This window comes from Scophthalmus maximus, chromosome 3, assembly GCF_022379125.1.
Source record: "Scophthalmus maximus strain ysfricsl-2021 chromosome 3, ASM2237912v1, whole genome shotgun sequence".
NCBI lineage: Eukaryota > Metazoa > Chordata > Actinopteri > Pleuronectiformes > Scophthalmidae > Scophthalmus > Scophthalmus maximus.
In genome coordinates, this window is record NC_061517.1 from 24,640,905 (window position 1) to 24,785,083 (window position 144,179).

Here is a 144,179-nt window from a genome sequence, read left to right on the forward strand (position 1 = left end):
AACAGAATTATATTTCATAATTATATTATGTCGTTTACATGTTTACGATTATCCACATTAACGTGCAGTAATAACCCCTCTCGAGCGGTTGCATTCACGTACACTCAAACTGGCTCTGTGAGACCGTGGCTCGCTCGATCACGGTGTCGATCCCTCTCGAACTCTAGACACTCTGTGCTCGCTCAAGTTTGCCTTCCCGCTCGCTCAACATGGCGGTGTCATATTTGTGCCACAAAATCAGCCAATGGCTGTATCATTGTGTGTTTGCGTGTGTTGGTTAGTTGGTTTATTTAGGTTTACATTAAAATGAGCAAAGCATGACAATTTGTGTGAATATACAAATGAAAAAAAGAAATAACTATACACGTTTACACCAGTCCATTTCACGCAATATAACTCAAACAATCAACAACTGAAAAGGGAATAGACTGAAGCACAAGGCTTATTTTTGCCTATCCTATCCAATCCATAGGATAACCCAGAATATTAGCAATATGAAAGAAACAAAAGAAAAAAACTAAAGAAAAACGTTTAATAATGATTAATCAAAATCATGGTCCTTAATAAAAATGTAATATACATTTTTAAGCATTTACATTATAACACTTAATTAGTTAAAAAAAAAAAACTGAAACACATCTGTATTTTACCTAGGTTCCTGGAGGTAAGGAAGGGAAAGAGCATCGAGGAAACATACAATAATACTACAAGGACCGCCACAGACGTCCAAAGATTGAGTCACCGTCTTCGTCTTTGGTCATTGAGCCCTGTTGCACTGAACTGGCGTGTAAGCACACGGCGGCACACAAAGGACGCAGTGGGGCGATGCAACCAGCCATCTAACTGTGCAATCGAACGGGCCCGGCTGACATTTGGCTCATATCGCAGCAGTACTGTCCACCGCAGGAATTCCCTCGGAAAGAGCGCGGACCAGCGGCATGAAAATAAAAAGCAGCAATAAGCAGAGAAAGCCCAGAGCAGCAATAAACGACTATTAGGAGGGGGGACGGCAATTTGGCAGTGCGGTGTGGGTGGATGCGGTGAGCGAATGGGGATGGGGGGGTACGGTGCAGTGGAAGTGCCGTTCTTTTGTGCAGCTGTATGGGAATCCGTAAAGCCTTCCACGATGCCGACGTTGCGTATTAGATGTCGAGGGTTACACCCTCAGAGCTGCTGACGGCTTTCCGGAAGCAGAAGTGCTGCAAAAAACCATCCGATGCCTCCGTGTGATCGAGCAATCTCTGCTTCTGATGACTAGAGAGCATGTGTTTTTGAGAGGCCATTCCAAGTCTTCGGTGGTGGACCTTGAGACCGGGGACCCACTCCACCTTGTGATGGAGATGCGGTGATTTTGGCAATATTTGGGGCTGTTAGCAGACTAGGATAGTCAACTGAAAGGAGCTGCTTTCTGTGTTGTCTGGCCGCAATATGTCGCTTTTTTGAAAACATTTCTTGATGCAAATATGTGTTGGTGAGCTGCGACTCCATGACTTGGCCCCTCACACCTCAGACCGGTGTCAAAATATTATTCAATCTTCAACACAAGTAGCGTACACTTGTTACCACTAGGGATGACGCGGTTACCACTTTCACGGTGAACCCGACGGTTAGTTCTACCTTTTCAAATTTGTAATTATCATTAAAACCGCGCTGATTACCTGAGTAAATACTGTCCAGCTCAGTTAGCAACGGCCTCCCAGACTCTCCGAGTTGCGCTCGGGAGCCGTTCTTCTTTTTATCTTACCATCATGCTCCTCTGTCCTAATCCGCCCACTCCCCTTGACGACAGGGAGTCAGTCAGTCATGAGAGATACATGGTGTCGAGGTTTAGCGCAAGAACACACACTTTCAGTTTTTAAGTGTCCTCCTCTTGCACCGACGGGGAGAGAGAGAAAAACAGGAGCCGGTTTCATGAAAACAAAGAACGATGAGCCGTTCTTCTGAAAGGTTTATGTATCAGTACTTTATCTATCAGTACTTTAAAAGAAAAAATGTCATCATGTTTGAACAATACCGTGATAATACTGATAACCGTGGTCATTTTGGTCACTATAACCGTGATGTTAAATGTTCATACCGTTACATCTCTAGTTACCACACGCTAAAGATTGTGTGAAGCACAAAGAATGCAGATGATATTGGCCAGTCTGTCAACACTCTGTACCCATGTACCAATGTATTTATACACCTGTATATAGTATTTATATTTTATATGTTATATTTTGTACATACCTATTATAGGTATATTTTAATTTCTTAATTTTTTATATTCTACTGTCCACTTTTGCTGCTGTAACGCCCGAATTTCCCCGATGTGGAACAAATAAAGGATTCTTATCTCATCTAACCAATCTATCCCTGTGCTTTGAAATGTATTTATAAAAATGCCATTCTCTAAAATGACAACTAATAGAGAATAAAATTATGTTTCCTCAAATTGTGGTTAGCGAGTAGACCAGCATATTGACGAAATAACGAAAACATAAAGCAACAATTAGGGTTAAGCAGGAGTTTTCATGTGATTTTTTAGTTTTAGTTTTTGTGCAATATGTCTTTTGTCTTGGTTATCTCTGTTCTCATATTGGGCAATGGTGCACTTAAACGACTGACACATGGGCAACAAAACAGGAGATATGCCGTGATGTAATCGATGCTTTAATTACAAAATGGTCTGGGGCACTCTGTGTTATTTTGTACCGCTGAACAGCGGGGATATGATTTACGCCGCAGCCGCAGTCGCAGCCGCAGAGAGCAGTGACAGGACAACAACAGTCATTGAGATTAAGGATGAGTGTCCGTGAACAAAAAGGACAGGAAGACGGTACTAATCTGGAGAGGTGCTTAATGCCAAGGTAAATGCCACTGCTTCCTGTTATTGATCTGTGGTGACAGACGGAGGCGCAATATTATCTCGAGTGCCACACTTGGTATTAGTCTAAAGAAGACTTTCGAGACTAGACGCCTCTCATCAACACTGTGATGGCACTTTGGCAATTACCGTCAACGGAATGCAAAGTGGAGTGTGCGAAAAAGTTAAAGTTTGAACACACTCCAGTTGATATTTCATTTAGTAAGAATGAATAATCATCGACAGACTATTCTGACGGCAGAGGAGTGCAACGCAAGAAGAATGGCATCGGCAAATTGAGCAAGCCGGCTGTCATTTGCGCATCAGTTGGGAGAGATGCTCAGCGGCAACAGCAGTGCCAGCCTCTCTTCAGTGAATGAAACAGGATAGTTATTGATGGTTCACGTCAGCCGCTTTGCAAATCACCACAGAGTCGAGACAACTTCCACACTGCGGGGCTCTGGAGGCCACATGGCAAACCACGGATCTCCAATGACCCCGTTTTGATAAATATCAATGTGTGATGATATAGTACAAATATAGTGAATATTTCCAGGGCATAACATTCATTAAAGTAATTATATTTGATTCTTACATTTGAGGACTTTGGTTTGAATTTAGTTTTATGCTCTGAGAGGTGGTGATAAGGTCGTAATGCAAACAACTGGTAATATGAACCCAAATCAGGTTTGTTTTAACAACTGCGCACTCCAGCTATGACGATTTGACTGAGAAAGCTGCTGAATTCTTCTTAAAAAAACTGAGTAAACTGAATTCGGTGGATTTACTCTCGCAACCCTGCACCCATAAACCTACACATCCTTCAGCAGACATCCTTTCATGTTACAATCTTCTCCAGCCTTGCTTTCATGCTTTGCTTTTATGTTTTCCGGCCTTGGTTTATCACATCCCTTATACCTTGTTTTTTTCTTCTTCTGCGTGCACTGTGGATTTCATTTCACTCCGTTGCAGAGCACCTTGTATTGTTACTGTGTTTTGAAAAAAAAATAGCTATTCATATTATTGCAACCACTATCTTGACTTAGCTGTGCCGAACTCTCGGCTGATCTGAGAAATTCCTCGTCGTCTACGCAAGCTTCTGGAGCGGCGTAGTCACTACACTGAGCACTGACGCAACTGAGAGACATTTCCAAACTGCACTCAGTCTGAGATATGATAAGATGTTCAAACCCACTGACAGAAAGCCGAGCTTGAGACTATCTCACTTCGTGCTCCCGAGTGCCATTAAAATGAACATAGTGTATCCGTCCTCATTTTGAAGTCTATCACCAAATTTGAATAAAAGACCCAGTCGAGCGATATATATTGTGTGTGGTTTTGTGCTCAACAGTCAGGGGTCTTATTAAAACTCTTTCATTTGCCGATTTGCTTATGTGTCTGTGTCTTTTTCGTTGTGTGTTTCATAACAGCGTTCTCACACAGTCTTAAAGATTGAATTCAACGTCTTGTAAGGGACTTTCCAGGCCCAATTCCCCCTTAAATTTCAGGACAAAACACAGGATAGATTCAGATAAGGATCAAGGTTAATTACTGTTCCAACACTAAGATGCCACTGTTGATTCACAAATCTGTTTGACATTTTTGTGACAGTGTAACGCTACTTTTAGCTATGCTAAATTTGTAGTCAATGCGTTATTATTTCACCTTTGTTTGATTTAATTGACAGCCAAAGCTTGCTGTGGCAAACAACAAGCGACAGGTTGGACGGAGCCAAACTAAAAGGTGGTCCAAAATGCATGACTTTTTCATAATTTGTTTTGTCAGTTGCTGAAAATAATAAAAATAATCATTGACATATGCTGCTCATGAATAATCAGCTAACAGCAGGGACTCTATTGCAATATAATAAAAATGATTTATATAGGATTTTACAAGAAGTGGAATATCAAAAAGCACAACTTGCAAACCTTGAAATATGCATATTAAAGCCAAAATGCTCGGTGATAACTATGCTTAGGGATTTGCCAAGGCCTTTTTCAAAAAACTAACAGCTGTGAAAGCTGTGAAAGGATGTCCCAGACACACGAGAGGTGGTTTGATATCAATAAATGAATAAATGAGTGAGCTATTGAAAATGCAAACCTTGAAATATGCATATTAAAGCAAAATGCTCACTGATAAGCTGCTAGGGGATTTGCTAAGGCCTTTTCACAAACTAACAGCTGATAAAGTTGTGAGAGGATGTCCAAGACACATGAGAGGTGGTTTGATGTCAATGAATTCATAAATGTGAGAGCTATTGAAATGCAATACATGTTTTCAGTTACATTGTCTCAAGGCACTTTACATAGTGAGGTCAATATTACAATATTACAGGGAAAACCCAACAAATCCCACAACGAGCAAGCACTTACCACGGTTACCATTGTAAAGTGTCTATGTGCCATGCTTGAATATATGGCTTGAAAGGTATAGTCACATTTACTAGCAGGGGCAGATCTACAGCTACATGCTGCAAAGTAGCAAATGTTATGAAATCAATAATTACTAGAGGAGAAATACAGCCAGAAATACAATACCCCTTAACAGGCAAAAAAGAGATCTTTACCTATGCAAAGGAGATAATGTTTTCATTGCCGTTTGTTTGTTTGTCTCTCAGTAGATTACTCGAAATCTATCAAACCACTTTCCATGAAATTTTGTGGAGGAGTGGAGCATTACCCAAGGAAAAACCCATTACATTGTGGAAGCAGATGTAGATACATTATAGGGGATTTTCTTTTGGTGAGATGGGGTGTTAGCCTTGGCAGAGGTATGAATTATCAGATCAGCCCTTCTAGTTTGTAACTGCATTTAAAGAAGTTAATATTTAATATAAAATCACCCTAGTGACGATAGACTGTTTACTCTATGTGGTGTGTATGATACGCACATATGTCAATGTATTGTATGTATGTACATTTATCTACTGTATGTATGTTTGTCTCACATGTTGCTGACATGTGGGTGACCAGGATGCAGCAGCACATACAGAGACGCATAGACTGAACCGAGAGTGAACCGGTTGAAAGTCTGGTTGCACTTTACCAAAATCCATGGAGACAACGCTCGTTGCCACAAGTGTAACAAATGTTTTGCAAGTAAAGGCGGCAACACCAGCGATCCCTGGAAACATTTAGTGTCAGTGAAAGTACACTACTTCTGCTGGTCCAAGTCAAAGACCAGATTTTTTTCTGACATAAGAAGCTCAATTTCTTTTTGTTCCTTTTTTGGCTCACTTGTTTTTTTGGGGATAGCCTAGATGGTGCAAAAAAAAATTGTGATTCAGATCGTGGATCGGGATTCTATCCCAGAAGATCGTAATATGATCTTTTGGCCATATCGCACACCCCTACGTGAGGCTATGAAGGACACAGTCGGGTTGGGCGGAGGTAGGGGGTGGGGAAGCAGTCAGGTGTAACAGGATCTTTCTGCAACCTACCCAAACTTCCCTCAACCACAGCCTTCACCACTGCCTTGGGTTACCAACACCACCACCCACGTATACCTCCCACCCATCACCGCTCCTGCTCTCACCACACAGCCTCCTCTGACGCAGACAGCCCTTCACCTCAGGACACCTGAGTCCAAGCCAGCAAGAGAAATAATGGTGCACTGATCGTGAGATAGATAGAAAAGCTCTCTCTCCTATCCTCATCTCTGCAGTTGAGAGTTATGTGGTGATTGAATTCCAACACAAATTGATTTACAATTGCAATCCTGCCACCATTACCGAATCATTCTTCGTTTTCTTCCCCTTTTCCTAACGACAAACTGATGCACTTTGGGTAAAGAGGAGATGGAATGAGCATTGTAGCATGCCCTTGAGAATAAAACAGCATCTTAACCCTCACACAAATTGATTCCTTGACCCCAGCACAGCTTGAACCTTGAATTATGCCATTCATTGGCAGGAAATCACGTGCGAGCACCTTGTTTTCATCTCGAAAAGGAATCGGGCCTGATGCTCCTTCTCCCAGCACACCGGGTAGATAGATTGTTTAGATGGTTAGGCCCCAAACAGTTCAGGAAATCAGATTTCATTCCTCACTCACACAAACCTCTGCCACTAAACCAGTGGCGGCTTCCATAGTCAGCCCCCCAGTAGGCCAAGAAAAACTTGATTTCCCCACCGCATCAATAAGTGGGGGTTTATTCAGCAGCACATTGGTCCTTGTGGACTGGCTGTCTGCCCTGGCTCTGAGTTTTATAAGTGGGAAGGGATGGTGAGTTGCACTGAGACAAGAAGATAGATGCTGCCGTGTGGATAAGGAGCAAAAACAGATTAAAGCTGTGCAAGATGCCCAAAAATCTCATATCCGAAAATAGGTGATTTCATATTCAGATGTGACAACACCTCCTTCTCTGCTTGTGTGTGTGCGTGTGTGTGTTTGTGAGGACGGTCAGACTGATAAGAGGGACGCATCACCCTATCGTTCTTCATCTCTCACTTTCTCTCCCTGTCTCTTCTCCTTTTCTGTCTCTATAGAGACTATGACCAGATGCTCCCACTGTGATACTTGCAAACACAAGTCTCCCATCCACCATCAGGGGTTGAGACTTTGATAGGTCACCTTCTGTACTTTGTACTCACAGCCTTCAATACATAAGACAGACGCGCCAGCAATTACACTAACGGCTTTGGTTGCCAATACAACATTTAAAGTGTCGGTGAGTGAGGTTTACACACTGCGCAGCACAGCATTCAACTGGCAGACCACTGTTACACACGCACAACAAAACAATACATGCAAGAATTAAGTAAGATTTCATGTAAATTTTATTGTGTAAATTCAAGCGATCTCTTTGCAGTCGCAACGGCGGTCGCAATCTCCCTCCCTCTTCCTGATTTTTTTTGCAAGGCTCGATATTGAGGCTTGTCTGCTTGGAGTTGGCGGGTGTTGATTATTGAGATAGCCAAGCCAACACACACGCAGGTACCATAGACTGTATATAAAGATGGACGTAGCCAACGGGTCCGGAAAATGAAGCCAATGCGGAAGCGCCTGTGGACAAGCTCTCAGTCAAACCCAACACCAATTCTAAGTCAGGTTTTAGGAAAGCCAACATGGCGCCCGTCAAAATGCGAGAACTCGAGGCTTCAAACGGCAGCTCACAAACCAACAAGTGACGTCACGGTGGGTTGCCACTTGGCAGGTACACAAGTAGGTGTTATGCCGTGGCCTGCCCACCTGCTGAGAACTGCATGGCCGTTGTAAGAGCACGCAATGCTAACTCGAGAGTGACAGCAGGGCAAAGAGTGCTGTGCACAGCTCCACAATGAAGCAACAGCTTCATCCTCATTTCGACATGCACTGATGTCCGGACATCGTCATGAACTGCGCCAGAGGGTCGATGTCAGCAGGTGTTGCTCTGGACATTCTGCGGAGTTTGTCCTGCCAGCCCCCTAGTATAATCTTGAATGTCCGAGCCAGCCCATGTGAGGATACAGCAGGAGGATCTCCGGAGAATTCACAGTGAGTGAGTGGGCGTGTTGATGAGTGTAAAAAGAAAAACCCACAGCCTTCCGCAGTGGAGTTATCTGATCCTTCGGCATGCTCTACCCAGACACTGCACAATGCTCCGCAGACTATCCTGCTATTGTGAACGTGAATGGACTCGTACAAGCGTATGGTGAACGCGGCAGAATATTGGCACACAATTCTGCGGACATTGTAATGGTGGATGGTAAACTGACTGTATTCATATGGTGCTTTTCTAGCATCATCAACCACTCAAAGCACTTCACAGTACAAATTACATTAATACACTGTCAGAAGAGCCATCCGATTAGGTTTAAGTGTCTTGCCCAACGACCACACCTAAACCCAAAAATCACATCCGAAAAAGGCCTTAAGTAAGGCCTTTTCTGTCAACTCATTCTTCAGTTATTTCTTCACGCAAATACTGCAATTATCTGAGTCCAGCTTCTCATATATGAGGGTTTTCTGCTTTCTCCATTTTATGTTATACTCGATTGAATAATTAGACCTTTGGTCTGACGCAATAAGCCGTTCTCGGAATAAACAATGGGCAAGTTTCACCTTATAAAGAAAAAAGGTAATAAAAAAATAATAATTGTAAAAATAAGCTACAGATAATTAGACCTTTGGTCTGACGCGATAAGCCGTTCTCGGAATAAACAATGGGCAAGTTTCACCTTATAAAGAAAAAAGGTAATAAAAAAATAATAATTGTAAAAACAAGCTACAGATAAATCAGTACTGGGACATTATTTCCAGTCTTAAACTCATGTGTAAAGTCAATAATGCACTGATGTTGCCTTAAAGACATAGTGTGAGACAGTGTTGGCACCTTCCTAACTTCACCCCAAACCTCCTGCAGCTACTTGGCCTCGTTCCTGATCGCTTGGTACCAGTCTCCACCGACACGCAGCGTAGCACCAACAAAAGTCCTGATTTACCTAATATTTAAGGATTTTAAAAATGGAACAAACAATCCAATCTAAGATGTCCAATGCACATGATAAAATAGAAAACTCTGCACGAGAAGGCAAAAATAGTGACTATCCGCCTTACACGATGACAGGGGGTTGTGTGTGGTTTTTTTTTAATGGCATACTTAATCACCATATCACAAAAGTCAGCACTATATTACATTACCACCTGAAGCAACATTTTGTCAGGGTGAACCCGATCATAGCCCTGCAGATTAGATTTTTTTTTTTCTCAATATGGATTTTAGGCATTCGCCCAATGATTACCAAGGAGAAAAACAGCAAACAAAGGGCAATCAGGCGGGGAGACAATGGCTTTTCTGTGGCACTGAAACCTACAATTTATTCTTTTTGTGTCAACATTAAGTTACAAGTCAATTTTGACATGGAATAAGCAGCACACAATCTGCTAATACTTAACACTACACACAGGCAACTACTGATTTGCATAATATGTTTCCTGAATCACTGTTAAGATCAAACTCCTCGCTATAAAGGTATAAATCTAATATTACAAACAGAACAGGTTGACTGCACCCTTGGTTTGTTCTTTATATGGACTGCACCTAATTAGCTACACAATGATTTACAAGTCCACTATGAGGAGGAGACATTATCCAGCACCTCAATCACCGACATTTTGGACAGAAGAATTTTTGAATTTTGAACGAATCACCGATTACATAATGTGCAGAGGGAATGCGAATGTACCTGCTTATGCTGTGTCAGAGACACCTACTGAGTTTTTTTTAGGATGCTAATTTTAGAGCAACACAAAAGTCCTGTTTACATCCACAATGACAAAATCTGATTTTTTTGGGTCCAGCTACATATCCAAAATTGAAGCCCCACTGTGAAATTTTTGTAATTTTCCAGTTTTTCCGGCAGCGCTGAAAATTCATCACGAATGCGATGTTTTCTGATTCCGTATTTTGTGCAACAACCGTATTCAACACAACGTAGCAAACATGTAGACTCACACGGAGGTCGGGGCCACCTCATGTAACTGTATTTAACTCATTCGAAGTTGACGAAAAAACATCGGTTCTCTTCTGCAGGTGATTATACATATATGAACACATACTTATGGACAATATATTCAATTTCTGTGAATAAGTTCTTCGAAATTTTAAACACTGTGGCTTTAATGTGACACCAGAAAAAAACTAAATTCAATCTTAGGAATCTTTGAATAATATAAAGGGGAACACATACAAAAGACAATTAAGCAAAGACTACTCACAATACACAGATATGAGTATTCATATTTCATCACTAACTAAACTCAACCAAATAAGAATTAGTCTACTAGAAATTACGTCAGGGTTAAACCAGGAACAAATGCTGCCGTGCTTCACGAATAATAGATCAACATCACAGCTAGCGCCGTCTTCTGGCCAGCATGAGTTTGCAGCTGTAACACTAACAACGACAACTAAACAGAGGACACATTAAAACACTTAGCATGTCAGCAGGAGCAGCGGTGGCTTACCTCGTGAAGTAAAACGGCGAGCACTGGTCGAGGTATCCCCCGTTTGGAGTAGCCAAAGCAGCCCGTGGTCCAAAGTGTCATGATTCTATAAAAGAAAAATAAACAGCCAGGTAAAAACCTTGGTCAACTCTTTTGTTTCTTGTGAATTTTGGTCTGTATAGCAATTTCCTTGGTCTTCCTTCCTAGTGTCTCGGCCTCGGTTAAGTTACTTTTGTTAATTGCTCGTTCCTTGTGTCGAGAGTTGTTGTTGCTGTTTCCTGTTTTGTTCTGAAGACGCTTAGCCGGTGTCTCTGCAACTTCCTGTTCCTCCTCTCTTGTGTTCGGTCTCTTTACTTTTCCTGCTCCCCTGTGATTGTCTGCACCTGGTGTTCAATCTTCCCTTGTGTATTTAGTCTCGGTGCTCCCAGTTTGTCCAGTGTGCTGGTTAGTTCCCTGGGTCAGGTCCTGATGGTTCCCTGTGTTTTTTTGGTTCCCAGTGTTTCTTTCGTGATGGATTTACTTTTGTTGGATATTTCCTTTCGTGACCTGAAAGACTGTAAGTCTCTTTTTGTTTACTTTTAATTAAATCTGTAGTTTGGGCATTTATGGGTCCTGCTTTCGCCAGCAGGCCGGGCGGGCGACTGCTCGGGGCCCCCAGGTCAGTAAGGGGCCCTCGAGGGCTGACAAATTTGAAACTACGGCAGTGACGATGCGCAAAGTTTGCAATGACAGTAGGACACCTCCCTAAGGGGGGCCCCACCTGTTGTCAGATTATTTATGACATAGTGGTGATGAACGCTGGTTGGAGTGGCCCCCTGTGATTTTTTCCTAGGGCCCCAACATGCTCTAGAATCGCCTCTGCACGTTTAACAAAGCAGCTACGATGGGACAGAATACCTCCCCCCACTCTACTTATGCTGTGTTCCATCATACCTCGGGACTCTTGGACCCCCCGGAAGTCGAGGTTGTGATTTATTTTTTAAATTTTTTCGACCTCCCGACTGGGAGGGACATTACAGTTGCGTCTTCCGGTGTTATGGCCCAACCGGTTTTGGATTTAACTGGTTCCCGTACCTAGCAGCTGCAGATGTGATCCGCCTCAGTCAGCAGATTTGTCACTCATTCACAAACATATTAGTGGCAATTTGCACGTCGCATCGGGTCGCATCTCGTATCTACCGCGGCGAATGTGATTGTGTAAGTAAAAGCACTGATTTTCAGCCACCTACGTAAAAAAAGAAATCGAGTGAAGAAAATAAAATGCTTGCAAGATGGCATGGAGCTGGATTCGATCTCACCGCAGCAAAAGTCTCAAAACTGAAAGACCCCGGTAATCACCGCGAGCCACGGCGACTCTACGTTGATAGATCATGTCCTCCGCCGGGGAACATTTTGATTTGGTTTATTTTCTTCACTCCATTTTTTACGTAGGTGGCTGGAAATTAGTGCTTCTACTTATACAATCATATTCCCCGCATTGGATACGAGATGCGACCCGATGCGACGTGCAAATCGCCACTAACATGTTTGCGAAGGAGTGACGAGTCTGCTGACTGAGGCGGATCACATCAGCAGCTGCTAGACAGGGGGACCAGTTAAAATCGAAAAAACCATAACGCCGGAGCAACACGTCTCCGTGGCAGCCACGACCTCGCAGTGTGAAACGGTTTGAAATGAGCCCGACTACCTGTCGTGTGCGACAGAAAATGCCTCATGTTCTAAAAGTCCTCATAACATTTGATCAGTTGACGCCAGCAACTTACGCTCAGGGTTTGCCGGGAAGCTAACACTTGCGCCGTTCCAACCAGGGCTCCCGTGCGACCGTGGCCCTTCTGGAAGACTTGTAGTGCGGCCTGGAACCTCAGTGTCTTTTTCGGAGACTCTGTACAACATGTCCATGATGATAAATCCAACATTAAATGGCTTTATATGATAATTTTAATCCTGTTTGGTTTTTTTTAAGACGTTAAAGGCTACTGTTGTTGTTAGCGGACTTCTAGCCGCCCATTTTAGATCCACTTGACCAATCAGAGGCTTTGTTACAGATTGTACCAATCAGACGCTGTGTTGTCGACTGGTAGAAAAAAAAAAGATTTTACACTGAAAACAGGACCTCTCACTCCTCCTGTTTACTCCTCCTACTACTACTGACACTCCTCTGTGTCACTGCAGACAGGAACCGCTTTGGCACAAGTGACTTTTTGGGTTGAAAAATTGAAGGACTATTTCATAGGAAAATGTACATAACTTTTGATTTGCATTACTAAGAATGTTTTGGACTGTTTTATCTCATAGCCAAGGCTACAAAGAACAGCTTTCAAGAGGGAAACCTCTTCATCATTGTTGTGCGGTGTGTCATTATTATGAATGTCTGTGAGATTCAATTTCCGTTTAGTTTTTTCTTTTGTCTTAATGGTCATACAACTATTTATACATTCATGTGATGTCACTGAAGCATCCATCTTCTGATAGCCTAGGTTGTCCTGAAAAAATTAAATATGTATATAACGTGACTGTACAGTACAGGGTTGAGGTTTGATAAGCATTTTTACACGAGGTGAAGCGGCGAAATAAAAATAAGAAAAAATGGCTAAGGGGTTCAGAGGATAAACAAAGCTGTCCCACTTGTAGATGTTACGCGCCGTCGCTGACAAGCTTCATGGCGGCTTGTCTTTGCAAGTAATGCATGGCACTACTTCAACAATGTTAATTATGCAGCAGTATTGTATATCCTATTTTGTGTTTTAATTACCCCAAATTTGTATATTTAGTGCCTGACATGGTGAAACCTCCCTAAAGTCTATATGTGGAACCCCTTCTGACTGAGTTTCTGTTCCCCTATGTAACCTTTTGGGGAGCCTCGCCCATAAAAGGGAGTTTCCCGCTTCCCCATTTCCCTTTTTGGTCATGTTCTCCACGGGAGAGGGGTTTCATGGTGAATATTGCTGGAGGATTTATTTTCACTTTTTTTTCTGTCCATTGTCAGAATAAGTGGAGACTTCTCCCAAGGATTCCCGCGTCTGACACTCTCCTTCTTACACAACGCAGACAACGCGATTCATTCCAGCGGTTACACTACCGCAGGTGAGGATTTGTTTGAGCAAGTTGTTGTGCTGTGAGCAGGATCATCATTACTATGCCAAGGAACAAGCTGTGCCTGTCGTCGCATCAGAGAAGTTAGTGTGACGTACAGTATTTTTACAATAATCTAGTATGGCCCTTGAAAGATGATATAAAAACTGTAATGACCCCTGAAGGGGGGGCAAAGGTTCCCCCACCACTGAACTACGATCACAGCAGAATCATCAAATCAACCATTGATCATAAGGTGTGGTGGGACAATCAGCTGAGTTGCATATGCTGCATGTTGCAGTCTGTAGAGATGCCTGGACAAAAAAGTGTGAGAACCTAAATATTTTTAAAGCAAGAGAGAATTATGCCGATATAAATTCATTCAACGACATTGATACTTATTTTGATTTCAGGTTGAAAGCTCCACCGAGCAGTCACTCCAGTCCATGTAAAGAGTAACTTGCACTACACTAACAGGTGCAACAAAACTAAAAGAAAAAAAAAGTAGCGAGAAGGAGGTCAACCAAGTCCAGTCTGTGCACCGCACACCCTCACAGCTATGAGAAGAGCTCTTATCATGCAAAATTTGAGGTGCCGCGCCGCCGCACTGCTGACGCAGAGGATATTTATACATCCCAGCAATTTAAATAGACTCACGGCTACATCGTAATGCCGCTTGCATTTTGACACTTAAATGATGATAATCCAGTGCTGCATACCGGTCTGCATCCATATAGGGGACGGTGCCTTTCTGCATAATATTGTCGTTTACATTATTTCGTCCTAGCTTCGTACTGTACACACTGTGATGCTGCTTTTTTAAGTAGAGGGCTTAAGGTCAGGATTCAAGTATTTTCATCTTGTACCGGGCAAATTGACTTACATAAGAATATGTACAGTATGAATGTCTCGCATACATTTAAGTACATATGGAGCTTAGTTTAACAATATTTAATAATGTAACTTCCCTTCATTACATTGCACAATTTCCCTATAATTGTCTAGCCTTCCTCTATCTTATTTTTGAATATCACCGAAAAAAAGCAGGTGAATTGGGGAGGCAGTGAGAGTTGCTCCGGCTGAAATGTCCACTTCAGTTTTCCTTTTCTCCGCAGAGCAGTGGCCCACAGGCCAAACGCCCTGTCTCGCACGTCCGGGTCGCCGTGAGGGGTCCATTGTTGTTTGTCACCAGCTGTCCACACTCGCCAGACATGCTGTCTCTCACTTTGGAGGTCCCAGCATCAGGTCCGCATGTGCATGTGCACCGGTATGAGAGTGCGAGCGGCGGCTGGCACACGCACCTGCACGCTATTGATTTTCCACGCATGCGGCCGCACGCGCACAGACGCGTGTTCCCTGGAGCGGGGGCGCCTGTCAATCCCAGATGCGGCCTGAGAGAATTGCGTCTTGCTGTTAAGACTTCCCTGTCTCTCTTCCGTAGCAGCCTGTGAGACAAAAAAAAAAATTCACACCCCACCTCACTCTCATGGGCAGCTCTATAGTATCCGCTGACAGCCGCGGCACACTGATGAATAATGTGTAAAGATTAGATGAAGAATTTCGATCAAATGAAGGAAACAGTCACCACAGCCGCATGGAAGTAGCAGGGAGCACCTGCAGGGACTCATTGATATTCAAATTTTATTAAAAAGGTACCTTTTTTTTTTTAGAAGCTGAATTACTGCACTTTGAAGAGGCTGAATGTTGCATTTTTGCTCTCCAAAACAGGGAGAGAATTAACATGTAACATTTTTTTGGGAAAAGCTGGAAAACACGAGTTGTGCTTTTCAATTTTCTCATTCAGTTCTGTTTCATGTACCTTAGTGAAGAAGAGGATGCATTAGGATAGACACACACTGCATACTACGTTTATCCACTCATAAGTATGTTTTGTGCGTGGTGGTATGTACACACACACACACACACACACACACACACACACACACACACACACACACACACACACACACACGTGCTGTATATTCACATCCATGCGCACACTGAATTGTGCACCGTCATTAATAATACTCCCACAGAGGCCACAGGGGATAAATAATATCTATTTTTCACGTCGCGCTCATAATAGATTCCACGAACCAGAATGATATGTTTTCCCCAAAAGCAAAAAGCACGGATGCTTTGGATTTGTTATCGATTAGATGTGCCTGGATTTTCTCCTCTCATCACTTTCTATGTTTGCCCCGGTGATTTATGGTGTCCTAGCGTGTCAGTTTATTTTATTTGAGTGAGTGGAACACCTTGCAAAAGAATGAGGAACTGGTCAGACGTCAGGGAGAGAGGGAGAGAGAGAAAAAGAGAGGTCACCCCCTATCCCATGAATACTGTATTTGTCGCATGGTGAACCATAGGGAACACGTGTTTAAGGGTGTTTGTGGAACTGTAGTAATCGCGATATTAGTGTAATATTCTGTTTAAAGGAAACTGTTCAGTTTGCACTGGTGAAGGCTCAGAGTATGTGGGCCACAGTGTCCCGATTCCTACAGTTCCACGCACACCCTAAGACATTTGTTCCCTACAGTTCACCATGCTACAAACACAGTGAACAGCGCAGTTGGTGGTAATATAATACTGTATGTGTAGGCGGCTACCTACAGTCGGGGCTACTGAACTATGGCTTTGATAAACCTTCTTCAAACCGCTAATACAATTCACGAAGGACCAGAAATATGAAGTTATATCACCCCAAAATATATCCACGGACAGATAAATGTGTGAAATGGAAACTGGACTGGAGGGCAGGAGAAAAGGATTAGGCTCTTCAACATTGCATACTATTCTGTATATCACACGATCCTGCTCGATGATTTCCCTGGGCTTCAAGACCTGCGTATCGATAATGAGGTGCACGGATGTGCCAGCCTCAAAGTAATAGCAAGGTGGGTTTGTTTGATTGGTTCGGTTTTCCCAGCCACATCATTTTTTTTAAACATTAATTTAGGTACATTAGCTTACATAACCAGCTAGTTAACATTATATTTTCTTCACCCAGCGACTAATAGGAAAAATAATGCAGAGCATGTGACATGTTTTCCGTCTTTGTAATGCAGATTGTTGCTATAGTTCATAGTATTCATGTTGTTGTTGTTGTTGGAGGCACTGGTTCGGCTCTAGATTCATTCCTCTCATCTGCAATTGACTTATGTGAACCAACACTGGAAAATCTGTGCCCTGATATATTTCTGTTCTGGCGGATTCCTCCGCCGGCACCAGAGATTTCTAGCCTGTGTTTGCACATTTTCTATACGGAGGAGTTCCTTGAAACACATTTGTGTCTGTGCGAGAACTGGAACACTGTTATGCACAGGGTCACATGCAGTACTGGTAAGTTCATCTTAAGCTTTTCTTTTTTTCTTTTGTATGGCAAGGCAAGTTTATCTGTATAGCACATTTCAATAACAAGGCAATTCAAAGTGCTTTACATGAAACATTAAGCTGTAAGTTCTTCTGTATCTTTCTTTCTTTTTTTGAAAAAGGTTTGATGCTCCTTGGCCTTGGGTGAACCCCCAAATGCTATGAATGACAATGTGCTTCATTGTCTGTGTGTGTATTTATTCACGCTCCTCCTCCAGGCTTAGGGGATGCAGGACTCCCACACTGGAAGTACAGGCTCATTGGTTTTGGTCCAGACGTCGCCGCAGTCCTGAATGAGGGCACAACTAAAGGCTGAAGTCTCTTACTTGCGGGCCCTTCATTTCTTGGCCCATAAACTTGGAGGTCTTTAACGGCCTTAACAAGATCTACCATTACTCCCCCAAAGCATGGAGAGATCTCCAAAATGTCACGGGAGCAGGGGATGAAAGGTCCAAACCTTTCAATCTAAGGAGTCACATCTTCAATGCAACAGCTTCAAGGCAGCTCTTACACGTTTCAAGCATATGGCAGAGTTGAATGAAAACGTGATTGGCAGGTCTTGTTTCACTTTTGTTTTTTCTTAATCATTTGACCAGCTGGAAGTCACTACACGTCGTCTTCATTTTACTGGATGTTTTTTTTATTTAGTTGTCACGCCTGACGGGTGTTTTTGCGGTGCCACTGGTGGGCTGTAAGGATGGGGAGAGAGGACGAGAGAATGTTCTTGGAGAGGCACCTCAGACAGTGGTTTTGACATTTTTCATCGAGACCTGCTGCCAGCTACTCAGCTTTTCATCAGCTGTGATTGGCCGAAGAACCGATAGGATTTGGCAGTGTTCAGCCTGTGCTGGAAATATATGCAAGAAGAAGAACAGGAAAAGAAGTTGGATTTAAGAGACGCTTGCACAACACCAACAGTTCACATTTTAGGCCCAGTATTTCATCGGCAGCCACGATGGGAGCTGTTCGGATTCTCTAAATGCTTAGGAACGGTGCTTCAGTGCGTCCTTTCCTATCTCCTTAGCATAGGGTACACTGGACTTTCCTATGCGAAAGGAAAGGAGATATAGACGCCCCACAATTCATTGCGGCAGCGATATTTGACATGACACGCCATGCACGGACGTAAGCATATTTAAATCCAAAGTACAAGAAGAACAGTATGAATATGACCCAGAAGGGTGGCACGTCATCATGTAAGCTGCGTTTTTTGTAGTCCATCTTTGGAAATTTGTAGTTTCACCTCAGCAGATGCACGTCAATAAGATCCGCTGTCGCAAACTGATGTATAGTGCAATTGGAGTCGGATTCCATTAGCAGCGCTGTTGGCTTTTCATTAGTCCTCTGAGTCCACCCATGGTGGTTTCGCATTGTTTTAAAAAATTGGACTAACAGCTGGAAGTGTGGATTATAATTGTGCTGCTTTTGAGGATTTTTTTTTTTCCCCACTGACTGATGCAGGCACAAGGCTGGGAGGGAGGGAGCAAGTCGGAAATTGCATATGAGGCAGAAGGATGCAAGATGAAAAATCAATGTTAGATAATACATGTACCACATGTATTCATTTTTAACAACTATGAATTTATTGGAGGGACACAGTTAAGGAAGGTGGCCAGGAATATTAAACATTAGGAACTGGGAAAAGACTTTTGTTTTTTCCTTGTGGATGTTGGTTATATCTTTGACTTTTGCAAAATTAAAATATAGAAAACAAATTGCAAATTTGGAGGTGTGGGTGAGGCATGTGGAGATGTTTAAGGAAAGACCAGAGATTAGAAAGATGGCTGTCAAATTGTAAACCATGGTTCCAGATAAGTTCAGCGTAAATATTGGAAACAGGAGAAAGGACTTCAGCACCTCAAATTTGACTAACACATTAACTAACATATCTTTTTTTCATCATTTTCCCAAATCATTTAAAATTCAGCTTTTATGGGGAGTTACTGATCTACTCATTGGTTGGGTGCAGTGATGTCCTGGGGTCTAGCCTATAGCTGACATAAACTGTTTAAAAAATTGTGTTGTTGAACAGTGCATGGTGTGCTGTTTCCCCATTCTTCCTTTATTTTCTTTATTAAGCTAAGTTGAGCTGCTGATAGATGTTTCATCTATCTAATATACCCAGTCAGAATGAAACATAAGTTTCCTCTGATAAAAGCAGTGGAACGAGGTTGACACGTTACATGAATACATCATTGTAGACTAACTTTTCTTTATCCATCTCTCTCTAACCCTGAATGTAAAAGAGACTAAACCCTGGGAGTCCAGGCAAACCGGGGACATGTCTTCAAGAGCAGACTGCTGCGCTCAGCTACTGCTGCCAGCTGTGAACTGGCTTTGATAGCAGCCCGTGAGAAGTTGAATAAATGATGGTGCTCTTCTCTTTTTAGTGGGAGTTGAACGCCCTGCACTGCAGCTCCAGCCCCAGTCAATTTGTGAAGGTAAAATACATAATTTTTAATATATCTGCCAGTGAGGACTTGTCAAGAAATGCCCTTGTCTAAAAACATAAGCTGTATTAATATCAGAGATGATTATACCTGGCTTCCCCCTCATCGCTTGCAGTTCACTTAATGTATAACATTTACAAATGTTACATAATAAAGTTTAGGGGAATCTCTGCCTTCCTATCCAAATATGTATCCTCAAATTTGGTGATTTGTGTTTTTCCGACAAATTAGGGACTCCGTGTTCTTTTCTGGGCTCTGAAGGAAACAACCTCCACAGGGGTGGCGGTGTTTTTATGCCTTAGGCGACATTGTGAGGGCTCCTGTGTGTTGTAAAACATTTCTTGGCAATCAATAGTACCAGTTTCCACGGATATAATTTCCTCCGGATTGTTGCTGAAGGTGCCCGTTTCTCTCACCCATGAGTGGAACTGGTGACCCACCCCCCTGGCGTGCTGAGTGGACGCCTGCCATCCACAGCTGAATCTGCACTCTGGAGCTTAAAGTCTTTATCTCTGCCTTCCCCTCTAATATTTAGAAGCTTGGAGCTATTAGTTTACAACCCCTCATCCAGCTAAACCCATAAAACAAACCAATCAAAAACCCAGCACAACACTAAGGCTTAGAGAAATCCATAGGCTTTCCTGGGCTATTGATCTTGCCTTCCAGAGCCACAGCCTCTCTCTAGCTCAGAGGCTTTACAAGAGAGATAGAGACACATCTATTGCTTGCAAAAAAATGGCATTGATTTGAACAGAGCTGCTTACCTCTTTAAGAGGCATAAATTACCAGGTGATTAATAGCCCGTGAAGGGTCACGCAGCTTTGTGTTGTCCTGTCTGAATCTCAATTTGGCCAGTTTGAGACCCTATTATGTCTGGGAGTCAGGATTTAGCCTTGGCAGACTTTAACTAACTTGGAATAAACCCATGAAGACCAACTGGCTGTCCATTCAAAACTACTATACTACAGTATATGTATCCTTGCAAAATGACATGTGGACAGCCGAAACGGTAAATTGGAATTGCCGGGACAATATCTCAATGATTAATTTCCATTTGCATGATATTAATGTGGATTGGGGGGAGAGAGTGGCTGAGCACTCAAATTAAACTCATTAGCAAGCCCGGCAGGGGCATTTGTTCCACCGCTATCAAGGAATCCTCGGCTGCTTTTCATTATGCATTCTCTTCTTATGCTTCCAGTTTCTATTTGGTTTGATAAAGACCATTAAATTATTACAGGTAGATAAGGGGACATGAATCACACTGCCTTCGAGCAAAAGGCTTTAAGGGTTTGGTGCATTTAAAATAAAACAAAACATGTTTGAGAACAATGATTGCATGTTACTATTGTGGTTATTTAAATGTCTGTAATTAGTGCTATTTTGCTATCAATTTAGGTCCCAAGCAGCCCTTGAGAGATTTCAGAATTGAAGAACTTATTTTTTCTATTTTCTCTCTTTACTGTGCTTTAATGCTGTGAATCACAGACAAATAACTTATCAGACTATTTTAGAAATAACCTCAATAACCTCAATCTGCTCTCTCTGGGCTTTCTAGCCAGACAGAGTTTTGGTATTTAACACAAGTTATGAAAATATGAAATGTCTTAGTGGTGTTATTATTATTATTATGTCTTCCTGCATATAATTATGATACATAAATTTGATGAGACCTGAGCTGCCTCTCTTCATCACTGCATTGCAGTACTTTGTCTATATCAAAGTGTAAAAGGATTTTTGGATTCAGTTTGACAAATGTCTTGGCAGGCAGCACACACATGCTCCCACCACGTCCCCGTAAAGGACAATGTCACTGTGGGAAATGGCAAAGTGATAGTCAAAGACAACCACCCTTTGATACATGGGGGATCGGTCAAGGTCATCACTGTGCAGGGATCAATATTTATCTGTTTATGATGCTCTGAAAAGAGCATTTCAACTTAGTGGTTCCTGTGGCCAAGGACGGAGTTCATCCTTTTAAAGGGTTATATTCACTAATACAAATCAAATTCCATATGTGCTGTCTCCTGAATGTTCAGGAACCGTACGTTATATCTTAATTGGGAAGTTTGATGCAGGCTGCCCTTGATCTAACCCCGCACCAAATTCCAGCAGTACTCTAATCGGCCTTTTTTCACAGAAGAAACGGGTGTTGATAATGAAATGAATTACTGAAAGTTATCAGGAAAACCTTGGCCTTTCCTAGAGTGACGAGAGGAAATGTGGAAAAAGGGCCTGTTGTTGAGTTATTAAGAGCTGGAATTGTCAGAGCAACTTCATTGAAAACAGCACATTTTTGTTGAGCAAATCAGTTAAGTTCGATGGAAATGCTGCAATCAGTGAATTGGGTCATGGCTACATCCATCAAGTTGAGTTATACTTTGGTAAACTTTGGTATTACTTTGTAATAAATATTGTGCAGGTTGTGAGAAGTCATTGTTTTTGTTAGCAGCTGAGCTAAGTAAGTTATTGATACATGACAGTTTAAAGGCTAGTCAGCAAGAAGAGACTTTTTGCCTCTTCAATGCTGTGACACTGACATTATGATGAGCAATTATGTTCCAGGTTTACTGGCATGTTAGCTGTTAACTTGTCAGCTACATCAGTTCACCATCTACTCATCATCTCCATGTCAGCCTTAGACGCTGGACCCTAGTACCGATTATTTTTTGAGAACACAAACTCCTGGGGCTGATTACACCAACTGGTCTTACAGCCTGGTGTTAAGATAAGTTGGTCGTAACTTGACATTGTAAGTTCAGCCGCATAGTTACGCCTGTTGCAGCAACTAGGCCTCAGAATTCTCCTCTGACTGTAGGTCTATGATGTCTTCTGCTCTGTTCCTGTATCAGTGGGACACCTACTCACAACCAAGTGGTTACCTTGACGTCACCCAATAGTTTGTGAACTGCCCTTGGACCAACCGGCTTGGACCAACTGGATGCGTCTTTCAAGGTAAACAGACAATGTAAGATTGTCTTTACATTGACAGCGTATCAAAGATAATGTAAAACATTAGTTCTATGTGGTAACGACTTCTTTACATGACACGAGTGCAAGATGAGGCCTAGCTTTTGTAGGGATTAGCTAGTGGGACTTTATTTTTATTGATGCCTTGAATATTGTAAAGCGTTCCCACGAAGGTCATATTCCTTCTTTTGTTGGTGTTATTTACTCTTCATAGCCACTCAATCAACACTGGCCACAGCAGAGGCAACATTACGGGTTTCATGAGAATGTTAAGTTAATCTGCTTAAGAGAGACTGTGGCGACATCAAGGTTGTCAGCAATAAAAGGGCCTGGGTGAAATGCAATTGGACGAGATGGCTCGCGACAGTTGACACAGAGAGCCGTCGCACTGATGAAATTGATTCATGGTGACGGCTGAAGATAATGAGCTTTACTCAATCAGCTTGAGAGGGCATCCAACTGCTGTTTCAATTGCTACCTCGATGGTGTTCAGGGGGCTACCGGGGACATACAGCACAGACAGACAGAGCGCCGCCGTCCAGCTGTGGACTACAGAGAGATCCGCCACAGTGCACTGAATCATTTCTCCTCAGGAAGCACAGCTCACACTGCTCAGCTCCTCACATCACATGTTCCCCATATGATACTGTAGTTGGAAATACTTTTGTGTCCACGCTCTCTAGTGGGGCTTCTGTTGTCAGTGAATTCAAATTTAAAGCTGCACTAGTCAATATTTTTCATATTAACAATGCATTACATGACTTCACATGATGTGAAGGGGGTTGCTTGTAGTAAAAAGCTTACAGGCAATTGTAGCCCACTCATTTTATGTTTAAAGGAGACCTATTTTGCTCATATTCAGGTTCATAACTTCAATTTTCAGTTATTACTTGAAAAGGTTTACATGCGCTAGTGTTCAGAAAACACATTTCTTAATACTGTCCATTCCTGCAGCTCCTCTTTCCAGCTTCTGTCTGAAGCACTTGGTTTTAGCTCCTGTCTCTTCAAGGCCCCCCTTCCAATGAAGCCCAGTCTGCTCTGATTGGCCAGCTGGCCCACTTTGTTGTGATTGGTCAATCGCTTTCAAGTCCATTCTCACTTTACCTGGTTTGTTGGGGGTGAGGCAGACTAGTTGCTAACTGTAGGCCTTATGCCCTTTTATGCCATCGTGATATCCCAGAACATCATCTGCAGTACTATTGAATCATACTTCAGTTATATTTTTCTCTTTTTGACCACAATTCATTCTATGATCACAGGATTGTTTGCATCAGCTTTTGTAAGAGCACTTTGACCCATTTCCTAGTGTCTTGTAAGTCATGTGTGTTGCTAGAGTAATGCATAATCTGCTTTTGCGCAGTCAAACACATAGACAGCAAAATCCTAAAATATAAATGTTAACATTGTATTTTTGTAGGAAACCCAATGTACAAAATCTGCCTTTCCTAAGGGTTTAAAAGCAGTTGGCTCAGCAATAGTCAACGCAGTATTGCTTATTTTAATTTTACAATACAGTCTTGCTTCAGGGTAATTTGTTTTAGTTCTGCATCCACCACTATCTTGGTCCCAAGTGTGTCCTAGCAGTTTTCAGTGCTAAATACGTTCATGGAAAGATACATTTCAACATTAGGGTTGAATTTCTTCATGTTTTATATTTTAAAAATTATTATGGGTACCGTTGTGGTTCCTCTGTGGTCCTGTGGCAAATCATGTCACCATCTTATTCTATTTACACACCATGCCATCAATACCAGTATTTAGAAGGCTCAATCTGATGTATGGTGTAAAACTCAGTCAGCGGTGCACACGATTAGAAGCAAATACGCTACCTTCAAAAATATTCCTGCACTGCAGAATTCTGACTGTGTCCTTATAGAGCAGACAGTAGAGCAGATCTGTCACAAGAGCTTCTCCCAAGAAGAGACAAATGTCTTTGTGTGGGAGGTGCAGCATCACCGCAAGCAAATACAGTACAGTATACAGCATCTTAAATTAGCTCGGGAGGAGATAGCACATGGTTTGCTCTATTTTTAAGGGCCCAATGAGGACAGGGTGCACTGTCCAATGAAAGACATGGATTAATGATATCAGATGAGGAGCCAACTGGCTGCAGACCACAGGCTGACTTCAGATAGAACAAGGGAACACCCCATCACAACTGAAAGTTGCCCAATCAATCATTTAGCTGTGTATAGTGAGCATGAAAAATTGGGTTTATATAAGATTACAATACTGAATCATATAGCAGGGTCACAAAAATCTAGATGATGGTAAAGGCCTGGATGAAAATAAATAGAAGATAAATACATTGACCTTGTCTGAGGAGGAGTCAAAAGCACAAGAATTTTGCCATCTCAGCTTTGCGCTAAAGTACGGCACTTAAAGGGGCAGTAATCGATTTTAAAGCAATACACATTTTGTAAAAATCAGCAAATGTTTCCTTGTTGTGCTCTGGCCGTCCTTGCGAATCTGCGACCCCGGCTATGGGAGTCTGACGCATTAACCACGAGTCAAAGACCATGGAGTTGCAGAGCCACCAGCTAGCACGTCTCCTCAGGTGTCAATGAGTCATGTTTACAAACTGCACTCGCAGTGCTGTCTGGTGCGGTCCGCACCATTTTTTTGGGGTTCCGATTTACAGAGCCAGGGCTGAGCCGGAAACACTGATTTTTTTCCGGTACACGCACAAAAGTGACAGCTGGTGGACCATGAGGAAATATTTGCTGATTTTTGCAAAACATGTATTGCTTTAGAATCGCTTACTGACGCTTTAAGAGACCTGCCAGAAGGTGGCGCTGCAACTGTTTAGCGTAGGTCTGCGGCCCGACCAGAGCAGTAAAATCGCAACAACAACAAAGATTGAAACCATCTTTCTACCAAATCGCTTACTGCCCCTTTAATTATTACTGACACACCTGTTATTGCATTTTTTTTTAAAAACCACTTTGGTGCCATAGTCTGGGATCCATTTGTTCGGTGTGTAGTCTACTTTGTTGTTTTGCATGTCTTTGTAGTCTTGTTGTTTTTCTTTGTATTGGATTTGTATCATTATGTGGCTGTGCCGCCGCTGTGGTCGTGCCTCTGCTTATTTTCTGCTCTTCTTTTGTTTTCATTTGAGCAACCATCCTGAGAGTTGATCACATTATTTCCAAATGGTGGTTATGTCCCTATGATACATGAAACTCTTATCCAGAGTGCTACACAGCTTTAATTCTCGGGAAACATTTTAAGGTAATCGAATTCAAACTAAGCTGTTCATGCTGAGATAAATGCTGCATTTGCTTCAGGGAAGAAAAAAGAAAATCCAGATTAAGAGGCATTTTTTTTTGGGGGGGGGGTTATTTACCGCTGATGCTTTTAAAGCATTCTGTTTGCTCAGTCTGGCTGCAAACAATTCCCTTCAAACTTCCTACACTCTTCCACAGAGAGGTAGCGGCGCCTTTACAGGGACTCAGACTTCATGTTTGGAGGTTGTTTGAGGTTTTCCACAGTTGTCCAGCGATTGCACATCATGATTCAGGCATGCATCACGGTGATTATGGAAGAGTAAGCTTATTACAAATATTTTGGCATTGCGTCCTAGAGTATACATTGTGTACCAGAGTTGCATTTAGACCGTGTTTTCCTAAACTAGGGGATGGACCCAAAGCTGTCTATAGCAAAATTATAACCTTATTTTATCTGTTTTATTAAATCATATAAATGTTGTCTGTTAAAGTCTGGTTCTACCACTCAAGCTTTGTGCAATAAGAGCAGGTTGTGATAGCCGGGAAGGTTTGTGGTATGAACTCGATACAGGCAGACGGGCATCTTTTGAGAGATATTTGAGTAGAGCGAAACCTGACCTGATCCTCCCTCCAGGGGGCAGTTTGAACTTCAAAGGGCATAAATCAGAGAGAGTCATTTATATCCACTTCAATTAGATGACTTGGTTTGGGTTTTTTTTTTCTAATCCAGTTAGTTTAATGTCTTTTTTATAATCATTTTAAATCACTTTTGAAAACAAAATTTTGAACAAATGATGAATTGAACAAAACAGAATTCAGGTCACTGACTCCCATGTCCAACAAGCTGCTGCTGTCCTCACACGTCGGCTCTTCTTCGGGAGGCTTGTGAACACACCGCTCAAACATGCTCTAACAATCAGTGTTGGCCAGCACTCGGTTGTTTTCAGCGTGGTGCTGGGGTGGAAACATCAAGGGTAGGGATGCATACCGGATTATCAAAGTGGTGAAAAAGACATGGCTTTGTTGGAGAGCTGAGCCAGGACACCCCTCGAGGACGCGAACTGAACTGAACTCCATCCTAGACAATGTAAGATTCACATTTGCACAGCTGCAAACGTACACACAGTGTACTTCAGTATACTATGTATATATCTTATTATCTTTCTTCCACATTCAAAGGACATACTGTTGACGTTGTATGGAAACACCAAAGGCATCATACCTGGCTGATTCACTTCATTCGGACAATGGAGTCGCAGCTCTTTCAGTTTCCATCATTTGGGAGAACGATTCCCATTTGTGCTCTGGTGTGCATGAAACAATTACTACAAGACAGACCCTCGGGCCTCTTCAAATTTTGCTGAAGTGCAGCAATAGCGTATCAGCAATGTTTGTGTTGTAAATGGCTGATGGCATGATGATACTGAGTAGTATACCAAATATTTTAGTTTTTTCAATATCTTTATTTGAAATATGCTCTGGTATAGTTCCATTCCAAATTGATTATTGATTGCTCGATTGCGTATTAGTGAGCTTTTTCTTAAACAGGGCGCTTGCCTGGTGTGCCTCGGAGACGAGGCAACACAATGGGAAATAGTTGAAAATAATTGAGTTGGATTGATATTTTTTAATCTATCAAACATTGCTTCAAAATTCCACTCTCACAATCTGTACAGTAGATTAAACTGGACTCCACCTGCTGCACTGTGTGTTGCCAGATTCAATTAATTACAATACTTATGTACTAAGTTTGCTCCAATTTATAATTATGATTGAGTAAAAACACACTAGCATGTAACATTCCCCGCATCTCTTGTGTGCCTGAAGACAACGGGTGTAAGAGGAGGTGAAGATGCAACAAAAACATTTACTCCCGGAAAGAGCAGGGAATAATTATCTGTGAGGCTCGAAATGGAGTAGCTGAACAGTGCTCCGATTAGAGTGCATCCTCCAGTGCCCATTAATCAAGCACATTGGAATTAACTTTCAATTGACTTTCTTACCTTTCCGAATAAAATGGATGCCACAGCTGAAAAATGGAGTAAGCAAACCAATCTGTAGTTCAAACATGGTCTGTCACACCAGTCGAAAAAAATACACAACAAAGAAAGGAGCTTCGATTTTCATTTGGGTCTCAAAGCAATAAGAGACTTATCTGAGGCCCCAGTGGTGCTTTCATTTCATGAGGATTCTCCATAACAATGGACGGCATATTAAATGATTCAATACCCCAGAAACTAATTTGTGATTTTTGGTATGTTCTGAAGATCCATTATCCTCTTTTTTTCCCCCTTTTGTTTAAGACCTTTTAATGATCCTTTTTTGGTGCCGTGCATTTCATCGAATCTCTTCTTTCAGTACATTGATTGCAAAAGCAAATCGAACCTACATAAAAATGCTCTGATGAACAATGACATCCATTGAAATGGGGCTGTCGGTGATTAAAGATTTTTTTTTATTCAATACTCTTACTTGGAATGATTCTGTCGGATCAGTCTAACACCTGCATAAGCACTATTGTCCTCTTTATTGTCCTCAATGACCATTTTATAGTAATTGCTGTAAACCCTAGGAGGCATTTAACGTAGGTCCGTCAAACAATTCATTTTCTTCGGTTAATCTCTGAGTTTCAATCGTTTTTTTGCGATTAATCAGATTTTTAATCATATGTTTAAAATTCCATTATTTTGCATTTGCAGGCAGTTTTCAAGCCCATATAAACAATGTAAAGCACATCTTACTAGAGTGTCTTGATCAGGCATCAGACAAACACAAATCATTTTTCAGGCGTTCCAATTTAGCGGCTTTCGTGGTTTCATAAGGGTCCTGTATGCGTGCAACAATTGTTCCCCATGACGATACGACATGATGGAACATGGCAGCCGAACAACGTCCATTAGACCTGGGTCTTCTACGCTGTCCACTGGTTGCCAACGAGCAATTGCTATAGTTAATTTGTTAGATGTAGTTTCATCCATGTGTCTGCAGCGATTCCCAAACTCTTAAATAGCTTTGGCCATTCAAGAGGCTTAACATTTTTGTTATAAGGTGGCGGTACGGAGATCCAGGTTACCCGTTTCCTCTTGTTTATAGGCTTTATGCTAAGATAGGCTAACCGGCTTCTGGTTTGTGTATTATTACAGTTGTAATTGGTGGGTTTGATCTTCTCATGTAAGTAAGCAAGGAAGACAATGAACACCTTTTAAGTGCAATGTGATGAATATAGCACTCATGAACCTTTCTTAAAGAATTTCAATCTCACCTATATTCATCCAAAATGGCATTTAATATTAATGGTTTAATCTAACAGTATCCAATTCCTAATGTCTCTTCAAATCACAACTAATCAGTCGACAAACTTGGCTTTACTAATTTTTTGGGGTGTTTTTTCAATGTCTTATTTTTCTTGGCTGGATCCTTCTTGACTGGTGCCCTGGTTACCATCATGGATCACTACCTGGCTGCATTCTCACTGTGAGTACTGTCATGGACCCCTATCCTGCTGTACTGTAAAAACACCATTGACATATGAAAGCCATTGACACTTGAAAGGAGTTTTGAGTGTTGTGATGCGACAGTACTTGGGTGGCTCTTGTGCAATGCCAACAATTCAAATACTCGCCGATGATACTTTGAAATTTGCAGCCTCAGTATCAGCCAGTAAATGCAGCTTCAGGTAGTGGACCATAATTTCATCCTACCTCTCTCTCAAACATTACACTCTGACTGGCCTCTGGGAGGAGAGTTGTTTAAAAGACGCCCCTACGCACATACCCAACCCCCTAACCTCTTTTCTCTCTCCATCTTTTTCTCTCTTTCTGCCCTTTAATCAGCCATCAGGGAGTTGTGTGTGTGCAAGTGTGGGAGTGTGTTGAGGGTTTTCGAATGGAGGACGGTGTGAAGAAGAGCGATGACCCGCGGTCCTCTGCACCCACGTCGACCTCGGCCGCCGCAGTCCCCTGTGGCTTGGCTTCCCCTCCCTCCACACGCACACCTCAGCCACTTGCGCGGCCGTACAATCATCCATCGCCTCCTCTCCACACCCACCCACCCACCCACCCACCCACGTGCCCTCCGCACTGGCAGAGCCACATAATTATTTTCTCCGGGAGACGTGCCGCTTCCGTGCGCCTCTATCTTTAATTACAATCGAGCAAAAGGGGGCCTGAGCAGGAGGGACCAGACATGTTGCTTTTGATGTTGTCTGCTCCTGGCCCATCATTTTTCTTCTTCTGGCAAATGGCAGCATGCCTGCTTATCAACCCAATTCTGACCACACGGCATCGCATTCTGCCTGGCAGCGACGGGATGTAAAGCGCGGCGTCTTTGTCCAAAGGCAGATTGGGGAAGCGTGGACCTGGTGTGCGGTACCATTAGCTCAACAATGACCAGTGTGTTGTTGTGCTCTGAAAGCAAACTCCAGTCTGGCCATCTGCGCGCTCTGATCCCCACTGCCAACAAGGACTTTGTTCTTTTGGAAGAAACACTGACAGCAGGGATTTAGTGCGTGTGTGAGGAGAGTGTGGGCGGCAGTGCACTCGCACTGTAGGGTTTTGAGGCCGTCCGCTTCATGTGTGCAAACTGTGTGTACAAAGTTGCATGATGCCGAGATTAGATAGACAATGGGTACTTTTAGATCGGAGCTAAAATGATATTCGGCATCTCTACATTTGAGAGCACTTTCATGCAAAATACTCGCAAGTGTTCGGTTTTTTCCTTCTTGGAATGTCTTCTGTCTCTGTCTGAGATTTAAATGTATGCTTTTGGGTGCATTTTCATAGCATTTCTTTATTCCCATGTGAGTCCATCATTAGCTGTTTTTCTCAGTATGAAATACCCCCATCCGCTGTCTCACCCAGAAATTGAAAACATAAACTGGAGGAGTGCTCACAAGCCATGGAATATCAATCAGTCTGCAAACAAGTCGGAGGTGTCAGCAGAGTAATGGCTTTTGTTTGAGAAAGAGTCCATAGCTGGCGCACACGGGGATTTAAAACAATATTCTTTCCGGCATAATGACTAGGTAATATGGATAGTCCATTTATCTTTGATTAGATTTTTTGATGCAGGGATTCATTCCCTCGGCTCCCTGTTTCATTATTCTTTCTAATTACCTGCACCGATTCGCCCATCAAGCATCGGTACACTGGCAAGATGTAATTGCTTCTGCCATAAATCAAGAAACATTTGGGGGGTGTCTGGAGAGTTCCTGCTCCATTAATACAAACACATTGAGAAGCCATGCTTCTGTTCATATTGATAAATCCAATCATTCATTTTGACGTTTTGATATTTGATGTGCCCGGCCTGCAGCTGAATTTATTCATACACGGGATAATTCCTGTCCCAGTTTTGTCTGCCAACACGTGTGCGGAGGGAGGCGACGTCTGTCCCTGTCTGTGTCTGTTTAAAAGGGTCGTGATTCGCCTCGTCCCCACTCGAGGAACAAAAGCATTTTGCACTGGCGATTGATTATTGCGTGTACGGCCACTGTTGTCTGCCAAGGTCAAGGAGCACATTGAGCCTTAATGAGACCCCAGCTCCGTTCAGCCGCTGACCTCCGGCGTTGCCTCATCATCATGTCGTTTAAAAAAAAAAAAAAAAAAAAAGAACACGTAAAAGCAGAACACCACACATTCTAGTCGGCCGAGTTATTATTCTAATTTAGTTGAAGCATTAGGCAAATCCACAGCCCCCGCAGGAGCCCAGTGGGGAGAAGTGGCTGGAGGTGGAATGTGAATGAGCTGAGGCGAGGCAGACAGAACTGGGGCTGAGCTGTTAGCCTCAGGGTCAAAGTGATAATGCGTGAACTTGGCTCTGGCAGGCGCGAGGACAGCACTACATTAGTGACCAACGAGTGTCTTCGAGTGGGCGCTTTGTTTCCGAATGCGACGCAGCGAGCCTGCGTGTCAGTTGATCAGGGACAAACATGGGTTATATACTCGGCCGCTTCAGAACCGCTGTTCCTGCTGCATCAGATTTGTCTGTTGCGTCACAGTTTTGACACGTTGACCTTCATGCAGCATCTGGCAGATTAAATCATTTCTGCTTTCGCCAAAACGTTATGCATATTAGGGCACTGTTAACACACACGGAGGACACTTTTTTCCCCCTCTTAGGACACAAACAAGCTTTTTGTATTTTTTAAATGAAAGTTGCACAGTGTCCACAGTTCAGACGTGGTTGAATGATTCACTTTTTTTAAAAATTCTCATTTTAAAACTTCATTTTTGCCTCCGGGCCAGTTAAGCAATTCTTAGTTTGCAAGATAAACCACAAATTACAATTCAGTCAACACGCCCAAGAATGCGCGTCATATTCATATTCTCTGGGAATGGCGAGGAGACAGAGTTGGCACGTGGCTTGTCGAAACCTGGATGAAATGTTAAAGAAACGACCACCAAAAGAGAAGAGGAAAAAAATAAAGCCAACAAAAGGTTATTTTGATGTCTCACTCTGCCGATGAATTTAGCCGTGCAGTGTGTGCGGGACTCGTGGTTGTCCGGCCGTGGCGACCGGCCAGTGAAGAGCAGCTTTAAATGACAACAATGCCCATGCAGTGTATTAAAACCACTGGAGTGTAGCGAGCTGAATGGTGCACCGACAGAGCACTTTTCTTCCCGGTGTTCTCACGGCGGTTTCTATCCTCTTAGGAACAACACCGCCTTCAACGCCTTCTCCAGGCTCCTCCTGCCCCTCTGTATTTTGCTGCACGCTCTGTGTGTGCCGCACGCGCCAAGTTTCATCAAAGCTGCGCTTATCAATGTTGTCATAGAGACGACGGATGAAAAAGGCCGCGTGGACCTTGAAAGGAGAGTTGTCACCTGGCTGTTCGGTTCCTCGGCGCTACGGTGTTTCAGCACCTTTCTGCTCTTTGTGTTGATGGCATGCGCCTCAACTGTTTTGGTTCAGTCCCACTTTTCCCATCAACCCGATCTCCAGTTGAACAGTCTCTCCGAAACGAGGTTACAGATGTTGTTCTCCAGCGTTATCGGACTGCAAATTTGATCTAGAACAAGTCTCAGGTCTCCTGAAATGTGACTCCCAGTGAATGCTAATGTGGCTTCGTATCTGCTGGATGTGCAATAACAGGAGTTATTTGGACTTTTTACGCGATGCCTTTTTTCTTCCTTTCAGTAATTAAAACGATATGTATTTGAAAATCACGTTTTCTTTGGCTCCGAAATGGAATGGCTTCAATGAAAACCTTTCATATGTTATTAAAATGAAACAAGACGATGAGGATGAAAGTCAACAGCTCGACTTTCATCATCATCACTGATATTTGTGAAAAGACATAGCAGGGGATTTCATATTCACACAATTTGTTCCGCTCTTTTCGGCGTAGCTGCTGTAAAGGCTTCTAATTCGTTTCTATTTCCGTTTTCCTTTGAACGCAGATGTGATGAATACGTGGCTGCAGGTATCTGTGACTGTCTTGCAGCAGTGCCCGACGCGCAAGAGTTTTAGCCAGCCCGCACCCTCCCACTGAATATGTACAAGTGGCTTATGTGAAAACTCCGAGCGTGTCGACGAAGGTGCGGCTGGCAGTGACCCAAGTTAATATGGTTAAAAGTGCCAGTATCTGTCGTCACGGAGGCACACAGAAGTCTTCAGAGAGTCCTACGGAGAGTCCAACAGAGGGGTGTGTGGGGCAGTGATACTGTGGCTGCTGTATAAGCAGCTGTGCTGAGGTCTGCATGGAGGCGCGGGGTGGCTGTAGCAGTGATTTCCCCACAGTCTCTGTGTTTCTGCAGAGCTCGAATCAAATCAGCACATTTCCGAATGGGACTCGTGCAGCGGGAACCCAAATTAAAAACGGCGTAAAAAAAAAAAAAAATGAGCCAATTACTCGAAATGTACTCGTCGCACGGAGCCGAGCGGGCCGCAAGAGCTGCGGGCTGGAGGGGAAGCAAACGGCCCGCACCTCATTAAAAAACACAAAGGGGCGAAAAGGGAAGAGCACGATCGCTGCGGCCGTGCGTATGATTTCACGTAATTCCCTGCTGTGACAACGGGGCTGGTGTTGTTTTCACATTGCGAGTCTGTGGGTGTCTGTGGTTGTCACCATGGCAAAAGCAGGAGCCTGCACAGAGGTGGTCCTGAATTCTTTGGCAGGGGTTCGTGTCTGTCTGTGGACAGCTAGTGTGGCCATAGTAGTGGTACTACTGAGTACTCTTAAAGTAGTAGTGACAATTTAGCAATGACTACTCGGCACTCATGCTATAATTTAGTGATGTCTTATGGAGTACCCATGTAATAATGTAGCACTGTAGTAATAACTACTGAGTACTCATGTGATGATGTAATACTGACTACTGAGTATTCATGTAGTAATGTAGTTAAGACTACTGGGTACTCACAATGTAGTAATGACAACTCAGCGTTTCGAGTAATACTGTAGCAATGACTTCGGAGTACTTGTGTGATAATATAGTGATGTCAACAGAGAACTTATGTGATCTTGTAGTAATGAATACATAGTACTTGTATGTTAATGTGGTAATGTCAATGAGTAGGGCATGTCATAATATTATAACTACTGATTACTCAAATTATAGTGTAATAATGACATTGAGTACTCATGCAATGGCGTAATAATGACTACTGAGTACCCATGTAATGATAAAAGTACTCATGTAATGGTGTAATATTGACTACTGAGTACTCATGTAATAGTGTAATACCAACCACCAAGTACTGATGTAATTATGTAATAATGACTACTGATGTAATGGTGTAGTACCAATGAATACTCATGTAAAGATGTTACCAACGGCTGAGTACTCGTGTAGTAATGTAGTAATGACCCCTGAGTACTCATGTAGCAATGAAGTAATGACTCCTGAATACTCACGTAGTAATGAAGTAATGACCTCCTGAGTAGACATGGGGTCAGAACATAAAGTCCACAGTTGGACACATTTGGGCTCGGACTGTGGAATATATGAGGCGCCTAACACCCCTCGGTGCGTCTGTGCGCACGTAGTCCGTTTCTTGATAGACATGATGAGGCCGTGGTCTTTGAAGAGCATGCTCAACGCCGCAGTGCACCACTCCTCGCCAACTCCGAGACTGATGTCTGAGAGGATTAAACATAAAAGCCCTTGAACGTGCTCTCTGAAAAAAACAAAACTGTTTTCATTTTGAAGGAGCAAACCATCAAGACATCTAGGACACTCACAAGTCCACGTCCGTACACCAGATTGGACGGAGGACTGCGGCGTCTTATTTATTTATTTACAGTTAACAGCCGCCGTCTGATTTAAGCGAAACTTGCATGCAAACAAACTGAAGAGTATAAATCTGAGATCCTCTGGGTGTGAAGTGGGATCAAAGTGCCCTGGGCAGCTCGCGCCATGTCTGGTTTACTTAATCAAGTGAAAGCACAGAGTGAGACTGAATCTCTTTGTACGTGATTTATTTGAGTCATGATTCATTTGGAATTGGAGATGAGGAGCCGCAGCAGGGGGGTGGGGTGTTCTAGATGTGAGGAGGAAGCGGTTTGAGCGGTCTGTTGATGGTTTCAATCCTGCGTTGGTGCCATAGGGTTAGGGTTAGGGTTCTCTGCATGGCACTTTGCAGGTGTCATGTCAACAGTGTGGAAAGGTTGATCTGTTCTGAGGGGGGGCGGAGTTGGTACGGCAGATTATTAGGGCCAGTCATAAGAAGAAGAAAAAATGAGGGGGAAGATTTTTTCTCTCTCTGCATTTCAAGAATAAAGTCGAAATGTCGAGAATAAAGTCTAAATACTTTCTCGAGAATAAAGTCAAAATGTCCAGAATAAAGTTGAAATACTACTTATATACTACTTAATATGGAAGCACATTTCAGTGGCACCAAACAACCGGTTGTTGATGTTTTGTTAGCCAGTTTGCTAAGCTAGCGCTAGCTGCAAACCAAGTGGTAAAGGGTGCGATATTGTCATCTACAGGCTGAATCTGGAAGAGAAGACGCGGGGACGATGGGCGTTTGCACGTGGACGTCAACGTGTGTCCTGACATACCATAACGTTCAGTGGCCGTTAACGAATGTTGAGAGGCCTGTAGTTAGCGAAGCTAGCGTAGCTTTGCTAACGTTAGTTAATGTGGATGTGTGACAGCTGAACTGCTGCCACAACACGGCCGTTTAGGACTATTTCGACTTCAATCTCGGCATTTCCAGTTTATTCTCGACATTTCGACTCTAATCTGGACATTTCGACTTTAATCTGGATTTTTCAACTCTCATCTCGACATTTTGACTTGAATCGACTTTAATCTGGACATTTCAACTCTATTCTCGACATTTCGACTTTTATTCTTGACATTTCGACTTTATTCACGACATTTCGACTCTAATCTGGACATTTTGACTTTAATCTGGATTTTTCAACTCTAATCTCGACATTTCGATTTGAGTCGACTTTAATCTGGACATCTCAACTCTATTCTCGACATTTCAACTCTAATCTGGACATTTCGACTCATCTCGACATTTCGACTCATCTCGACATTTCGACTTTAATCTCGACATTTCGACTCTATTCTTGTGAAATTAATTTAAAAACATCTTCCCCCTCATTTTTTTCCATCATGCCTGCCCCTAATACTCTTCCGTAGAAATAGACATATAGAAATGGTTGCTGCTCATTTCCCCGGTTGGTTTGACGGAAATAGGTTATTTAATATTCATGTAACTCACGTCTGATGAAGTTGGAACTCTGGCCAAGCATGTGATTGGTGAAACGATGCTTCTGCTCCTGAGGTTGACCACACATGTATATGCAGGGGCTGTTGCATAAGACTTAAATATGCTACAATATGCAACATGGATGTTAGGCACTGAAGTTGGCCCCTGGCAGAGGAAACTGTTAACCTATATAATAATAATAACCAATTTCATTTATAGAGCACTTTTCATTGCTAAAAGCAATCTCAAAGTGCTAAGAAAATAATGAGCTATACAGCATCAGATAGAAAGAAAGAAAGAAATCTGTTAACACAACTTTGCTCACATTTCCACGGTTCATTAACCGGGGTCCTGCTCTGCCGGGTGGAAGTATCCTGCTGCTTTTTCCACAGTCTGCGCCGCTCGTGCCCAAATTCAGCCTCGTGAATATTCATGATCGCGCCTCCGAACGTCAGGACGCAGCGGCGGCGCGCCCCCCCCCCCCCCCCGGGGCAGAGGAGAGGGGGGGCCGGGGGGGCCAGAGCCCGGCCGCGTCTCTCCCGGCGACACACCTCGCATCGGCCGCGTCCGACGGCATCCGAAGGGGGCGAATCTGCCCGGGACGACCCACCCTGCTCTGCGCCACTGGCGAGGGGCGAGACGATGGACTGACGGAACACGGAGCTGGAGAGAGAGAGGGAGGGAGGGAGAGAGAGAGAGAGGGAGAGAGAGAGAGAGAGGGGAGGGGGTGAGGGAGGAAGAGAAACGCCGCCTTGTTTTGGAAGGCATGCACATATTTTTTCTGGACGCACGCTCCCCGGGATCATATTTTTTTTTTGCAGAGCGCGAAGGATCGACGTGCCCCGTTGGAGAGAGAGAGAGAGAGAGAGAGAGAGAGAGAGAGAGAGAGAGAGAGAGAGAGAAGAAGCGATGCCACGGCGACGCAGCAGCAGCAGCAGGAGGAGGATGATGATGCTTCGACGCGAGCGGTCATTGCAGCGCACCTCCCGTAAGATGGACGAGGCACATCGGGGGCGGATATAAGGAACTGGCGGCATATCTCGTTGCGCAGGGAGGGAGGCGAGGGAGACGGGGGTCGTTCTGCAACTGCCGTCGGCTGCTCCAGAGGACGGGTGCCTCCCGCAGGTGTCGTTTCTATCGCTCGTGATATGTAGCTCGGGGGGACGGTCGGGGGGGGGGGAGGAGGAGGAGGAGGAGGACGGTGCGGCGTGTTGCGTTGCAGCTGGTCCTCGGCCATCCGAAGCCCTTTCGGACGCGTCCGGAGCCGAGCGCGCCGGCCGCCGGCGACCTTTGGCCATCCTTGAACTTCGGTGCGACGGGGAGCGCAGCCTCCTGAGCTGTCCGTGGTGCTGAACGCGCCGGGGTCTCCCCGCGGGTCGACCCTCCTCCTCCCCCGCGGGACGAGGGGTACCAGCCTTCCTGCGACGCGCAGCAAGGAGACGGACGGAGCAGGGGCCACCGCGCGCGCGCGCACAGCTGCCGGGCTTGACCGAGTCGGCCAGACCCGAGATCCCCGCGTTTTTCATGGCTGTGGCACGCAAAATCAAAACTTTGCTGACCGTCAACATCCTGGTGTTCGTGGGCATCGTCCTGTTCTCGGTGTACTGCCGCATCCAGGACCGCTCCGAGGAGCTCATCCAGCTGGGGCGCGTCACCGACCAGCGGCTGCGAGCCAGGAATGGCAAAGTTTCCAACTTGGCGGACCGGCAGTCCATTCTCCAGAGGCTGGAGAGGCTGGAGGATGTGGTCTACAACCAACTGAACGGTATGACACTTCTTTACAATGTGAACATGGGAGGGGGGGGGGGCATGACCTTTTGCCCCTTTTGGTGTAGTTTCAATGCCATGTGAAATCTTAAAGGTGCGTAAGGTTCAGTCAGGGGAGTTTTCCCCCAGACCCTTTTCCGCCTGTAGCCTGATACTCCTTTTCAAAACGACTTCCATGTTGCCATGTCGGGTGTGTTGGCGAGCTGCCTCTGATAGTCTAACCTTGCTTCGTGAAGAAGCCGGGGATGCATCACCTCGCCATACCTGCCATACGTGCCTCTACCCTTTGTATTGATGGACTTCACAGCCGTTGCTTTAAACGGCCCGCCGGACTGTGACGCCCCTTAACCCACAATTGACTTGTTGTAAACTTCACATAAACTTTAAGCTTCCAGTATCGATGTCCGTTGGTTACCCCCACCCCCCCCCCCACCACACACACACACACACACACACACAGCAGAGCAAGTCTCTGCATGTCGCCGGTCGCAGCAGCAGCAGCAGCAGCAGCAGCTCCCATCACTTCCCTGGTGAAACACATCCGATTTAACAAGCCGTCCGAGTTCTTGAAGGAGAGCCCTAATGCAACGTCTCCATAACGGAATGACAGACTCGTATTTCATTACGTGGCCATTAGTCTGCGGAGGCCGATTTTTCGGTCTCCTCGGCATGAGCAGCAATCTTTAAAATGAAGTTACAGTCGGCATGACACGACTGATTTTCCTCCTCGGGGAGGGAAGTCCACACAGATCACAGCTACTGTCAAAGAGACGATCCGCTGTTTATTTGGCGTTTGAGTTTAATCTGTACGGAGATGGTGAACAATACATGACGTGCTCAATGTTTATCAGGAATTAATTCCGTCAGTGTTCAGTGACTGCAGCAGTGCACGCAAACACCTCACGTCCTTAAGATTATTAAAATCACATCGAGCACCATGCGTTCAAATTCTATTCACTGTTTACACAACAATATGTGCCATTATGTCAGTGGTGAGTCACTGGGCCTCAAGCCACTGTTTAAACGATTGACATTTAATCGGTGGCTCAGAAGCCCAAGGTGATGCCTTCACACCTTTTTGTCTGGCCAACGTTTCAAACAAATGAATACAAATGAATCGCATCTGGGAAATTAGTAATTGCTGCTCGAGAAATAATAGAGCTTTTTAATTGCTTAGATTAGATCTTTATTACATTTCTGTATATCAAGTTCATCTGCTCTTTACAAATAACTACTGCAGCCTACTACTGTTTTCAGGCGAAAGTCCAATCCAAACATGATTATTTGAGCAATCATCAATTTATGCGATATACGATAGTAATATATTATTGGCAGGCTTTCATTGACTCCTGCACAGGTGATTGTTTTTTTTTATTTCTATCAAAGAGACACATTTCCCAAATGAGTTGCAGTCGTCCGGACTGCACAGAGGCTGACAGGATATTGAGACAAAGCGGCGACGCGAGTATCATTTCCTCCCCGCTGTTGTGACTGCCCGCTTTTGGTGACACGCTCCGAGGCTGCTGTCGGCGGTGTCGTATCGAGAATACAGGAGAAAATGCTTTTACTGCATTACGGCACAAACGGATCCTAATGGAGTAAAAACTCCTCACCCCACCGGCGTTTCAACTCCGAATACCTAACCCCCCCCCCCCCCCCACCTCACGCACCCATGTGCGAAGGCCCGCAACATCTTCTCCTCAAGCCGAGTAATGGGAACTGGGCATTGCCGTTCCACCGCGCGCCGAAATGTTGCCGATTGATTTTATGAATCTATCAGGAAAGTCGGCTTCTATTTGCCGGCTCACTGTTCTCTCCTGGGGAACTGTGACTCCCCCGTCCGGGTAGTTCGCAGGCCACTGTAGCCCAGGATGAAGGGGGGGGCTGTGAGGGATGGGGCGGTGGAGGAGGGGGAGGAGGAGGAGGAGGTCATTTCTGCTTTGTGTTGTTGTGTTTTATGCTGGTCACCGATAGAGGTCTTGACACTCCTGTGAGTTTAACGCCTCTCCCAAAAAAACTGAGACTTGCAAATCCGAGAACAAACGAAACAAAAGTCCGAAATGTATTTCACAGCCTAAGAAACAGCATCTTTCCTCAACCGGCTGTAATGTGAGGTTAAGACATGGCCGCTTTCCCGGAGGTCAGGACGTAAGGACGTTTCACAGCTTCACGGACCCACAGAAGTGTATTCTTTCTTTTTTTCCTTTTTCTTTTTTACGCTCGTGTTATCATGCCTGAGCTTCAGCTGCTATTTGAGGGTCACTCTGTCACTTTGAGTTATGCTTGGCATCTGGCGTCCAGCCAGCAGCCATTTCCTCTCAAAAAGTACAATGCATCCTTTCAGTCACATAGCTTGATATGGAGACAATCCAATTGAGTCAGTCAACCCCATACAGCGTCGCTGCTGTGTGTGTGTGTGTGTGTGTGTGTGTGTGTGTGTGTGTGTGTGTGTGTGTGTGTGTGTGTGTGTGTGTGTGTGTGTGTGTGTGTGTGTGTGTGTGTGTGTGTGTGTGTGTGTGTGTGTGTGTGTGTGTGTGTGTGTGTGTGTGTGGGGCTTAAAAAAAATATGGAGGAGTTATACATTTTTTTGTGCAAATTTTGAATGGCTGGACTTTGAAATAGGATTTTTTTTAGGAATAGTGTTTGCCCAAGTGTAATTCATGACGTTTGCGTTGGCTGGAAGGCACGCTCCCCTCGGACGGCGAGATATACAACAACAACAACAACAACAACGGGGAGAAAAAAGTCAAATTGTGTTATTGTGTCAGTTGTTGTTTTCATCGGACGTCATATCAGATTGTCAGGAGCTGGATTTGCGGGTCGGTCACAAGTGGAGAGAGTAACATTCTCCACAAATGTATTGCAAAGCTGGCGCCTCCCAGTCAACGGAGGTGTGCGAGAGGAACACGAGCCTACGGGGGAAACGTATTTTGACGAGGATGCTGCTTTTTTTTTTTTTTGTTTTACGACGAAGGTGCTATATTCAGGTGTCATTTACACCTACAACTCATTCCAGTTTGAAACATGAAAAGGGCTCAATTGTGGTTGCACCACTTTCTTCGACTGTGAGTGCACGCGCAGGCCGTAAACGTTCGCCGGCTATCACAATCCCTCCGTGATTTGTCTTGAGCTCTTTAATGGGATACTTAATCATACCCTCATATCCCAGGTCACTGGCCCCCTTTTCCAAATCGTGCGCGGAACACAAATTGTGCACTGCGGCCATTGGGAACAGCCGCGGCGAGGGGAGGACACGATGCACCAATAACTATTACCATGTCCGGCAGTGATATGAAGTAATTGCCCGCTCCCTTTGTTGTTTATTGCCCGCCAACGGCACGCCGCGGGAGCTAAGGCGAGGTCCAATTAGATCTGAAGGGCATAAACAAGTCGGCGGAATTCGTCTTTTATGGTCGTCTGATGGATGGTCGCCGGACTCCCAATGAGGAAACAACACTGAGGCTTTCATCAGCGGCTCAAAAGGGGTTACCGGCGGCACGCGCGCCGCCGTGGAGGCCACCTTCTTTGGTTGATCAGACGAGAGGGTTTCAAGCCTGTTAACAAGCTTATGAAGTCGCATTTTGACCCTGAATGCTGCATTAGACGGCAAAGTACCTCCTCACCTGCTGAAGGCCCGTCAGCGCGACTAAATGAACAGCGTGCGCGAATGGGCTTAACCTCCATTAATGAGGGATAGGGATAGAAATGCCTATTTTCAAAATTTGAGTTTGCCTGCTAAGGGACTTTGTAGGTCAGTGCTGACTTGTCCATTTTGAACTCCGCTGTAGAAATCGTACAAAATGTATCGATATTCAGTCATGGGTGCGTCGGTCAGCACACTTGGTTGAGCTGGGGCCCCGGTGTACGGAGAGGCCCGCATTCTTCTGCGGCGGCCACGGGCCCTTTGCTGCGCGTCCTCCCCGTCCTCTCTCCACCCTGCCTGATGGGTGTCGTCGTTCGAGATCGTCCATTCGTCCCCCCCCCCCCCCCCCCCCCCAGTGCGAAGGTGCTGATGGGACGGCAGCCTCACGGGCCCAGCTGCGGCGCCAGATACGCTTCTTATCTGTAATGCCCAATTATGGCAAAGAATCCAACGCTGTTTATATGCTAAGCCTGCTGGGGCCAAAGACTCGATGAGAAATGTCACACACTCACACTCTCTCTCTCTCTCTCTCTCTCTCTCGTCCACACACAAACACACACACACTTGATGGCGGACTGTATCTTAATGATACACATCGCCGTGCGCCTGCATGCTGTTGTGCAGCGTGTAATGACGCCTGCCGCGGGGACGCCGCATCGCAGCGCGGCCTCGATGAAATGAAACAAGGAATATGGTCCAATGATGCTATGCAGATTAGGCTGTGGTCGACAGAAGAGCTTCAGAAGACGGACAGGAGTCAATTCCGCTCGGCCCTTTGTGGAATGATGATAATGAATTCAGCGGCTCACCTGACAGTCGGCACTCAGCCACAGACGGAGCTATGGCGTTGCCTCTCGTTCGCGCCGCTGGCCTGGAGTCATGCCGTGGTCACAACACCCTCCATAAACGATGGCGTCCGATGGGGGAGGGCACATAAAGGTCAGCTTCGGAGACTGGACAATTAATGATGTCACTGCCTTTTCATCGTCTCGCTGCACTGTGGCTGTTTGTCCACATTGCTTTTGAAATGTTGAAAGGATGTAAGCGGATGCAAATGCAGCATGGAAAAAATGAACACACAGTGCATTTTGAACAGACTCCTCATAGACGGATCTGGCTTGAGGTAGCTGTTTTTATACTTCTTTGATGTGAATGATAATCCCGGTGATTATTTGTGTATCCATGGTAACAGTGTGAATTGGAACTACTTGCATGACCCCAAATTCTTCAGAGGGACCACATCCCATTGTTTAGAGATTTTTTTTATTTGTTATTTCTTTGAGTCTTGTGCCATCAATTTCCAAATCAGAGTCGTTATCCCCCTGACGTGCCCGCTACAGCTCTGAGTGGCAGCGCTGGAATAAATGCCTGCTCTCGGAGTTTCATAGATTTGTTTTGGCCTTTGAAGGCTTTAAAAGTCTCTCGAACGAGTTATTTTCCTCTTCTTGAAGAGATCTCTCAATCCCCCGCACTGCCCTCAGCATCAATATTTACAAGCCTGCCGCATCACTTTGGACACGCATAAATCCACTCTTGCTCTTAAATCATTCATTAAAGAAGAAAAAAAATATGGGGGCGGGGGGGGGGTTCATCTTTGAATTGGAGGCTCTATCTTATAAAGGCCAAATCGGACACTTTCTGAAGGTCACCGTTTGATTTAGAGCCGTCACGGCTTGAACGTGTCATGTCCGGGGGATTTGGACAAATGGATTGTGAGCAAGCAGCTCAGAGACGCGCGTGTGCTCGGACACAATGAGATTTCAATTGGCCGCGTGGCGTTTTTCTTTTTGCGAGGATCCTCATCCCGGCTGAGGCGGCTTTTTTTTGGATGGGAATGCGGCCCGGGCGGATGAAGCGGACGTTGGGCCGCAAATTGCCTTTCGCAGCGCGATGGTGTTACGGCGCCGTCCGCAGTGTGGACCTCGCGGGAAACTCGCGGACAAAGTCTTCGAAGACAAATGTTTTAGTTCATGAATCACTGTTTTCGCCTTTTGCATTCATCTCCATCACAGCACTTCAGTGAGCAGTGTGGGCCTTCGGTCATTGTCATCTTTTTTGGGGGGGTCTAGAACATAACGGCCCATTTACTGGATACTTTTACACAAAGTGCATACATACATTTTTTAACAGGTGAAATATGAATAGAGCTCTTTATCCTCACACAGTGAGTGCGATACTCCACCCGCAGATGTGCACGGTCCAATTACTCCTTTCAAGAAATGTACCAAAAAGCTTTTATTTCTGTTTTGCGAGGAGTCCATTTCCGGCGGGTTTTGTCTTGAAAGATGTGTTTGGGTCTTGGTTTGGATAAATCAATGCATATTCTTTCATTTCCTTTGTATGACTTTCTGCTTTTTCACAAAGAAATTTGACAAGAAGTGGAGACAAAATGGAGCAAAACATAAAAGATGGATCAGAGCGTGTAATCAAACAAATTACCTACCTGGTATTATCAAGACATGTTAGCCATGTACTGTGAGAACCAATCCAAAAGATCTTTTCAGTTTTATATCAGAAATACACACTCTTGATCATGAAAATTGCTTTCCTGGAATCTTTAAACGTACCGTTGACGGACAACAGTGGACCAGATTTTCGGGGCGTTGTTCTGTGGGTATCCATCCAGTGGTTGCTCATCCCATAATGGCATTTTAATCAGGCAGAGGAAGTGGAAGGCAGTGGGAGGCAAAAGAACACGGTGACCAGAACACAAGGCTGACAGGCATTGTCCTGCTTCCAAGACTCATGCAGAGACGGAGAGGCCCTCCAGACCCGAGTCCCCCAGCTCTGGAGGGTGTCTGCGCGTGTGTGTGTGTGTCTGCGCGTGTGTGTGTGTGTGTGTGTGTGTGCGTGCGCGAGACGAGCTGCCATGCCAGATGGCTAGTCCGTGACACGAACCCCACCCGTACTTGTCAAAATGCCACCACACGGGCCGGTGTGGGGCACGGTCAAATCCCGCTCGCCAGCCCGCCCCACCATCCAGCTCCAGTTACGAATCTCCCGTGGCACCCGAAGATTCGGGGGGGGAGGCCATCCGAATGCGGCGATTGCTCCGCAGCTCCTTGAGGCGGCTGAGGCTGCGAGATGAGCCCTTCATTGGTATTCGCTGTTTACTCGCTGTCTGTGTGTCCATCTGTTGATATACGCGGGAACAGGCGCGGCGTGACTCTTCTGCGGAGGCCACAGTGGAAACTTGGCGCCGGCGGCGATCATCTGACATGGTCCTGCCGTTTCACGGACGTCCAAGTAGTCAAACAATAGTCGAGACTGGCAGAGTGTCAGAGTCAGAGGGGGTAATGATTTTTTTCTATTTGCTGAAAGCAGGGTCTTAAATTTTTCCATACCCCGCATTTATATCTAATTTATTCATTTTCTTGCAAGATTTTCTGCAAAAAGACCCCAAAACATGAATAGTTTTCCAACACATTGAAGTGAAGACATGGATAATAGGGGTTTCGTTTAATCATAATCATTACGTCTTTTTTTGTGATTGTAATTATTTCTCATACTCATACTTTTCTATTCTCTAGCACAGCCACAATAATATGAGATGTACAGTTTCATATAGGGTTAACCTGTATTATAATATAAAGCAATTTCCGTACAACCTTTTTTCTTATCGGGGAGGCCCTCATCAGCCACATTCATTAACAGCAGTTTAAGCTACAGTGTCCATAATTGTGTGTTCACGTGTTTTTTCGTCAACTTAAATATAGTGACATCAACGGGACCCGACCTCCGTGTGAGTCGCCATGTTTGCTACGTCGTGCTGTGCTGAACGCAGCGTCAAATACGGTTGTTGCAGAAAAAAGCGGTCCAGAATACGTCGCGTTCGCGCCGGTTTTTTTCCAGCGCTGCGGGAAACTGTAAAATTGAATTAGCGGTTCCGCCACCATACAGTCTTCCCTGTCGGGTGCTCAGTTGGTTGCGGTTTGCAACTTTACAACCAGATGCCGCCAGAAAAGTACAAAAATTACAGACTGGGGCTTTAAAGTAAAACTCTTTGTGTTGTAGCTCTTGGTTACGGAATAAACTGAGCTGGAATCCTCATTGTGAAAATTTGAACATATGAAATCAAAATAGCAATCAGGGTTGCTATGAGAAATGGGACGGGGGGGTGGAGATGAATCTTGGTGGGGCCTTTTTTAAAAGTCAAACATAAGGATAAGGCTTTTTAAAAATGATTTCAAGGCCTTTTTTAGGCAGTTTTTCCTCCTTCCCGTTCTGAAGGTTGTCTCTGTCACAGTACCAGCGTGACGGACGGTTAATCACTGGCGTGAGCAGAGGGATGTTCTAAGTCTGACACATTAAATCCTGCACTGAATCCATGTTATATTCGACACATCGAAGCCTGACGCGACGGGGCGGACCGAGGACCAGCTCTCATTCCCCACTAGGCACACAGATGGGCATTTTTTGGCCGCTCTCCGTAGATTCTTTGTGAGCCAAAACAACCTGCGAACGGAACAAGCACTGTTTGAACGTCCTCTCCATGGCCGCAGAGGTGCTTCACACTGCTTCTATAATTAGACACACAGAGCCCCTAGGAGCTCAGTGTGACACCTGGTGGATCCTTGTTGGACTAAACCTCAGTGACCACTAAACTAAATTTGGTTGAGTGAAAGTCACAGTTCAAACAAATGAGATTTGTGTTTTTTACTGCCTGAAACCTGTATTCCCTGGAATGACCAGCAGAGGGCAACTCTACTGGTTGCCCTAAAAAAAAAGTCTGTTCGTATAGAATCTGTGTGAAAGGTCCGTGAGCATTTTCCTGAGAAGTTTATGGTTCAATCTCTAGCCTCAAGTCTTTTTCAACACAGCACGATGCTCATTTTGTAAATTATGGTCCGACGTAGAGAACATGAGACAATAATGCTTGGTACGCGTTGGGGCGTGGCTACCGTGTGATTGACAGGGAGTGCCGTCCAATGTGTGCAGGTGTTGGTGGGCGTGCAGCATCCTCCAGCTCACGGTCCAAACCGCCAACCGCTCTTCCAGATTCAGCCACTTCTGGTTTCATAAGAGCAACATTCCAAATTTCAAAATGGCCGTTCAAAAACCCGTGGGTGACGTCACGGTGGGTTTTCAGCATTCTGTCTCTGCAGTCAGGTCAAAGATGGCGTGTTTTCACAATACTTTGTGACAAATATTCCTTTCAGTGATAGTGATATTTTCCTTCAATCATTTTGTTGATTTCCCCCTTTTTCAATTTATTGATCCGTGTCTTTGAAAACGTTTGTACTATTTCCCCCAATTAGTGATAAGTGGGTTTAAAATTTCATATAGAAATTCATGGGATTCAGGTGTATACAATACAATATTTACTATAAACCAGATTTGAACTGTCCTATGCAAAAATATTGAAGATGACACATAGGGAGCGATTTGCCCCCTTCTCAATTTATTGATCCATGTCTCTAACATGGTGTCCATTGTGTTATTACCCAACTTAATGCTAAATATTGTATTCATTCATTCTATTGATCGCACTCTATATATGTTGTCTAAATTGTGATCATACATTATTTTGGTCCTTAATCTTACTGTCATTAGTAATATTTTCTTCTGCTTCTCTTGAAAGTACAATGTTACCATTGAGGTGCATTGTGCAAAAACTCCTCTCAAATATTAAAACATATCCCAGGCCAAATGCATTCAAAACCCAGGTATCATCCCAATCCCTCTCACTGTAGATCCTAGAGATGTTCCGTCAGACCCGATTACCTCCCTGACTGTTGCAGTCGCTGTAAACTCTCTCTGGTCTCTACTGTTGGCCCCGGGTCTCTGCCCCTGCTTATCTGTGTGGCGTCTGCGTCCGTGTCGGTGTTCTGCAGCACTTTTTTTTTTTCCCTCTCCACTGACAGACAGTGTAATGATGCCCCACGGATGAGCCCCGCTGGGTCTGTGAGCCGCCACACGCCGCAGTCGCCTCGCGCTGCCACAGAACGTCAATCAGCCTCCCCCTTGGCGCGACCTCGCTCCCCACCTGTCGCTTCTCCTGCTCTGCGTGGATGTGGCCGCCTCGACGCACACGCTGGCCGCGTGCCCTGCACATCCGCGTGACTGTCTGTCTCCTGTGTCAATTTCTTTTTTGTTGTCTGGCAGGTCTGGCGAAGCCCATGGGGCTGGTGGAGGGGCCCGGAGGCCTTGGCCAGGGGGGAGCTGCTGCCACTCTGGGAGAGGACGGTCACGACGCCGAGGGGAAGTACGAGGAGTACGGCTACAACGCTCAGCTCAGTGACCGCATCTCCCTGGACAGGAGCATCCCCGACTACAGGCCCAAGAAGTATGTCCGCCTCCTGTCTCCTTCCTACTTTTCCCCATGTAGCTCTACACCTGTTTCTCCCCCCGTGGCTGAGTTGTGCAATGTTCGAGGGGCTGTCAGTTTAATCCCCGCAGTCCATTTCCGTGAAGGCCCGCGATGCACGGCGGGACATTTTGTCAGGAAACTGGCGCTGCCGTCGCTTATCGTCCGCATCATTGTCATCTTTTTAAATCCCCCTTCCAAATATCCGTGCTCGGTGACATTTTGAAAAGCCGTGCAGTGACCAGGGCTGATGGAACCAGGATCATTAGGTAAATCATCCATCTCACGAACGCGAGCGCTGGCAGCGGGTGGTGTGTTTCGGATTTTAAGGTTCTATCGCAGACGTATAGACATATTGTTCACGTGACAGCGCTTTACTTAGTTTAAACATTTCTATGTTAGGTATTTTTTATATGGTCTATTGATGAAGCAGCCTTGATCACTTTGAGGTGGGGGATACATTTTGTCCTCCCCAGGGTGGAAAATCATTCAGCAGAGGTGGGGATACGGAGACCAGAAGGGGGGAAATCTCACCCTGCGTCAGTGTGGACTGAATGAGGACCAGTGCAGCTCGGTAACCAAGTGCGCCCAGGTGACGGGTTCGTACAGTACGGTGTGCCACGTGGATCAATTACAGCCTGTAATGGGTTTCCATGTTGAATATGAAAATGCAAATGCCACCCGTGTAAATGTAATGGCTGCCAGTGGAGCACACTCCAGTACACCTTGGTGCCATGTGGCATTGATTTAGTAGAGTTGCTCAAACCCCCGAATGACACGAATCAGCGAGCGGGGCACCGTAAGCACTGCGAGCGCCCCTTTATGTCGTGCTCAAAAATCACATTTTAAATGGGTAAAATGTCTCTCCCGTTCCGACATTCGTTTTTTTTTTTGCAGTGGTCGGCTTAATGTTGTCGACATCGGCATTTCTCACTGCCCGACGACCGTGGGGAGAATGTTTGTGACCCCCGCCCGCTGCTGCAGCATAATGATTAAATGTGCACGCGTGAAATATGCAAAGCTGCCAGCGTTGCCCCTCGGCGTGTGCGACATCGCTCCACCTCCGCGTTAGTGGGACTCTCGCGGGGGCCGCTGCGACCCTGCTGGTGGTGGGCCGCGTGACCCAAGAGGGACGTCATGTTAAATGAATTGTTGAAAGGGGCAACTCTGTGACCATGTAGCTGTAAAGTAACTAACGTTGAAGGGGATCCTTAATGTGGCCTTCAAAATTATCGTTAGCCTTATTTTGTGTGTAATTTCTCTGTGGACAGTTTTCTTTCGGAATAGTCTTTTTAATCGACGCCAACGTGGCAAAACGGCATCGTCTGCACCCAACTTCACTCTGTCAGTGGTCACAGCAGACTCGTCGTTTTGGAAGGAGACAGCTGTGGGCGCAAAATTTCAATTACACCTTCACAAAAAATGAGAAATACTTAACTTTGAATATTTTGCGAGAGGTCGGTATTAATCCGTGCCAGCTGTTCTCCGTGACCTGACTATATCATCTCGTGGTGCTAATCTTGTCCTCCCCCTCCTCACTCGACGAAAGACGGGATTCCCCAGGGAAAGAAACCTCTGCCTGTACCGAGTCCGACCGGCGATGCTGTGAGTCACATCTGTGGAGGCGGAGGACCGTACCGCCATCCCACTCACCCAGGGCTGCATCCGGTCCATCCATCCATCCATCCATCGTCTACCGCTTTATCCATTTAAAGGTCGCGGGGGGGGGGGGGGGGGGGGCTGGAGCCAATCCCAGCTAACATTGGGCGAGAGGCGGGGTTCACCCTGGACAGGTCGCCAGCCTATCACAGGGTCACACACAGAGACGGACAACCATTCACACCTACGGTCAATTTAGAGTCTCCAATGAACCTGACCCCATTCTGCATGTCTCTGGACTGTGGGAGGAAGCCGGAGAACCCGGAGAGAACCCACGCACACACGGGGAGAACATGCAAACTCCACACAGGAAGGCCCTGGTTGGTTTGAACCGGGATTGGAACCCAGAACCTTCTTATTGTCAGGTGACAGGGATAACCACTACACCACCGGCCTTAACTTCGATTCCGTACAATTATTATTAGTTGATCCCCTTGTCAGCAGTGCGTAAGCTCAGATAAAATTGACCTTTTGAGAAAAAAAAGGTCATTGTCTAATCCTTTGTCGTCAACTGAAAAACGCCTCGTACCCTTTTTCCGCTTTCTGTGTAAAAGAATTGTTCTGATGGTCCCTGCGAGAGTCTCCCTCTTCACAACTCCGTCCTTTCTTTCCGGCCTGATCCTTCTCATCTACTCCGTCCGTCTCGTTGCTTAACTCCACTTAATCCTCTCTGCCCTCCTCTGTCAACGGCCAAGAGAGGTGTCTGAGGGGCTTTAGCGGGGGGGGGGGGGGGGATAACAATTAATTTCATCCAATCTGCTTTGTTCCATGCGCTTTTTCTCGCCCAGAAAAATTAGACAAGAGCTGGGGAGGAGGAGGAGGAGGCGCAACTGAAAAGGAACTGGCTAATTAATAAAGTCAGCGGAGAGTGCCTCTGGAATGGAAGGGTTTGAGGAATGTCCTCTCGTTTGATCGACAAATCCAACAAAAGGGAAGTGGGTGCTGGGATCTTGCTGAAAGTGGTTGTGACAGAAGAATTCCTCCTCCTCCTCCCTCTTGATCCGTGTCTGGGCGTCAATCTATTATGCCTCAGCTTCTAAGAAACAAAGAATATTTCCCTGCCCATATAGACAGGGAGCACAAACACATGTTGTGTGTAGACGTGACATGGTGAAGCTCGAATCCATGACAGACATCCGATAGGTACGATGTGCGACAGAGACTTACTGCATTTGTTGTGTAGATCAATGGAAACAGTACGAACACAGTTTTCTTTTGCTTTTCTTTCGTCCAGATTCGTTCTCAGATTCTTATTGATCAGGCAATGTCTCTCACTCGGGCTCGCATACGTGTTCCCATAGTTACCAGGTGATTTTCCTTTTCCTTATACCGATTGCCAAAGGGCTGATCCCTTCTTTGACGGTCGATGACCAGAGACATTTAGACTTTGAAGTCATGTCACATGCCTGCTCTGATCGTCTTGATTTGTCAGAGTTCGCTCGGAAGGAAACCGAGCGAACTCGGGTTCAGCAGGAGGGCTGAAAGAATGGCAGAAGCAACCCATTTGCATACGTTTTGTCCAGTTTAAAGAGTTTGGTGAGCCCGACCGGGACATTCGTACGAGCAAACGTCACAGAAAAAAAAAAAGCAAGAGAGGTTAAGGATATGAAAATGTTCAATGCAGTCGGTTGCTTTCACAACTTACCTGTTTTGTCCGGTTCACGCAAACTCTGCCGCGTTTGCCCAGCGGGCCCACGTGGAAGCTGTCAATCTAAACAAAAAGACAAAAGACTAAACAACTGGACCAAGACCCCCCCCCACCCCACCCCCCCCCCCCACCCCACCCCGTCCTCCTGAACCAGAGTTCGCTTGGTTTCCTTTGCAAGCGACCTCTGATGCAGCACCTTCGTGGTGTGGAGTCAAAACGATCACAGTAGGTATGTGACATGAATTCAAAATCGAAATGTTTATCAAATCTGGCCATCAACTGTCAGGGACACATGAGCAATCTGTACGAGAGAGAGAAAGATCACCTATGGGAACAAATATGCGAGGAGTCCGAGTGTGAGTGCGGGGATATTGCCTGATCAATAAGAAAATGAAAAGGTGTTAAATCAGGGGAGGGTTTTGTATTCTGTCACTTACTCAGTAAAGTGCACCCCTTTATCGTCAGTGTTATTCATGAAGAAAAGTTTGAGCTGCGGTCTCATGATGCCCCCAATCACTGATCTCTTCGTATTTCCGTGTGACGCAGGAAAACACAAGTCAACGCATTATGAATAAACTAGTGACGTCTTGAGTTACCAGCTCGTAGGATCACAGCAAACCAGACCAGATCTTATAGATGATAAAGAATCCCTTTTTCTTTTTTTTCTTTTTTAAACCCCCAGTCAGTGCGACAAATGGGAATACCCTACCGATGGGAATGCCCCCGTTTGTCCTCATGCCCGAACTACCACTGGCACGGTCGCATTTGTTTCTTAAGTGATTGTATTTTTGAAGTTGTGGCACTCACCAATTTTTTCCATCCTCAGAATTTCCTCTTAGGCGTGAAAAAGAAATCGTGGGCGGTCTAGATCTGTTGTGCGGGGTCATGGACAAATGTCTCACACAGGAGAGAGCACGACCGTTGGACTGAATGGATTAGTTTAGATCCAATACCAAAATTAGTTGAAATAAAAGATATAAATGAGACAAACTTAATACTAAATAATAGGGATGCTCCGATAACCCTTTTTTTCCGACCAAGTACGAGTACATACATTTAGCTACTTGCCGATACCGGGTACCGATATGAGTACTTGCCCCTGCTTGAAAAGAAGAAATATACCTGTGGAATTTGTGGAGCCACAGCTTCTAATGTGATGTATAGATTGTGCTGGCAGCAGGAAAATATTATGATCATGAATATGATGGATTTTGCGTGTTTTTGCTACAAATTGCTGACATTAATCCTCCTCGGCTTAATGCCGCCGACCTGCTCAACTGTCCAGAAGACGCCGTGTTGCCATTGTGGTATCTGGTGCTGGGGTATCGGAGTAGTTTTGCATCCTTACAAAATAGTATTCCCAGTTATCACCATGACTTCATCAGAACCATTTAAATCACAATCCATTTACATATACGTTTGTCCAGTTAAAAGAGTTTGGTTGAATCTAAAGGATACGCAGAATGTTCATGCATGAGGCCCAGTTCCCAGCCTGATACAGTTTAACATTACGTATTTCGGATTTCTTCTCCCGAGTCTGTATTTATGTCCTGTGGGTGAAGAGGTGACTGCAGCAATGCTGAAGGTTAAATGCGAGGAGCCGGCACCCGCTTGTCCAGGGGGCGTTTGACTGAGCAGGAGTCACTGAGCGGAGAGGACTCTGATGACCGCAGGGCTGCAAAGAAGGCTGCCACGCCCGAGCGATTCGCCCATTCTCCGCTCTCTCCCCTTTCCGAACTTGCTCTTCTGCGGGCAAAACCAATTCATAAAAATGATTGTCTGCAACGCAACCCCCCCCCCCCCCCCCTGTTTTTCCTCGCGTGTGACGTTCCTAACTGAGATGCCGGGGCACGTAAGCAGGCTCTACAATGCATTACAGTGACATCGCTGTCCTTGGGAGCCCAAGGTACGGTGACAGTTCATTGGGCTGTGGAGGGGAAAAAACAATAAAGGCAGACAAGCTGGTGAGATCACGGATGCCCCCAAAATAAAACAAACGGAAAGATTTCCAAATGCAACTCGTGTCACGAACGGCAGAGCGCAATTCGCGGCATCAAACCTGCTCTCCACCCTCCAGTTCCCCTCCTTCAAGAGGGTTCTTCATTCAATTATTCCAAATCTCACCTCCATCCCCATTGTCCCTCTGCGGAAGATTTATCTTATATTTTGTCTAAGCAGCCCTGCTTCGCGGAGGACCCCTGGTCTCGGGTTTTTCGTCCGCCCGTGGGAGGTTGATAACGAAACGGAGGCCGAAGAAACCGGCCTACCTCGTCTCCGGATACTGCAGAATGGCATCGCAAGGTCTCCGCGGTGCAGGAGCGCCCGCCGCGGATTGTTGCCCTTTCCAGGGCTAGAGTTTATCTGCCGGACGGTCGCAGAAATGACAAGGCAAACAATTATCTTTGCCGAGAGCCCGCCGACGGGAAATTTGCTTTGGCGGAGCCTGGCCCGCTGGGGTCGCAGGAGGTTAATGTGAAATATCGCAGCGAATAGGAGTGGCGAGCGGGGAAAAGGGGGGGGGGGGGGGGGGGGGGGGGGGAAGAAAGTCGGAGCTGGGAGCAGCTGGGGCCGCAGACGGGCGGAGGAGGAGAAAGGGGGAGGAGTGGCCGGAATACATCTTAATGTGGCGCTCCGTTTCTGTCAGAGCTTGTTCCGGGTCAAACTATGAGCGCTGGCCAGTGAGCTCAGTCCCATTACAAACAGATGAGTCGATCGCTCATCCTGTTACGGCTTTACAAGGCTTCCCCGCTACTGCAGACAGGTACAAATTTAAGGGGGTTGAGCGATGCCCTAAATTGGATCCAGTAACTGGGGCAACGGAACTACAATTTCACTTTACGATCACGACACTGAAATCCAGCGCCCCCCCCACCCCACATCTCAACTAGAAGTGATGGGTCCGCCTTGCCCCCGCTGACATTTTCAAGATATTACTCAGGAAGTTTTCATTGAAAGGCCGCCTCTCGCGCAGTCGTACAAAACCGAGCAGGAAGGAAATACACATGACTTTGTTTTGCGCAGTTCGCCGCGTCGTGGCGGTGTCTCCCACGGTGTCTCCCCCCCCCCTTCAAGCTCCCTGCCAGATTTGTCACTGTATTTATAGACCTTGGCAAGGCTGATTGAGAGAGGCAATAGAGGAAGCTGTGAGCGGGAACAAAGGAGTTGCCGAGGGAGAGCACAAATGCACCAGGAAGGACTGGAATGATACAGGAGGGGGTTATCAATCAGGACGTGTGTGCACTTACTCCTAAGACTGGAGTGCAGGAGCATTAGGGTGTAGACGTACGCAGCTCTCTCTCTCTCTCTCTCTCTCTCTGTGGTTTACTTTTCCTTTTCCTTATCTCTGCTGTCAAATGCACGTGGGCTGTGGTAATGCAAGTGATTGATAACAGTGAATGGAAGCAAGCCTCCCCAGTCCAGAACAGAACAGAACGGCAACCGCTATCCCGCATGGCGAGTGAGACTGCAGGCAGCACAATGTCATTGTGCATGAGTTGTTGCCACTGTATGTGCTCTGTAAGAAATGACATACATTAAGTCCGGTGCTCCTCACTGTGTTTCCAGTACCTACACTGTAGCTACCCCTAAATTCAAAACTAGAAGCAGAAATTTGGGCTTATTATTGTCGTCGTGGCCACGAAGCAGAGATTCAGGTTAACCTCTAGCTTGCTGAAAGAAAAAAAAATAAAGAAACAAAGTAAAGCTGTGGGGGACCTGGATCACTATAGACAATATTTTCTTTTTTATTAAAAAGCATCAGCATCATGATTTGAAGGAGTGCAATTTCAAAAATATCTAAAATAACTATTGCATATATTAACAATGAATCAAATGAAACGAAATCAGGGCCTTCGCTTTACTTACCCCCCTCACCCCTCGGAGCTTCGATACCTCCCTTCAGCTCATTGTTTTTTTTCTTCTTCCGGCCTTCCGTTGTAGTTCAGTGTAGACTTTGCTGTTTTTGGTGAAAAAGCGCTAAAACCCCACTGTACACTTCCTTCGCAGCCGGGGAACATAATTAGCAGCTAACCCTCAGGGCCTGGTGGAGACCAAAGACGGAGGTAGAAGGAGAGTGAACAGTGGACGTATATTCATCAAGGGGACAAAAAAAACACACCAAAATTGTATCCGAGACCAGTCCATTGTTCACTCTTTAATTTTACATATTTAATAAATTGACGTCATCCTTTCTTGCATCAGCACCGCCAGGTGTACAGCCGTTATGCGACAATCACTTTCTCATCTATAAAGTGTGTAACAGTGCACTGTAGAAATGTTACCAGGAAGTTAATGCCATGGGGTTTTTTTTTCGAGGGCAACGTATTATTTTCCACACTTAAATAAAAAAGCAGATAATAAATTTAGCGCCAGTTCTAGACACAGCCCCATTGAATGCTAATATTTCTAATGTCTCTGAACACAAGAAGTATATTTTATGTTGTTATGTTGTGTTAAAATTGGATTAGCACTGGTTTTCTGTGTTTCTCCATACCTCCATACAGAAAGGAAATGTACAAGACTATGCGAGGAACAACTGTATGTCTCTGTTGTCTATTTGTGTCTATTTGTCGTTTAGCAAATCAATATCCTGCCACATACAATTTGGACCCTTTTGGTTTTTCAGTTTGTCAAGTATACCAGTTAATTTATCCATGAATGTGTCAAGTCAGCTTCCTGGTGTTTAATATACACTGCTGATGATTTGACTGTTAAATGTTTCAACATTATTGTCTGTAGTTCAACCTACCAAAAATATTTTCTTTAGTGTTTGGCAAACTACATTACACCATGCCTCATCTTATATACACGGCAACTCCTACTTGTTTTTCCTCCATTCATCGTAAACAATCCGTGTCCCTCCAGTTACACATCATAACCTTTCTCATGATCAAACCAATTCTCAGATACAGCACTTACATTAAGTCTGTTATTGTTACCATAACTGGCCATCTAACTGTCCGTGAAGCCGTTTCTAATAAATACAAAATTCTTTGGATTTAATGATAACATTATAATAGTATTGAATAATGTTTGCTTCTAATATTAAAAGTGATTATATCTTTTCAATAGAAAATGAGGTAAGGTGCACATTTATACATTTAAAGACTTTCTTTAAATATATACAATATGTTTGTTTATGCTTAGTAAAATCATACTTTCTTCATAATTATGCAGTCAGCAAACACAGATGTTCACTCAAAATAATTGCAATCTATATCACAATCTTTTTTATAGGCCAGAAAAAAAAAATGATAATTAGATATTCAATTAGATATTTAACAGTCTGGAGTGAAACACTATACATTGTTAGAATACTTTAACCAGCTCTAATTGCGAGGGATTCATTTACAGTTGACGGGACAAGTGTTACTGTTGCTTTAGGTTGTGGTGCATTAGATAACTCTGCAAATTAAAAGTGAGTGTACCGGTAAAGCCGAAAGAGGGAAGTAGAAATAGTAATTTTCGAAATCACTTGTGCTCACATTGTTGTTGTGATATGCAAAACATGTAATGTATAATTTTACAAGTAAATAAGGTGCCATCTGTTGTGTCGTCCAACGTAATTGCAAGTCCCTCCCTTGCCAGTTCTCGTTGTTGAAAGGTGAGAACCTGCTAAAACACACACACACACACACACACACACACACACACACACACACACACACACACACACACACACACACACACACACACACCCCATTGGCTGTGGAGTATGGGGCGGGTTCCAGCGGGCGAAGAGAGGAGAGGATGTAACTTTAGCACCGCGCTGGGATCCATCTGCTGTGTGGCCGTCCCCCTGCGGCCTGACCCCACGGAAGCTGATGACTCAAGCTGACATCGCAAGTTCAACGGGGTACCGGGCCGCCGGAGCACCAGTGGACTTCAGATGGCTCCCACCGAGGGTGGAGAAGGAGCAGCTAGCGTCCTGTCACTGAACTGAACACGTTCGAGGTAGCATTTGCACGCCAGAATTTGGACACCAGCATTGCCAATATTTATATTTAAAATATAACAATGAAGCGATACAGAGAGTGTCATGACCACTGTTAGATTTGAAAGGGGCAGTAAGCGATTTTGGAAAAAGCTCACGTCCCCCCCTGTTGATTAGATTGTGCTGTTCTGACCAGGCCGCGAACCCGCGACCTCAGCTGTGGGAGTCCGACGCACTAACCACTAGGCTTGCAACGCCACCCGCTACCACGTCTGTTAACGTGTCGACGAGTGGTGTTCACAGACTGCACTCGCATTGTTGTGTGGTGCGGGCCGCACCATTTTAAAAATGTTATTTCGATTTACAGAGCGCGCACACACACACAAAAGCGACAGCTGACGGACGGCGAGGAAATATTCGCTGACTTTTTACAAAACGTGTGTTGCTTCAGGCCCAATCCCATTTCTCATTTTTACCCCTACCCCTCGCCCCTTCGCCTACGAGATGGGACGCCCTTTCGAACGCGATACGTCATCGCGTAGGCAGAGGTGGCGTGTTTTTACCGAAGATTCTTTCTTTTATTCATATTCATATAACAAACATGCTACCTACAGTATGTTGGGCATGACCGGACAGGTGAATCACTAATATAATGCATAACGCTGCTTTGGGACTATCAATTTTTTTGTGCGGCTTTTATGAAGAAAAGCACCATAATACATTGAAACGACGAGGGGTTGTCGTAAATTATTAACGCAACCTAAACCTCCGCCTTAGCCCCTCCCCTCAATGCCAGAGGGAATTGAGACACCCCTACCCCTCCATGTGAAAGCGCAAAACAAAGCGGGAGGGCTAAGGGGAATGGGCAAGGGCTGGAATGGGATTCAGCCTTTGAATGACTTACTGCCCCTTTAAGTAAAGCTAAAGTTTTCATTTCCTGTGCTTCAGCATGCAGAAATAAAACAGTACGTCATCGGATTGTGCACTTGGTTAATAGTTCCTGTGGGCAGTGAGTGTATGCAGCACCACATTTAGGAACTTAGGAGAAGTTTGCTCGCTGAGATTAACGATGCTCTTTTCCGTCGCAGCCCTAATTTGTGATTCAGGATAACGAGGCAGTTCATTTTTGAATAACCTCCTTTCCAAATCAATGTAATCTCTCATTGAGTAGCTCGAACGTGACCTGGCAAATGCAATGTAGCTGATGTTTTCGCAGAAGACTTTAACAGGTCAACGCGATTCACTGGCGCAAACTGGAAGCCATAGGTCTGTTTGCACTATAGCCGACTTGCGTCGATTCGATAGTACAACACGGAATGAGATTACAAGTGTTTCATCGCAGTCAAAATCTCCCGTGAATAATTCAGCCAGCAACGGTTATCCTAACCACCTCATTATCCCCGCTCGTTCGACTCAGCGCCGCTGAATAAGATATGTGAAAACACGGGGAAACAAAGGCGGAGGCGAGTGAAAAGTGGTTGTCAGCCGTTGCGTGTGCATCCTAATTGGAGCAGCGTGGAGAGATTCACAAGAAGTTGTGAGTGTGTGTGTGTGTGCGCTCACAGTTGCCATAGGAATCAGCTGAGTGCCTCGGTCCGGTCAACACCGTTGTACCTGACTTCAAAGCCACGCTGCGTCTGTGGGAAAAACACTGCGTTTCACTGGAAACGACAGGGAACTTCAACAGACCTGAGATGATCAGGAGCGGAGAGACACAAGATCCAGAGCTGGGTAGCGTGGGTAGCGCACGTGCCCGGGCCGGACCCGAGTGAATATTCATCTGCATGGTGTTATGTCCACGGTTGATTGTATTAATTGGGTCAGTGTAAGTGGGTACATGAAGTAGGAGTCCAGTCACGGACGCACAAAGGAGGTTACCATGGAGTCCACTTGTGACGGTGAGAGACGGAGGCGGAGACTGAGATGGACGTTGAGAGAGTGGTTATGGAAGAGGAGATGGAGGCTGAGTGGGGGAAGCAGATCTGTGTGCCCTCATGTTGACATGGTACCAAGAGAAATATTATCATTCATATCCCTGTACATGATTCTAATATTATCCAGGTTTCTGTGTCAGTGCCGGCATGCGCTTCTGCATATTCAGTCACACTAGTCCTGTCTGCAATGACTGAGGTCCCCGAGCAGAATGGGATGTGTTTACCACTCGATTCCATCTGAGCATCTGTAACGGAATGAAGGACGCGACCGAAGGCATGCGTGACACCAGGTTAATCCCTTTTCATCACCGAAGACAACACTTCCCCTTTTCATTGCAGTTCCTATCACAAATTATTTATACACTCCCAGCTAGGGCTGCAACTAACATTCTCGTTATCGATTAATCTGTTGATAATTTTCACGATTAATCGATTAGATGTTTGGTCCCTAAAATGGTATAAAATGGGGAAAAATGTGGATCGTGTTCCCAAAACCCCCAAGATGATGTTTTATTTTGTCCACACACTAAAGATATTCAGTTTGCTGTCACAGAGGAGCAAAAAATATTCATATTTAAGAAGCTGAAATCAGAGAATTTAGACTTTTTTTTCATAAAAACTAATTGAACCGATTAATCGATCATCAAAATAGTTGATTTTGATGATTGTAAATTATCAAATAGTTGTAAAATATTAATTTAATAATTGATGAATAATTGTTGCAGTTCTACTACCGGCGCAGCCATCAGGGTCAATTCAGGGTTAAGTGTCTTGCCCGAGGACACCGGAGAAGCCGAGGAATCGAACCATCGACCTCCTGGTTAATGGACGGCCCTCTCTCCCCACCTGTGTCATATGTAGCCTAGTTCAATTTAGTAATGACTGTAATACTACAGTACAGTACGTTTGCAGTGCTGGCGCAGGGCATCGGCAAGTGCCTGCTAAGAATACCAGTCATTCGACGCACATGAACTTTGCCAAGTACATTTCGAATGATTTCGACCAGGATAATGATCACTGGAAGGGTAGTTATGTTTTTGGTAAAAAAAAAAAGAGAAATATATATTTATTTCTGTCAGCAGGCACTAGGGATTCCTTCCTAAACCCTAGGATTTGATTTAGGTATTTTTTCACAGCCAGGTTTGGTTATTGAAAAGTCAGTCAGTGTGTCACCACTGACTTTAAGAAGAAGATGATCACAAAGGGTGCTACTGGAGGTGACTCGACGTGTCAAGCCCCAGCAGAGATACCGACATTCTTCTCCTGACTGCTGGAGGAATGTGCTTCTTGCTCAACATTATGGTTTGATTATTGCAGCTACACAGCAGCGGCGGCACCGGAACCAGTCACAGTTCGCTACAGAGCATCCCGGTATTCAACCATCAAATGGAGCTTGGGCCCTCGAAAGATAAAATCTTAGAAGAATGCAAATTTTTGCCTCGCGGGGGAAGAAAAAAAACACGATACCAATTTTTGTCTCACGGGAATACACTGGGAACGTGACACTGAGGTGTCAAACTGAAGTGAATTACCCCATTGCTTTACTCCATTGACATGTCATGAAATCCTTATATAAAGAGTTTTAAGCCTGGAACCAAGCCAATAAGCTACGAGATGAGTCGTTATCATAAACTGCTTAATTCGGAGCAAAAAAAATAATGGAACAACGGAAAAAAAGGCCAAAGGTACAAGACTGTGTACATAATTATTTTAGGAATAAAGGAACTACTCATCCCATAAGCCATTGCGAATGCATTTCCAATGGCTTCAGACCAACAGTTTAGCTTCTTCTTGAATTGAACCTTCATCATCATCTTCATCATCCCTATAGTCTTTATATTGTCGGTAATAGTCTTGTAATGTATTGCAGCGTGCGTGTTGTGTGCGTATACGGTGTTTAACGATGGTAGAGGTCAGTGTTAGCATGCGGGTACCAGTAACTCGGAACGCGGTGTTCGGAGCTCAGAAGTCGGGGTTGGTGAGGTTCCTCCGACCCCCCGACTCGATAAGGCGCTCGAGTTCTGTGGTATAATGGAACACAGCATCACTAGCCAGCGTGACGTTTGCGAGTGTAGTTAGTGTTTCCATGGTTACAGCAATCTCCACCAATCAGAGACGCCAGTGTTACACTTCAGGATTGCGGGCAGTGTAGTATTTCTCAATGACATCGCGAGTATTTCTCACAACAAAGCTGATTTCATACGGATGAAATGTGGCTTCTACATGTGCATGTTCCATCGTTTCACAACCCCGTGGCTCGTGGTGAGTAGAGCTTGGATGGTTACGACATCATGTCTAATAATCAAAATGTCAATGGAGAACCTCACTGTTGAGCTCCTGGGGTCCATTAAGATGTTCTGCGGTGCTCATCTCAAATTCCCCTGTCTTCCTCGCGATATGCTGCTTGTGTCATGGTTGCACACTGCGTAGTTCTTTTTCCCCTAATTTCCCACGTTTGACACTTTAAAATGTCACGGTCTTACATCTATTCGGCCGCTACGTACAATGCTGAAATCAATATGCGCTAATCTCTTGTATAGAGAGGCTCTCTCGGGCCGTACGTCTCTGGAAAATGGCATTATTTGCCCCTTGCTGAGGGTAAGATAAGGGGATCGATACCCCCGCATCTTTCTGTGAGATAAGTAGGAAGCTACAGCTGAGGACAGCAGAGGGAGGCTGCGAGCGGCTTCCTATTGTTTCTGATCTCTATGTTAAGATAAGCCTCTCTCTCCCGACTGTGTTCTCGTTTTGTTTTTTTCACCGACAGACACGACATTGGTATCAATCTGGTCGTCCTATGCTCAACAGCAATTAACAGCAAAATGTTACATTTACCTAACTCTGTCCTCCTTTGTGTGTGTTTTCCCTCACTGGACAAAGTCCAGGTAGCTTCATCATTAACCAGTGACCTGAACTGTACGTTGACAGGTGCAAGCAGTTGACCTACCCAGAGGACCTCCCGCAGATCTCGGTGGTCTTCATCTTCGTGAACGAAGCGCTGTCGGTGATCCTGCGTTCCGTCCACAGCGTGGTCAACCACACGCCAGCGCACCTGCTCAAGGAGATCATCCTGGTGGACGACAACAGCGACAGTGGTAAGATAGTTTATATCTTTATTATTATTATTATTGTTATTATTAAGCTCACCATTCTAAGAATTGCTTACAAGCTATGCACAACCAGTCTTTTACCCCTGGTCTCATAATTTCTAGCACATTTAATTGTGTCTCTTCTCCATAAATATCCTCTCTCACTAAACTAAATTGGCAAACCTGTGGAGCCTCCCTATGAATCTCCCTATCAATAATATTTCCCCTCCCCTGGTGGAGCGTGAACCAAGGTGATGCCTTTGGACCGCTGCCAGATCAGTCAGTCTTTTTTCTTCTTTTTTTACCGTGTAGTTTCTGTGCGTATTTTGTTGCATAAATGTGTGTTGATGTGTGCGTGTGAGACGCAGTTTTTTTTTTTTTTACGTGAGATTGGCTTGTGAGTAGCATCTGAAGGGATTGAGAAGCCCTCGGGGTGGACTCTTGACGACCAGGTTTTAAAATAGCTAAACAAAGAAGGTAAGATGAGGGATGGGGATTTGTCTCTAGCCTCGTCTTTAACTGCTGTGTACCGCTGTTTCCATGGCGACATGGGAAAACGTTGACTTGCCTCCGCATCACGACGTCCACAGCAGCCGACGGTGCTCAGCGTGGCATCGAAAAAAGCTCTCCCGGCGGGGAGAGGGAGGGACAGTGAACTAGATTCCAGGCGACACTTGGCCCTCCTTCCGTTGGCACGCAATAATGGGCCTGCCTCCCTCAGGCTGGCAGAGGAAACGGGTGCATAAATAACATACTGAGAGAAGGCCGGGAAGGAGTCACCACTGGCACACGTCCCCTGCTGGGGCTCTTACTGCCTCCCATTAGACAGGGACCTGTTAAAAAGCCAGTGGAATGGAGGGCAGCCCCTCCTCTCATTATGTCATTATGTCCGTCTGCGCCACACGTTTTTACTGGGGATGTCCCAAACAGATTTATGAAGGACAACCCCCGTTTACTACAAAGGCTGCAATATCTTCTGAAAGTATTGTTTTGTGGTGTTTTAGACGCATCATTGAGAGGTCCTAGTGTACAAGCCTCTGAAACGGCATTTAGACTCTGATCATGCACAAAAACTATTACTGGAGTCCACAATGAATCAGTGCTCGGAGCAGCACCGAGCACCATAAAGTTAAGGAACAAATGAGGTGTTCCACAACGCAGAATCATCATCTGACCCTCAGCTCTCTGGTATATTTTACCGTCTTTCAGCTGACTGTCTTGGTTTTCCAGCCTGTGAGGAACTTTACTACTTTGGTTCACTCTTATAGCTCTCATCAGTGTTGTTGGTAAAAAAAAAAACAGTGGTGCATTTAGCTTTCAAAGAGCCAGATATGCCAGATACAAAGTAGGAGTTACATTTGCAAGGTTGTCCGAAACGCAGCTCAGAATGAATATTAATGCTGTTCAGCGTCTATCAGATCTGTAAATAGGCAACTCTCCGCAACCACGTTCACCATGTCAACTGTATGAGGTGATATTAAGTCAGTGTTGTGTTAACAGTTGGAATGTGCTGCATCCAAGTTGCCAAAAAAGAAAAAAAACAGGAATAGTTGAATGCAGGTTTAAAGGCCAGTGTGTATTTTTTGTAATGTTCAGGCGGCATCTGGTGCTAAAGATGCGAACCGCAACCAACTGAGCACCCGACAGGGGACACTTTATGGTGGCGCACCGCTAATTCCCTGTCCGGTTTCTAGCAGCGCTGACCGTTTTGTGCAACCGTATTCGACACGACGTTGCAAACATGGCGACTCACACGGAGGTCGGGTCCACCTCATGTAACTATGTTTAACTCATTCAAAGTTGACGAAAAAACATCTGCACCCTGGTGAATTTACATATGTGAACACGTAGTTACGGACAATATATTTTAATTTCTGTGAATAAGGTCTCCTAAATATTACACACTGTAGCTTTAGGCATTTCCCCAAAAAAGTAAAGTAGCACGACTGAAAGAAGAGAAACTGCAAAAAAGGTTTCAGTTTTTCTTTTGCCAATTTTCCACCTTCAACGGCAGATGACATCATTAAATCACAAATTTTGGCCGACCATTCCCCCTAATTAAACCCCGTTTTTTGCCAAAAATAACACTCGAGGCACAGAAGGTCATCATCAAAATTGTTTCATCAAATGACGTTGCCTCATGTCTGGGGGAGACGTGACGAATCGAAAGTGACGCAGAAGTTGTGTCGTGAATGAAAACACACAAAGCTGAGCCCGTGTCACGGCCCCTGCTGCTCGCCACAGACGGACGGTTAACGGTCCGCGTGCTGTGTGCCGCGAACGCTGACACCGCGGCGCACGCCGACGAGGTGTTGATGTTTTCCCTGCGTCCGCTCGCCTCGCGCAATCTCCGACGAGAGGTCGAGCCCGGGTCGCCGTCCGAACCAACACATCCGTCGGGCGGCTCTTACTCTCTGCGTTTGCCAACGGTGATGGTGATTTGTGCGGATGTGTGAGCCGTTTCCCTCGGGCTCTAATGTCGGCTCTGACATTAGACGATTAACATGCAGGCTGGACTGCTTGCCCTTTCCTGGACGGCGCTGTCTGTCCCCGTCTCACACAGGCCTCAGCGAGACGAGTGAACGTTCAGCCGCGCTCACTCCTGGCATGATGAATAACTCGCAGGTAGCATGTTGGCCTTGTCGCCGCGACACATTTCCCCTTCGCCGGAGCAGCCGGTGACATTTATTGGTGGCTCAGAGGGTTTATTCACAGCACCGGATGTCTGCAGACTGAACCTAAAGTGACATTCCCATTGATGAGCGTTAGCTGTTGTTCGCCACGTTGGCGGCACGGAAAAGGGTTTAATGAGCCCGACCGGATTCAATTCTAGCAAATACCACCACCAAATTGATAACTTAATGATTCATATAATGAAAACAGGACATAATCTGGGGATCAGCTGAGTGGAGCCTGTAATATTAATTTCAAGTGGGGCCGAATCACTTTAAACATTGCGTACATTAAATCTGATTAAAGCTTTTGGGGGGGGACGTGCAAAATAGTGCCGGAAATTTGTTCTCTTTGCATTTACTGGTCAGCAATCTTCATCTGGTCCAGATGAACTCAGTCCCCGGCTCTGCAGCTGCGGCAAACAATTGATGAGATTGATTGATATGAAAAGCAATGAAGGCATGGTCCACGCATAGACAGGGAGTAGAGGAAAAAAAAAAAAAAAGGTTAGCAGGAGTGAATCCCCGTTTTCATAATTTGTCCCTTCGGTGATTCAGAGAAAACCCGAGTGCGTGTCGCCGCAGCAGATTTTGAAATGAAGTGGATGTAACGGTGTCAAGAGTGGGTGAAGGGGTTGAGGAGGAAAAAACATGAACATCATTTAACATCGGTGCTGTTTCCAGTAAACGCGTGAGAGGCGCATGGGGAACACGGAGGAGTCCTGCAGGGGCCCCGGGTCTCCCGCCAAACCGTTCGCCACCTGCAGCGAGGAGCTTGTTATTCCTGAGCAGCTGTTCTTTTGCCAGTGTGGGCAAAAATCATCATTTTACTTTTGGGCGAACTTCAATGGAAAAAAAATGTAACGAACATCACGTGACTTGCGGCGAGCCACTTTTACCCATCAGGTAAGTTCTCCAGTCTGCTCGTGATCGATCCAAGGGATCAATTTCAGACCCGTCCAACGTAGCGGCTTCTTGGGGCGTGTTTTTTTTTTTTTAGGCCGATCTTCCTGAAAACCCTGCAGGGTCGTATTGGATTCCGGTATCCTGGTGGCTAATGAGCACATATGGGGAGGGCAGTGCGTGGCTGGGCGTCATCCAGGGCTTTTGCCGCATGTGAGTGAATTCGAGAGGCCCATAACTTTTCCACTTCCCGGGCAAAGCCTAGTAATTATTACACTCCTAATAGCCTTTATCATATGGTCGCTGACGATGGAGGAGTCCCACCGCACCGGTTCCAAACCTTCCCATGTGCAAATAGAACCACGCTCGCAGAGGTCTGTGGTCCCCTCGAAGCTTCTCACGGTGACGCATTCATGCAAAATGAACCTGCTTATTCATAAATCCTTCCGCGTGACGCTGGTGCTAAATGCAAAGGACACCAAAAGGGATGAAAGGTCCCGCTCCGATGAGCCCAGCCCTCTCTGGATGGGGAGCTCACTGCCTTTTATTAGGACATTCTGTATTTCAAACTTTTTTTTTGTTTTCAAGCCGTATCAGTATTTTTTCCTTTGATTTGGAAGAGGAACACCCAACACTCAAGGTTCCTTTGCATAAAAGCAAACCCACGGCCATTATTTACAATGGAATTACTACAACATTGTGTCTACTTGGAAGGCTTGATAAGACACAAATAGGGTCCAGGCTTTGGTCTTGGTCAGTGTTGGTGGGTGTGTAAATCCTGCAGGGATGATGAGACTAGTGGGGCTAATATTAAACTAGCAATTAAATACTTCCAATGCCGAAATTGGCTGCTTGTTCTATGTAATGCAGCTTTTGAAGTGATTTCTGCAAGTGCAATATTCAGAGTATGGGACATGTGCGTGTGCAGCCTTTGGAGTAAAAGCACCCGAGCTGAGTGACAAAAGCAAAGCGATGACTACTTGATTTATGCTGTTTTTCATGTAATAACCAATGAGGTATTCATCATATCTTTTAGGTAAAGTGCACAACACTGGTTAACTGCAACTGTCCAGCTAAAGAAGTGTCACGGTGATCGAAGAACATCAAAGCGAACGCTTCATTTTCACAAATGTCCCCAATCCAAAAAAAAACAAACCCCCCAGCGAGGCCAGAGCCACTCCGCATCAGCCCTGGGCGATCCCGGAAAACGCTCTCTCACTCGCCACAGCCGCCGCGAATGCCCGCCCCGTGATGTTTGGATGTTACTCAAAAAACAGGGTTCCCTCTCTCCTCTGTCCTCATTCAGTGGAGCTGAAATTCAACCTGGACCAGTATGTGAACAAGCGCTACCCGGGCCTGGTGAAGATCGTGAGGAACAGCAAGCGGGAGGGCCTGATCCGGGCCAGGCTGCACGGCTGGAACGCTGCCACGGCGCCCGTGGTCGGCTTCTTCGATGCCCACGTCGAGTTCAACTCTGGCTGGTAAGCGAAGGTCACAGTGTCTCAGCTGTTGCTCTCTCCTGCCTTTGTGATGTGCTTTTTTCTTCACTTTTTTTTTTCCCCGTACAGAGGGATGTCATATGTTATGATTGTCACTGAGATATGCACCAAGCATTTTTGATGTGCTGCCGGGCCAATTCTGACTACACAGCACTTTTCAGCAATGTGTTCCCTCATTAGTAGCACGCCTTTGTCTTTACTAAGCTTTTTTTTCCCCTCTTGCATCTCCTTTACACCTGTGAGTAATTGAAGGGAGTCTACCTTCCCAGCACGTACACACCTATGACAAGAAAGAGAGACAAACACTGAAAAGTGGGAGTGCAATTAAAAAAAAGAGTGCTCCGGCGTTGAGCATTTCAACAATGTTCGCTCCGGGCTTACTTTGCGATATGAAATTGCCGCCGGAGGTCTCAGTCAAATGTCTGCTCGCTGTTCCAAGTTTACCGGTAAACAAGTCCTTCAAGTGGATGTAATTGGCGACTGATTTGAGCCCCGTCGTGCTGTCAGCGTTTGAAGTGTAGCTTTTGTTTTCTGTGGGAGACGGGGGGGGGGGGGGGACAAGGAGGGACGGGGGAAATAGAGGAAGGATGGAGGAGGAGAGAAGAGAGAATCGTGATGATTTGTTTAAATTGTCCCAGGATGCAGTTCACCGGAGACTCGAAGATGCTAGAGACGGTCATATGACATATTATGTACGGGTGATATACATGACCGGTATGTAATATGAAGACATTATACGGATGCTACAGTTGACACAACACTTCTTTTCATGGTGTCAACTGGGTACAACAATCTAAACACAAAATGGCCTGGGGGGCTTCTGTCAATAACTGTTCTCATTATTATTTTGTTCATCTGCACTTCGAGCCAACTTGAATCTCACCTGCGTCAGTTTGACTGTTTTTTACTTTGCATTCGTCTGGGTGCCCTCAGTTTATATACACAATCTCCACCGACAAATCATTCTGTCTGTTCCAGTGCAATTCATTTCGCTGTTGACAATCCATATTGCTTCTCCGCTGTGCACTTCTACACGGACGTTTACACAGCTTTAATTCAAACGCTTCTGTCCGTATTATGTATTATTTGATTGATTTAGGCTCACAGTTGAACTGATTTGTCATTTTTGTGAGCACATTTGCTCTATACATGTACCAATGAGGAGTATAAAGGACACATTGGTCATTGGACATGAACACGCAGTAGTCTGGAAGATTCCTACCAGCTTTCTGTGAAGGCCTGAATATAATATGTACACAACTATCTTTTGAAACACACACATACGCACACAGGCTTTGGGTTATACCCCTACTTAATACTACCATGATCACATGTCAGGCCTCGCAACTTGTAAGTGTAACTGATATTGTATACTAAAAGAATTTACCTGTGTCTCTCTAGGTTTATTTAGATGATAGGAATGGAAAAAAATGATAAAAGATATGAATGGATAAAATGTATGTTTGTGTGTGCGTGTGTGTGCATATATATGTGCTTAGGATGAAAGAAGCATAAGCATGCTCGCATGGATGAGTCAGCCAGCCGGCGAACACTGTGACCTCGCGACCTCAGCGAAGGGATGATTACATGAGCGTTGCCTCTCGGTGAACAGTTTTAGAGTGTGAATGGGAACTGGAGGGCCCCGGAGCCTGTCCTCATCCGCTTTCCCCATCTCTGCCCAAAAATAGCTGCACCTTTCGAGCGCGCCCACACTACAACGTTCACCTCCGGGCGCATGTCGGTTCTGGTGCTCGCCCCTCACCGCCGCCGCCGCCGCCGCCGCCACCCCCTGTTGCACCTGCCGAGGCTGCGCCGTCAAATTTCCTTTGAGTGAGTTCGCCTGCTGCCATCCTGTGCGTTCCTCACACCTCTTCCTCTTCTGCTTCCTCCCCCACACATGCGCGCACGCACGCACGCACGCACACACACACAAACACTCTCACCCACATCCCCGCTTCCATCTCCCTTTGACAACCCTCTGCCTTCGTAGATGCGCTTTTGATTGAGGTTTTATTTACAGGAGTGAATGAAAAGGTACTGCAGCGCAAAGTCCCTGTGATTCCTCTACATTACATGCAGATACTGTAGGTGGAGGAGATGACGGGCCTCTTCCAGTGGCTTGTTCCTGTAGTACGTCTGCAAACATTGTGTGCCGAGCCTCTATTCAGATAGATTCACTTGTGGTATCTACACTATCTGTTTGTTGGGATGCGAGCGGCTCCCCATCTATCATAATATGATTATCCGCCATGCCACATGCAGTGATAAGTGAGATGGATGGCTCCTGTAGATGTTGCGGCAATGACCTTGCGCACACCGCCCGTGCATACTGAACCAGAGACAGTGCCGCCAGCTCTCGGCTGCAGCGCTGTGATTCACCGGCACGGCCTTCCCCCTGGAGTGCTGCACATTTTGCAGCTGAAACGTATTGCCGGGTTCACTCGCATTGCTGTTAAAGCGCACATAAGTGCAGCGCACGGTATGGTGCACCTGGCAGCCGTTCCCCATTCCCTCACCACATGTTTTTTTGTGACGAGTTAAGAGGCGGGCGGGTTTTTTTTTTTCCACCGGAGGAGTGACGGAATCGGATTTCCACAGCTTTTGCTCTGCTTTAATACGGCTTTATGAAATTGTTGCCTACCGTTGATGTGGTACTGCATCGCTTCAATTTTCGCAGTCCATCTCCTCCGAGGCCTTGTATCCATCCATCCCTGAGACAGAGGATGTCCATTCAGCTCGGACCCGCCTCCTTCTCCGCGCTCTGTAAATAAGCAGGATTAATGGCAGGAAACGGGAGCGCATTGTAATTAGGGCCCACTGAATGCCTCGCTAGAGCCGCGCGGCAGCAGAAGGGAAATTGATATTTATGTGGTTTTGAAGCCCCCACACAGTTGCAATCTCAGGTTATAATGGCGATTAATGATTAGCAGCGTGGCAGCCGCTCCCCGCCGAGGTGTGCGCGGGAGATAAGATTGTCGTCGCGGGGAAGGCTGTAATGAAGCGCATTGGCTCCGAAAGCCACACGGCGATAAATGTTGAATGCCATGTGACCCGGTGAGTTTATCTAAAGAATGAGACAAACTGGTGGAATTTGTACAAGTGAGACGCCGATAAGGAACCCACCGCAAGCCCCCTGTCATAATGAAATATGCAATGTTCGTCACATTCATATTTGATAGCGGCTCCTTTGTTAATATCATGGAGCCTCTCTCTGCTCATTATGCCCGGCAGGTGCAGTGGTATGGTATTAAATTGAATTTCAGCGGTTTAGGAAATACACACACACACACTCTATATTTATTTATTTATTTCACTTGCAGCATACCGACCGAAGTGCTGAGCAGCGTGTTTAAATCTATCGTTGCACTGTAATGTTAGAACCTATTTCCAACTCATGCTTCTGCCTCACTGTCTACTACTACAAAAAAAGAAGCCCTGATGCCATGATAAAAATTCACACATTCAATATTTCATCTACACATATTGTTGTTTTTTTAAACAAATGTTGACAATGCTGATGTTTTATCAACGCTTCCTTTTGTTGTATTTTAATTGCTGCGCTTGATGTAAGGGAGACCTTGAGTGCCCCGAAAGGCGCCATCAAATGAAATGTGTCATTATTGTGTTTGCGCTGCTCTGCTAAGCAGCCAGACAGAGGGACTGTGTGAACGTCTAGAGATTTTAATCTGCTCGAAAACGGCCAGAAGCAGTGCAGGCTGAGCTTCCGTGTCACACACACACACACACAGCAAACACAAATGAACACAATCAGAGTTCATACATAAAACTATCTAAGTGGAGCCGAACCACGCTGTTGATTCAGCTCTTTTTGAAACCTCGTAAATAAATGAAAACTCAAAGCTTCACACTCCTCAACACTGAGCAGTAATAGCTGTTCTCAACACTAACTTTTGCTATAATTCCTGTCAGCCAAAGTAGAAATAAATGTACTTCTGTGACCAATGCCACTGCAAAGATGTTGAATTTAAAAAAGAGAAAAGGTAATTAAAGATGTGACCTTTGTGTCGACCGGAGTTCTGAAGACGCCTACGAGAGTAAATCAGGAAAATTCAAAAGACACACTGATTCAAAAAGCAGTTCAAAAATACAAAAAATAGTGGCTTGAGTGAAAAATAAAGTGAGATGAGGAACTGCATGCCAGGAGAGCAGATTGTTGTGAATAATCTAGATTGTTCCTACCTGCAGGTGAGACAGAGCAGAAACTAGATTTCTGTCACACCAAGCAAGGTTCACATCAGTACCTCTATGGAAATAAAACACTGACACTCACAAGACACGCGCCTCGCCAAAAGTTGTATCAAGTCTTTCGTCGCTCCAGAGGTAACCGTGTGACGTTTGAGCAACCGCCTCAAGTGATCGGTCACGTAATTCAGCATCTGTTTGGTCATCTGCAGACCAGGAGTCAGATAAAGAAAAACTTGGCATTAGATAGACGTGAGCTCACACTGCCACTGTTCCCTGCCAGCTCCTCATCCTCAGCTGGGGATGTATTAGTGGCTACCAGCCTGGCACACCCGACTGAACTATTGGGGGCTGAGTTGCATTGTAAGTAACGTAGGCATCGTGTTTAAACGAAGATGGTATCTCTGATTCGGCTCCCTCCTCTGTGCGTTTACCACCAGAGATGTTGGGGTGCTATCCTTCTCACAGTTTTTAGATCATCGGCGGAGCTCACGTGTTCCACAGCTTCGAGGCTGATGCCGAATGACAGCAGATCTTCTTTTTTTCGCCACTGAAGGCTCTGCCGCCCTCGGGGCATAACTCTCGAGTGCTGTTTGATCCCATTATCTGATAATTCCCTGCTTCAGGATCGTTCCCGATTTGAGATCCATCAATCTGCGAATTTTAAATACAAAATATAATCTCAAAGGGGAGAGCTGCAGGTTTTTTTATTTTTATAGCAGCTCTGGGCAAAGATGGGACAGATAGTGAAACATCCTCCGAGGTTTGCCGTGTTGAGTCCAGCAGATAAAAATTGAGATAGTAGAGTGATTCTTATCCTGGCTTGTGATACACCATTCGGTTTGTTTAATTCTGCGAAATGTGGTCAAGGGCTGATGTGAAACTCCAGAGAGGTGCTGGCTGTTATGAAAGACAGAGAGTTAATATATCAAAAGAGCACTTGCCTCCGTATGAAACGCTACATTAAAAAATGGCAAGGTGGCGCCGAAAGCAATGGAGGTTGTCAACATGTATTCACAATATTGGATGAGTCATCATTGGAAAGGAGGAAAATCCTATTGTAGTTTCGAGCTGAGAATGATTCGGAATGATGGGGACGAAAAACCCTCTGTGTTATGCAAATGAAATGTTGGGTATAAGGAGAGGAACTACGCAGACAGTCAAGACCAGATGTGTCCTGATTTCCAGAGCGTCTCTATCTCATCAGCCTCGTGGACCCCTAAGGTATACGGGAGCTGCCGGCTGCCTCTGGGGTGTTATAGGGATCAGGGAAATGGGTGGAGGATGTGCTCGGGGAGGTTGGGATGGCAAAGAAACCTCCTCAAGCTAGTGTTGAGAGAGAGAGAGAGAGAGAGAGATTCAAAGACGGCACATGCTCAGCTAACCATGTCAAATGAACCATGTCGGGAACACTGCTACAGTAACCGTCCTGTGTAAGGTAAAAGCAAAGTCTTGATTCCAGCACAGAAAAGTATCTCTTGACAGATGAAGGTATGGTCCGTGTGAATGTGGGAGCTATTCGGTCTAAAACTGTCATTTGGATTTTGTAATGACGCAGCTTTGGGGAAAAAGAACCCTCAGCCTCAGCCTCCCCGCCAATATGTCCCAGTGGTCACCCAAAAAACCCTTTCCCCATATAGGCCATCGTTGTTAAAGGGGCACCTATTTAATAATTGACATTAACATGTACAACAAAAAGGTCACTACTTGTATTAAAGGTGACAAATTATGCAAAAGTCACCTTTTAATTGTTTGTGAACATAAAGTTGGGAGCCTATCTGTTTTTTGTTGAGCACTGTGGTGTCACAGTTGGACTCTTTCGCGGTAACCCCGCCTGCGATCTGGGAATCTCCACTTTTCTTGTGAAGGGGCGTGACATTTCCTACACATTTTGAAATCGGTTGAGCAATCGCAACAGACTGGGCCAGCTGGCCAATCAGGGCCAATAAAGATGAATGATGTGGTCCCAATGTAAAGTTTAAGGGGGGCAAAAGGAGAAACAGCGAGAAGCAGTTTGCACACAAGGCTGAAGCTAACCAGGAAGTGGAAAAAAAAACATTTTTTGGCTTATGCACCCTGCATAATGAATGTTTGAGTCTGATATCAGGTTTCTGTAATAAATGAATTGGTGTTCAGTTCAATATAGTTTAGTTTAGTTATATCTGCATAACATTATCTAGAATCCAGCTCCCCAAATGAGCAATCACTTTGCCACAGAAGAAAGAAAAAACCCTAAACAGGAAGACATCGGACTGGAACGGTCGGGTTTAGAGGAGAGAAATGGGGCAGAGAAGAAGTGGGAGAGATCAAGAACAAGTGTATAACGGTGGTGGTAAGGCACCTTCAGACTGGTTGTTGTAATGACAGTAATGGTAGCGGTCTACATACTGTAGGCGTAATGGTGTTTTCAATAACGATAGCACCAATTCATATTTGTGGGGGAAAAATTGCAGTGGCATGCTCCTGGATCCTGCAGCTCTTAGTCACCCAAGATACCTGCAGAATGAGGACGGAGAGGAGACGCATTAACTACAGGAGAGGGAAGACGCAAAGTTGGAGAGGAGACGTGTGGTGTGATATAAATACATGTCAGAACTGGCGCTGTAGTATTCTGGGTTATTGGGACATCCTGACAATAAAGGATTACAGTAGTCCAGTCCAGAGGTAACCGATGCATGGACTAGTTTTTCAGCGTCCCCTTGAGACCGGATACTTGAAATGTTTGTGATAGTGCACAGCCGGCTGTCCCGGAGACTTGCCATATGTGCGAGTTATGTTGGCGGTCTGTCACCGTCAACATCTACGTGAATGTAGACGTTGCCAACCATAATTGCCTTATCTATGTGAGCCTCTATGCATCATTACTCACTAGCTCTTCAATATAAGTTAACAGGCTTGCATTACATGGTGGTAAATATGTAATTCAATCAAAATCTTAAACACAATGTTGGAAGAGTGGAATTTCCGCTCGTAAACACGCCGTGGGAAACGAGCCCAACATGAACATCAGCTGCACGACTCCCTGGTTAGTTTGATGTTGATTTGTGGGCAAAGAAATCAGGCCAATGCCACTTTCATTTTGATAATTATACTCCGAGTGGCCTCTTTATTATGTACAAGTGTACGATCTAATGCAATAAATACAGCTGTTCTGCCACAAAGTCTACTTATATGATGCAATATGTCAGGGTTGACATTGTCGCAAAAATATTTCAAACATAGTTTCTGCCATCTGAGGTCAGGGTTAGTGTTGCTGGGATGATCTAAACAGAGCAGGACCCAAACGTAGGCGCAGGGGAAAAATAACGGTGTATTTCGATAAATGGAGAATCAAAAAGGCTTAGTCTGCAAAAGAGAACGGTGTACAAAAACACAGAGTGAGGCTGAACCAGGAGACTTAACGGGCAACGAGAAACGAAACCAAGGAGCAGAGAGCAGGAACGTGACAGACGAGCCAACGAAGACAAAGGGAAGCAAAGAGACTACGTGCACAAGGAGGACACGGGCGCAACGCAGTAGGGTTTTTAAGAGTGTTGATGAGTTTGCATGGCAGTGGACTGCTTAGTATTCAAAGGTGTTTCCAATATGCTTCTTCCCTCACTTACGTAGGAAGGACAACCATTAGAAAACACCTCTTATTATAATGTAGTCCAGTGCAACATTAACATTAACTACAAAATCTGAGCACAGAGCCGAATGTATGTCAGAGCTGCAGTATCGAATCCCATTCAAATGTACAGCCGACCGCTTGCTATTAAGTTACGCTTTTTCTTCTAGTGACGTCATCCCGTATGGTTCAATGTGGATCAGTTTCCTCTGTACTTTCTGTCCCTACCTTCATGTGATAAGTAGTAATTTTTTTGCTTCTGGAAGATAAATGGCTTCTCGCTTTTTGAAGAGAAGTAGGTAACTGTGTGTGTGTGTGTGTGTGTGTGTGTGTGTGTGTGTGTGTGTGTGTGTGTGTGTGTGTGTGTGTGTGTGTGTGTGTGTGTGTGTGTGTGTGTGTGTGTGTGTGTGTGTGTGTGTGTGTGTGTGTGTGTGTGTGTGTGTGTGTGTGTGTGTGTGTGTGTGTGTGTGTGGGGGTGTAGAAATCAGGGTGAAGACAGAGAGAGAGAGAAAAATCAGTGGGTCGGGAGATAGAGAGAGAGTTGGCGTGTGGGAGTATTCTTGAGAGACACATTTATCATTTTATAATTGCAGCGCCCCTTTTTAAATTTAGAAGTATATCATGTGAAGAATAGAGCGTTTGAAGGTTTGCTTTGAAGATACGGTGCAGATCGTCTCTCAGCGTGAGCAAGATTATACAAACGTAGCCGGAGCCAGCGGTGCTGCTCGGCACCTATGTTTCGCGAGGCCTTCGATAGCATGAGCCAGAACACCGAAAAAAGAAACGGACACGCGAAACCTGGAGTGTTTCGTCTCACCAGTAAGGCGTCGTCCTCCTCGGCACCGAGGGCCCCAACAGTAGCCGAGAGCTGCCTCTTAAGACGTATTAAGAAAACTGCTGAGAACAGCTGTTACCGCAAGGAACGGAGAGAAAAAGGGTGGGTTGACATCCTTCGCATCTTAAGATTGGTCGAGGGGGGGTTTCGTGTTGGCGTGTTCATCATAAATAAACACCGCAGGAGTTTGCTGTTGGAAAGATACAGTCCCCGAATGGCGTGTGGCTAAAAACCAACATTTACTGAACAGATTACAACAAACGGCATGAAAATCCAGCGGTGCCTTTTGCCGGCGTCTATTTTCACCGCCTTACGCTGCGCTACAGCGTTATATGAATATGTAAATGTATATGTATGTGTGGGACTGATTTAATAAACTACCATTCCCATGTTCATTGTAAAAAAAAAAAAAGGGACAACAAAGTCAATCACTGATTTGATAGTTTTAGGACAGCAATGGAGCTCTATGGCACATGTGAATAAGATATTGAACTGCCTAAGCATCCTTTAGGGTTCCAGCCATGCATTTAATTCAATTGAATTTAGTCAAAGGAGAAACAAAACAAGCTGACACTCTCCCAGTGTTTCGCTTACAGCCAAAACACTGGGAGCAAAAAAAACAAAAACAGGAATAATCTGAATGGACGGCAGTGGCAGAAATCAAGGGACAGGAGAACAGGAAATGAGTGTCAAAATAAAACTTCCTGGCGGATCATGACAGTTGGGTTATGATCATTGTTATGGTTTAGCGACAGATTGCCATAATAATTAAAATCATAGTTTAACTTTTCGGGTAAGACGTCTGTTCCTTCCCATTACATGTTGGATGAGAAGCTGAATAACATTCATAATATTTATGTCTGTAAGTATTTGACGTAAGTGTTGGCGTAAGTATTGATGTAAATATTGATGCAAGTATTGACTCCAGGCACAGCGACTTCCTGGAGTCTTCAAGTTTCTGCTTTTGCATTTTTATGGATTCAATAAACAAGACTTGAAAGCCGACAATAGTCCCTCCCAAATTGTAGAACTATTTGTTTGAAAGAAATCGACGTTGACCATCGAGAGGAGACTGTGAATCTACTTTATGTCGAGGTAATCATCATCCGCCGATAATCCATAAAGCTGCCTGGTGTAAAATCTACAGGAAATGAGCTGCTGGGCTGTGGTATCTCAGGGAGGCGTGTGTCGTCTGAAGTCAGGTTGAATTCTCCCCAACAGCTAGAACAATGCACACCGGTTTTTATACATTTATTTTCGAAAAAGGTTAAAGTTTTTAACCCTTTCAACACTATGAACCCAGTCACTAGTGTAGTGGAGATCCCGTTCCACTAACCACAACTTTACACTTTCAGGAGTTTGCAGTAATATGTTCCCTGACCTAAGGGAGTTTCTCCTTAACATGTTTTATCGCCACTCTTCACCTCGCGATGTGAATATGGCCCCGGCTCTCCACTTGATGTGTTCTTAAAAGAATATGTGCCGGCCAAGCAGCCCATGGGCCAAAGATAAAGACTGTGTTGGAGAAGGCTGTTTCAGAAACGAACATGCAAAAAAGAGAAAAGAGCCAGCGTGGATAGATTTCCCGGGAGCAGGGGGTAAGCCTCTCTTTGCACCTGATGGGTTTTGCTCTATCAGGCGTTTTACCTGTTATCAAGTCTCTTGGCCCGGAAAAGTGTCACAATTCTGACATTTCGCTTTCACGAGTCGGAGAGATAGCACGTCGTGTGATGTTATTTCGTCGTCGCGTGGAAAAAAGCCATTTCGCGGAGGAGGGAGCGTATCCTGGCAGTGGTTTTAAACCCTGAATGAATACATAAATAAATCCTCGCTGACAAACCCATGTTGCTCATGTGAAGGAGAAGATGTGGAGTCACCCATAGATCTATAGAAGAGGACGATACCTTTCTCTCCAGAGAAGGGTATAATATTTGTGTGGATTCAAGACAAACCTTATTCACCGTTTTATTATTTATTTATTTATTTGACTTGTACATTCAGTTACATTAACCCTTGGGTCGCTCTTGACCAAAACCTCTGTCTAAAAATGTTTGCGATATGAAAATATTCGCAGCTTTCTTCACATTCGTCTCTCACTCATGGCCGCTGCGTCCCCTCTCAACCTCTGTCTCTTCTCTGACCCAAAGGTCCGAACCTATTCTGACCCGGATGAAGGAGGACCACACCCGCATCATCCTGCCCGCCATAGACAACATCAAATACAACACGTTCGAGGTGCAGCAGTACGCCAATGCGGCCCACGGCTACAACTGGGGCCTCTGGTGCATGTACATCATCCCGCCGCAGGAGTGGCTGGACAAGGGCGATGAGACGGCCCCAATCAGGTGAGGTCCCCGCTTGGCGAACAGTGTCCATAATGGATGAGGATTGTTCGATGAAATATGGATAGCCCCGGTACATGACTTATTCATGAGGGGGAACCGTCGGACGAAGGTGCTCTGTTGTCCGGCGTGCCACCCAAACACAGAGGATATAGCTTCCCCACAGCGGGCCGTCTAATTACCATGACTGTGATGACTATTTTCATTCCAAAGGATCACCAGGCCGCAGCCACGCGTGTGTAATTGTGTGTCGATTATGAGCAGAGCTTTTGGGTGGAAAGCGCGGGCTTGTAACGCGTGTCCGTATAATCATAGCATTGGTCTACGTGCGTCCTTTGGCGGATTCACATTGGATTTTAATAGGCTGCAGGAGTAATTGTGTCGCATGAAAATTGTCCTATATATTCCAATAACTGCAGAATCCATGTTGTTAGGTACAAAGTATTATCATTAAAGTGCCTGCACTGGAAATGAGCTTAGACCATCTGGTTAAAATATATATGTGTGATAAAACATATATATATATAGGGACCATAAAGATACATAGATTATCATGTAAAAAAGAAAAGTGTTTCTCCTTAAAACTTTAAAAAACCTAAACTTTTTCAAGCAGGAATACCTTTCTCTCATTCATCAATTTACTCGAAATGGCCTCTACGTTTTCCCAATCGCCATTAAACTACTGTCTATATGAAGTTTCACTTCAAAAGTCTGTCCAGCAAAATGGAGAGGAATTATTGTATATCCATAGAGCCCCTGGAAGGTTTTTAATGTGAAACGTGTGCAGAAGGTTTTGAGTTCTGTGATAGTAGCTTAACATTTAAAAAAAAGATAGCAGACTAACTGCTGAGATCTTTATTAGCATATGTAATTAGAGGTCAATATAAAAGGAGCCATTAATGTAAAATGTGATCAATTAGTCTCATAAAAACAAGGTAAACGAAGTAGGGATAGAACCCCCGTCATTTCAAAAGTTTGAGAAAGAGTATTGTATTGCATGGAAATGGAGCATAGCGTTAGTTCAGCAGGCAACGGTGTCAAGCTGAAAGTAGAGTCTCTATACCAGCCCACATCAGCAGAATGCTCAGCTGATCCTCTTCTGCACATTCAAGTGGCAAAGCTCATATTGTGCGCTCTATTCAAGCTGCTTTAACCTGCCTACTCTTCCTGCTTTTACTACACGCAAACCTGTCTGCAACCCAGCAAACTCCTTTTCATACTGTATCGGACTTAAATCAATGTCATATGTTGTCCTTGAAGCCTGCTCTGTTAGTTGAGCTGGAGTTTATTTGCCTGCCTCACATTCCATGAAGGCCCATGGAATGGTAGGGAGATGTGCTCTCCCTTCCTCAGGATTTCCACGTATGCACGTGGAAGGGCAGGGAGGTCCTAGAACAGAGCCATACCGCCAAACATAGTCGAAATGGTTTCATCTTCCAGTCAACACCTGTTGAGTACATATCTGCTAAATTGAGGCCTTTCTGATCGCCTCTAAATCTTTTCTCGTGACTGCAACCTTATAGTCGTACTACACTGAAAGTGTGATTAGGTCTCTGAGCAGCTATCTGCATCCAGTAGAGTAATGACTGAAGTAAAGATGAAATACCCTTTAATCAAATCAGATTTCCTGCTAAAATAATTGATGGATAATTAGCCGCGATCGCTTTAAAGTCTCAGGTTCGGCTTTGTCCATCTTTTTCTAATCAGTGCAAATGGTTAAGGGGGTTAGATTTCAACCGTTTGGTAAAGTGTCAGATCCTGAGACTGGGCTGCACACCCGTGTCTTCCCCTATGAATGCTCAAATCAGTATTAGTCACCCCTGCCATAACGATAGGAGAATCTTACATCATATGACGGAGAAGATTGTTGCCAAGGCAGCGTGGCCGAGCCTGCGTGAACATGAAGGAGAGACACTTGGAGAAAGCTAAATGTGTAAAAACCGGCAAGAGATGTGTGGCTGCGCAAAATGGATTTGCTCTCTTTTCATTGATATTCTCCAACATTCAATAACTTTGACTGGGCTCCAGTCCCGAATAAATAGGAGCAAAAAAAAAAAAGATAAGCCTTACAATATGCACATAGCAAATGTGGTCATGCCTATTGAAATGCCCTTCAGCGAAACATCGTAGCTGCCGACCAGGGGCAGGGTTCACTCTGCCAGCTGTCCCTGAGCTCTGATCCCTCTGATAAGATGCATAAATACATCGATCTCTGTGGGAGACGTGCAAGGAAAGAGATGGCTCTGTGAAAATTGTCATGACAGACGCATGTCGTGGTAGGGGCATGTAAAAAGTCCGCCTGAACATTTCGATGCTGCTTTAGATGGCGGAACCATCGCTGTAGCTGTACATTTTAATGTTGTAAAGCCAGTGCAGGAGCCAAGAGTATAAGGTCAAGCCAGAGACAGCTTGAAGTAGCTCAGCTATTGGTTTTCTCCTCCTCCATATTCATGGAGCCGCTGGATTACAAATGCTGCTGTGGGCTTGGTGCATTGCCACTGCAATTCAAACGCTACAAAATCTCTTAACTGTGAAGATAAAACAGACGAAAGGTTTCATACCAGAATGTTTTTGATATAAAAAAATTTAAAAAAGATAATCCAACCTAGAATTCAGTTTTTTTGGCTATACAGAATGTGAACGATGGGCCGAAGGTGGCCAGCAGCCCATAGTGAGCTCAGTCTCTCAGGGCCCCTGAGGCCATTCGTCACGTGTCGGGGATCTGTGCGTATAGTGACAAAACTGCAGCTGCACATTATCAGTCCTTCTCAATGGGGTCAGAGGTCAAGGACAGCGCGGACGCATCGGTGGAGCAGGGACAACTGAGATGTCTCGTCAACACAAGTCCAAGCTATTGTAAAAAGAGAGGTGGTTAAATGAGGGAGACATTTGAGATGCGGACATCTCAATACCAGCAAAAAGTCCCTGTAATGTGTATTCACTGAATGCATGTTGCAATAAGAGTCATTTGAATAAATCAGACTCATTAACACTCTTCAACAGTATAAAATCCAACAACACATTGAGATTCATGAAGACAAAACGCAAAAATCATATACCGCAGGATCAAGGACAAAGCAGTCACGTACGTAGCGAGTGTACAGTAGCTCCTCTGACAGGACGTCCTGGAGCAGTGTTTCTCAATTGGTCCAGCCTCAAGACCCACTTTTTAGCTGTTTAGCCCATGTTTGCAAATGCTCTGATGCCTGCGCACTTGCTGCGAAACACGTGTCCTTCAAAATAAAAGCTCCGGATCAAAAATGTGTTTCTTTTATGTTATTCCGTAGACGTGTTGTGTTTTGTGGTTTATATCATTTATGATGATTTTTTTGTTGTCTTGTTAAATTTAATTTTATATATATATATATATATATATTTATTTTTATTTTTCTTCTCACACATGAATCCGCGAATCCACTTTTGGATTGAGAATCACAGTTGAGAATCACGGTTCCCGAGTCTGTCCGATCGCTTAGGAAGGCATGAGTCTGCCTGACGACCCGACGCGGCACGCACACGCGGCTGATGGGTGTTTTTCGAAGCTCTGCAGTTCGAGATCAGGTCGATTCTTTGAAATAGGTAGCAACCCACCCGTCAGTTAATTCTAACCCCACGGGCAAATTGAACAGTTGCCGCAATCAGAATGAGGTAGACTTGTTGACGTGTATCACTCGAAAGCCGAGGTCGGTGCCTTGCTACCAAGCTGCGAGACATAAAACATACTGAGAGTCTGCCAATATCCCAAACTACTATGAGCTAAAGCAGTCACGCACACTGTTGTGTCATGACCAATGGCAACAACAAAATGTTGAGTTCCAAACCCACAGTTTCATTGCGTCGCTACGGCGGTTTCATTTGACACATGCTGTCTCATAAAGACCAATAATGTGGTGACAGTTTATATTGCGGGGCCTAAAAACTCCGGGAAGAATCACATGTTGTTGATCATCAACTGTTTGATTTGAAATAGGAGCCAGATAAAAGAGAACGGCCTCAGACGCTGCACAACTGGCTTGTGTCTTCCCTGTTGACAGTCCGCTGCAAATGGACAGATCGCCTCAAGGGGCCGGCAGAAGTGGCTCCTCTGTGCGGATTTCTACTGGAAATCATTCCCCCTCTTTTATTTCCTCAAGGGTTTCTGCCCGTCAACCACAGACGCTCCGTGGCCAGTCAGTCTCAAAGCCTTTTTCTGGCTTTTTGCACATATTCAACAACAAAGACAGTAAAAGGGCACAAAACAATGCCACTCTTCTGAAAACCCCTTTCAGAAATTGGACCGAAAAAGAGAGGTTTTCTCGACCAAACACGGAGATTACCGAAAAGGACAGAACCCGAAGCCTGAAATCTTCAACCAGAATCACAGGATTCTTCTCGTGGAAATGGTTTACGCGTATGGTTTACATTTCAAACCCATTTGAGATTGTCACCAGTTGAGGACCTAAAGGACACAGTTTGAATCAAATTTGGGCAAATCTGAGCATCAGGCATGAATAAATAGTACTCCATAGAGTTATTGTTATTCTGTGCTTGAGGTGAAATTTAGTATCAAAACATCTTTGCCTTAGTGGATACTTGAAGCATATGTCACAGTTGTGAATGCGTTTGGGAAACAGTGCATGAAGCAAAGAGACCATAAATGAGTGTAAGAGTCAGTATAAACTGGCTGAGAGACATCTAACAGGACTCTAGTCTCTAATGCACGTTGTATTACAGCGGATGATGCATTACAATAATAAAATAGGCATACTGTACAGGTTTTGGAATCAAAAACTGATGTTTTATGTCATATGTCGCAAAATGAACAAACATTGAAAGACATGCAGTGTCCTACTTTTAGACGTTTAAAGTCCAATGAATTGGTTTCATTATAGTGTATATTGGCAAATTGTGTTTCATGGGACTATCAACCCCTTCCAGATACTGTGGTATGAATCAAACATCTTAAAGAATAATTACTTATATTTAGAATGTCATTAATGTGTCTGCAACTTCCTCTCGTAAAACTCAGTCGAAGCATCTGGTCTGTCAAACAGTTTCAAAGGAGAGGTCATAGAGAAAGCCAGATGTGTGGTTTAAAAAACAGCAGCGTCTTCATCTGGGAGGAAAAGAAATTAGCGAGTGTAAATGAAAGTCTTAATCTTGCCAAAATCGCTTCCACGTATCAGATGTTCATGCTGCATATACTGCAAGCAAATGATCCTGCTGGGGCAAAGTCAGAGGGTGCAACCATCTGTACGCTAAAAATAACTAAGCCTACTGGCATCAAATGAGAGATTCCCAACCGTCAATCTGCGACGTCTAATGCAACCCAGACGTTGTTCTGTGACAAACTGTTAGAGTTTCCCCTGTGTTGTCGGTGCTGTGCGTCGTTTGCACATGCGACAATGGGCCGGAGCAACGGTCCGGGCGAGGGGGAACGTGACGGAGAGGAAAAACAATGGATCAGTGTGACATCCCCACTTGGAAAATATCCCAAAAAAGGCCACTGGAGACAGCTGATGGCAGGGTCACACGGAGATTTCTCCCCGTATAGCGTCGAACGTTGCTGTAAAACTGCAAATTAGGATTTAAATCATTGCTATTTGATTCGTGAAAACCAAAAGTAGAAGGAACATCTGGCTCCAATTATTCATTTAATTGGCCTCAGTTAATTGGCTCCCGTGGGGTAATTACTTTTTCATGCCTTAGTGCTGTAATTTACTCCACCAAACATTACCAATACATAACCCTCTAAAACCCATACCACCACCACCGCGGGCGTGATGAAGTTACTTTTCGCAGCGCCGAGGCCCCTCACCTTGTCCCAGAAAAAAAGCATCGCAACGTAACAAATGTGCCCGGCCAACGGTTTTTCAGCTTCGTCATCACTTGCGTCTGACTCGAGGCGCTGAGTGTGCACAGGAGTGGTGTTTGCGTTGCCAGGGAGCTCTCTCCTCCTGGAGGGGAACGCTCAAAGGTGGGGTCACTTGTCAGGCGAGGAGAAAGGATGAGGTGAATGGTGCAGAGTGTGTGCTGTGTCTGTCGTTTTTCTTTTAATCTGCACAGCCAGTGCAAATAACGGCACTTGAAAGTCTCCCCGGTGATGGAGACAAGGCGGTGATGCCGTGTCGGGATTTAAGAGTTTATAAGTGAGCAAGCGTGGATGTCGGTAAGATACTTTTCGGTGTGGAACAAAGGCATTGAGGGTAATCAACCACCAATGGACTACAAATTGTTGGATGTCGGAAAAATGAGGAAGAGAGAGCGTTACTAAAAGTTTCACCATAGGTAGTTTTAAGAGTCAAGATTCAATTCAATTATCGGTGGGCGTCATAATATTCTGAAACAGAATTACAGGTGCAGTCCCTTTATGATGCTCACGAGTGCACAAGCAAAAATAAGAGAAGCAAATATAAATGAATGAATAAATGATCATGCCATAGAAATGAAATGGCGATTACTGATTCAAAGTAAAGCCAATGACCTTGAACCAGCAATCACCAAGAATCAAAAAGTGAACACAAGATTACGGTTCTTTGAAATGTCCCGTTTTAAAGGCAACTGACTTCCTTTTTGACGCGGCTCGTGGCTGGACCGGGTTTACGTCTGTCCCCGAATCACTTTTAATTTGCTGATCCGGTATTTTCAAAATGAGACTGACCGCGTTGTCCGATCGGTCCCGAGCCCGAAAAAGCACCTTTCTTTTTGGCTCGCGCCCCGTACTTCTAATACAGAGTGGGTGAGTGAGTGAATCACAATGCAGCTCCCGCTGAAGGGCTTCCTTCTGCCATGTCTCTCAAACTGAAGTGGCAGATGCACATGTGCCTCTTCTATGCGTGTTTGTGTGCGTACGTGCGCGGGTAATAGTACATGGTGAAGTTACCCCGAGTGTCCTTCTTGAAAGAAGGCTCAAGCCACTCATTGGTCACTTTGGAGGGAAAAAAAGAAAAAAAAGCAGAGCTCAGTACTCAGTATGAATGTAATGCTTTTTGAGGGGCTTTGTCCCAGAGCACTTAGAAACCTGACGGATAATGGTAGTGAAAAGCAGCCCTGGGGGGGACCGCAGCTAAAGTGGGACCATTTCTTTCGGTAAAGGTGGAAAGTAAATTGCACTGGCTTTTGTGAAAAAAGGGGAAGAAACAAACAAAACAAAAAAAACCCTCTCTTGCTCTTGTGCTATCAGATGAGTAGAATATTTCGTCTCCAGTTTTAATAGGTATTTCCTGCGAAAACAAAAGTGTTGAGTAGAAGGTAGACTTCTTTCATCTTCTGTAGTATGAAAGAACGCTAGCACGCAGGTTGTGTAGCTCATGGTGATGAAAACACTGAGGATTTCTGTCCTCCACCCCTGCAGTTGCCCTCGGCGACAGGGATTATTTTAATATCTTCCAGCTAATTCTTTTGGTTTTGTGACACAAAACTTTACTTTGCCGTTTTATTCCCACTACTTCCACCAACCTCTTCCCCAGGAGCGGTTTCCAGCAAAAAGAAAGCCTCTGATAAACCCACCCTGTGCCCTGCGCCATACAGCAGACAATCAATGTCATACACTGATTAGCTAATAAACATCTAGCAGCTAAAGAGACACATTTCTATCAGTATTGGTGGAGACCAAACCAGAGCAAAAAGAAGAGTAATATTTCCTCCAAATGAATGCTAATAATGCTCCATATATTCTGGATGTTCTTGTCGTGAACTGTCAGTTAAAATGTCATTTAATTAATTTCCTTTCCTGGTAGCAATGCCAGCTCACCAAAGTTGGGTAGCATCCTACCCTTTTCCAACCATGGTCAGTGGGTCGACCAGTTGACACGGGTCACTCAAAGTGTAGGGCCACTCAGGTTTCAGTGGAAAGCATAAAAGAATACTCGGGTGTTAATAACTACAGCACTGTGTATCCCCATTGTCTCTTATTTCACCTTTATTTCTGAAACTTGTATAATACCGAGCGGTCCATCCTAATGTGACTAAAACCGACAAGAGCCTCTTCACTATGTTCCACATATGCGCCACAGTTTCAGAAAGTGCAAAATCGCAGTTTATTTCCGGTAAATGAGATTTCCAGTGGTTATAATGTGTTTTGTTACTTTACCGTATTAAAATTTGGTTGCTCAAGTACATGAATATACCCTTGCAAGTTTTTAAATCAAAAACCAAAACCAAAAATGCAGCATATCTGGACATTCACATTAGCTTGATGGGTAAGACTGTTCTGTGACACATGAAGCACTGCAGCTAATGCTTGATGAAAAAAACAAACAAGAGATGCCTCAATTCTTTGAGCGTTCTGTGAGGATTTATAAATGTTGAGTGACTGAATAAGAATACTCATTAGATGCCGTCCCTCTCTCTCTCTCTCTCTCTCTCTCTGTTCATCCAGAACTCCAGCAATGATTGGCTGCTCCTTTGTGGTGGATCGGGAATACTTTGGTGAGATCGGTCTGCTGGATCCTGGCATGGAGGTCTATGGAGGCGAGAACATCGAGCTGGGCATGCGGGTAAGGACCAAGTGGCAGTTTGAATGAATTCACATTAGAAGGGGACTTCGATATATATATATAACTTGAAATTTTGACTTTTTGCTGGTTAGCACTGATGCCTCACAGCAAGAAGGTTATTGGTTCGACTCCCGGTTTGGACCAAACCGGGACTCTGTTTGGAGTTTGCATGTTCCGGTGTCTGCGTGGGTTCTCTCCGGGTACTCCGGCTTCCTCCCACAGTTCAGAGACATGCCGATTAGGGTTAGGCTAATTGGAGGATTGACCATGGGTGTGAATGTGAGAGTGAATTAGTTTTCTCTCACGTGGGATACATTGGCTACCTGTCCAGGGCCAATCCTGCCCCTCGGCCAATCTCAACAGGGGATTGACTCGCGACACCCTCGCGACCCTCAGAGGATAAAGTGGTATAGGTAATGGATGGATGGATTGAGGGATGAATTCAAACTCACCGTGGTAAGCAGGCGATGAAATTGCTCTGGCGAATTGCTGTAAGAAGAGCTGTTTTATAATGAGGCTTTCCTTCAAAGCTGGAGGGTTGTACACCAGGAGAGGCCACACAAAAAGCCACAATTACAAGTCCCATATTTGAGGGAGTAAAATGTAGATCAACAGTCGGAATGATTTGTGAAATCTATAATCAGACTTTGGAACAGCTCATGATGAAATGTTCTTGTTTCCCAGCTGGACGGATAAAGCTTAAGAGACAAACCCCAGGGGCGTAAACAGAGGCCGTGATTAAACTTTGCAAAGTTTCATAGATGGGAGTTGGGAGAGGGGAAAAAAATCCCCTTAATGCAAAATCTTCTTCTGCTAACCCAAAGGCTCTAAAGCCTGTATACGGAAAATGTAAATCTCTCTCGCTGCTGCTTTGAGTTGAATTTAACGCTTCATGTGAGCGAAGGGCTTGCTGAAGAACCGGTTAGCGTTTAAATTCAGAAAATGTTTCTCTCTAGCCGCGTGGAACCATTCTGAATCTAAACGCGCTCCTTGGGCTTATTGGAATGAGAAATGCTTGAGAGATCCCACTCCCTCACTTAACGACGTCCCTGCATCCATTTCACAAATCTCGAGATGGCTCCGGCGACACCTCTGAAGTGTCGGACGCCTTTCGAAAAGGCACTTGAACGAAGTTCGGAGAAATGGATCGTAGATTACAGATTGCTCTGGTGCTTTATTACAGCCAGAGACATTTATAGGTGTTGATGACCATTTTAGAGCCTCTCATTATTGAGTCCCTACACTAAAAGCATGTTTTTTTTGTTCCTTTTTTTTGTTGCATTCAATAATAATTACACCTATTGTGGGCCTTCTTTGGTTCTTATCTGATGGTTGTTTTGCCATTATCAACGAGTGAAAACTCAGCATTATGTATTTTGTTCCCGCCGCCAATGGCCTTGAAGGTTACACGGTGTGTTCCCCCTTCGGTCGAGCTGCTTGTACCTACATTAACAAACCATGCCACTGAGTTAGACGAGGTTCGTGGGGTGGAGATCACTTCAGCTACAGCGTCTACAACAACTCTATTGAACTATGTTTTTATAGCGTTAAAGTGATTGTTTTGGGCTCTCAATCAAATCCCCCTTGACTCCGTCTCTTGTGAATATTTACTGTACATTTTCTGATTCGTGAGGCGAAGAGGATCCGTCTCTCTGTCTGTGAACACAATGCCGTCACATATGCAATTACCTCTCCTCCTGTTTGACCCGTATGTGTGTGTGTGTGTGTGTGTGTGTGTCGAAATGAAACACTGGCCACAGAGAAGGGGCCATTCAGCACATGCACAGGCTTGAATAGGTCCGCAGTCAACAGCCAGCTCCGACCATTCATACTGCACGACCGCTAATGGAATGGAGATGGGTGACTGGTGAGTGGATGGCAATTACCCCTCTAAGGCTGCTGTGGCTCAGGCAGCTCATTGTAGTGCCGGCTGAGGAGTTGCCATGCGGGATAAGCTTGATTGACAAGAACATGTTTAACAATTAGCCGGGGCAGCTCACAATAGCTGAGCCTGCCCTGTGCCGTCTGACTGTGTGTGTGTGTGGGGGGGGGGGCTGATAAAAGGCAGGGTTCACACACAAAGGTTATGGCGTATTCATAATTTACTAAGAGTTGGGGCTTCTACAGCTCTCTGTGGTTAAAGAGGCCGCCAGGTCACAAAGAGCCGCCCTCTTTTTACAGGCGGAGCGGCGGCTGGGATGCGCAGGGCTGATTATACGTGGCGCTGCATGTGGTGTTGTCTCCAAGAGGAGAGGAACAGAATGGAACGGAGGGAAGGGAAAATAAATCAAAGATCTCACCGCGCTTTTTCCTGTTTGTTCAGGTGTGAAGTCATTTACAAGGGTAGGACTTGTAAATGTAGAGAAATGAACAGAGAGGGGGATAGAACTGCCGAGACACGGGCAATGGATATGTAAAGAACGCTCCCGGCGTGATGCGGTGAAGGGTAGATACATCACCTACGGGCACATTATGACACATGGAGTCAAGCTGCAGGCCCTAAAATCATTGCGAATTAAAAATACACCCAACTGGATGTAGCCTTACTCTTAATGCACTTTTTTTCTTTTGCCACATGTAGCAAAAATAGTAATCGGATATATTTTCACCCTTTGTAAATGAGCAAGAGCGGGAACACCCTGCTAACCACGAGGCACCGTTTTTGCGAGCGTAGAAAAATGGTCGGAGACAGAAGTGATGAATCCTGCCAGAGAGTGTCAATATGAGTTAATCTTGTAATGTGTCTCCGACCCCCTCCTGCCTTGCTGGGTCTTTGCTGATATAGCATCTCAGGAGAGCAAGACATTGCCTTTCATTTTTGAAGTTCCTGTGGGCACGGGTATTATACTGTGAAGGCTCACTCTGCAAATATAATACTACATCACATCTATCAGGGGTCATCCCTGCAGCTGCTGCTGCTGATTCCACTGCAACCTGATGTTTCTGTATGTACAGTATGTCTCTATATTCATTAAGCTCAGGGAATTTCAATTGAGTCTAGAGCTGCAACAGTTAATCGATTAGTAATCGATTAGTAAATTAATTGCCAACTATTTTGATAATGATCGGTTCAAGCAGTTTTTCTGGAAAAAAAGTCAAGATTGTCTGATTTCAGTTAATGAAATGTGAATATGTTCTGGTTTCTTTGCTCCTCTGTGACAGTGAACTGAATATCTTTGGTGATTGGACAAAACAGTTTGGGGAAACACGTTCGACAAATTTTTTTCACCATCTTATGACATTTTATAGACTTAGGCTTTGTAAAAATCGTAAATGTAGTCTTTTACTTTACTCAATATGATAATTGTGTTGATCCTGTGTAATACTTTTCCAGTAAGTAAACAAAAATCCACCCACTCATTTGTATGTTGCATCATGACTGTAGCAGAAATTAATTGGACAAGATTAGAGCATTCAAATCAATATGCAAAACAAGCACTAATTCTGACACACTCCGTAAGGAGCCTATCAACAAACTGCAGCATGTGGCCTTGTCAAACTCTGCAGGTAGGTTCGTAGTGCTGAGCGGTCTGAGCTGCAGTGAGCCCAGAGGGGGGAAACGTGTATCAGTCAGGCAGCACCCGCACCGCTCCGAGCGAGCTTAGCTCCTGTGTGACGGAGTCAAGCTCGCTCTACTCGGGTGAGTTGGTCCGTGGTGATGTTTCCATCCTGAGGTGGAGGAGGCCGAGAGTCTTGGTCTGTGCCAGACTCAGCGTGGGAGGCAGTGCCTCTTCCCTGGAAGCAGTATGCGAGTGCAACTGCAGATTTGGTGCATAATGTACTCAATTGATCTTTTTTTTATAAAGGTCTGAACTTTTTTCTCTGACCCTAGAGCCAGAAAAAAAAAAAGCCTAATAACAGCTAGTCTAGTTTAGTTTATATATGTTCTTGAGTTTGACACAACTTTCAGTGAAATATTTCTGTCATGACCGTAACCTCATTTCTGCCAAAAACCCCCAAAAAAATAAACACAGGCTAACCTGCATCCACATGGTTTCCACCCATATAATTCAATCGTCAATTTAGCTCGTTCCGGAATGATGTTTTTGGAAAATAATAATTTCAGCAAGAGCAACATAAAACCTCGCGTAGTGTGAGTACGACGCTGTCTCGCGATAAGGGATCGGGGATCCTGACAGATCAATTTCTCCTAATAAATCAGCGCAAAACGACCGCGAAGGAGTCCAACAGCGACGGACAACCTGGCCGTCACCCCTGTGGTGGACAACACGGAGGCGACGGGGCAAAAACAGTGAGGATCGGAATCGCTGGGAGCTGGAATGGGACGAAGGAAGGGCTCCCGCAGGCCCACGCAATCGTGTGACGACGACCCGCCCGCAGCAGCTAGACCAGCTCGCATCAGGACCCTGTACACCGCCACCGAGGGTGAACCCTGCCTCGTGGTCCGAACGGTTCAATCAATCAGTTCAACAAACTCAAGTGTGACCTCACCGGGTGGCAGGCTTGTCTCGATGACATTTGTTAAAAGTCACTTGGAAACGCCCTTCAGAAGCAATGAACCAAAAAATGACTCTGTTTATTTGTTCCCTCTGAAGTCCCCCTGGGCGGGGCCCCCCGAGGCATCTGGTCAGAATCTCCCCGTAGTGAGGAGAATTGACCTCATTAAACTGTCGCAATAGCTGCCGCTGGACAGGAGCGGGACATAATTACCCTTCACTCGGTCGCCTTTGTAGTCCGAGCAGAGTTTCTACGGTGTAATGACAGTTTTAGCACATTCAGTATTTTGGATTTATTGACCTGGACAGGTCGCCAGCCTATCGCAGGGCCACATACAGAGACAAAGAACCATTCACTCTCACGTTCACACCTACGGTCAATTTAGAGTCTCCAATGAACCCGACCCCATTCTGCATGTCTTTGGACTGTGGTCGGAAGCCGGAGAACCCGGAGAGAACCCACGCACACACGGGGAGAACATGCAAACTCCACACAGGAAGGCCCTGGTTGGGTTGAACCGGGATTCGAACCCAGAACCTTCTTGCTGTGAGGCGAGTGCTGACCACTACACACCACCGTGCAGCCCCCTGAACCAACTAACAGGATGATACATACGTATCTACACATACATACACACAGGGTGCCATTTTTGAAAAAAAGCAGAGGGGGGGGGGGGGGGATGACTATCATGTGTCACGGGGTTGCTTTGAAACCCGCAACCTGAAAGTCACGAGGGCCAGCATATGCCGTTAGCACGTCTCTTAACGTGACTGCGAGTGAGGTCTACACACGCAAGAATTAAATCCCCCTTTTAAATATTCATTTCGGTGACATTCAGAAAAAGCCGTGCAGTGATCAAGGCTGATGGCAGCAGGGTCGTTAGGTAAATCATCTACTGTATCACGAACGCGAGCGCTGACAGTGGGTGGTCCGTTTGGGATGTTATCGTTACTATAGACTGTTCACGCTACAGCCTTTTACTTAGTTTAAAACATTCATATTTTAAGTATTTTATATGGTCCATTGGTGAAGTTGCATTGATAACTTTGGGGGGGGGGGGTACATTTGTCCCCCTCATACAGGGATAAAAATAATTCAGAAGAGGTGGGGATATGTAGACCAGAAGGGGGGGGGGGGGGGGGGGGGGGGGGGGGGGGGGATCCCACGCATACCGCCAGCAAATCACACCCTGTACATACATATTGATAAAAAAATAACTAATTCGGCTTAGTCATGGTGCCAATGTGCCAAAAGTGAACAAATATAAGTTAACTCGAAGGAAACTCCCATTTACATCCCCCAGGTCAACTGGAAAACTGTATTGTTGTCCAGTATTTAAATAAGTTATAGTATTTATTATATATTTATTCATGGTCAAACATTGTAGATTTTTGTTTACTAAGGTGCATCAATTACCAGGAGAGCAGGCAGGAAGCCCAGCATGCGGCATGTTATGCCACGCGCTACACTCGTATCGCAGTCCGTCCATTTTTGCAGATGGCATTGCTTCTTGACTAATCTCGAGATTAGTCAGTGAGCATCACATATCTCGGGAAGCAAAATAAACAGGTGCTGCTTCAAAAGCAGCTGGGAGAGAAAATCAGATGTTTCTTTAGATGTTTACCAGTTTGTTCTGGGAACATCTGCGCCGCTTGTAAAAGGAAAACCTGGACACTTTAACACGGTTGAGCCATCTGGATTCGTAGATACAAATGGAATTATTGAATGTTTCTTGTAAATATGTGTTACATGGATACAGCAGTTATTATAATAGAAGTAAACATATTTGTGGGACAAAGGACTTTTGTGCCGAAAGGTATAATGCGCTCTAGAACAATGAAAGTTGAAAAAGGCGCAATGTAGTCTGTAATTGTGGGAAGTCATTTTGCGGTCTTATAATTGCTTTAGTCTGTGGGTTTTGACGGTAATTTCGGCCGACTCGTATCAAACAGCAGGGGAATGCAGAGCCGCACACACCCTAGAATGAACATGCTTTTTTTCTTTTGAAGATAAATATCTCCCAATGCTCATCATCATACACTTTGGTGCTTTTCACATCTCTAAAATTGTCTTCATATTGGGCCGTCTATTCATACACGGCAAACACAAGGTTGTTAGATTGTTATGTTCCTTGGCCAGGGGCTTTTTACATTTCTTTTTTTTGCTGTCAGCTTCGTGATAGAATGCAATAGCAACACACTAACGCAGTGCTTGCTACTGTCTCTTCACCAGAATTAATCAAGTATTGTTTTTGGGGGAGGGGGGGGGGGGTGTTGTCTAATGTATTCATCGTACAGGAACATTCAGGTCACACCTCAGCTTCTACCTAGAGTTTTATCCGACACGCAACCGATCACGACACTCGACCGAAACCTCTGCGGCGATTGCCTCGGACACCTCCTCCTTGCTCGCAGTCCGCCACGGTGAGAGCAGTCACCTTGAAAAGGGCAGGGACGTCATTACGAGGCGGCATTAAGCCCCGGCCATCTGTGGACACCCGCCATTCTGGCAGCTTTGAAATCAGCAGCGTGCCCATGTCCATCAAGCAGCAAATGACGGTGGGCGCTTACCATATGCGAGTCCTTTCAAACAAACCGAGTCATTCCAAAGACGAGAACTAATCTCGGCCCTCTGAGGAACTCTAATATTACACGTTAGCAAATGGAATCAGACAAATGTGGAGAATTATTGGACAAATGTCATAATGAGGAATGCTGCAGCACTCCATGTTCCAGGCACCATATACATAACCAAACAATAGCACAGTCCGGTATCATTTATTGACTTTTTGCATGAACAACCACTGCGTAAAATGAATCTCACAGAGAGCTTATATTTAAAAGCTGCTGGGTAAATACTTGTTCCCGGTTGGTCTCGGGGGAGGACTGGTCCAGAGCTTGATGGATCTCAGTCTTACAGTACTTTTGTCTGATCTGTGCGTGCTCCCAGGCTTGCCTTTGGGTAGCCTTAACTACAGCTCCAATCTGTTTGCTCAACCCGTCCCCAGTGCATGACTTATTCATCCTCTCGCAACACTGTCAAGCCACAACATGGGAGGAGGAACCAGCCGCGCTCCGTCGCTAAAGGCCGCGCAAAGGTAACACAGGCATTGGATATTGATTGGGCATTTGTCTTTTTCAATGCCTGCATTATTTAGCAGCTGAATCAATCCGCTGGGGCTTAATGGACTCGGGTTTACTTACTCCATAGTTCATTACTGTATATTCCAGCCCGCATCCGTCTCGGGGCGGAGAGAGGAGTGAGACCAGACTCGGGTATTGTTTCAGACGAATTACTGCAGCTACCGAAGGACTTCCAGCTGACATATGGCAAAGGGGAGCAGCTCCCCATATGGTTTGTGTCGTCTGGAATTTTTGCATTCAACCAGCTGACATTATGAAACACGTTCATGGTTTGCATTTATGACTTGGTGCGCTCCAGTCATATAGAATTCAAGATTTATCGTGTCCTGTCGTTACCTCGGGTCCTGTTGATCCAGGCTTAATCCGTGATTTACACATCAACGGATGTGTGTTTTGGAAAGCATACTTCATATATTATTTAACATGGTACATACCTGAAATGGCTGTGGAAAGATGACAACTTTATGATATTTTCTTAGAGAGTTGCGGCTCCGGTGCTCAGGGCCAGAGGGATAAGTAATTAGACAGACCTTGTCAGCTTGCCTATTATCCATGTGAAACATAAACTTCATTAAAATCCTTTTTTCAAGAGTGAGTCCCACCATAATTTGAGCACATTTTGACAAGGTAATTAAGAGCATTTCAGATGCAATGTGCCTTTCAACACCCTCCTGCTATTCAAGACAAATGGATTTAATGGATAAGCATCAAAATCTCTCTCTGTTTGGAGAGTCATCACCAGGAATCACAAAAACCACAGATCAGGCTCATCCCATCCATTATCTGACTTTAGGTAATCTGTTCGCGTAATTGCATCCGCCTCGTGTCTCCGACTTTGGCTGAAAATCTGAAATGATCTCAGGGTATTTGAAGAGTACTAGCACGCGCTGATTTGGCCACGCCAGCAAATCAGCAGGCATATCAAAGGCGAAGGGGCAGCAACATGATGGAATTAGCTTCTGACGGGCCCACTTAAAAGGGGCCTCCGCATCTATCTATCTCTGCATTATCGTCCTCCATTTTATGGACGTATGAAGGCGAGAGGCAGCAAGAGAAGGCATGAAATGAAGTGATGGGCCACGGGGAGGGGCTCATATCCAGGCTCTCAACGGAGGAGGGAGCCTTCAGTTCCCCAACGCTTAGAGTCATCACTCATCTTCACATGAGACTTGAGAGGATGGGAAGGGGGGGAGGTGCAAACCAAGTAGGAAAAATATAGTTCCTGTTTTTCAATGCAGATTTTTTTGCACCAAGAGGGGATGGAAAACCACAAATCTTAAAAGATCTTAGAATACGCTCTTATTCACTTTATTGTTCGGCATTAGATTGAATGATAAATATGAAGCCCCATCAAGGAGCAGGTTAGCTTAGCATAAAGACTGTACACTGGGGGGAAACAGCCTGGCTCCGCCCAAAGGTAGAGGAAAATCCCCTAATGCCGAGTTCACACGACATGATTTTCCAAGTCCAGCTGCGAACCCATTCCCTTTCCGTGTCTGAAAAAAATCATCACATATTGACACGTCAAGTTATTTCTCTCCGTCCTACTTCCTGTTTCGGACCTGTCGACATTAGAGCATCCTGCAATATATTGAACAGTTCCTCTTTGACGTCCAACGTGAAAGTGAGAAAACCAATTCTCGTTCCTCGCGCGCGTTTCATAACACAATGACACAGCGACTCAGGTTGTACTATGCTGCTCCAACACATGCTGTTTGAATAAATGCTGCATGAGGTGTTATGGCTCGGTCCTAATTAGCCAGATTGTTTTTTTGCTTTTGTAAAAATGTGAATTTATTATTTATGGTAATCAAAGGGCCGCTGTGGGCTGTGGGAGGAACCTGTCGATGTCCCACTTCCTCTTTTGCCGATGGAGGTCGATGAGTCGTGAAGTAACGTAACGCACATTGACCTCTTCACATGCCGATGTGGAATGGAAGCTTCACCGCGGTAGAGAGTGCCTGAGACCATCTCAGTTGTAATTCACGGCAAAGGAAAAATTTCCGTACGTCACGAGAGGAGAAGAGCGCGGTGCAGCTGTAGAGAGGAGAGCGGGAGTATTTGTCCTTCACATCATTATGTCGCGTCTGCCGACACACTCACCCCCAACAGCTTGAAAAATGACACGCCTCTGTGTGATATTCACAACTCTCAGTTCTGGAAATTAGTGTGAATAAACATTGCACGGTGTCACCAGAGACGAGTCTAAATAAGGAAAAGGGATATGCCTGTGCTCGTTCTAAAATATATGCTGCCTTCTCTGTTTAATCGTTTTTTGTCATCACAATGAACTGGGTTCACTGCGCCCCATAAAAAGCACTTGATATTTGTTTGTCATGTATTGATGTCTTCCTCTCCATAACCTTAAAAAGGATAAGAGAAGACACGAACATGCAGGGTGGTTAGCCTGCACCCTTAATCAGCATGTCCTTGCATGTGTGAGACTCTTTGCGACGTTATCCCGCAGAAACACATCCCCCTGGGTGTAGAAATTGCGGAGCAGGGAGCATTTCAATTTAGAAACGCGGACGTGCACGCGTCCCCAAGACGCAACCGAGCCTACTCGACTCATTATCTCGAGTGGATGCGGGGGCGTCTGCGGATGGCTTCCTTCCAAGTGTGAAGTCGCGTGACAACCGAACTTTACTCCGAAGACATGAGAGGGTTTTTCTTTACAGTCTCCCGCCGCTGGAGCCTGGTGCCAGCGCTTGTAAATCTGTCGGGTTATCACTATGTTTATGCCGACGATGTATAAGATAACTGTGTGTAATGCAAAAGGGCTCACTCGCGGTGACAAATCAGGGCGAATCATATCCCATATCTGAAGTTCCGTTCCCTTGGAGCATCTTTTAAGCTCATTGTTTTGGTTCAGTCTCACCAAAAACCCTCTGCACTAAAGTATCTGCCCAGGGCAAAGCAACAAAGCATAGACAAAGTTGGCAAAAAGCTAGAATGCAGAAGCCAAAGAGACAGATATTTCTCTCTGGAGTGAGTGGAAAAGGGAGTGAATATTGGACTTGCGTTCATCTGGTTGGACAGAGAATCATTTCAAAGGAATGCTAATGTGTCCTAATGTGTGTTGTAAGATAATGCAATGGAGGCGCATTAAAGCAGCTTATGGACATGCTGTCGTAGAATATTCATAGTTTTGATGTATTTAATGCATCTCCGCGATCCTTTCTGAATGCTGCAGTCCCACTGCAGTATGATCGTCTGTTCTGCTTTTGAAATGACTGTGTTATTGAATATTTAAATAAGAAGGCGTACTTCATTTATTTTGACTTTATTTAAATACTTTATTTATTTACTTAGAGTGACATTATTTATAATGGGTTTTATTTTTTCAATAGACAGAAACAGACTAAAATTTCCATAATCACAATTTCCATAATCGAGCTGGAAGGAATTCCAAATAAAAGAAGCCGCTTGAAAGTGATGAGTTATATGTTATAAGTTAACTCCAGCAACTGTGCAGTAATGATGCAGCAGTGTTTATCCCATTCCCCACGCAGAGGGGAACAAACGACAGGAGAAATTTAATGCATTTTATAACGTTTTGCAGAATTGTTTTTTCTCCAAGCAAGCAGGTTGAGTGGCAGTCAATTAATGCAACTCGGTGAACCGGAGAGGCGGCGACATTTCACTTTGACATGCGAGACCAAAAAAGCCTTGTTCTTTTGTTAAATTGTGAAAAGTTTTTTGGCTAGAAGTATTGAAGTTAAGTTCAATTTTTTTCAATATTTGTTTTGCAATTTTTTGATAACAAGTATCCTTTTGCTAGGAATGTGTCTCATGTGTCTCCTGGCCAGAAAATATGGGGGGAAAAACCAACACGCACATCCAATGTATTTCTTTTGATGGGTGCTGGATCAATAAGATGTTGCAGAAAGTTTTAAAAGAGGAGATGTTCTGCACACGTGGATGCGCCTGTTGAAGGACTTGTATTTGCCGTAGTGACGTTTCAAGGACAAGGCTCTTCCTCAGATCTTCTATAAATATGGTCGCCATTATTGCTGGTAGCTATAAAAGAGGGAGAAATGGAAAGAGCCAGGAAAATCTTGGCTAAAGCATTGAGTTTCCAGCATTATGATATGTACTGTATATGCAGGTGTACAGGACATTATGGCATCCTGGTAAATAGGGATACATTTGTGGCTCATAATGATACAGCAACGAAGAGCATCTTTTAATCTGTCATTAGTCTCCAAACGAAAAGTGCAGCAATCTAGAAACTAGAGCTGCAACAGTCAATCGATTTATCGATTAGTAATCGACTACTAAATTAATCGCTAATTATTTTGATAATCGAATAATCGGTTCAAGTAGTTTTTATGGGGGTCAAAATTCTCTGATTTCAGCTTCTTAAATGTGACTCTTCGGGTTTCTTTGCTCCTCTATGACGGCAAAGCTAAAGATCTTTGCTGGGTTTTGGAAACACGATCAACATTTTCCACCATTTCCCCGACAGATTAATCGATTATGAAAATAATCGCCAATTGCAGCCCCAGAAACACCAAAAGTAGCGTGAAGATTTAAAGGTTTGCCCGTCAAGGTGAAATCAGGGGGAAAATGTCACAGCAGACAAAAACAACAGAACCATCTGGAAAACAGTTTAGGACGTCTGAGTAGCTGAAAGTGGCAGAGAGCTGTGATCGATAAACCCCCTGAATCAATCAGTCCTTCAGTGCACAGTGAAATAGGTTCAGATAATCTTTCCTTTCAGCCGTGTTCAAAATTAGGCCCTGAAAATATCTTCATATACCTGTCGGTTTCTGGCCGAGTCATGCGCACAGAAACAAAAGTGGAGATGAACTTTGGTCGAACCCAGACTACTGCCGCACCTGCCGCACCTGGGAAGAAAAAAAACCTGGGGCCTCCTGTCTGTTGCCGCAGGACAATTTTCCTCCCCGTCTAACAAATGCATCAGCTGTCAAGCAGGATGGGGCATAATATGAAGTCTACGTGACCTCAGCGCAACCTTTCATCATCTCATCTGGGTTCTTAGCTGCTCACTGGCTCCCCTCCCCTCGGCCCTATTTTTCCAATTTGACCACTGATCGAGAAAATAGGTGTGTCGCAGTTTCACGAGTCGAAGTACCGGTGACATGTAAAATGAGGGGGCTTCTTTCAAGGCCTGAAGTTTCCAGTAAACTTGAACAGAAGTGGGGGGGGGGGGGGGTTCAGGAGCGTCTGAAACCTCCGCTACGCCTGTCTGATGTCGGAATCGGAGAGGGGGCATTGGCGGACAATTTCAGTTCACATTCCAAAAACCAAAAGTCTGACATTCACTTCCTGTGCCGCAGGCCAGCTGTTCAGAGGTGGGAAAAAAAAGTCACCACGGTTTGAACTTCTCTCTCTCCAGCTCTTTGTTTCCCTTCTTTACACACTGGCACATTGCTTTCACTTCGTGCCTGTGCTTTACTGCAACTAGAGACCGATTGTCGCGGCTGGTCAAAGGCCCAGAATTCACGGCAACGTCGTTGTTTTTCAAAACTCCATTACTTACAGATACTCCTGGTCATATGTTACTCCAATAAAAGTGAATGTTGCTGAGTCAAATTGTTACTTGAGTTAAAGTGCAGGAGTACTTGCTTTTAAAAAGTACGCAAAGTACATTTTTTTCATCTCAACGCATTGTATACTGTCAAAGTACATTGAAAGAACCTAATGACCAAAGCAACCCACTAAATGTAGAACCTGAAGAATGAAAGGCTTGTTGAATGTGTTGCAAATCCTATTGAAACACAAAGGACCAACAAAGACTTTAACAAAAAAACAAATGTCTTGTAGGCTGTGATGAAGTTGGGGTTTTTTTTTGTGGAAACTCTGAAACTTTGACTCCAATACACCACATTTCTATGATGGAACTCGTTACTCGTTACATTTTCGATGAAGTCAGCGGATGATTTGGTTTGTTTTGCTGTAAACACAGCAAACATTCAAAAATGTTCAGAATCATCCTTCGCCCGAGAAATTTCAAGCATTGAACTAAGGTACGGCCATGGATGATTTGGTTGGGGAAGCGCCGTCTCCAACGGCTGCCGTAGCCATTACTTAACTTACACGATCGCATAGCGACAAACTGCAACCACCTGCCGATGACGTCGCCTACCGGTCTCCACCGTTTCCCGGTCTGAGTAGCGCATGCGTGAGGTAGAGATACGGCACAACACCACTTGGGACAATCAAGATACACACAGAGTCAACGTAAAATATTTCCCAAAAAAACAATTCTCAAGTGAAGTACACATACTCAAAAACTGTACTTAAGTAAATGTACTTCGTTTCTGTCCACCACTGTCTACACGTCGGTCGCACACATTTCCTTCACGGGAGGAAAAACCTCATTTTTGTCAACAGATGCTGCCATAGTGCGGTTCTCACTTCATTGATCGGATCGTGTAAAGGGACGTTTATGGAAGCCCGTTAACTGCTGTTCATAGCTTTTATGCTCTTTATGGCTGATGTTTTCTGTCGCCACCGTGGAGCTTCTCCTACGCAAATGGTCCAGCTGCAATTAACTAACTGCATGTACGGAGACAATTAAATTAAATTAGCAATCACATTACCACTACGTCAAAGTGCTCCGTGTTAAGTGCCCCCTCTTAATGATGGCAGGCTGCTATTTTATGTAGGGTCGGAGCCGGATGGACTTCACAAAATGCAGTCCCGGGTATCTGTCGGCGGGGTTTCATAAGAGGCAGGTATCTGATTTGGTATTTAGATTTTGTCGTATTTCCATAATACTCAAATATTTAAAGGCACAAGCAGTGACTGCAGCATGACAAACCCCTTTTGAAGCTCTGCGTCCTCTGCACTTTTAATGCTTACGTGAGTATTTAATTGATGTTCTGATTGAATTGAAACATTTATCAAAGATTAATTTTCTATCCATCCATGAAGACAATGTTCATTTTCTGTGTGTGCAGGCTTTCGTTCAATGCTCATCCATGTCAACAAGTTGCAAGGTAATCGTTAGCGGGAGTACTATATATATATATGTGAATATATCACTGATCCGTCTTCTTTCTGGAAGGCTTAGGGCGATATTTTTTTGTCCCGTCCACTGCGATAGCAAAATGTGATTGGCTGATTTACCCGTCACTTACTAAATGAACACACAAGCTCAGGACTTCTGTTCCGGTCATGAAGTCCTAGCCAATGAATGAGCGAGCTGTAACCTTTTTTTCTGCCTAGAGACAACAACAGCTTAAAACCTGATTGGATAACCCTATCAAACTTGCAAACTTGATGAAAAATCATCCAATAATTGGAATTAACAGAGATAATTATAATTAATTGAAACATGTTAAATATGACATTTTAAATGCTGATATGTTGGGCCTTCTCTGAAGTCCTAGAAGTCCCTAAGGGGTTATATTATGGAATAGATCAGTTTAGTTGGTGTGAATGGTGTCATTGATTTGCAATTTAACAACACAAAGAGAGACCTTGTCATTGGCAGAAGTGCCTTCAGCATCATATTAATACATTTTCCAGTCAGAGAACAAGCATTGTTGTTATGCTTAATAGGCCATAAATCTGACATTTGCTCCGATTTGCTTTGCTTAAGCTTTGACCGAAGCCCTGGTTATGCAGATGCAGAATGCCGGATACGGTCATCCCTAGTACGTAACCCCACATCATCAGATCAGTGATTCTCACACCAGTGTTGATGAAAGTCAGATGCAGATGTCTTATAACAGGTTGTCTGCAGTTAAATCAAGGAATTTCCCACTTTGGGATCAATAAAGAAATATTATCCTCCCCGCCCCACCCCTGTCGTATAGTTAGCTTTTCACGTCACCAGATTGTCTCTTAACTCAGAGAATAAAGGTGACAACGTAACCGCACGTTCTCCGTCCAAAACCATATTCACATTTCGTTACACCCTGCACGTGTGCAGGGAAACTATGAAACGCGTTTGTGGAGGGACGGCGCGGTACAGGGGAGTGTGTGCAAAATGGGCACCAAGCCCAACTACGTGCAATGATGCAACCATTTGCATGGCGAGCAAATCATAGTCCAGCGAGGCTCTGAGTTCTGCACCCAAAGGTGGGGGGCATCTAATTATCGGACTATAACAGACGATGCCTCATAGAATGCAACAGAAACTGAGACTGGGTTTAGCTTGACATCGCATTAGCATTAAACATCACATCTTCGTAATTCAGTTCCATCTTTTCTCGGCTCAGCAGGCGCTCCTGACCCGGAGGCTCTCGAAAAGGCTAAACGTTATCTGCAAAAAAGTTTACTTTTTCACCAACCTTTGTTGGTCTTTTGTCCCGCTTCTGGAATGCGCCCTGCAGATTTGAGCTATTGATATTTATCTGAATAAATGTACATATTGTTCAAACTGGCTTTCTTGGGTTGTGTTCCATTGTCTCACTGGTTAGTGAAGCATCACGCCCACACCAATACAGCCCCTTTCATTTTGATAATAACAGTTGGATCAAGCACTGTAGCTTCCAGACACCAAATCAGAAACGTTGTCAGTTTACAGAAACGTGTCCATGTTTTCGACGTGGGCAAACGCTGCTGTGCACTGATGTTGTTCTTGGCGTCTTTGGGAGGAGAATGGCTAATCCAGATAGAATTCAAAAATGCTGTCAACGCAGAGCGGCACCACTGCATTCGACTCTGTACCTGCCCATCTTAGGTTCGAGCGATCTTTCCAAGTGAGGCCCTCCAAGCTGCGGCTGTGATACGGCTTCCTCTGCTCCCACTTGTCCTGATGTGATGTAATCTTGGCATCTCAAATGATTTTTCACACATTGTACAAACACCCACAATCAGTCACACTATGCTGGACGGATATTGCCAAACGAGATAAACTGCTTAAGATAAAACACATACGGTTGGATTACGGACAGACATACGTACAAATCCTGCCCTGATCCCAGAGGTAAACAGAGCTTAGACTGTACGGAAGGAGCGACAGGAGCTCAGTTCAACCAGCCGCGCGATGCCCGTCTTGGTGCCGTCACACTCGGGATAGTTCTCCTTTTTTTCTGCATTTCACAAAACACCTACAGCAAACCAGACTGGTTGACCATAAAGCAATGGATCCTTGTTCGAAACCACCATTAATAGTTTCCTGTAGTTGACTTAGCATGTGATCTATCGCACACCATGTTTATACCTGTATATAATTAAAACAAAGTGATGCTTAGCGAGATGATTGCAGCACCATCGTCCATCACTGGTATCAGCACTGTGGCTGGTGTGCAGCGGAATCAGTTACTGTTGCCACATGAAGAGATTAACACATGATCTTACTATACTGTATAGACTCATTGTGTGTTTTCAACAATACATTGAAATACACTGACCAGCCACAACATAAAACCACGTAGCTGGTTTTGTTGCGGCTGATCACGATAAATGAGAAGTCGTTCGTATTTCAGTTATCATAGACGCACGCTTCTGTGTAGCAACACCACATGAAGTCCTGATGGGACGCAGGGAAGAAACGACGGCCTGTTTCGCAAAGCTTAGTTGGCTGTTAGGTTTCTGACCTTCTGGAAAAGGGTGGTTTAGAAAATATTGATCTTCAATTTGCTGTTAGTGCCGGGCAAACTGCTAACTGCAATTACACACATACACATTTTCAATTATCCGCGAGTGCTCTGTGCACATATCCACAAGCACTTAACACACATTGACGTTGACGCACATGCGCACGCACACACACACACACACACACACAGAAATGTTTCCATTATTCATACGAGGACATTAGATTGACTTACCGGTGACTCCAAACTTAACCAAAACTACGACATGCCTAACCCTAACAATTTGCCTTAAAATGTATTGCTTCACATTATGGGGACATGGCTTTCGGCCCCATAAGGAAGACAAGCCCCCATTATGTGAGTGATAAAATAGAGAGAATGAGGTCCCCGCAATGTCCGTAGTACCTGAACCACACGCACCATTGATTTTAAACAGACAGCATTACAAAGAGCTTGCCACGTTAACGAAAAAAGGTGTCGGCTGCAGTGACTAAAGAATTACTAACGGTACTGCGCCGCATAAACGACCCAGCCGTAGCATCTCGTGTTGAAAAAGCACAATGTGTCACGAGCAGCAGCAAAGCAGGTGAAAGCCTACACCCAAGAACTAATGGATTTCTCAGGACCAGGGTCACTGCGGATCGTCAGCATGGAGGATGAGGGGTCACGGGGGGGGGGTTTAAGTCCAGGTCAGGCCCCCGGCGGACTACTCCACCACTTACACAGAGGAGACTTTAAAGGGTTTTCAGGGTGTGAGAGAATAACAGGGGGACAGACGCCTCAGATGCCTTCATCAGAAGCAATTGATCCTGCACTTGTAAGCATTGTAGCTTCTGTAATTATGATAAATGGGACTTCCATGAACAATGCACAGTCGGCCTTACAGTGTAGCTCAAAGCGTATTGATTCAAACATCGTGCCTGCCCACAAGCCCACGGAGCACACAAGTTGACTCAGGCGATTTGAATCGGCTTCCTGCCACGGTATCCTCCCAAATGCTCCGCTTGCCCGGGCACGGCGTGCAGCGGAACTGGATTGGAATTAAAAGACGTCCGCGATATCATCGCGAAACAATCTCGGCCTGGATATGAGATGACACGTCGTAAAAAGAACTACCGGTATTTCCCACGAAACAAGTGAGGAACAAATTGACAATGACTTGATTCTTTATCAAGCAGTTCCCAAAGAATGCCCCTGAAGAAATGACTCTATATCATGAAAAGTTACTTGGAAACAGACTTTGAAGTCATGAAACACAGCTATTTTGTTCCTAGATATTTGTCCACTGACATACCCACCACTTTCTTAACAAATTTGTCATATTTAATATCTTTCCCATCGTCAACAAATCCCCAAAACACCAATGACTTGATTCTCCTAAGTATTACTTAAGTACCCAAAGCCTGATGTATTTTATTCTTCTACATGCCAAACGGCTCCGTTGCGGTCCAAAAATATTCCAAAAACACATCAACGCTGATTCCCCATGTGACATATTCCTTCTTTATGGTCAAAACGGGCACTGTAGTTTATTTTTAGCCAATCACACGCTGTCCTTCGCCCGGAGCCCAAACTGCGTATTTATCCACAGCTGAGAATAGAATCTCCAACAAAGTCCACTACTTACTCCTGTAAACTTAACTTAAAAAAACTCAGCTCACTCAGCTGTTTCGGAAATTATGCAGCGTTTTTTTATAATTATAATTATTTATAATTATTATTATACGGCACGTTTCAGTTGGACTGAAACGTGCCGCGCCCTACATGCATTTATCAAATGGTGCGGTGACAATTTCCTCGACCTGAATGTGGCGACAACTAAGGAATTGATCATAGATTTCAGAAAATGCAGCATCGAACCAGAGGCGAGCATCGTACATGATGAAGATGGCACAAACGGTACAAGAGTAAAAGTGTTTTGACTCGCAGTTGAAATTCAATGAGAATACTGAAAGGGAACTAAACTCTTTCGGTGTCCGCAAGAACATTTCATGTAACTTTTATCAAACTTTAATCGAGAGTCTGTTTAACTTTTTCATTTGTGCGCTGGTTTAATGGGTTGTCTGTGAAAGACAAAGACTGTCTTCAGAACATCGTTGAGGCCTGCTCCGAGATCACTGGAGTACAGTTACAACAAGACCTCAGCTTCCCCTGGAATAAACGAGTGGTCCAGAGAGTTGAAAAAAATGAATAACTCAACCCCCGACCATGCACATTTCCAGTGACTTTTTGGGCATGCCGTCAGGCCGACGCTATCATTTGCCTGCACGGAAAATTAATCGTTATGCCAATTCATTTATTCCTTCAGCTATCAGGCTAGTTGGCTTGTTGATGATGTTGATGTTGGATTATTGTCGTTAGTTATGTTTCTATTCATTTACATGGATGGGATACACTGTAAACATGAATTGCCCCTTTGGGATAGATAAAATATTCTGAATCTGAATCTTGTGAACACGGCCTAAAACCAGAAGCGGCGTTTACTTCCACGGCATTAGATAAACATGGTCAGCTCAAAAAACAACCGGCTTCATCCCCCCGCTCCGAGTGGGACCGAGGGAGCAGCTTTCTCAACAGTCCTTTAGCGCCAACGCAGGGGGCACCGTTACGGGTTCAGAGAGATGTTACCGGATCGGAACATCTGCTCCACATTGCGGCGATCATCATCAAGAGACTGTGGGTGGCGGAGGCTCTGCGGCGTGTGCGTCAGGTGGCGTATTACCATATGCTGTGGCCTTCTGATGGCCTCGCTCAAGTGTCTCCACTGCTGGGCCACTTTCCCCACAGCACGGCATAGATTTGCTGTACATCAGCGGTGGACGTTATTTGGCATTCCGAGTTTTGTAATTCCAATGTTTTGCTGCAGTCTGAGAAATGACTGTTTTACTACCCAGCGTTTTTTTTTTACCTTGAGTGTGTTGGTTTGGTGTCAAAATATACCCTTCAGTCTAGGGCTGCAACTAACGATTATTTTCATAATCGATCAATCTGTCGATTATTAGTTGTTTGCTCCATGAAATGTCAAGCGAAAAACGTAGATCGTGTTTCCCAAAACCCCAAGATGATGTTTTGTTTTGTCCACACACCAAAGATGTTCAGTTTACTGTCACAGAGGAGCAAAGAAACCATTTTTATTTTATATATTTCATTAAGAATTTAAGAAGCTGAGATCAGTGAATTTGGACTTTTTTTTAATAAAAAACGATTAAAAAAATTATCAAAATAGCTGCCGATTAATTTAGTAGTCGATTACTAATCGATGAATCGATTAACTGTTGCAGCTATACCTCAATCAATAAATAATTTTCAAGATGACATATACTTACTGCGTGGCTTTAGATATGCCACATGCGCATGATGATAGAGTATCCGGGATTCCTGGTTGTCATGGGCAACTGTCTGAGGACCTTTTGTATTTATGGGTCATGGCCTCACAGAGCAGTCTATCACACAGTCTTTCTCTCGCTCCAGCAGAATGGAATGGACAGTAACAACATTAACTTGTGCCATGTTAAGGACAAACTGGCTAAAAGGAGAAGTTGTTTCCTTTTATTATTATTTTTATTATTATTTGGACATTGTACTCTGCTGCCATTCCTGTCAATTTAATGGACTGTTTGTATATCCGTTTGTTTGTGAGCTGATAAATGTGATAGCAGATTTGTGTCCATGCAAACATCTTATATTTTTTAAGCCGTTCGCTGCATCGTAATGTATTTAGTTTGTTGGAGCAAGTCCAGTTATGAACATTATGCAACTGAAATGCAATATGCATTAATAATGAGACATGTTTGACCCATGCCCATGGCAGGATATAAATTTGCTCCCAGCAAGATATTAATGTATGTGTGTGTGTGTGTGTGTGTGTGTGTGTGTGTGTGTGTGTGTGTGTGTCTGTGTCATTTCCTATTTAAAGCCCTGCACTTCAGTGATAAGTGGTTGAAATTTCAAGTTTAGTCACTTGACTACCATTTATGCAAGAATTTATGTCGTTGAATTAAAAAAAAAAGATCTATTTAGTATTCCTTTTTAGGAATAACAATTTCAAAACAGTACAAAATATATTAAATAAATGGTGGCATTAAATTAAAATATTGCAAATGAACCAGAATTTATTTTCTAATGTGCTTTGAATTCATTCGAGACTGTGTTCGACTTGACTTCATGTCAAGTTCACCCAAACAGTAACAAGTTTTAAATAAGGGGATAAAAAATTCTTGATACGTCCAGAGAAACTTCCTAAGCCATGCCTGCGGAGTAATCCGGGATGTGTTAAAGCTCTAGAGCTTCACATTTTAGCTGAAATATGATTAAACGATTGCTTCAGGAGCGAGAAAGGTTTTTCAAAGGCGTCATTTTTCATATTTGGATGTGGCGAGGGTTCATTTCAAGTCATAAAAGTTAAAGGTCCAAGTGAAGACTTTATTGTTTGGTGATGTTGAGTTAAAAGGTTCCACATAATACTAATTTCCACTGCATCCAGACAGTGAGAATCAAGCGTTTTCCAGCATTTCTTTCATATGTTTTTCTAAATATACAAAAGAGCTCCATAAAGAAATCCCTTTGCAAATTTCACATTTGATAGAATCTCTTTCTCGCTGCTGTCTAGGTGTGGCAGTGTGGGGGGAGTATGGAGGTCCTGCCATGTGCCAGAGTGGCCCACATCGAGCGAACCAAGAAGCCCTACAACAACGACATAGATTACTACGCTAAGCGGAATGCCCTGCGGGCCGCTGAGGTGTGGATGGACGAATACAAATCCCATGTCTACATGGCCTGGAACATTCCAATGAATGTAAGTTTTTCTCCATCTCGGGTCGCGCCCTCCCCCAGTTCCCCGAGCTCCCTTTGCCCCCCTCTCCTCCTTTCTCTGCTTTCTTATTCAGACATGCAGCCCGGGGTCTCTCGAGACACCGGTCAATAGAAATTCCGAATTCAGATTTCATCCCACTTGACCTTCACACCGGCGGTAGAGCAAAGTCGGAGTGAGGAAGCCGCGGAGTCCGACTCCCGACAGAGGAGAGAGGTGCACCAAGTGAAGGAGAGGAGTCTGCCGTCTAATTAGTCCGATTTCATACACATCAGTTTAGCCTAATTGCTTTCAAGGGTCTTTTGAGATGGGCCTGCGAAATAATAAACAGCTACTTTCATTAATGAAGAGCTTAATGTTGAATCCTAATTGCCTCTTCAGCCATGCGGAATGAGATGATTGTCAGTGAAGGACGTCCGTGGAGACCTCGTAGCGCTGTCCAAAACCACGAGCCGCTGTTCATACCAACGGGATAAGCAGCTACGTCGCGGTCGCACACAGACCGGATAGGCTGCTGAAAGTTGGCACAAACATCATTACGTCAACCGCGCGCACGAGCGCGTGTGTGTGTGTGTGGGTGCAAGGGTGTTTGACAAAGTAGCCGATGGGGCCACATCCCTTCTCCGGTGTAATTGCAAACACAGTAGCATGGCATGTTATTACCCCAGCCGTCCGACGGTGCTGAGTTATTTTGTGTACAGTACAAAGATCTAAGGTTACGATTAGTCCATCTAACCCCCTCCCCCCCTCCCCTCCCTATCGTCCCGCATACACACGATCGCAGATGGTTGCTATTGAACTACCCGCATGGCACACAGTGACGTTGGGGGGGGGGAGGGGGGGGGGTGCTTAATGATGCACAAATGGCCAGCACAAAGTATAAATGCTTAACAACATCTCACTAAAATTGCATGTCGCTAAATGACGGCCCCACCCCCTTCCAAGTCCCAACCCCCCCCAAAATTATATTAATAGACATTGAGAGCAAGTTCAGCTGTGTGTGCGTGTGTGTGTGTGCGCGTGTGTGTGTGTGTGCGCGTGTGTGCGTGTGTGTGACCTTTCTATGGCCATTGGCCTTTCATACGTACATACAGTACAATAGTATTCATGTACATGTAAGCACTGCATACAGATATTGACTTTGTGTGTACAATTATGCGTGTGCAGCCATTAGGCATTTCCCCCGATCAATCTCGGAAGCCACCTCATAACGCAGACAGGGCCGTGAGGGCTCATAATTAAGCAGCTGATTAGAATTTGCTCAGCAGAGATCATGTCTAATGAAAGAAGTATGAAGGTCCCGCATGACGGGCGCGTCTATCCATCCCTCGACTGAATTCGTGTTGCATCCTCTCACCACCTCAACACTCTCCGCGCCTCCCATTTCTCCCGCAGCAGGGACTCTCTCTCTCTCTCTCTCTCTCTCTCTCTCTCTTGGCTAAATCCTTTTTCTTCTTCTTTGTATTCTATTACTATTCGCTTTACAGAACCCGGGGGTTGATTTCGGGGACGTGTCCGAGCGCCTGGCCTTACGGAAGCGGCTGCAGTGTCGGAGTTTCCGCTGGTACCTCGAGCACGTCTACCCGGAGATGCGGATCTATAACAACACCATCACGTACGGCGAGGTGAGGGAGGACACTTGCCAACAGGATTACTGGAAATACTCTGCATGTTAATTGTCCTATATCCCTCATCTGTAATACTATTACAGAGCTGTAACAGAGATAGGGCTGCAGACAGTGGGAGAGAGCTAATTTGATTCCATAGCCGATGAAATGCAGAAAATTGGTTGGGCGATAACTTATTAATTTGTGAGCTGTAAACTGTCAGGATCTTTGCTGTGACATATGATGAATGTTTATTGATGAATGTTCGCGAATGACAGCAGCTTGTTATGGTCTGCCTGGGACAAAACTCTTTGCATTCAGCAGCACTCACACCCAAACTGAGCAGATAAGCAGTTATGGGTCAACCGGTGACAAATGCTCATTTCCATAAATCCAATACATATGAATTCACCGTAAACAACCTAAGATTCAGGTATCTTACCGGACAGGATTAGACACAATGTCCTCGTAATGATGTTTCATTGCAAACATTTATTAGGATCATGACGGGTTGAAGAACTGAACGCGCTGCAGAGTCAGAGTCAGTCCCTCCTATTGGTTCCAACAATTGAAAACCAAGGAAAACCGTTGTGCTCTTGCAACTGCAATGTCTGAATGTATTAAAATAATCCTCTAAATTTAACAAAGCAATGTAAATTTACTCCCCCCTTTGTTTCCCCCGCCGCCTGCCTTGGCTCCCGCACCCGGCTAATGGATTCCTTGGAGCCTCAGCCACTTAAGTAGCCCTATTTCAGATCTCTTGACAAGCTGGGAAACACTTACCTTTTGTTGCCACATAGCTCAACGGAGTCTCATCCGTCCGCCGCCTAACATCAGCTGCGCACTAGACCACGCCGACCGGACCAGCCCGAGCGGAAACCTCCCTGGCGACGGCGCATGATAGATAGTTCACACTTCGGAAAATGAAGCCGTACGCATTCAAATCACGCCGAGCAGAGGCCAGTGCTCACTGCACACCATCTGCAGGCCTGGGGGAGAGGGAGGGGACAGAGCTGGGACCGGCTACCGCATAATATTTTACTATTATGGCCCAAGCGTCACTCTGAGATGATCTGGGACTCCTCTGTGTGAACAGGCCACCGTGGATCTGACATTGACAGGGTGCAGGACAGGAGGCGGTGTAAGATGGCCGCTCAGATTGGCCGGAGATTGAGAAAAGCCTCGCAAGCATTTGGCAATCGAATTGGTTTCATTTCATGTGGCAAATGTGACGACGCCAGCCGGTAGAACGTCGAGCAGTCTACGAAAAAGGTTCCAACGAAATGTTTATGTGCACGAGGGTTTGACTGATACGAGCTTACGTTGCGTTGGAGCAAATTAGCCCATATTGTGAGCTTAAGTAAAGGATGGTTTGATTTCTGTAGAAATCCTGTAATCGGGGAAAAATCTTTCCCCAGAGTTGTCTCTGATTGGAGTGATCATCGCAGAAACTGCTCTTGCTGTAAAAGACACGCCAATTAATTGTTGTCTGTGGTTTAGTCGCTCTTCTATGAAACTTACACTGATGACAGACATGAGATTCTCCCCTCCGTCGTAAGCGTGCAAAAGCAACTTACCGACGCTGAAATTAAAAAAGCTTCCCGGAAAAACCATCCTCGCGTAAGGGGAATCTTCATTTCAAGTAACAGCGTCTCTTGTGTCGCCCCTCAGGTGAGGAACAGCAAGGCCAGCGGATACTGCCTGGACCAGGGCTCCGAGGACGACGACAAAGCCATCCTCTACCCCTGCCACGGCATGTCCTCCCAGGTCAGAGCCCACTCGTGGGCTGTTGGTGGGCCCATTTCACATGCAGTGTTCATGCAACATCTGTCAATAATGAAATTGGTTAAGCTGCCAGTCAGTCAGTCAAGGTAGAGTTGATTCATCCAAAATGACATCACAAGTGCTTCCACTGTATTTTTACACTCAAGGACTCTTTAAGGCGATGCGGCATAATTGATCACCTCTTCAAGGAGGTCTAATTTTACTTATTGCAAAAAAAAACCAAAAAACAAATACAACCGCTACATTTCCAAACTTAGTGAGTGATCTTCATTATGTGTGGAATGCTCTAAGGATTCCAGAGGCTCACCAGTCTCTCCTCCGCCCACCCTTAGTGAAACGGGGTAAACAAATGGAGATTAATTTGGCGTCTTTGTACCATTACATTACGGTGATGACCGACATTACTGTGGGCAGGCCAAATTCAATTTTGTGGGACACTGTGATTTTGCATTCCTTTTTTTTTTTTTTTTACCAATGCTCCTTTTACTTATAGAAATATATAATTGGCCAGACTAAATCTGCATGGTGCCTCTGAGGAATGAGGCTCTTTCTGCCACTATTGGAAATCTAAATCATGGCTAATGTACCTTTGTCAAGTAGTATAATGCGGTAATGGAATGGCGTAGCGTAGGAGCTATACACAGTCTGAATTATGCTCCACTTACATACACATGAACACTAGTAGTCTTTCAAAGGTGACATATTATGCAAAAATTACTTTTTCAGTGTTTCTGCACATAGCTGTGTGTATCTGTGGAGCCTGCCAACTCACAAACTGTGAAAAAGGACCACCCTGTTTTTGTTTGTGAGCTGGCTAAACACTACAGCCTGGCTCAGATTTCTCTTCCACTGTGAAGTCACAGTTGGACTCTTTTGGGGGGCAACCCCGCCTGCAATCTGAGAATCTCCACTTCCCTGGTGGAGGGGCTTGACATTTCCTACAGATTTTGAAATCGACCAATCATAACAGACTGGGCCAGCTGGGTCCGATCCGAGCAGACTGGGGTTTATCGGGAGGGAGGGGCTAAAGGAAATCCAGGTGTTTTAGACAGAGGGGGAAAAGAGGAGCTGCAGGAATGGGCAGGATGGGCACACTGATGCCTTTTCTGCACATTGGAGCATGTAAAACTTTTCAAGTGGCAACACAAATTAAAAGTATGAACCTGAATTTCAGCATAATATGTCACCTTTAAAGTAAATGAGGTGTCTTCTTATTGGTTCATGCATGTGCAGCAGTGCAAATAGGGCTGCGTGAAGGTGAATTCACTGTAACGCAGACTCACAGTATTCTCTTTCGAGTGTCCGGTGTCTGTTCTCAGGTGTGCGTGGTACCGATGGACAACCTCTGCACCACTTATTGCTAAGGGGCCTCTTAAAAGTATAACATGGAACTTTTCTGCATTAGAGTACCTAAAAAGGACTAGACCCACTTTGTATATTTTGTTGAAAAGTGTACTGACATAATCCCTAGTGTTTCCAGCATTTGTCAAACCCATAGAGTTCTTAATTATAACCAAGGTAAGATTGGTCGTTTGTGAATAGCAGAATGGGTCAGCATTGATTTTGAATCCAGTTTTAAGCCCAAATCTTTTACAATACACATTATAGATCTTCTTTTAACTTTATATTTTAACTTGATGAAGCAGTTTAGTCATCGGACATCTGAGTCTTATGTTACCACAGAAACAAGCTGAGCAAACATTAGTGACAACTTGACCCGCGGTCCCACAAAGATGTCCTGTTTCCATCCAAACACTGTCAAATAAACACTGATTTCTAACGTGACAGTGCATTATTCAGCGTTTCCACCAGGTTTAGCCACCGGGCCTGTGTGTTTTGGAGAGGAGGAGGGCCCCCCGAGATAAATTCACTCCCGGTGAAATCCTCCTGAACGTGTTATGAGAGAAACAAGCTGAGCAAACACAAGCGGCAGCTCAGTCTGAAGTCCCTCCAGGATGATTTTTAATGTGCAAATGCTCTATTTAGTGTTATTACCAGTCTTAATCACCTGATCTGTTTAAGAGAGGAGCAGACATCTGTGGATAATTTGGCTACTGGTAAAAAACAACCTCCTGAATGATTAAGAGATTTCCTTACCGGGGGAAAAAAACTGGACTGCAGTGAAGATCCCGCGCTCATTGACAATGATTCACCACGTTCTGTGGTTTGTTGGTGTTTGGAGTGAGAGGCAGAAAATGACACATTGTGCTTTTAAGTCTCCCCTATACAAGATTGGGAACAGGTTGGAGTGCAACACAATGTACAAAGACTCAATCTCATATTTATATTGTCACAGAATTGCGCCATTAATGAGCCAATTAAGAAACTTGTGATCAGCCCGACCTCCAAAGTGGCTTTTACGATAACTTTTACGATTGGCGGGAAATCAATGGAGCGTCTAATGGCACAGGTTAATTGGCCTGGCAGAACAATTTCCTTGCCTTAATTATTTGTTATGGTCCCATTCTAAATGTATTAGCGCATAAAGGGGGCTGCCTGACTGAACTGTAAACAAGTGTTGATGGGGATGGGGGGGGGGGGTTCGTTGAGTCCACTTATAGTTTACACCATGGATAAATCTGTGCAGAGCGAAAGCCCTGACACAGCAAACCCCCGAGTTCCACGAAAGTTTCTTTAAACTACAATGACCTTTAGGTCACCTTGATAGAACTAGCACAGTAGCATAGAGTACGGCCTAAAAGTTTGAAATATGTTCTTCGTATACAAATGCCTTCCAGAATGATCCTTTCCAACATCCTCATGAGCAGCCCAACGAGCTCCGGTGAACCTTGAGCGACACGAAGCGGCTCATTGCTGTTTTTGACTTTCGTTCGGAGACATAGTCATATCAGTTTGATTAACAAATGTTCTTGATCACAAACTGTAAGAATATCAGTATACTACAATAACACCTTTTTCTTACTTTTAAGCGATTACAAGGGCCATTGTTGTGGGGTCGAGAATTCCCTTATAATCAAAGTAATTCTCTTCGTCAAACCCTCTGAAAGTCTGTTCCTAAAATGTGAAGAACAATCCCAAAGGGACGGAGAATGATGCAGCATATCATTCATCACAGTCTTGGTTCAGAGGCACCCTGTATACCGTGTGTGTGTGTGTGTGATTCAGGACAGTTGGCATCTCATTTTTCAAGAAGATCACTCCCATAAATATTAAATGTTATCTCCACTGTATCCTTACGTAATAGATGCGTATCATCGCTGAGCTGTGCTTGATTGAACTGTGAGGGATCAAGTTTTGTTTTGGGAAAATGCTGTGGTATTAATAAGCTGTGGCCCACAATGGCACCCATGCAGTGCTGTAATGTACGCGTTACATAATACGTGCCTTGTAATTTTTGAATCTGGGAAGTTTTCCTCAATCTGACTTTTTTGGCATCTGCTTAAAAAAATATGTTATTAAACCATAGACAGTAGAAAGCAAAAGTAAAAGAACATAAAAGTGATATGTGGGTATAGCTGGCTGTGGCTAAAAAATGTTTTGTTAATTTAAAGTTGGGGGATGGGGGGGGGTTAATTTTAAGAAATTAACGAATAAATATATATACTTTTTCAAACTGATTTAATATGAATGGTGGCAATGCATAAAAGATAGTGATATAGCTGGAAATGCTCAAACTACAGTTTATTTTCATAAAGAAACTCATTTAAATGGTCAGTAAAAACTGAACAACACACTTTTTAGCATTAAGTGTTAAGAGCATTTTCCTTTTTGTGGGCAATATCTAAAGTGCAATATCTGCAGTATATTTCTTGGTATTATTCTATAGATACACAGTGTATAACTCAAGTCAATTGCATTTTTGTCTAAAATAACCAGCTCGAAATTGTATAAAATAGAATATAAAAGCGCGACAACCATTGTGTCCGTTAGGCCGTATATGTAAACTAGCCCTGAAAACTTTCCTAACTCTTTACCAGTTGAAGTGTCTTTCTTTTTGGGGCTGAACAGCTAAAACCTCATCACCGCGCAGCACATTTGCAACAGACATTGAGGTGCTCTCTAAAAAAAAAAAGTTCGAGTGTGCGTTTTTGGAAGCTGCGAGTGCCGCTTCTGTGCCTGAGTCCCGCAGCGGAATGCGTCTTTTGTCGTCCCTGTGCCGCAGCTCGCGCGCTACTCCTCCGAGGGGCTCCTCCAGCTGGGACCCCTGGGCTCGACCACCTTCTTGCCCGACACGAAATGCCTCGTCGACGACGGCAGAGGACGCACTCCCAGTCTGAAAAAGTGCGACGTGGTTTCAAGGGTTTCCCAGCGGCTGTGGGACTTTACGCAGGTAAAAAAAACAAAAACACAATCTGCCCCTTTTCATGACGATCTTCAACACTGCAACACTTCAAATGTGCAACAGTAAATGAACACACGGTGCTCCACAGAACAAGTCACATTCAGATTGTAGGACTCAGGGATCGAGCCAATCGACCGCCCCCATATATTACTGAATGCCTAATAACTGTAACTGATGCCATAACGACAGGCATTAGAGTACCGGAGCGATTCTGCGAACGACCGTCTTCATTTCCATTGTGTTGTGATTGCAGAACGGTCCGATCATCAGCAGGGACACCGGCCGATGCCTGGAGGTAGAAATGTCCAAAGACGCCAACTTTGGCCTTCGCCTGGTGGTCCAGAGATGCTCCGGTCAGAAGTGGATGATACGAAACTGGATTAAGCATCCCAGGCACTGAAAGCCAGGCGGACGGCCTCTGAGGGCGGCTCGGGCGCCGTCTCGAGTCGCATTTCGGAGCTCACGCCGCGGACAGTTTTTTTTCTTTCGGAGAGGAGCAGAGACTGGCGGCGCCGGTGTGTGGTATTTTCACACCCTCGGACGGCAACCGCGCACCGAGCCTCGCTCAGGCCGCAGAGCTTCCCCCGGCGAGCGTCGAAGGGGAGCAGAGACCTTGTGGCAGGGCGCGGCGCCTGAAATGGCCCGCGTCTCTGACATTCAGCCACATGTATAGAATAGAGTGACGGAAACACCCGGAGGTGGTTTCGAAGTCGGAGTGACTCTTTTGTTTTTACCGTACAACTAGCCATGTGAGACAGAGAGAGAGAGAGAGAGAGAGAGAGAGCGCGCGCGTGTGTCTTTTGAACAAATCAAAAGATATAATTGCCGTCAAATTGCCACATCCAAGTGATCATTTTGGGCTGCGATTTGGAGAAATTGCCTTGGACACATTGAGCCGCCTTGGCAAGTCATGTGAGAGGCTTCAGGGGGGGCTGCCCATCATCTGGTCGGCAGGCATTTCCCTCTCAACCACACAAGCCGCTTCAGTTCGTTGTTTCTTTGGACTGTGTTGCTCTGCGGGAGCAATCGTGTGCCTTTTTTCCTCTCGGTTTTTTTTTCTGCTTCATCTGACCAGGGAATGTCAGTCCCGCAAAGCATGTACAAAATCATTTGAAAGCTATTAATATATAAAAAACTAATGTATAAAAGGAGGGTAATATATTGTGTAAAAAAAAAAAAAGTGACAAATTCCTATCCGTCCTCTGATAACAATTAGGATAATTAAAATCATTTCTATGATGAATTCGCCTCGTTCTCTTTTTCAAGCCGCCAATTCGAAGAAGTCAGTGTCGACATTTCGCTCCCTCAATGTGCTTGGCTGTGTTACAAAAAATATATATGTATTTTGGAGAAAAAAACCTGTTGCTAACGTCGCCGGCACAATTGGCTGCCTTTTGTTGTGCCTGCACTTAACAACCACCTAGAGCCTCCGTCAGGTTTTCTTCTCCTGTGCACTGTAATTGTTCCAACCGCCCACTTGATAACTGGTCTTCAGAAAGCCCTGAAAGGTTTCCATTTATTATTCTCAGAAAGAAACTTTTCTTTTAGTCTAGTTTTTAAGTTTTACTTAACTTTTTCCCATGCCCGGCCAAAAAAATGTGACAGCTTCGGAAAAGAAAAACTTGGATTGTCTCGCTTTCAACGTCAATATCAGAACATGTCGAAGAGACAATCATCTGTATTTCCATTATGCGTGTCACCTAGGAAGCCCAAGGAGTGAGAACAAATGAGTACGATGGAAACATGAGAGAGTCCGCCGGAGACTCGTGGTGCTACGGTAAAGCTTAAAATCTGTCTGCGGCAGCAGTCATTTCTCCTGGCAATGTTGACAGCCGGCTCTTGTCTTACATTGTCTGAAATCAAGGAGTCATTGTTTGAATAGAATAATCTCGGGCATCAACTGTTAAATCCGCCATATTGTGCCACGCGAGAACAGAACGCTCGAGAAAGGCGCAGTGACAATTGTTGTCAAAAAGATTGCCCGGTTCCACGTGCGCCCGTGAGCCGTGACAAGTGGAACCGGCGTGCATGGATAAAAGGATCCCGGGGAGCAGCTCCACCATGAAGGAACGTCGCCTCAATCGAATTATCGGCGCCACGCAACGCCAAAAGGCCAGCTGTGAAAATGTCCTCTTTTTTTTTCCCCCGGGAGGCAACAGCAGCAGATGCTGATTCCTTTTCCCATTTTGGAACGTAGACGTCGTGCTGCAACGGGATGTAAGCACAAGCGGTTTCCCTGTGCGTCCAATCTGTTTGTGTTTTTCTCACCCTCCTCAAGTGCAGATATGTGCTGTGCATTTCAGGGACGCAGTGGAAATCGCAAAAAAAAAAACACGTTATTTTTCACCACGCCGTCCAACCTGGACGTTCCAAAGGCCCGTTTTAATTTGGTTTCCAGCCGGTTTACCCTGAGAGATTGCCTGCACTTGCCGCCGCGTCGCGCTTCTTTGCCTCTAATCATTTCACGTAAGCAATGCATCATCTGTTTCCCCCCACACGCCAACCCCTGCCAGAGTAATATCTTATTCTGGTCTCCGACAAGGTTTGCAAACACAGTGTCAGACGCAGTCTCGTGCCACAGAGCTTCACCTGCTGAGTGGATTTAACAGTGGGCTGCAGACAGCAGAGACCAAGGGCTGCAGAACTATATGTGGCCAAACTCGATTTGTTGTAGGTGGTTTGCATGCATGCATGTGCACGCTCAAAGGAACAAGTATACGATGATAATTGACAGTACTGGTTGCGGTATTTCTTTTTAAGTATAAAAAAAAATTCACTTTGTAGATTTAAAATTAAGTAGTGTGCATGTTTACACAGCAAGGACGTCGTGATAATCTGGAATACAAAAAGTCAAAGTCATTCTCTGAATCGAAGCCCCCCGGTTCTGTGCGAAGAAGCTCAGCGTGACAGTGTATTAACCGAAAATGAATTTTGGGGGTGGATTTTCATTTCAAGGTATAGGGCTGAGAATTGACATCGGGGGATTAAGGTTAGTGTGTGTTACAGTACACAGGACGTGTGTGTGTGTGTGTGTGTGTGTGTGTGTGTGTGTGTGTGTGTGTGTGTGTGTGTGTGTGTGCGTGTGTGTGTGTGTGTGTGTGTGTGTTTGTGTATGTATGTATGTATGTATGTATGTATTAGAGCCGCAGGCGCGAGCGTCAGACAGCGGCGAATGAGCTCAGCGCCCACGAGGTGAAGGGGAAGGTTAACCAGCATTAGAGGTCTTATCTTGCCTCAGTGTGGATGGCACGGTGACACTGAGTGATGAGCTGGTGGAGGGTGGCGGGATAAGGTGTGTGACACAGGGAGAAACGGGGAGTGGTGTGTGGGGATGCGGGGGGCGGTTGGATGGACAAGGACACGGCATCCGTCCCCCAAGCAGGGACCCTCTTTCGTTCTCATTGTGACGCTGACAATATTCCTTTTTGCAGGGATGTTGCGGGAGTTTGGTGGGTTTTTTGCTTTTCCACAACATCCCGTGGAACCGTTGCAAAAGGCGGCGTTTACATTTTTGGAGACCAAACCAATGCTAATTCCCTGGACGGCACACGTATTCATAACTGTGAGGGGAGGGGGGGGGGCCAGGAGAGCGGTCCCAGGTTTGTTTATCTGCAGAGTAACTGACAGCAATTACGACTGCGTTTGGAAGGCATCTGAACAGATCAGGCAGCCTCAATAAGCAGAAAATTTCCAAAGTTTTGATGAGCAAAGTTGGAAACGCAAACATACAATGTATAAAGTAGATGTCTCCGATCCACCCTATAGAAAATTGTGTGCACGGGCGCAATGGAAATGTCATCTTTGGATATTCACACAAAAAGTTCTTTCAACTTTTAGTTAAAAAGGGAGAAAAAGCCCCTCATCCTTTTTCACGACAGAATCAAATCTATTCAAATCCATTAATAACAGGGTTCCTACGCAGTATGGAAAAGTGTATGATTTGTTTTCAGTAATTTCCAGGTGTGGATAATCATTGAAAAAATCATAGCTGTGGCAAGATTTTTTCACTGATAAGTGATAAACTTAGGCGGAAGGATAAGTAGTCACCATCAACCGTGCATTATTTAGATTATCCTGGTGATAACTAGTTACTTTGTACTATTTCCCATGTTGATGAGTTTAAATATCAATATTTCAATATGAGAATCAGGTCGTAGAACAGGTAGCATTGGCATTGGATGTATCAATAATATTCCAATATCAATCCGCGCATCACGATCAAACTTCTGGAGAAGCCAGTGTGCAAGATAGTAGCTACACAGTTGATTTTAAAATTATTTATTTAAATAATAATATTCACTGAATAAAATAACTTATAACATTTATTTATTTAATTTACTTACTAACTAAACATCTAGCTATTTGTACTCGGACGTTAAATATGGTCTCAAAAATCTACAGAGAAGTCTGGAAATTGGAGTCTGGAAAAAGTCTGGAATTTTGAAATGGAAATGTGTAGGAACCCTGCAATAAGGGTTATATTATATTGTTGTCTGAATAACATCCACAGTGCGAATGGGAAGGACAGCAACCTAAAAAAGGGAGATGTTTGGTGTCGTGGTGTGATCCAGTCTGTCACTACAGAAGTGCTCTTGAGCAAGATACTCAATCGGTGTCCTCATCTCTAACTATGTCTCTGTTGAAATCATGCATGAAAAGTCTTTTTAACTCTAAACCCACATATTATCCTTCAAACATCACACGAAAAGGTGCACATCCAAACTTGATAAGCGATATAGGTGCTGGACTAAAGGGACGAAAAACCAGAAGACAAGGAATCATCACACTGTCTGAAATGTGCCCGAAACTTCATCTGGGAGGTAATAAGAAAGAATGTTTGTGGGAGCACCAACTGGTCTTGTCTTCTGTTTGTCTCAATATGTCGGCGCTGTGGTAGACTGCCAAACTGTCCAGGCCTTCTGGCTCCAGTTGTTCAAAAGTTTTGGATAATGGATTGGATCAAATCTTAAAAATGAGTTGTTTGAAACTAGAAAACGGATTATGGATTTTGGATTAGATCAAATAATCCAATCTTGGTTTTAATCCGAATGAAACCTTCAGTTTGCGTTGGTCAAAACGTTTTGGTGGGATTGGGATAACTTTGATCATGAAAAATCTGGATTATTCTGTTCCCAGCAGAAGGGTGGATTTCAGGAACAAAATGTCATGAAATTTATGAAATTTGTCAACATTAACATTTATATCATGTAGTATTTATATTTTGCACCAGATTTCTTTTTGACAATTACAGTGAAGAAGAAGATTAAGTAGAAATGTGGCTTTTGGTACAGTAAGGTTATACAAAAGGATTTAGTCCCCATAAAATGATCCTCCAAATAGCTGTCAATATCAAACTAATGACAATCACACCAATGCATAATATATTTAAAATTTATTTAGTTGTGGGTCAGATGAGGGTCTGACTGTTTAAAAGGCATTTAAATGGAAAAGGCTGTTTGTGCGACTCCACTGACTATTCTACCTGTTCTTCTTTACATATCTAGCCTTCAGCGTGACATGTAGTCCCATTGAAAGCACCAAAACCAGATTTGGTAATCTTGAAAGGTTTGTATCTGGATCAGATTGATCCAATCCAATGTTGCCTTGAAAAACCGGAACAAACGTAATTTGGATTATGTGATCCTGGATAGGAAAAAAATAGGATTGGGAAATTCAAATAATTTTAATCCAGATTACATTTTTGGAACAACCGGGCCCTGTGGATAGATGGATGGATGGATGGATGTACTTTGATCCAAAACTGGGCTATAGCTACTGGAATTTTCAAAAAAAAAAGAATAGAAAAGAAAACTTCTGAGAGAGCCATGTGAGCTGTTTCCCTACTTTGCTTTTCGAGCCTCTGCACACACATATCCACCCCCACAGGTGTTATCTTATTGGCTTGTCTTCTACAGGACTATGTGGGCATAAACAAATTGGGTTTGACTGACAGGTCATTACCCTGTTTCATTTTGTAGCACCTGTTTGGTGCGCGGGAACTTGTTTGGCCTGTCATCATTCTTATTGGTGAGTCAGTGTTCTGGGACATCATAGTACCACCGAATTTTAAGATGGCCCAGGTCCAGAACCGTTTAACGAGAGTCGCCACAACTCCGTTCACTCCAATGGACCATTTTTTCCCCCAGCAATGGCGGATCATGGAACCTCTCGATAGTTCCCCGGAAGTGAGCAGCGGCACATTAGAGTAGCAGCAGAATGGAGTCAATGGACCGCCTGTGTTGCACATATGAAGGGTAAGACATTTTAATAATCAGATTGTATATTATCAGCACATCTGAATCAAAGAAAAAAATAATTTTACTTTAAAAAAAACGTATTGACTAACTACATAGAGTAACTACATAGGCATGTCGGTCTACTGTATTGTAAATCAATACATTTATTGACTACTAATTACCAAAAATCGCAATTCTGTCACTCTGAATCTCAGAGCGGCAGTTTGAGATTCAATCTCGTCTCACCTCGTCATCGACCACTTGGGAGGAGAGCAAACACATTCATTTCACAACAATACTCCTCTCACGGCTTGGCCCACATAAGCATCTCTACAAGAATGGATGTAGCCCTCACCTGCATCTTCGTATGGAATCAGGGCCCTGAGCAGTTTCACTTTTTTTTTGCAAAAACTGTGAAAAGTTGTACATGCCTGCGTCGGCTGGCTGCACGAAAAGCAAGTGGTTTGACGTGGGTCTGTCTCCGGATGATGATGATGATAATAATGAAACCCCCGAGGAGGCTGGACAGGAAAATGCAGAGAGTAAGATCGTGAGAACAGGTGAAGGTTTGGGGCACTCCAACGGCCATATCTGCTGTCAAACGGACAAAAGTTCCTGAAGACTGTGCAACGTCCAACCGCTCTCGTGGTTTGGATCAAACGTACTAACTAGACACCCTCTATTGACAGCCAACGGCAAGATCAAACACCTCGACAAGCAGTTTATCTCATTGTCTCTCTTCAGGGGCACAGTGCACGTTCCTAATCAGCAATAATTGCTTTATTCTCTCAATATTGCAAAAGAAGGCGACGGAGATTTTTTCGACAGTTATGCCGCACATGCTGACGGGATGAGAGAGTGAGGAGAACGGGTACGTGCCTGAACAGCATGTGGATCTTATAATGAGATCTCCAGAGATGAGCGGCACAGTAGCTCCAAGACACAATTAGGCCTGGCGTTGCTCTGCCTCCAAAAGAGAAGCGTATACTGTAGGCAGCTCAGAGTGTGTTTGTGTGTGTGTGTGTGTGTGTGTGTGCGCTTACTAGTATGTTCGAGATAAATAGTTGACCAATTTTTTTCAAGCGCCAGCAGCACCATCCACACACAATTCCTCTGAAAAGACAACATGATCGGTGATTTCCATTTATTGTGTTCCACTTCAAACTCTTTAACTTGTTTAGCTATATATATAATGTTGATAGCTGTACTTTCTGAGCTTCTCTCTTCAGACAGTGCTCCAGGATGGTTTGGAAACCTCCAGAGGACGGCCAGTCCCCTCCACTGTCCCTCTGTTTTGGACTGCAGCAGTCCGTGATGCTCAAAAAAAAGGCCAGACTGAGGAAGAAAGCGCTTCAGGGTTTAACTGCTGTAAACCCAAAACGCTCTGAAGTTGCCCTTGGGCCTTGATTTGGCAAACAAATAGAGAGACAGGTTTGACCTTTTTAGAAAGCTTACATTTATTGAGATAGAGCAAAGTGAATAGTTGCAGGGGCATGGAGGACTCTCTTGCTCGTAGAATGACATATTATTCTAATATGTTCCAGCCTATGATCATAGAGATCAGAGCATTTGTTGCATTCACTGGCAACAGACCCCGCTAAATAATCTATTACCTACAGTGTGAAAGACCAGGAGAAGATACATCAACATTGACGGAGCTCCACACAGGTCCCCGTCATGCAAGTCTGATGTGTGGGGAGTTATTATTTTGATTCACGCCCCAGTTCAAGCTGGAATGTCAGAACCATCTGGCCAAATAAATAATAAGTCCATGCTGTAATGTTCAGCAACTCTTCCCTGATTCCAACATCAACACAAATATACCCACAGCCTTAAAAGATTTACAACCGAGCCAGTCCTAAATCCCTTACTGCTGTTGGGTTAGTGTGAAGCAGCAGCATTAATCATAAATCATAACACAGAGGCTAAGTTCTCAATAGAATGGGAACAGTTATGCTAATCTGCAAATTAGAAACTTTATACACACTTGAATTAATTAACTTGCAAATAGTTTTGGTAAAAATACAGGCTGAAAATAAGTGTTGAAAGGTTACTTTCAAAGTAAAATCCGTTCTTCCGATGTGCATATCATATTTTAGACATGTGATTGAGAATCATCACCAGAGTCTGAAGAGCCTTGTAGCAGATGAAGAGGTAGGTTTTTTCCTGGTGTTGGAAGAGACGGAAATTACTGCCTGAAAACAGCAAATTCTGGACTGGAATGTTTTCCTGTTTTTCTGATGTGTTGAAGTGGCCAGAAAAATAATAATTATTGTAATATTTAGTACAACTTATTCACAGAAATTGAATATATTGTCCATAACTGTGTTCATATATGTATAATCACCTGCAACAAAGAACAAATATTTCATTCGTCGACTTTAAATGAGTTAAATATATTTACATGAGGTGGACCCGGCCTCCGTGTGAGTCTCCATGTATTTACGTCATTTTGAACAGGTTGTCGCAGAAAACGGTCCAGAATACGACGCCTTTGCGAAGCATCGCGGCAGCATCCAGCGCGGCCGGATACTGGAAATGGAATCAGTGGTGTGGCACCATAAAGTGTCCCCTGTCGGGTTCTCAGTTTGTTGCAGTTTGCAACTTTACCACCAGATGCCGCCAGAAAAAGAATACACACTGGGACTTTGCATACCTTAAATTCAACTATCAATTCCTTTGCATTCAAACATCAACATATGCAGTGAATACAAGTGTGTACAAGTATATATTACTTGAATCATTTATGATCTAATTACTGTTTTTTTTTTAAATAGGATTTCTGATGAAATGTCTGCTATCGAAAAGCTCATTTTCATTTCACATTTATTTGTTTAGCCGTAATTTTGTTAACAGATCAAACCACATACTGTATATGATCTGCTACAGATACAGTTAGCAGTGAATATGACAGCAATACAGCTCTTTTTATTCTCTAGGTTGGCATAATGCAAGGTTATGGGAAACAGCTTGCAGAGCTGACTACATTCACACATACACACAACCACCCAGTGTGGTGCCCAAAGGGCCGCTTTATGCTAATAAGCTCCATCAAGGTCGGCCAGTCTTTTCACGGGTCCCGCAGCGCTGTCTTCTCTCCACGTTGTAGACACTGATGATTTTAATGGCACTGTTCCCTAAAACAGCACAATGACTTGAGGGGAAATGCATTAACCCCATAGCAGCATTTGAGGTTATTTGCCACAGTAAGCTTTTCCTCAGTCCCTGAACTGTTTCCTAAGCTTCATCCCACCTGAGATCTCGCCCCAGTGTGTCTCCTGCTCTGGTTTCTGACAATACATCATTGGCCGAGGAAGTTTCCTAAATCTTGAAGTGACCCGTAAGTATTTCTTTGGCGGCCATGATAAGAGCTGGTCGGATTCTCTAAATGCATAGGAAAGGCGCTTCAATGCTTCCTTTCTCAAGTCATCATGTAAGTTGCCGTTACATATGAGTCATTTACATCTGATGCCACACGGTGGTAAAACACACTGACAAATGCACAATGGAGCCACTACGTTTTTTGTTGTCCATCTCCGGGAAATTTGTAGTTTCACCACAGCAGACACACAACGACATAGTATAGTGAAAGTCGAGTCGGATTCCCTGAGCACCGCTGTCGGCTTTTCTTAAATCCAATGAATCCTCCTCCACACCTTTCCTTGACCTCATGACGTTTTCAATTGAGGTCAAGGAATAGTAGATAGGAAAACTCGTTAGGAAGGACAATCCGAATCCACCCCTGTTGTTCCAAATTCTACAACCAGAAAGTGAGTTCAAGCTTTTCCGAGCCATGGGTTCCCTCGGCTGAGAGAGCGATGGAAGTTGAAACCCTTTGGTTTGTGGCCAAGACAAGATCAGGACAGTTTTTAAGGTTTGCAAACTGTGTCACAATTTCTTGTTGAGTGCAGGATTGCTGGGAACGCGGGAGGCGGAGCACAGCAGGAGTCAGTAATGATCAAGAAACGCAGTCAAATTGTGGCGAGGGGGATTATTGGGATTGGTCGTCTTTATGTCACTTTGCGTAAAAACCTTTTCAAAGACACATGTTGCGAAGCAGTGAGGTGCGAGAGGTGTTCCGTACGACCGATCCCAAGGCTTAGCGAGTCATGCTGAGAGAGTTGACCAGTTTGACGTTGATATAATTCCCCCAAGCAGAAGAGAGTGAGAGCCAACATGAGAGTCTACAGTATAAGCATGTGACTATTTATGGGAGTGTTAGAGATAGAGATTATTCAGGCAGCCATATCGTCTGTGAGAAGACCTGCTGTTAGATGGATCCCCCTCTGGGAAAACTGCCCCTACCATTCACTTCTTTGGCTCTTTGTCAAAATACCATTGAAGTTGCCACGGGGCTGGAGCAGCTCCTGCCAAGCTAATTTTATGCTGCCATATTAGCTCATGCGAGTTCTACACTTCAAGCACTTCCACTTCTCATGGGGCAAAGCTTTTGTGTCAGATCCACTCCCGCCCTGTTTACAGCTGTGATGTGGTCATTAAAACCAGCCAAAATGCCCGGTGGACTGAGAAAATGAGATATGTGAGCCATCTGCAAAGGCCGTTTGAGCTGGTTGTGTTAAAGTGCTCATATTTTTTCCATTTACAGGTTCATACTTTTAATGTGGGAGGTGTGCCAGCACAGGTTAACTAGCTCTAATTTTTAAAATATGCATTGTTTAACTCTGCAGCCGCACCTATTTTCCAGTCTTTGTCTCCTTTTTTAGTACTTGTCCCGCCTCCAAAAAAGTCCAGTTTGCTGTGATTGGTCATTAGACCCACCCTTTTGTGATTGGTCTACGACTTACAGTAGAGTATATGTCCAAAAAGTCCCGCCTTTACCCATAGGCTTCCATATCAGCTGTAAACACTGCTGTATCCATGAATCGAGCCAGACTATCCGGTGGCCAGGCATGTTAAATATGAATTGCAGACATATGCTTTTCAATTTAAAAACAAAACCCTCTGTGTTTCGGGCGATTCAGGAGCCGCATTTTCTGTTTGTTAGAAGGACTACTCCCTTCGCTGTGGACTTTGTAGCTTAGCAGATCTGTTAAATGCACAAAAAAAGCCATGACACACTAAAAGAAAGGTAAAAACCTCATCACGGACACTTAAAATCTGTTTGAAAATGTATAACTCTAAGTTTCTGCAGCCACAGCCCATGGATCAGTGGATTGCAGCCTGTTAGCTTTCGAGCAAGTGTTGCCATGTGCAGTTCAAACCCCTGAAACATCTATTAAACCAGTGAGCATCAAATAGAAGTGCAGTGCACTGTACAGCTATTGTTGTATTGACTTTTTATATTTCCACTGGGAGGTCAATACCAAGACTCAGCAATCACAGAGAATAAAACACATTTCCACGTGTTGAGGCGTGAATTGACTTCACATAAATATGTTAAGTGACAGAGTACTACACTGTACTTGCATTGACGAGGTTAGGTTAGTGTGAGCTGTACACTATAAAATGACCTTCTCGCGAATCTTGTGATACAAAAATCCAGATAATTACAGGCTGTGAAGCTGCAGCTGCAAGAAGAATGATTCTATTCACGAAATGGCACACCTGTCATTTTCAGAGAGAATAGCAGCAGAAGCTGTAATTTGCACGTGCTTTTGTGTATTGTGAAATGGAACCGCCGCTGATTTTCTACAGCTATTACGCGGAAACCAATCTCTGAGCTGCAAATAGCAGCAGGAGCCCCCTCCCCTCCACCCATCCGCTTTACCCCAAGTCCTTTCAGCCAATCAGCGCATTGCTCGCATTCGCGGCACAGGCCAGAAGGGATGCCATCACTTTACATAGGTTGACCGTCAGCAAAAACGACTGATGCAGGTCGTGTGGAGGTGGTGCAAAGATGGAGGCGGCTAATTGAATTGTCACCGCGGCTCTGCCGTGCCATACTGCACTGCCTCGTCATTGGCCGACCCCCAGGCCTCTAATAACACGGATGAATGGAATCAATCTCATAGCACAGTGTAGTGGTAATGGGGACATTCAGACTATCCATGCATCTGGGTGCGCGGTAGGCTGAGTGGAGTTAACAGCTGTCCAATGGAGTGGAAGCAAGCGGTCAGGTGATCTGTCTGATAATGTGCTTCCTCTTCCTGAATTAAGAAACTTCTTTTTTCTTTTTCTAAACTCTGAACTTGCTCAGTTCTTCTGCAGATGCCCAGTGAAGGACTCCCGGGACCCACTCGAGGTTGCATACCAGCCCGCGTATATAGACAAACATGAGGCCGTGATTCACCGTGCTGCGCCTCTCCACAGGGTTTCCGTCCACCAGGAGAGGCTTGGAAACGCGATGACAATCATGTTGGGTTTTTTTTATGCACCTCAGCAAAATAACGCCCCATCTCTCTGGGAGAGTCAAAGCAGTTCTCAAAATCGGATTCAGCAGGGGGGGCATGACTCTGGTTGTTGTGGGATGCACACCGCTGGGTACGAGGAGGAGGAGTTCGATGCGAGCCATCGCTTGTGCGCATCTGAGCTTGAGTACACGCACTCGCCTTTCCGCATTGTGTTGTTTTCATATTCATATGCTCATTTGGACGACCCTCTGCTGTTGCATTACGTTTTTTGCTTCTGTGTTTTTAAAATGTTGTAATCTTACTCTAGCTGAATGAAGATAAATACGACGATACATACAGTCATTTGGGCTATTATGCAAATGACTTTCTTACTTCCAAAGATGTCTCAGTAATCCACCATCTTGCGTCATGATAACTGCCGACACATCTTCAATTTTCGTTGCTTTTGTTGATGTCAAAAGTAGGAAAAGAATTACCATGTGTGAAGAGAAAGGAGTCACTCGCAGCGTAGAGATGAACCCCGCGGAAAATGTAAGTTCTGTAATAGCTCTCAGCTCTGTGCAGTGGTTTTGTGCATTTCAGGTTATTGTTTCGTGGGTTAGGGTTGGCGACTAGTTGTAGATCATAGTGGCCTGGAATATGACTCCAAATAATGCTAACGTTGTTCCATGTCTGCCATAAAACATGAACTTTGGGTTTCATGTTATTTTCAAGTTGACCTTGCTTGTGTGTTGGTTATTTTGCCTTCTGTCTGCCTAATTTCCATTTCTTGTGATTGCAATATGAAATATTTCACCAGCTGAGGCTCCCAGCTGAACTGATAGGTCGAGCCTGTGTCAATATGAGCATGTATCGGCTACAGATATTGAAAGCATCAATGGCACAAAACAAACAGGCACGCATTCTTCCCAAGTCTACACAGGGAATGGGAACCTGGTCACTTTTCATCAAAGCTCTCTTTTTCAGTCCATGAACAAAGGCAAGGAGCGGTGCCAGGAACGGTTTATCAATTCAAATATGCAAAGGGGGGGTGGGGGTGGCAACGAAAATGTCAATCCTCTCAAGGATGCTTGAAGCTTTGTTTAAATGCCAATCAGCGATTGGCTGTGGAGGAATTGGAAATGAAAGACGGGAGAGCAATTCTCAACAGATGTGACTCGTCTCAGATGTGAATTTATATATATATATATATATATATGTTCAAATATTCATCCGTACAGGTTCCATTTTTAAATTGTTTTTCCATTTTTGAATTGGATAGATGAGTGACGGGCCGGTGTGCTCTGTGTGTGTGTGTTGTGGTCGTCCGTGGCATTGTTGAGGGGTTGAGTGATATTACAAATAGAGGTGGCCTTGGCATGCCACTTTACAGTATTATCGTATACAAAGTATTGATTTGACCTGTGGGTTGCTTTCATTTGCAAATATCAGTCCCGCCCGAGCGTGATGTACTCACCCCTCTCTCTGTACACATCTCTGAATACAAATGAGCCTCCTCTTCCCGGTCGAAATAACTGTTCAAATACGCAGCGGCTGATGCCCTTGCAGCGTGTTCTAAAAGGGGACATTTGCGCAACAAACCTGCGTGATAATGCCAGTCCTTACCTCTGCCGAGAAAGGACATTCGACGCGCGCTCCTTACAATAACAGACTCTGTTTCAGACTTGCCATCGGTATTTCAAAGAGCAGTCTTGCAAGTGGAGGGGCACTCTGTCCAAGGTTGTTCTCGGAAGAAACAAGAGCTTTGATTTTACCCCCCGATAACCTTCGCAATCAAGTCTGTGAATAGTCGTAATCTGGAAACGGAGCGGTAAAATACGCCACTGGCTGCCCGTCGGATGGAAATTCAACAATTAATCACTGTTGCTGTGCTCCGCCACATATGATTATCATCAGTGGGAAGTGCATAACATGCCAAATTGTTTCCCATATTCTCTCGGGGGCAAAAAACGTGCCAAAGACACACAGGACAATCCCGCGCAGCTCCCACAAACAACATTCTGTTGATTTGTTAAAAGAAAAAAAACAACAACTGTAAAGGCAAAATCACTTTTGAGTATTTATAGCCCCTCATACTCGTTATTTAAATGAGAGTCCCTGTTACAAAAAATAGTGAGGCGCTAATGGGAAGTGACACAGATGCTTAAATGTAAGCAGAGGAAAAATTAGTAACATCTTATTTCAGCCAGAATGTTTAGACTCGATTCATAAAACCTAAACTGCAAAACAAAACAAAAATGAGTTTTTCATTTTGATTCTACACTGGAAAGGACACTCAGGTTTTTAATTTGTGATCTGTGCTGATGATAGGGTATATTTTAATTTTTTAATCTGCCAGGTGATGAATGTGAGGGAAAACAGCCCCACTCTTGGCCTTTACATTCCAAAGCTTTGAGTACTTTCCTATTCAACTCAATAATGGGAATCTCTGTTTCCTTGTACCGGCTGCAGTGAAGCCGGCGTCGGCCACACTGTCCAATCGGCCGTGATTTATGGTTTGTTTGTTTCGTGAGACAGAAAAGGGTAGCCTTTGATACACACAAACAATTGTGGCGCCGGGCTGCTTTTTGTCTCAAATAGATTCTCCCCTGTATCTGCTTTGGAAAATGCACTTGCTCAACCTCAAAGATCAATTGCCTTTCCGTCGTATGGTCTTGCAGACAGAAATGGAAAGGGAAGAAAGTCTTCGGACAAAACAGATAATTATAGCGACCACAGAGTGCATACTAAATCATATTTCCAGTGTATTAGACCTTTTTCTTATATGTTCAGCACTATTTAAGGCATGGGTAACTTGTAGTGTAATAAAAGTATAACCTGACATGGAGATTTTAAAAAAGCATAATTTTTATGTATATAACATGTAAACCTGTAGATTCATCTGGCCCAAAGTGCTTTGAGAAAGCCCACATTCGCCCATGCTTACAAACTGAAACACAGATGGCAGCAACAGTGCAGCAGCCGCTGACTGACTCACACATCATGCATTGTTCATTTAACGGAACAATTTCCAACCTTTACCAAACATGGGCACATCGGTTTCAGCAAAGGTGAAGCACAGGTCAGAACATGTGATCACTGGCAAAAACAAATGTATGAATGGTCTTATTTTCCATCACATTTATTTTTGGGAACAACCAAAGGAAAACGGTTTTGGACAATTATTTACAATTGATGATGGACTGCTAATGACATCCAAACCACAAGACACACCACTGTGTAATGTCAAGAGGGATTTCATGAATGGTGTGGGATGAGGTAAAAAAAAAATTGGATCCACTTTTCAAAACACAATGTGTAGTATTTCAATGGAAACATTTTTTAACGCTATAATTTCTAGCTGAAAGTTGTGGGCTGTTGCACCGGTGACCGCGCCCAGCGGTGATGTCGCGGTGTACTGACACTCTGTGGAGTACAGCTCTGCATCGCTGCCGGATCCAGTCAAGGTGGTAAAACGCAAAACAAGAAAACTCTCTGACAGCACATGGTAGACTTTAACCTGAGTAACTAATGGTCAAACAAATTGTGTTTGTAATCTGATGGATTTGAGGCAACTGTGTAATAACATAAAGTGAATGGACATCTGTATCTGGCTAAAAGGTTAAAGATTAATGAAAATAAGGAAATAGAGGATGTGACCAAGGCTTTGAAATTCCAGCCAAATCTGAAGGGCACCTAGGGCGCGCCCCCCTTAAGCCACGAAAAAAAAAACATGATTTATAATAATAATAATAACAACAAGGAATTATGTTAACTGTCATTATCTGTGTGTTTGACATATGGAATGCATCCAGTGTAAAATATGATGGAAAAAAAAATATGCACATGATAACTGCTTTTCCAGTTCCCCTTTCCAATTTCTGATTGAAGCTATGAACATAGTATGAGATTAACATTTTACCAATCAGTGTCTTAAAATCAAATGCAAAAGTGGTTTATCAGCCCAAGCGACCCCAGTGTGTGTCACTGCTATGTATTACGGGCACAATTTTAATTTAAGTTAAATGACAGTGGCGAGCGCATCCACTACCCCAAACAGGCACTATTAGCAATGCTAGCTACATGGCTCTAGGAATGCCAGTGTCCATCTGTCCAAATATCAACAACTTTCAGATGGACTCCCATGATTGATGTCATCATTCATTGTCCCCAGAGGATGAATCCTGAGGAGTACAGTAATCTCTCCTGGCATTTTATGATCCAGATAGAAATGTCCCAAAAATAACCGGATGGATCATCATGACATTCGTGCTACAGACATGCATGTGTCCCTCAAGGTGAATTTTATTAACTTTTTATGGCAAATGTGAGTATGCTAATATGCTAAGCTGAAATGGTGAACATGGTAAACATTATATCTGCTACACACAGCTAGTATAAACTCATCAATGTGAGCTCGCTGCAGTAGCAGGCTGATGCATTCAATTCCAATCTGTTCCTCACAGGGTCACTGGAGCAGATGTTAGTCAACTTATTCAAGGCTTTAGGAAGCTGAAACTACTTGTTGCTACCAACTACATCACTTTTGGTAAGAGATGGTCTGATTGATACCAGGTCAGATACCAAGGTGAGTAAATTTTACTATTCCTAGATGTTACCTAACAAAACCAAGATGTTTGAAAAGATGACCATATTGCTATTACTTTTCTCAAGATGACAATTTAGTTTTTCGGTATGTACTTTGTTCGAATGTTTTAAATTAGCGTGGTCGTGGGAAGTAGCTGTACAAAACTATAATTGTATTTTGGCAAATGGGGAAAAAAACCTGTGGGCAAACACCTCACCGCTCGGAGATTGTGTCTGAAGGGCAGCCCATGTTCCTCTTCTTGGATGGTTCAGCTGTACAGTTACTCAAAATCCTGTCAAGAAGTGAAGCAAGATTTAGTATAACATCAAGTGGCTCAAATCTAACTCTGCCTTGAGCTCAGCCTTCATATTGGCTACTTGCCTACTAATACCTTCCCTTCCCATTCTCCAAAGTCCTCTGAATGTTATTCCCCATCCTGTATTGACAGCCTTTAGATTGCCTTCCATGTTTGATTGATGAGGAGGTGAAACAAGCACGCTCTATCCACTTCTTCAGCAAGCTCTATCTCTTTTGCGAGACATTCCATAATTTATTCAGGTTGCTCTAAAGATATTGTGCTGATCTATAAGTCTCAATGACTTACACAGCTGCAGCACTGTCCTTGTTGCCTTCTTGAATGAATTTTCTCCCCGTGTGCTGTTGTCCGTCTTAAAAATGGGATCATTAGACCTATTTTCCAAGTTCCTCTTTGAAGAGCTATAACTGAGCCATGGGTTCAATGGATGCCAAGTTATGCTCTCTTGACCCGCCACTACCGCACCAATGAGGACATCGGTTAGACAAGTAGTGAATTTTAATTCATGGAAGCTATTATTTTTTTGTGCATGTACAGTAATCACAGAGGTTTCTGAAAACAATCGCACGCAAGACGGTAATTAATTATCTCTTGTTGGGATGATATGTTAAATGAGGCTATTTTAATGTAGGGTCCTCTGGAACGCTCATTAATCTTTCTGAGATACTGCTCGGTGCCCGAGGCCATGTTCTTTTCTGTTTCCTGTATTGCTATACATTGTGTTCATGTTTTGTCTCCACGGTTTCACGTTTTTGCTCTTTGATTTCAAGGAATTATACAACAAGTAACGCTCTCCAAATCGCTGCGAGCATGTAGGGACGCGAAATATGTTGTTTTGTAACGAGCCTCCCTCACTCAACGCTCCTCGTGTATGGTCAGTAAGTAGGACACATTCATAAACACTCTGCGGTGCAAGAAAGACACAAAAAAACCCTGAGTGAACACTCTGGTCCTTAACGTCAAAGCAAAGTGCCTTTTTGTCCCCCTTTCCGGATGGTGAACTGTCGCACCGCCTCTCAGTCTGCTGTTCTCCCCGTGACGAGATGGCTTTTGACAGCCCTGTGCTAAATGTTTGATCCGTGGGTTCGGAGGGAAGAAGCGCGAGCCCCGGGGTTTGACAGCAACGGTGCCACAGAGCCCAAGGGACCGAGCATCAGCCACCACTCTCATATGTGAACCTACACATTTTCTCCTTCCAACACCGGCCAAACATTCCCCAGACCTCGAGACGCCAACAAACACAGTGCACGGGCCTGCATGCACTGTCAGGGAGGAACACAAGCATTTCCCTGCGCTTCCCGTGTGGCCCAGATTCATTCTAACCATTCAAGACAAGACCAAGGCGCTCAGGCTCTGTTGTATCGCACTTGTTTCAGTGAAAATGGAGATTCGCTTTGGAGTTTGATTCAATTACTGTGTTTTATTTCTGTCAGTGTTTGCTCGGGATAATACGTTCCATAAAAGCACATCCTGCAAGCATGAAATCAGTGTTTTATTCATGCTACACACAAAGGCTGTAATTTGGCTGTTCAAAATGCCAGAACACAATAATATCCTTTTTCATAATTCAATGAATAATCCCACCCTTCAATATTGGCACTGATTGAATTTAAATGCAGTTCAAGAGGAATTATCGAGAGAAGTTACGCAAAATCATTATGGAAGTCCTTGAGGTTCACCGGCCCACTGACAGATGTGACAGCTTGTTAACTGAGAGAACGAAGAGAGCAAGTGAGCGAGTGACAGCAGTGCAGAGCGCTGCACACAGCTCTGCAATGCAGAAAACATCAAGTTGATGATCTTTTATGTGATTGTTGGACCATCACGGTTTAAGTAATTAATAAGAAACACTGCACACAACTCCAGATACACTGCAAGAGCGAGACTGCCTGATTGATCTGGTCCGGACTGACTCAAATATCTCAACGATGGGGAGATGGGCATTCCCAGAGGATGAAATCCTCTGCGACCAGCAGGTCTTTTTCATTTATCAAGTGAAATATCAAAACATCTTTCAGCCAGATTGGCACTCAATTTGGTACAGACATTCGTGGCACCCAGATGTCTCGAAGACTGTGTTGATTTCCCGACCTTTTCTCTGGTTACACCATCAGATTGACTTGTTGTCTTTTGTTTGGACTCTGGATGTCTTCTCAAAATGACATTTCCCGTCAGCCTCAGGTGCACGTTATGTTCAGTGTTAATTAGCTGAGATGGTAAACAAGCTAAAAATTGTAGCAGCTAAACATTATTCATCATTGTCACTGTGAGTACATTAGCATTCTGACTTTAGCACACTTGAAGCAATGCTGTGTCCAAGTCTCCAGCCTCAATGATTAATTTGCATGGCAGTAAATCTGAAGTCTCTTTCCAAAAACGTTTTATTACTTTAAACATTCTATTTGATATATTAATATTAATTAATATAAATATATTAATGTATATTTTACCTTGTCCCTCATGTTTTTCCTACTTTTTTCTACTTTTCTACTCCGGCTCTTCTTTCCAGTCTTTGCCACCGCAAGTTGACCAGTCGACAAAACATTAGGCCTCTTCCTGGTGTAATTCATTCACCAGTGCTCGGTTTGTTTTCTCTGTGCTCCCGAGACACATCTGCTCAACATCTGCTTCTTTTGGTGCCAAGCTGCACCCGGCTCAATCCATCGTTGGTTGCCTGTGTTGTTGATCCAGATTCACAAAATTGGTTCTGCTACACCACCATCGCAACTCCCAATCTACTCCTGCCGTTTTCCCGGTGAGGCCTACCCTGCTCCCGAAACAAAAAACCCAGCTGCTTTGCCCAAACTGTACCCCCATACACCCCATTGCAACATTATCGTAATTGCAGTGAATGACCTCTTGAACTTTTACTTTGTCTCTGATTTTGTTTTCTGCGTTTTTGGCTCAAATCATGACAATTTATTGACATGTCTTAAAATTGCATTTCTTCTCTCTCCCTCGTTGAGAAAAATGCAGAGGCTATATTTGAATATATTTTTGGTGTCAGAAGTAAAATTGCTGGTTGTGTCCTACATCCGTGAAATGTTCATTTTCTGTGTAGGTGCCTCAGTTGTTTTTTCTATCTCACACTTGTGAAAGTTGTATATTGAACCACAATTTACTTTATTTTAATATCTGTGATATCACAAATCAGGCTTGTAAGTGCAAATCTCAAACTGAGATTCTACAGTGAAGACAAAGAAACCTTTTCACAGATTGTACTACTGCACTATTTCCACTATTAATATTCATCTAAATTCTTTTTATTTATTATTCTTATTCTCTGTATTTTTTCAATTCGTATATATTTTTACATTTGTTTGTGTATTTATTGTATATATTTTGTATGCTGTGTGAAACGTGCTGCTGTTACAACGGAATTTCCCAGCTTGGGATAAATAAAATAACTATATATCTGTCTATCTATGAAAACAGATGGATTTTAAAACATACTATGCACGTGGACCATAGGGCACAGTGATGCTTTAACATCCAAGTGACATAATAATATACCAGCCACATTTCAGCTTTTCTGCAGCGTTTGCTGCCTACATATTGTTCCACAGTGCTCTTGTGAGTAATTACTGCCATAGCAACGGCAGGTCATATTGTTATCCAGATGTCTGAAAGGTTGTTGAAGTGTTTCGCCCGTTCATTTGTTGCACACACAGATGTGGAAACATGTGCCTTCCATATGGCAGTGCTTACTTATCAATGGGAGCATTTACGGTGCGGCAGTGATTAGCGAAAAATTTGAACTCACAAAAATGAAAAACAAAATCATTGCATCATAGCTGTGCACATAGAGAAAAGAGAATATGAAACAATACACATTCCAAATGGATGAATGTTAATAGTAATAATAATAACTACAATTATCATAATGGATGGATGCAGCAGGTGACTTGCAATCACAAATCCACTCTCTACAGCTCCAGCGGCAGAAGTACCTGGTTAGAGAACAATGCTATTCAAACGTTAAATCTGCAACAGTTTACAAGATCGAAGTAAAGCTCCCTTCACGGGCGTGATGATAAATGTAGGAATCCAAAGAGAGAAAAAGCACTGCTGCAGAAGGAGCAGTCATTAAAGTACACAGTGCAGTTTGTCTTCTTTTTGTGGTCACAGGTCAAATACAGTTGGCCTGAGAAAAGCATATTTGGTGCCAGAGGATGAACAGATTGGCACCGGGCGTACTAATTAAACAGTAAGTTTAATTAGTACGCCCAGAAGGAGTTCATCAGGTTTTGCTGTGTGCGTAGGTGGAAAACTGGAAAGCACTTAACTGAAGAACAGGGAACACATGCTGCAGATATACACGTTCTATTATTGCAAAGTCTAATGTTACATTTTGAAAATAAGAAATCAGTTGGTCATGAATTGCCATAATTGATGTTTTATCAATTCATATTATGCAAGTCTGTGTTTATCAGCGTTGGTCCTTCAACAGCAGTTATTCAGAGATAACGTAGAGATTAGAGATTAGTTTCATTACGTGTTGTATATAAAACGTGGGTACAAAATCCGTTGGTAAAATCAGTGCTAAAGGGAAAACCTGCATTTTCAGTGCAGCGACAATGGATAGTGACAGCAGATGATGTTTTCAGCTATTTAAACCATTAGGTAAATGCAATTTTCTGGTGTCAGTCAGTGGAAATCTTCAGCTACCCTTTTGTGACAATATTAATTCTCAAACAAATTGACTGTAAAGCGTCTGGAATGCAGAGACAGCAAGCGAAGCCGCTGTCCAGTGCTAAGACGAGAACAAACCCGAAAATCAAACCGACACGCCCACTAGTGTTAATGAGGGAATACGGACAATTGTGAACATCCACGCTACTGTCCTTTAGTGGGCCGCGCTCCAACCTCAACACATTGATATTGTCTCTTTCACTATTTTTTAACAATTGAATGATGCACTGTTCCTCTTATGTTTTTGTTTTTTTACAATAACCAAATTGACTGTTGGCACACAGAACCTATGTATCATCGCATCAGGCAACACAGGAACATTTTAAAGGGATAGTCCAACATCTTGGGTACACGTATTGATGAGAGTTTAATGAGGAGATCGATGCATCTCTCATGTCTGTACACTAAATATAAATCTATGGCCGGCAGAGGGTTAGCGTGACATAGCATGGCTTACAAAAAACTACAAAAATAAACAACTCAATAAATAGAATATAGAAATCTGTCTTGAGCACCACACTGCACATTCTGGGTAAACCTCCCAGTATCTCTGATGAAGAAGCCTTCGATATGCTCGTAGTTCTAGTCCTCATCCCAAATGGCATCTGCTTGTGTGTAGAATTTTTCAGCTGGACTCCTGTTCAGTTCATTCATTTGTTTGTCTCTGCCAAAGTCGAGTAAACGACTTCCAGTTGGTCATTTCTCTAAAGTGTATGCACCCTCAGGGACTGAGAAGCTTGTGGGATTGTGGAAATGAACAGACTGCGATAAGTGTCGTCTTAATTGTAGCAACGTACTCAATAATCTTCGACTTAAACTGAGGACATAGCACGCTGTCACATCCCTGGCACGACGCAAAACTGCTTTTAATGTCCCTTGTAGGGCCACAAAAAAAAAAATGAACGTATGAGTTGTTTGGCATTACAGTGTGAGAGGTGCACATTTCTTCTCCACAAGAAGCCCGTCACTTAGCAACAAGCAAAGGAGGGAGAGAGCGAAAGCGAGGACCTTAAAAAGAGAGTCCTAATCCACCTCTCACTGATTTTTTGACAAGATACATGATTACATTAAGTACTTTTCAGTGCGGCGACCTTTTGAGGGCATAATCGCCGTGTAAACGTGTTCCTTTGTGGTCAAAGATCGTGAATTCGAGAAAATTGTTTGAAGAAAAAAGGGCATCAACTCTGACATTTAAAAAAAAAAATCATGTGAATTTTGAATGAAACGGGGGGAATAAAGTTACAGACTTAAAATCCAACAGAAGGACTCAAAAATTGATGTTTCAGTGTGTTTTACCACCACTGTGTAACTGCTTCGTATGTAACGTTAGCTGACATGATGACGTGCATCTCTTCTGGGACATATTCATACTCTTCTTCTTCTTCTTCTACTTGGCGCGTCTCGTTAAATATTGCTGCCGCAATTTCCTTTTGCCACGGAAGGTCCAATGTACCCTATGCTAAAGGAGATAGGAAAGGAGGCACTGAAGCTCCTTTCCTAAACATTTAGAGAATCCGAACAGCTCTTATCATGGCTGCCGATTCAAATAGTTCCAGGTGACTTCAAGATTTAGGAAACTTCCTAAGCCAATTTGACAATTCGACCGCACCCTGGACCTTCCCATGCGAAAGGAAAGGAGAAATAGACGCCCCACAATTCATTGCGGCGTAACACGCACAAACGTGAAGGATTAAATCTGAAGTAGAAGTAGAAGAGTATGAATATGACCCAGTAGAGAGGCACGTCATCATCTCAGTTACTTTTACATATGAATCATTTGCATCAGATGTGACAGGAAGAACACGTAGATAGGAAGGACAATTCGACCGCACCCATAAAGTGACAGAAGAGTTACATGGGAACAAGAAGTGCAGAGACACGAGTATAAGTGACTTTAAAATAAAACAGGAAATGACAAACTCAAGATAAAAACCATCAGGGAATAACTACGGTAACTTAACTAAGGCAAAGACGCAGAGAAAGCAAAAATAAAACAAAAACCTCTGCAAGTACAGCACAAAATCTTTCAAAGAGCTCTGACAGTTCACCAAGATTACAATAGATTATTTCCTGTTCAACTAATCCCTTATTATAAGATCCTCTCCTTCCATCCCACAATAGAGTCGACTCCAACCTCCTCATTAGCCCTCTCCAGAGCGGCCCCGTCCTCTCTGGCCTCGGAGAACCCTCCCTCAGCTCGGCCTCCAACATGGAGGACACCATCGAAACGGAGGGGAAGCAGGGACGGAGGACACAATCTGACTGATCAACCGGTTCAGGTTGGTGAAGGGTTGGACGCCCGATATCGAGGTTCCTACGGCGTGGTATCGTAGAACGCCTCGCTATCCAACAAGAAGGCACAGTCGGGGTGCTCTACAGCGTGGTTTGGGTGGTCAGGATGGGGTTGTAGGGCTCCGCCGCAGGGGGCGGTGGACACCTGGGGAGCTGGGTAGATGGAGAACTCCAGCTTGGACTTATTGCCGTAGTCCACAGGCGGACGCTGCACCAGCAGGGAGGTGGGAGACAGTCATCAAATATACGAGAGACAATCTAATGATTTAATTTGATATTTGGAGCCAAAATGAAGAAACTGAGCTGCTCCTGATATTGAATCCCCCGCCAGTTTGCGGATCCTGTCCAGCACCGGGTCAATGATCTCTTTGCCAATGGCAGCATCCGCCTTAAGAGGACGAAAGAGAAGACAAAAAAAACAACTGCTGCAGAGATTCCATCAGGAGATCAAGCATTGTCTCCATTTGCAAAAGGATTGACTGATGGAAGGATGCACATCACTGCCAGTGCCCCCCTCTCCTCCCTCACTGTACCCCATGGGGGATCCAGAGACAACATTTACTTTGGCTGATTAAAACTGCTGCCAAATGACACCGTGGGATCAGGCTTGACACAGTCAAGTGACAGGTGAATTCCGCTCAATTCTATATATATATTTATACATAAGCATACATATTACTGTGCAGTATGTTTGTAATGAAAGAAAGATTTCTCATTTGATGTTGCTGCATCTGTGAGTCATAAATGAAATGACTGGAATTGAAGCTTCCCTGTGCATTTTTTTATTCAAAGCATCGAGTCGTTCCTGAGGCAGGTCTGAAATAATAAAACATTTTCTTGCAGCACCACCACAGATAGGCCCCCGTGCATGCAGCCAGCCATCTCTGTCATCTGTCTTCCCAAATGAAATATAATGGAGCAAATGGCCAATGGGTGATGGAAACTGATTCAAAAGAAACATGAGTGGTAATCAATATGTCTCCCTGTGCAGCCAAGCAACATAAGACTCCCTGCAACCACCCACTGCTTGCCCCGGGCTAAAGTTGGGTGCCATCATGCTGCCTGTATGTAATTTATGATGAAGGTGTCACTCTGAGAATGATACGCCACGGCTGAGGGAGCACAGCTCGTAACGAAAATAAGAGCTCTGTTGTCCTCGCAGAGGGAAGAAAAAAAAAGGAGTTGCTCGCACTGTTCAATTCTGTTTCGTTGATGAATTGTGACGATGGATTGATCCGAGTTATCCTATAAAAAGTTAGAGCTGAGTGATGCATTCGAAGTGGCTGTGGATGAGAAATGATGCAGATGAAATGCTCCCAGGCCTCTATTGTTTCAATTCACACAGTGTATTTAAAGGAATATTTTGGCATTCTGGGAAAATACTGTTTTTCGGTTTCTTGACAGACAGATGAGAAGTCTGATACCAATGTCATCTCTTCTATATGCTTAATGTTAAACTACAACCAGCAGACTGATTTTGTATGTAATAAACAAAGGCAAAATCCCATGAGCTAATTTTCCCCCGTCCCAATTTAAGGTCTGTATGCTGAGCGAAGCTAAGCGCGTGCTTGCTCTGGCTCCATATTTAGAATGTACAGACATGACCACGGAATTTTTCCTCTTGACTAACTGTGCAGGAAAACAAATAAGCATTTTTTCCCCTCAGGGAGTCAGAGTGCAACTACCGATTAAGGATGCTTAACTTCAATATGCAGCTCATTAGATTTGCATTACTTCTGACTGAATTGATTCAGCTCCATTTTTTACCACATTGAAATTAAAATATTCACACAAACCCGACTACGCTTACAGTGCTAAAAGTGGAATATCGCCTTGGTTTTACTTACAGTGACTCGCATCGCCAGTGATTTCCTCAACTCTCCTCATTTTAAAGATTAAAGCAAGAAAGACTCGAGCGCGATGACCCCAATGTGTCTCGAGTACAACCTGAGCAGAGCAGACTGCTTCCTTATCAAAGACGTTCTTATTTCTTTTGAATTGCACACGCAGGGAGGCTTGTAGGCCGGCGTGGATGCCTACAGGTAACCAAGGCAACTCAGCAGCAACAGAAAGTGGTGATAAATAATGAATGTGTGGCAGGTCATAGCTCAAGAGCTGGGTAGTGGGGTAGGTGAAGCATAGTTTTCTGAATCCACATGGGGTGCATACAAATACTCTTCCTTTCACAGTCAAAGCCAAGAAACGGGTGTTGATATGCTTAAGTTCTCAGAGGTTAACAGTTCCTCTTATTACAACAGGCCAGCCGTGACAGCAGCCCCGTCGGGGCAACAGCATCAGTAGATGGGAGGTTGGAAGAGGCATTGTAAAGCGGAAACTTTTACATTCGCCGTCAGAAACCATTTGTATGTGATTAACAGTGGGGCGGAGAGGAGCGAATCATATGCAGGGAGCATTACAGTCATGGGGGATGTCATTTTGCCAGAAGAAAGTGCCGAAAAGCATATATATACTGACAGTCCTCGCTGACAGCGTCTGCCCGGCAGGCTCCGCTTCATCTGCACATTTGAATGTGTTCTCCTTTATTTATCCATTCATTTCCATGTGGCCAAGTGCCGTCACTGTGATGAATGGGAGCTGGAACTGGCCAATTGTTCTTACTCAACTGGCCAAATCTCACACTGTGAACTCAAACGTCCGCCTTTTCGGAGGAGCTCTGCCATTCTTTTGCTTTTCAGAAGCCAATGTTGCTGCTGCCGTCCTTCTCACACATACATAGGCACCAGATGAATGATGACAGTTATAATAATCACATACTCTACCATGCTAATACATGTACGTATAATTAATCCAGTGCATCGTACAACTGACCTTTGACCTTCTTCAGTACATCCATGACGCAGGCTAATAATTTCCTCCGAGATAATGAACCGTCAAGCTGTTCTGTCAACCTGACTGTATCTGAGCTGTGTTGAATGTCAAAAGGCATGTTGCATGAGCGTTATCTTTTTCGTTCCCGTGCGATCACGACCTTCAAACCGGAGATTTGCCCAGCATCGCTGAGCACGCGGAGATGAGCCGGGGCGCAAGAACGGCGTAGCCGAGCATGTCGTTTGAAAAAGTAAATG

At 44.4% G+C, this 144,179-nt stretch overlaps 1 protein-coding gene, 1 long non-coding RNA gene and 1 pseudogene across 3 annotated transcripts in view; 2 read left to right on the forward strand and 1 right to left on the reverse strand.

Moving 5' to 3' along the window:
- Window positions 1–655, forward strand: part of LOC124849904 — an 8,526-nt gene extending 7,871 nt beyond the window's left edge. Inside the window, exon 2 of the long non-coding RNA XR_007030533.1 lies at window positions 1–655. This exon is cut by the window's left edge and continues 1,117 nt beyond it. This is a non-coding gene — a long non-coding RNA (uncharacterized LOC124849904).
- A 10,616-nt stretch (window positions 656–11,271) lies between these two features.
- Window positions 11,272–117,922, forward strand: galnt9 (polypeptide N-acetylgalactosaminyltransferase 9). 2 transcript variants are annotated; one of them, XM_035638827.2, is made up of 11 exons: window positions 11,272–11,332; window positions 48,054–48,234; window positions 62,357–62,523; window positions 67,399–67,573; window positions 78,384–78,581; window positions 86,938–87,055; window positions 108,784–108,969; window positions 110,472–110,609; window positions 112,263–112,358; window positions 116,500–116,667; window positions 116,933–117,922. In XM_035638827.2, the coding sequence occupies exons 1-11, from the start codon at window positions 11,287–11,289 to the stop codon at window positions 117,077–117,079; spliced, it is 1,620 nt and encodes a 539-aa protein (XP_035494720.2). In that variant the 5' UTR covers window positions 11,272–11,286; the 3' UTR covers window positions 117,080–117,922. The 2 variants fall into 2 exon arrangements, with proteins under 2 accessions (XP_035494720.2, XP_035494719.1); XM_035638826.2 differs by lacking the exon at window positions 11,272–11,332 and adding an exon at window positions 37,284–38,303.
- A 23,071-nt stretch (window positions 117,923–140,993) lies between these two features.
- LOC124849906 lies at window positions 140,994–141,325 on the reverse strand (annotated as a pseudogene).
- Between the last annotated feature and the right edge of the window lie 2,854 nt (window positions 141,326–144,179).

Coding starts and splice junctions, on each gene's coding strand:
- galnt9 (XM_035638826.2), top strand. CDS start 38,063: ATGGCTGTGGCACGCAAAATCAAAACTTTGCTGACCGTCAACATCCTG. Junction 108,970..110,471: donor CCTGGAACATTCCAATGAAT/GTAAGTTTTTCT, acceptor TTCGCTTTACAG/AACCCGGGGGTTGATTTCGG. Junction 112,359..116,499: donor GCCACGGCATGTCCTCCCAG/GTCAGAGCCCAC, acceptor CCTGTGCCGCAG/CTCGCGCGCTACTCCTCCGA.